The sequence below is a fragment of the Theobroma cacao genome, chromosome 7 (genome assembly GCF_053813885.1).
Source record: "Theobroma cacao isolate CCN51 chromosome 7, ASM5381388v1, whole genome shotgun sequence".
Lineage (NCBI taxonomy): Eukaryota > Viridiplantae > Streptophyta > Magnoliopsida > Malvales > Malvaceae > Theobroma > Theobroma cacao.
In genome coordinates this window covers 9858203-10001532 of record NC_142645.1, presented here as the reverse complement: position 1 = coordinate 10001532, position 143330 = coordinate 9858203, and the positions used below count along the sequence as shown (strand labels likewise).

The following is a 143330-nucleotide window of genomic DNA, read 5'->3' as shown; positions in this document are numbered from 1 at the left end:
AATCTTTTTTTAGTTGCTCCAAAGGAGCCTTTAAATATCCTCTAACAAGGCTTACGTCTGGTAAAGTTCAGAATTAATTTGTCTGAGATATCGGTGCGATGCTGCCTTTGCTGTATTTTTTTTTTTTTTGCATCTTCCTTCTAGCATTGCGACCTCACTTTTTCTAGTGCTGCGGCACCATATTTGCTGTCTTCAATGTGCTCTAAAGCACTCAATCAACTTGTGACATGATTTTCTCCTCGATCTAGGATGAACTAGGCAAAGTGGCAAACATGGATGTTGTAGCCCTGTTTCTTAGCTTTCATTGAATTAAGAATCACATCAATTGAACCTTTAAAATGAGAAATATGCTTAAAATATCGAGACATGTATGAGAGAAGTACTAGCCAATCTTGCATCCTTTTTCACCAATTCATCATACACATCGTACGAGATTTTTATTAAGTTTTAAACAAGGTCACATTTGAACAACCTTGTGCTCATATCTTGCTTCTTGAGTGCTCTAGAGAAAAGCCTAATCTCATAGGTTGCAGCCTCATAACCACACTTAAATAGGTGAGTTCTTCAAGGGCATCTATAATAAAAGCATATATTGCACAATTGGCTAAGAACTTATTCAGAGCATGTGCTCTTCCTAACCGCTACATTGAGTACCATAAAATCATGGTGGGACTATAAAACTCTTAAAAGATGGTACTTTTTCAATCACTAAACAACTTGTTTTTACTGCATTGAACCTTCATCTTGGGATCTCCAATCAAAAAGGTTGGGTCACCATTGTTAGTAATTTCTAATTATCGGGCTTCAGTCCTATCCCTTTTGAATATTCAATGACTTGATTTCTAGCTAGTCCTTTTGTTAACGAACCCATAACACAATACTCTTCAAAGAAGGAATGTAATCCAATGTGATTACTCCATTTTTAATTAAACTCATAATTGTTTTCTACCTCAAAATATATGTCTCTTTTGCTCATTTGAGTTCTATTGTTTACATTTTGCAATAGTTGCTTGATTATCACAATGAAGGTAGATTATAGGAATTGGTTTTTCAATAATTAAAATATCTATTAATAAATGTTTAAGCCATTTTGCTTGTTGTGTCTTTGCATCTAGGGCTATCATCTCGAATTCCATGGACGATTGAGAAATACATGTTTTCTTGGAAGATATCCATGCAACCATAGCTCCACCTAATGTGAAAACATATCTTGTGGTTGCTAAAGTTTCATTTGAATCAGAGATCTAGTTTACATTGTTGTAGCCTTTGAGCACAGTGGGATAACCCAATGATATGGTATCATTTAGAAATCTCAATATCCTTTCTAATATCGTTCAATGATTTATATTAGGATTACTAGTATATCTACTTAACCTTTTCATTACTTGTACTATATTATATCATGTATCATTTGAGAGATACATGAGTGTACCAATAATTTGAGAGTATAACAATTGAAAAATAGGCTCTCTGACATATTTCTTTAGTTTTCACATTTGGATCGTAAGTCGTACTCACAAGTTTACAATCATTTTTATTGAATTTCTTCAATATTTTCTCAATATAATGTGCTAGTGTAATTGTAATACCTGTAAGACTTCACAAAAACCTAATTTCCAAAACAACATATGCTTCTCCTAAATCTTTCATGTCAGAGTTATTCGACAAGAAATATTCGGTCTCCTTAATAATACTCAAATTGCTATTGAAGATGAAAATATCAATGACATACAAACGTAATATGACACATCCAAAGTTAGTAATTTTAATATAAACACATTTATCAGAGTTGTTTATCAAAAATCCATTTGATAAGATGACTTAATCAAATTTCTCATGCCATTGTTTTGGGGTTTGCTCTAATCCATATAAGGATATCATTAGTTTACAAACCTTATACTCTTGACCAGTTATGACAAATCCCTCTAGTTGTTCCATATATATTTTTTCTTCTAACTCACCATTTAGAAAAGCGATTTTAATGTCTATTTGATGGATCTCCAACTTATATATGGATGCCTAAGCTATAAGCACTTGAATTATTGTCATTTTTGTAACTAGACAATAAATGTTGAAATGGTCAAACCCCTCCTTTTGGGAATAACTTTTTGCAATTAATCTTGCCTTGAATTTTTTTATAGCCCATTGGGTTAAAGTTTCTTTTTAAACATGCACTTACAACTAATAAGATTACACCCCTTAGGTAATTCAGTCAAAACCTAAATTTTATTATTTATTAAAGATTCCATTTCAGCATTTATGGCATCTTTCCAAAAAGTAGAGTCTACAGATGATGTGGCCTCCTTGTACGTTTGAGGATCATCTTTTATTAGATAGGTATAAAAATCATTTCCAAAATTTTTTCTCTATTCTTGCTCTTTTGCTTCTTTTCGGGCTTTCCATATTGATCATATCTTTTTCCTCTTGCTAAATCGAAATTAGAATGCAATCAAAAGATATTGATTTATTCACTTTATTTTTCAAGGGTAAAATACCCTAAAGAAATACAACATATCTCAATTCTATGATAGTGTTGACACTTATATTAGTAATGTCAAATTTTATTTCTAAAATCTTGTAGATTACACTATCTTGGGACTAACCCATAAAAACTCGATCAATTATTCTAAGTCCCAGTTTCTTCCTTTTAATTTCTGGAATTTTCACTTTTGCGGAACACTTCCACATTCTTAAATAATTTAAATTGGGTTTTCTCATTTTCCATATTTCGTACAAAGTTTGTCTAATCATTTATGAAGAAATCTATTTAGAATGTGATATGCAAATAAAAGTACATGGTGGCAGTTGTTAATTCCACTAGCTTAGCGAAATTAGGTTAAAAATCTTTTATTGGGAAAATCAAGGTATTGGATGTAGGTCAAGGGCATCAAACCACTATAAATATTTGTGTTTTGTCTAATTCTCTCTACCTTATCTTTACTTAGTGTCTTTTAGCTTTAACAAGTTTTAAACCTTCCATTTCAAATTATATAAAAACTTCTAAAGCTCATAGACCTACTTTCAAAATATCTTTTAAGTGCTATTCACCTGTCTTTAGCATTCTATTGGGACCAATAGGCATAACATTCCAAATGATTGTGAGGATAAAACATATTGAAGAGAGATATTAACCACAAAAATTTATACAAGTACATCAAATTTCTATAAAATGACAAATTAACAATAAAGGACCTGTTGGCTGGATCAAAGCTTTTGTAATCTCAAACTTTGCCTTACATTAAGCATTTCTTTGCAATAGTTCAAACTTAATTTAATGCTACTATGCATTTCCTACATATTGACAATGGTACAAAAATTTTTAATCATAATGCTTGAGTTTTTCTTAATTCATTTGGTGTCGTTCATCTGCATAACTGTGTTGATACACCATGTTATAATAGTGTGGTTAAGCATAAACATCATCATATTCTTAATGTTTCTCATGCTCTCAGATTTCAAGCAAACCTTTTCTATAAAAAAAAAATGAAGGGAGTTTGTTCTTGCTATTGCTTATTTAATTAATCAAACTCTCATCAAAGTTTACATGGTCAATCCTCACAGGAGATTTTATTGCAAAAAACTCCATCCTACTCTTATTTTTTTATTTTTGGTTGCTAATATTATGGACACAATACCAAGATTATAAACAAAATTTTTCAACGTGCCAATGTTGACTCCATATGTTTTATATTATAACAAAACATTCCTGATTCTTTAGGTCTAACTATGTTACTTGAGTGTGCAGGGGTAAAACTGGTATTTTATTGTATATCTTACATCTCAAATTCCCTAGGATAAGTTTCAAGTTCAAAGAAAGTGATACAAGCAAGTTAGAAGGCATTTTGTGAAGTTTAATCGATTAACATATCACTTTAATCGATTAATCTAGCTTGGAAAAAAAGTTTAGAACTTCAAAGAACACAAGGATTAATCGATTAAACAAGTACTCGAGGAGATATTGGGACTTAAGGAACAAGTTTAATCGATTAACACCAAGGTTTAATTGATTAAAGTATCAACAAAAGGCACTTTAAGCTTCAAAATGAATATTAAGCGGTTAACATAAAGCTCAATTGATTAACAAGGTTTGCAAAGAGTTTAATTGGTTAAAAGGAAGATTAATCGATTACAAGATGAACGTTGGAGGGCGCCACTTGAAGAAATTTGACAAGAAAACTTTAATTAGTCAAAGATTAGATGAATCGAATTAAAGAGCATACAAGGAAGTTTTAATCAATTAAAGTCAAGATTAATCAATTAACATGAAGAAAAAAGAGGATGCATAAAGACTTTAATCGATTAAAACTCATTTTAATCAATTAAACAAGCTGTTATCCAGAGTCAAAGTATCACAAAAAGAAGAGAAAAAACAAGAAAATTGTAGTACCTCGTACTTTGAGGTGGTGGCTAATAATGCTTTTTGGCTGCTAATTGATTAATTACCGAGTAAAAGGGATAATTCAGAAGTAAACCTATGAAACCTCGACCTCTATAGACACGTAACTAGAAGTAGACGAGATAAAACGGACCAGGGGTAATTTTCTCATTTTCTTTGGTGAGCCCCTAGAAGTATGCTTTCAAACATTATTAAGGCTTAAATAGGCCTAAGGAATAAATGAATGATGATAATAAGGATAACATGACGAAAGAAATAAAAATAATGATGATTTCCAAGGTAGGGGCAAAATGGTCATTTTGCATCTCGAGTCTAAATTTTTAAGTTTTCGTGAACTCAAGTACTTCTAGACCATTATGGACTTTGTCTCAGTGTCCAAAGAGTAAAAAGTTGAACCGAAGGAAAGAAAAAGACAAAGTCACCTTAGAGAGGGCATTTTGGTAAATTACATGAAAAATTGGATAAACTTTAGATATAAATATCTAAAGGTCCAGCAATTTCTAGCAGCTTCCAACCATTTCTTCTTCCCTTCCCATCTCACGTTTCTTCATCTCCGTGGAAGCCTCTCATAAAGCTTCCATAGCTTTCTCAATTAACTTCAATTTTCATGCTTTTGAGCACTTTTTCATAGAACCTTTTGTGCTCTTTCACTCTCTCACCTTAAAAATCTTAAAAAGTCTTACTTCCATCTTCCTTTCACTAGCTGGACATGTAGAGAGAGAGAGTGATTTCTCTTATTAGCTTGAAGAATTTTGAAAGAGAATTCAACTACAAAGACCATCAAGGTGAGTATAAGTTAGGGTTAAATTTCTTTAGTTGTTGATAATGGCTAACAATGGGGTTTGTGAGTGTTTTATTGTTAAGGTTGTTTATTCACTCTTAGGGTGACTAAAGTGGCATAAATAACTAGCCACTTGATGGCAATTGGAAACTAGTTAGGAATAACAAGTAGAACTTGATTTAGGAAAGAGCTTTTGGAATTATATTAATGCCAATTTGGGTTGGTGGTGATATTGTGTGTGTATAGGTTCCAACAAGGCCTCACATGTCCATTTGGAGCATTAGTTGAAGATAGAGTCAAGCAAAAGAATCAACAAGACCAGTGAGTGAACTTACATCAAAGTGTTTTTGGGAAATACATATGTGTTGAGATGAAGCATATGTGTTGAGATGAAGCATTTAAATGATTTTACTTGGTTTTCATTAAATTATACATGGGAACAACCCCTTGATAAAATGTTTTGATGTTGTGAAATTGTGAAATGTGTAAAAAGATGAATCTATGTGCTCCTATATTATGTTGGTATGTATATATATGAATATGTGTTGTGCATTGATGAATAATGTTGTGTGATAATGATGACCCAGCTACGTGTGATATGGGACTGCACATGAGCTGATGATGACTCAGCTATGTGCGAGTAGTAGGGAATGCGCATAAGCCAATGATGACCTAGCTATGTGCGAGTCGGGAGTGCGCATAAGCCGATAATGATGACCCCAGCTATGACGATGAATGAAGTGGGGTGGTGTACGTGTTTATATATGTTTATATATGTATATGTGATAGAAAGTTTATGATTATAATATGTGATTGAAATGAATAATGAGAAACTTGATTATTGTCAATGTGTTCACTTTGATGTGCAATATGATAGGAATGGATTTTGTGGCATGTGAAAATCCCTTAATTGTTATCTGCCCTGAATCTCCCTGCAGCGAAAATGCAAGAGAATCTGTTGGGTGGTGGGGGCACAAACCAACCCTGTTTCTCGCTGTAGTGAAAAAGAATTCTTGCTGCAGCGAAGAATTTCGCTGTAGCAAAAATGGATTCTCACTACAGCGAGAACTCTCAGGTGGTCCCAAAATTCTAGTGCAGTGTTTCCAATTTGACAAAGATTTTGACCACCTCTCGTTTAGAAATGGAAAAAGTGGTAACATTAAAGTTGTATCCATTCATCTCAACTTTCTAATGGTCTAAAAATCAGGTTAATTGGACTTCTGTAGTGGAAGATATTTTAGAAAAACTAAAACATATGCAAACTAAGACTGTTTCTCGCTGCAGCGAGAAACTTGCTGCCATGCTTGCTACCTTGCTTGATTTTGACATATTTTTCACCCATTTAACTTCATGGATTGATCATGGGTTTTTGCAACACTATGAGGTTATTAATAAAAGTTTGAAATGATGGGTTTTGTAAGAAATTAAATCAATTACATTGTTTCTGAAACAAGTGCATCATGATTTCCAAGCTCTCCTTATCGATTGCTTGTTCCCTTCTTATGTTCACTCACTGAGTTTTATACTCACGTTTTTAAGCTTCATGTTTTCAGATTCAAAGACACTTGGGACCTAGATTGAGTGTTTACGTATGCGCGTCCTCTTGGTAGGTACTATAGCGTCTTAGTAGCTGTACCTTCACCTACGGTCACTCCGCTGACAGTCAAGAGTTTGTTACCTGTGAATGCGTATATGTAATGTAATCCTCTAGGATCCATGTTATGAGTCAAATATGTATATTTGATTACCGATGCCACTATGAGTTGGCAAACGGGTGACATTATTTTGACATAATAAAATGGTGAGTATTGGGTCATTATAAAATGTTACTGAAATTTTTTTAGTTGAGAATTACAATATGTGGTTTTAGAAATAATGGTTGGGATTAATGATCAGGATTTGCTAAATAGGCTTGCTTGGGCTTAGTGGGCTATGCCCGTTGGGCCCATGCGTCGGTCATAGTCCGAAATTTGAGCTGTGACAAAAATCTCACCTAACCTTTCCCTAATGGCTAGAATTCACCCTCCATGTATTAAAGAGGTCCCAAGCAATCATAAATGTAGAAAAAAAACCATCCAAGAGTAAGAATTGAGCTTAAAAGCGTCTTAGAGTTCTTTTCTCTATTGTGCTTCACTCTTATCTTTGTAAAAGAGCTTTGCGCTTAACTTTGTACATCTTAGATTAGCTAGGTAATCAATTGTACTCTATTTTCTCTGTATTCTTTATTTACTTAAAGTGTGAGAGATACTCTAAAAGGTTGACTAAGCTTAGGAAAGCTTGGGGAATCTTGTAAGGGTTTTAAGCTTGGATTAGAAGCTCACCTTGTAAAGCTTGGTGTAAGTTGCCAATTCTACTAGTTTAGTGAGTTGAGTTTAAAATCCCTGATTAGAATATCAAGGTGGTGGTAAGTGAAGGGGACTGAATCACTATAAATATTTTTCGTTTGTCCATTTATCTTTACTCTCTATTTACTTAGTGTCTTTCCACTTTAACAAGTTTTAAACTTTCCTTTTCAAAATCCTTCAAAAGTTTTTCAACTTTAAGAGTTTCTTTAAGATTTTTTTAAAAATGCTATTCACCGCCCTCTAGCACTCCATTGGGACCAACAAGTGGTATTAAAGCCTAACCTTTGTTTTTAAGGCTTAGTATCCTAAAGAAGAAGGTCTAATAGGTGCTCAAAACTCTAATGTTGCTGAAGATCAATCCACAAATAGGCTACTCTATTTAATGGAACTAATTACCAATTTTAGAGTGCTAGGATATCCATTTATGTTAGGACTTGTGATTATGAGATGTAGGATATCATTACCGATGGTCCCTTCATCCCTACAAAGACCACTTTGGTAAATGGTGCGAAAACTCCCAAAGATAGAAGTGAGTGGACAAAAGCTAAAATGAGAAGAATACAAATAAATTTCAAAGCCATAAGCACTTTCTAATATGCATTGAGCCCTACCGAGTTCAACAAAATCTTTGCATACACCACCACCAAGGAGATTTGGGAGAAGTTAAGTATCATCCATGATGGGACTTCACAAGTCAAGGAGTCCAAGATCACATTTCTCACTCATAATTATGAAATGTTCAGGATGGAACCTAGAGAAAACATTACCACCATGTATGATCGATTCACAAACATAGCCAACAAGCTGAAGCAACTTGGGAAAGTCATTTCAGAAAATGAATTGGTGAAAAGGCTACCTAGAAGCTTAACAACAACTTGGAAGCCAAAGAGGATAGCAATTATGGAGTTATGGAATTGGGAATTTTATGCTAGAATGGTCAATTATATGGAATCATAAGCTAGGTTGAAGAATTGGATTGAGTTAAGGTAAATTGACCTGAAATTGAGTTAATTAAAGTTGTGAATTTGAGTTGTAAGACGGAATTAGGTGCTGATAATTCTTTGAATTGATCATTACTTTATGAAATTGAGAAATTTTGTGCTAGGTTGGCCAATTGGGTTGAAAATTGGGGACTCGGTTGAGAAATTAGGTATAATTGCTTTACAAAAATTTTAATTGGTATTATGTTTAGTTGAATTGAGTTGGTTATGATACAACTTGCATGTATTAGGTTCCATCATAACTCCACACATCAATTTGGAATGCTAATAGTGGTGAATTGGAGTTGACCAAGAGTAACGTCAACAAATTGTGAGTGGTTTACATTTAAAACTATTTTGATATCAACTATGCATAAATATGGATTGCTAAATGTTCATTTGAATAGTTCTTAAATATTGAGTTTGAAAATGTGTTTACGAGTCAATTATAATTTTGAAATTGATGTTTTAAAATGTGTTTGCAAAACTATTATGGTATGTATATATACTTGAATATCTATATTAATATTTTTATGCAGTGAAACAAGCATTTTATTTTGAAAATGCCTCTTTCGATGATTGACTTGATGAAATACTTGTGTTGATCATATTGATCATGATTTTGAAAATGATGTTGTAATAAGCATGATGATGGGAAAAAATCGATATCTGACTATGTTGCCGAAACTTTAAAAGAATTGTTGCTTATGATGTTTGAGCTTGAAGATTATTTGTTAATGATTTTCAAGAAGATAGAATTGCATCAATTACAAGTCTTAACATGTTCATTGTAACACCCTGTATCCTCATTTAACAGACAATAAGATCCTATCGATAAGACAAAGGGTCGCTTGATGTAAATTTAAGTGTCATAGAGCGGGAACGGTTGAAAAGAATATTTTGGAATAAAATGTTATTTTATGAATAAAATAATATTAAAATATTAATATTTCATCAATTGCTAAAATTGATCCTAAAGAAGGGTAATATGACTAATCTAAGTGGGGGAAAGGAAGTAAGAAAGAATTTTGAAGGAAAAACAATATTAGTGGGGCCCCGGCGTTGTTATAAAATCAAGTTAGTGCAAGTAAATAAATATTTAAATATTATGATGATATCGTGTTGAAGTGCAACTTCAATATTTTGATTGTATACATATAAAGGAATAAAGATAGAAGGAAAATTGAATTTAAAACTTGTTGGAAGGACCAAATTGTAAAAGATAAAAGTTTGAAGGGTATTACAGTAAATAAAAGAAAGTTTAAGGATTTATATGTAAATTTTAATATTTAGAGATAAATGGAAAATTATTAGTCAAAGAAGAAAAAGTCAAAAGATACTAAGTATGGGCAAGCAACCCGTGAGGAAATTGTGGGGAGAAAAGAAGAAGATAAAAATGAGAGAAAAGTAAAGTTAAGAAATAAAGTAATAAAAAAATATATATGATAAAATAAAGGAAGAGTGGGCAGTCGCCCATGTGAGAAATAAGGGAGTCAAGAATTTATTTTAAGCTTGTCTTGGGATGTAGGGGTCGGTCATGAAGAAGAAATAAAAAAGGATAAGAATGAATCTTTGAGAAAGAATAAAAAAATGAAAGGAAAAATAAGGAAAAAGGTAAAGAAATGTGTGTGGCGGGTGGCTTGTGAAAGTGGCTTTTTTCCATGTGATTTCATCCCTTAAAACAAGTGTAAAACAAAGTTAAGGAAGCCATGAATCTTGGGCAGTCCACCCATGATGAGAAATAAAGGAGAAAAAAAAATAGAATAGAAAACATGGGGAGCCCGCCTATGTAAGCTCACAAATAAATAAGGAAGGCAAGCCATTTGTAAGGGTCAGCCATTGAAGAATCTGCCAAAGACAAGAGAAAAGAGAAAGGAGAAAAAAAAAGAGAGAAATGAGGGGTTGTGCCGTCGGTTTGTGAAAGAACTTAAGAGAGATTAAGCCACCGGTTTATGAGAGAGCCAAGAAGGGATAATGTTGCCGGCATTTAGAGTGAAGGAAGAAGGATGGAGGCTGCAACCATGGTGAGGAAGAAATCTTGTGAGGGGGAAAGAAATAGGTGCACGGTAGAATTGAAATGAAAGAAAAAAAATTGGTAAGATAATACTATATTTTAAAGGCTATGGTTAGTTTAGTATTGCGAAAATGTTGATGTGCAAGTTTTAGTTGGTTTAATTATATGAATTATATGTTAGATGCTTGTGAATATTTTGGATGAAAAATATGCAATTTGGTTAAGGAATTATTAAATTAAGCTGCTGCCCATACATGTGTGTGATTAAGTATATTTAGTTTAATTTGTTACTAGGGAAGTTTGCCGTGGTGGCGTGCTAGACGAAGTAAGATGTGACTGGCAAATAGGAGTAGTTATATACACGTATGAAACAATAGCGAAGTAACGTTCTGCTATTGTGAGGTGAGTAGTGACTATTTTAAAATTTTCGTAACTATATTTATAGATACGTATGATTTATTTTAAACGCAAAATTGTAGATAGTATGAGTTGGTAGAACCCTAGGGATTTTGTGTATGCTAAAATGTTTGAACGTGTTTTGAATATATATGTATAAAGTATATGCGTAAAGGATTTTTAAATCGGGGAACAAGCATTTTAAGATGATTTTATTCAAACGTGCCTTATATTTGTGAGGTGTGCATTCATGATTATAAAGCCTATGCACCATGGGAATTGTTGTTTCAAATTCATGCACAAATTTTATTTTATAAAAATAATAATAGATTTTATCATGCCCTATGTTAAATGCTTTGGAAATAATTTCGAAATAAAATTTCAAGGGCATAACATAATTTCTAGAATGGTTTTATAAACCGAGAGATTCGAGAGTAGGCCGACTGTCACTTCGGTTAAGTGTGACCTTTGTGCACGGGTGAGCTCTAACTAGAAAACCTTTAGGTCACCGACGGGTTGTTAGACATGGTTGGGATCATGGTCTATGATCTGTACGTGGCTTAGCCACCTGCGAAATACACGATTGTGACCTCTTGATTCTCCAATGTCAGCCAACATCGTTGAGACTGCCATGGCATATGGGATCTGGTGGAGCGAGGCTCCTAGATGTTATTATGTGGTAGCGGGACCACAAGTTTTATTTCCTCTCCTACTCGAGACTAAAAATCTCTTTGGGTTTTCGAGATCGTATTTTTACGCATGGTGAGAACTATATGATTTTTAGCAGCTCCTTTATTTATTTAGTGATGTGGATTTAACTACTTGCGCACAAGGTGATTTGCAAACTTGTTAAAGGTTTAACTTTACGGGAGCACGCATGTTACACTTATTTGGCTTAAGTAAGCTATAAAAGGTTTCGACAATAGAAACTTTTATACGCACTGATTTTAATATATATATATATGTGTGTGTGTGTGTGTGTGTGTGTGTGATTTGAATTGATTAACTTGCATTACAATTCTTGATTTACCTATAAGGCACACATTCCTTTTTAAGTTAATCGTTTACATATTCTTATATTTTTTTCATATTCAAGATCTCTACCTTATCGCTTGTTTCCCATCTATACCCTACTCACGGAGTCTATGATCATTGAGTCTGTGAGACTCACCCGCTTATCTTCTTTTGCAAATAAGTGATCAGCACAAGCATGTTGTGAGACCTTGTCAAGCTCGATTAAAAGATGGTATTGTACCGAGTGATACAACTAAGTTAAATCGAGCCTTGAACTAGTTCAAATAGAAATTCTAAGAGGAATTTGAAAATTTTGAAACCCACAAAATGGCTTAAAATAGTGATTCAGAGTTCAAGGTCCAGTTTGGAGTCCATCAGGAAAATTGACCGATTAGGGATAAAACGGTCATTTTACCATTTGATGATAAAATGAAGATTTTTAGCAAAGATTTGATCACATTTGACCAAGAATAATTATATGAAATATAATTATGATTATTGGAGTATAAAATGTTGTTTAGCAGTGAAAAAAATTGTGATTCCCGGTATTTTTGGAGCACAAGGGTAAAATGATAATTTTACCACTAAAGGACTAAACGGGAATTTTTATAAAACAATTTTTACCCCATTTGGATAATATTGATCAATATTAGTGTTATTTGAGGTTGAAAAGTAGAAATAATGTGATTCCGGTACATTTCGGAATATGGGATAAAATCGTAATTTTTTTATCTCGGGGGCAAATCGGTAAATTTTTTGCCCCAGCACTTGTCAAGACCAAGGGATTTTAATTTTGGTAGGATTTGATAAATACCAGAATATTTGTGGTGGAAAATTTAGAAGAAAAAGTCAAAAAGTTAAAAAATTAGGCCAATAAGCATGTGACACGTGGCGTGCTTGATTAATTTATTATTTTCTATAGAAATCAGGTCATTAAATCCCCAATTCTCTCACCATATTCAGCCTAGGCAACCAGCAACAAGAACAAAGGAAGAACAAAGGGAAAAACAAGAAAACCTAGGTGAAAATTCAAAGAAAAAGTGAAGAAATCAAGGAAACAAGCTAGGTAAGTTAGAATTTCTTTAATTCTCCTTGATACCTAGCTTACCCATGCTTTTGTTCTTGATTTCCATGGTTGAATATTGAGTTATCATGATGAATTAAATTCTGAAAAATGGGTATGGAAGAGGAATTGTTGTTGGAATAATTTGATTTTAGACTATGTTAGTGTTTAGGGATAGTTAAGCATGGTTATAAACAAAAACACAAAAGAAATATTCAATTTCTCTAGGGTTCCTTGTTGGTCGAACCATGAGGGCTGAATATCAATGGGGGATTGTTTTTATTTCAAGGAAAATGGCTTGGAAAATGATGAATTAAGGTGAAACGGTTATGTAGAAAAAAGATTTCGGTGCTAGTGCACCAAATGATCGAATTTTTTTCTATAAGGAACTGTGAGGGTTCTAATGCTGAATTTGGCTTTATTTAAATGGTATGTGGTAAATTAAGGTATTAGAGGAGAAATGGATTAATTTGGAGGTGATTTGGACACAATCGCCAATTAATTGGGTGATCGGTTGAATTTAATCAATACTGCGATTAAGCGGTAATCGGACGTATTTTTGCATTTACATATCAAGCATTAGTAATTTAAATTAGTTTATATCAATTTAGGGACAATATAGTAAATTCTTCGATTTTGTTATTTGTCAAGGTAGTGAGACGTCCGGAAAAGGCAAAGGAATTGCACCTGAGGACTATTAGTCTGAGTGCACCCGAAATCTGGATTTTTGATACCGGTGAGTGGACTTGCATTTCAAACTTGTTTTGGGAAATATGAAAGATTTTATCCAACTTGTCTTAGAAAATGTACCTTGGGAACAAGCTTTTAGTAAAATGATTTTATATTGTGAAAATGTGTTATACAATGGTTTATGTGTTATCACAATATGATAAATGCATGATATGCATTGGATGCTTCTTTGCATGTTGATTTGGACCCGGCTATGTGCGAGTAGGAGTGCACATAAGCCGTTGCTGACCCGGCTATATGTGAGTGGGAATGCACATAAGCCGTTGCTGAACCGGCTATATGCACATAAGTCGTTGCATATGAGATGATGGTGATGGGATGGTGTGCATGATGATGATGATGGGATGGTGTGCATGTTGATGATGGGTATATGGTTATAAATGCAAATATGTAAGCATTTGTTTTGTTGAAATTTGGAAGTTTACATGTGTTACATGTTGCTATTGTTATTTTAGCAGGATGGCTTGTTTTAAGGGAAAAGGGAGACTTTTTCCTTGATGTTCTGGTTCTCGCTGCAGTGAGAATGAAGTTCGCTGCAACGAGAAACTTTCTGTCTATTTTGCTAACTTGTAGATTTTTGCCATATTTCCCATTTCTTTGGTACCACAGTTGAGTATGGATTTTTGTAAAGTGATTTACTCATGTGGGGTTTACATGAGGGGTTTAAAGGAGCTAAAACAATTGCATGGTTTTGAGAAAATAAATGCATCATGATTTCGATAAACATTCCTTATGGTATGCTTGTTCCCTTCTTGTTCACTCACTGAGTATTGTACTCACGTTTTATAAAAATTCATGTTTTCAGATCAGGTGACTGTTGGACCCTAGATCGAGGAGTCCTCGTAGTACATCTCCTTGGTATGTGTCTGGCATTCGATAGTAATCTCTTTTATTGTAAATGTCTCCGTTGGAAGTCATGGGTCCTTTTTTATTATGAATACAATCTAACAATGTAAATATGTGTATGCAATGTAAATTGCTAAATACATGACTGGTATAGTGCATGTATATTATTATCGATAATGCCATTGTGTTTTGGCTATGTTCACACCCGGGAAAAGGTGTGTGTGTGTATGCATGATATGATAAATTTGTTAAGCAAAGGTAAATGGATAGGCTTGCTTGGGCTTAGTGAGCTATGCTCATTGATCTCATGCGCCGGTCATGGCCCGGGAAATTGGGTCGTGACACATGTCGCCCAACAGATCTAATTTTTGCTACGACGTAGGTAACGACATCTCATAGCCTTCACTTTGAGTCACTCTGCTGCCTAGGGTCGTGTTACATAAAATTGCTAGATGTTGCAAAGTATTATTAACTTCATGGATATGTATTATTAAAGACCTTGTGATCGATATTTGATTATTATTATCTAGAATTGTGTAAACAATAGTACATTTATTATTAATCGCTTGCGTACTTAAAAGTATATTTAATGAATTTAACGAGAATTTCAAATTAGGCTTGTTCGGGATTTGACGGGTTTATTTGTAAGTCTCGGATGCCGGTAACAATCAGGATAGAGGTCGTTACATTCATATTACATATATATATATATATATATATATATATATATATATATATATATATATATCGCATGTCTTGTTATGTTTTACGCGCCTAGTCATGACTTGTTATATATTACATACACTAGCATGTCCTGTTACTTGTTCGTCACGTGAAATTGATCAATATTAAAAAAAGTAAAGCAAAATCTATACAAAATTCGTGCATTAATTAGCCAAATAAAATATTATAGGAAACCAATCCATTTAGGTATAAGAATTATGGTAGAAATCATGGATAAGTTCTAGATTTTTAATCATAAATAATGGCTATGCAATATAAAGAATTAAACAATTAGGCTAAGTCACATATAAGCCTCTAAAATTTGCATGAAAATAGGCAAAATCTCTAAGCAACAAAAACTTGTTTTTTTTATGTAGAAGTGCTTTATATTGGCATCAATTTTTTTATTTTTGCTAAAATTCATTTTGTGTTTTTTTGATAGAATTGAAGGTACTTGTTAATTTGTTACATATTAAAATGAAGATAAAATTTACACATAATGCATATTCACAATTTGTTGGATTCATGTATATGTTCTGTTCCAAAAAAAGAAAAATGAAAACAGAAAACAATCAAGCTATATATATATAGATTTTGTATAGATTTTGCTTTACTTTTTTTTAATATTTGGCTAATTAATCCAACAAATTGTGAATATATATATATATATATATATTGTAACTTGACTTTTCTCTTTCAACGTTTCCAAAATAAAAAGAAAAATTATATATTTAGGTTCATTTTGCAATAACATGCGAAAAATAAATAAAGAGAATAAATGCACTTCCTTAAGTGTAATGTAAGTAATGTAAGTGACAGGTTAATTAGCATTTTAAGCCAGGTGCTTCTTTCACCCTGGACATGTTTTCTTTTCATGTCCTTTGTTGTAAATGACAAGAGATGTCCTTTCAATATCAAAATGTTTTATTGCAATTTCTTTTCTTTACCAAACTTGTTACACCTATATATATCTATCATTTTCCTTTCATATCCCATCTTTACAAAGAAAGCAAAAGAGAGAGAAAAAAATGACATCAAATTTGGTTAAGGAAGACCCTCATGGCTTGGATTTGATCAGTAAGCTACCTAACACACTGTTGTCTGAGATTGTATCACAGCTACCAACTAATGAAGCTGTAAGAACAAGTATCTTATCAAGGCAGTGGAAAAGCTTATGGAGGTATGTTTCTCGTCTAGATTTTGAAGCAAAACGAATGATGAAACCAAGTAAACATATTCTTTATCAGAAAAAATGAACTTGTATAGACTTGGAATTGATAATTGCTTGAACCGTGATGTTGTGAAAGAGCTTTTCCATGCTGTTATGATGATTGACAAGGTATTGTTTTCACATAGATGTAACTTGACCAGTTGCAAGATCATTCATTCATTTTTTTGATAGCTGCAAATATGGTAAGCTTAAAAAATGGATTGAGTTTCTTGTATCAGAGAAAAGGATACAAGAGCTAGCTTTCACTTGTGACGAATTCCCTTTTCCACAAAATTTTATGGGCAAATTTGCTGATTTAAAATTGAGTTTGCCATCAGGGATTTTCTCCTGTACAACTTTGCATGCACTTGAGTTGACACATTACAAGCTTGAAAATGACTGCCCTTTTGATCATTGCCATAATCTTCGAACTTTGAAACTTAAATGGTTGTCTCTTACAACTGAAACCCTTGATGGAATCATATCTAGTTGTGCTTCTCTAGAGCATTTGAACCTTTCCTTTTGTACCCAGTTCAATCAAGTTTGGATTGCTATTGAGAATGTTAAAACTGTGGAGCTGGAGTTCTTGGACATGCGTGAAATATACTTATCAACCATGTCCCTAGGTGTTTTGGTGCTTGATACTCTAAAATGTCCACTCAAGAATTTGATCATCAATGCCTCAAAACTTAAGGTGTTTCGTGCCTATTGCAATGGCGAAGTTGAAGGTCCACATTGTTTTCTCAAAGATCATGAGTCTGTGAAGGTTGCAGAAATTCTAGAGCATTACAGTGATCTCTTAGTAAGCATTTTCACTAGCTGTTTTGTTTTTACTGAATTATACTATGTTTCATATAATATCATTTTTAATCATCTGAATGAGTTGTTTTTGTTGGCCTTAGACACCTCAAAATGATCAAAGTTATCACTTAAAGGATGACTCAAGCTTGTTCGAAAATTTATGGACGCTTTCAATTGACTTGGACTTGAACAATATAGGAGAACCGCTGATGCTTGCTATTGTTTTACGAGTATGCACCCATCTAAAGCAACTTGAACTCAATATACTGGTATGCCATCGCCAATTATATTTATCTTAATCTTGAGAAGCTGATTTATACCAAAAATTTTCGATTGCAGTATATATTATCCTCTAGGTTAAAGCTTAATTAGATGAAATGCATTCTAATTTGTTTATTTTTTAGAACATGGATTCCAAATTGAAGGGAGCAACCTCAGATCATGGTACTCAAAATTACTCACTGCCATATTCGGAGTCCATGTTATGGGATAAAGGGGAGCTATGCGATTATATCATGCATAGCCTAAACGTAGTATCCATAAATGGATTCAATGGAAAGGAAAGACAATTGGAATTTGTTAGGTGTCTCATAACAAAAGCTACTGTGATGAAGAGAATGAATATCTGCTTCATTGATAGTTGTTCAAGAGAAGGAGCCGACGCAACACTTGAGTTATTATTATTGCCGAGGTGCTCCATCAATGTTTCTATAGTCTTGAAACCAGGCCCTGAATTTGTATCGTCCAGGAACAATGCAAATTTTGAAACATGGATCTCAACCCTCAAATAGTTTTATATATGTGTAGAATATTGATTCTCATTAAGACTACCAATTTATTTTTCTTGTTACAGCTTCTGAACTTTTAAGTGTAATGTTAGAACTGGTATTGGATCATGCCATCATGATCTATATAGACACATGAGAACATGATTAATATTAATTTCATTGCTATATGTCTTATTACATCAAATATGTTGCTATGAAAACTTGTACATAGACGATGTATGCTCTCATAAAGACAATACTTATTCCATCAAGTTCTTTGCCTTTTTATGTGTATCTATGACTGAATGTTATGTGTGCTTGAGTGCGCATATGTAGATCTTAAAATTTTGTAAACAAACATGATACGAATTTAAGTAGATTTAGATGAAATCCAATCGTGTTTCGTGTGTATTAGCCATGTCAAACCCATTTAAGACCAGTCTAGGACACGATCAATTGATTATGTTGTCTTGTACATGTATAACTCGTGACTCGTTCATTACAAATTTATTTAGTCATGTTCACATACACATTTAGTACACAATTAAGACCCATTTATTGATCCATATAATTACTAATATTTTTGTGATGATTAAGATTTATATATATTGAATTTTATTATATTAGATAAATATTATGATATTTATAATTTTTTTAAAATTTGAATAATAGAATTATATTTTAATTATACATATTTTAATTTTAATCATATTAATCATGTTAATTGTATCTATCGTGTAAAGAGATATGAAATTCAATTGTGTTAATTGTGTCGTATAAAGTTTAATCTCATACATTTAATGAATGTGTTAGCCATGTCGTGTCGTGTTATACATTTATTACATATATCCATATACGTGTTTAAAATTTGAACATGATTAATTAGTCGTTTCATGTTTGTGTTTACCCATGTAAGTATTAGTATCCTAATGTTTATATGACATGATTAAGATACAAAAATACAAATTGCCAAAACTACGCATATGTTATAAATTTATGGACAACCAATGAAAGGAGACTCTTTTCTTTCATCGGATCTCATAATTCTAGATACAGGGAACAAATATATGACATTTTTCTTTCACTAAATCTCATATTTCTTTATACAAATAACAAAATTTTATTGAGCATGAAAGCTTATAACCTTTTATTAAAGGTTAAAAACTAATTACTTCTCGATTCTACATTTTTGCCTCTACTTTGTCATCAAGAGGGCTCTATATAAAAAGATATCTTCATATAATGCATCAGGATTAACATTAACTGTTAATGATTAATTAGTTTAATTTTTAGAAAATATTTGTATAAAGAAAATCTTAATAAGTACTTTTAAAATTTTTATTAGTAAAATCCTTTCATTCTTAGATAAAGAAAACAAAGGTGTTAACCTTTAATCATGTGAAATAATTTTCAGACCTTTCCAAAATGCAGAGATATTAATGGCCAAAGATGCCTAATTCCCATATTGTCATATGTGAAAGACAAGGACTACTTAGGCACTGTGGCTCTCATGCCATTCCTTTCAATTACTAGATTATATCATTTCAAAAGATGGCACAACATTCCAAATTATTGCTAGCATAAAACATATTGAAGAAAATTATGAACCACAAAAATTTCTACAAGTAAATTGAATTTGCACAAAATGACAAATTAACGATAGAGGACTGATTAGTTGCATTAGAGCTTTTGTAATCTTAGCCTTTGTCTTACATTAATGATTTCTTTACAATAGTTTAAACTCAATTTATGAAAAAATAAAATATTTCAAAAGAATGGAGTAAGAAAAACCGTGCTCTTTATTAACAAGATAAAGACATATATATGTCTAAGGTTTGCTTTGAGTGCAAGTAAAGTAAATAGTATAAAAAGAAGTATTCTAATCCTAGACTTCGTTGTAGTGCAAGTAAAGTAAAAGGTTAACAAGAAAAAATTACATAAAAGAATAATCCCCATAATTATATGTATGAGGAAATAAAAGATCCTCTAATACTCCCTTTTTGGTTGGAAAATGAAAAGTAGATAATGCCCAACTTGACCAATAGTTTTTGGAATCGATTGTACCTAAGTGCTTTAGTGAATATATCAGCCAATTGGTTCTATGAAGAAATAGTCCGAGCAACAATAGTCTCTGACTGAATGTGTTGCTGAATGAAATGGCAATCTATTTCTATGTGCTTCGTTCATTCATAAAAGACTAGATTGGCTGCGATTTGATAGCAGCTTGATTGTCATAGAACAATGGAATCGATGCAGTGTGTGCCACTCCAAGACCTCATAAGAGCTATATTAGCCAAATGATCTCACTATTGGTGGTTGCCATAGCTCAGTAGTCAACCTTAACGAAGGAACGAGAAATGACCATTTGTTTCTTGGATCACCATAAATGGGATAAGACCCAAGAAAAATAATATAACCAGTGGTAGATTTGTGTGTCGTCGGACGTCTTACCTAATCTGCATCACAATATGCTCACAAAGACAATGAACCATTCGAAAAAAGCAAAATAACATGTCTTGGCGTTCCTTTGAGATAACGCAACACCCTATGAGCAGCATCAAGATATGGTTGTCATAAGGCATGGATAAACTAGCTAAGAATATGTACTACATAGTTGATATCCAAACAAGTGATGATGAGATAAAGTAAACGACATACTAGTTGACGATATTTAGCAAGATCAGAGCAAATTTCACCAAAGTCGAGTGAAAGCATGTGTTATTGGTCAATGGTAGAGTTGGCTGACTTGCAACCTATGAGTCCACTATCGGCTAAGATTTCAAGTACATACTTAAGTTGGCTTAATGCAATACTTACTGGAGAATGTGCCACTTCAATTCCAAGAAAATACTTAAGTTTTCCAAGATCTTTGATGAGAAATTTTGCATCCAAATAAAGTTTCAACTTAGAAATGTGATCGAAATCTGTTCCCATGATAATGACATCATCAACATATATAAGAACTGCAATAAAAGATCTTTCCATATGAGAGAAAATGAAGAAAGAATGATCCATGTCTAACTACTGAAAACCACTGGCAAAAGAGAAGTGGTAAACTTATGATACCAATTTCGAGATGCTTGACAGAGTCCATATATAGATTTTCGTAATCGACATATCCCTTATTCCTCATGTTTAGCAAAATCTTGTGGGATCTTCATGTAGACTTCTTCATCCAAGTCACCATGCAAAAAGGTATTATTCACATCCAATTGATGTAATTCTTAATGCTTTATCGAAGCACGTGTTAACAAACAACATATGAAGACTAATTTGGCAACAAGAGTAAAACGTCTCATGAAAATCAACACCTTCAATTTAAGTGTAACCTTAGGCAACAAGTCACGCCCTGTAATGCTCAATACTTCCATTTGATTGATATTTGACGTTGTAAGCCCATTTTAAATTGATTACCCGTTTACCAGAGGGTTGTTAGTTAAAATTCTACTTCTGCAAGTATATGTATCAAAAAGATAATATAATGGTAAGCAGAGTATAGATCCCACAGAGAATTGATATAAAATTTTAGTAAGTACTAAAATTAGAACAATTTAATCTTATCCAAAAAATCAAAATCAAATAATAAATTAACTAACTAAAACTAATTAACCAAAATTTAAACTAAAAAAAAAATCAAAGCAATAATAACTTGGGTCAAAATCAAATCAAACAAGCCAAGGATTACAATATACCTCACACTTCATCTAAATCTTACCTCTCTTCCTTAACTTATTTCAATGGGTTGAATTACTAACCTAGAGTCCTCAATTATTTATAAAGGTCTTGCGACTTGTCCTATAAAAATATCTATTTTAATCAAAACACTATATCCGTATATGAATTGATGTTAAAATAGATTCATTAAGTTCAGGCTCTAATTCTAACTAGACATGGCATATAGGTGTATCCCTATCTTATACACCAATCAATTAATATGATCATATGCAATCTCAATTTTAGTCTACACTAAACTATCTTTCTCAAGTTTGTTTAGGTTACTAGATCAATTTAATTGGTAGTCAATCAATTAAAAGCATTAAGAACAAAATGAAATAAACAATTCAAATTCCATTGAAAAAAGGCAAAAAAGAGACTAAAATTCAAATTACATGTGGTTCAATTGTAATCCTAGAAAAATGGTTTAGTTCACAATATTTAACAAAAACTTCATCCAAAGAAAATTAGTTATTAATGCAAGTCAAAGAAAATAAGAAAAACACAAAAGTAGAGAGAGAAAATGAATAGTTGAAGCTTTTTTATCTTGATTCTCCCTCCAATTCTCTTGTTTTCTTGCTTTGTTTTTGGCTCTTTTTTTCTAGAAAAATTGTTTACTGCCTCTTCTTAGAAACCTCTGAAAAGGGCCTCTTAAATAGCCTTCAAAAGCCCTAGCTTCCAAAATCCCATAACATGCTTATTTTTGAAAAATTCCTCAAGAGTCGCAACCCTCAAAAGTGCCTTCAAAGGTTCTGTGTTGAAATTTGGCCTAAAAGTCTTTTGAGTACCGTGATGCTGGCTTTTTTATGATTTTTCTCTATGATCCTACTAGAACTAGGCAAAGTCTAAACATAAAAGTTGTATGCTTCTCTTTTAGCTTTCTAGTGGTCCAAGAATCATCTCATTTGGAGTTCTATAGAGAGAGTTATGATCAAAATATCGAAACATATTACAGAAAATTCTGCACTTAATCATTCTTGCTTGATTCACCTCCATGAAGTTTTAGGTACTTGCACACATTCAAAACAAGGACTAAATCAGTGTTAATCAAATTAGGACTTTTAACATAAAATGAACTAAAATTACTAAAATTAAAATATTCCAACATGTATTAAACTTAATAAAAAAAAGCATAAAAGCTACCTAAAATTACTTAAAAACACAAGGACTTAACTAATTTTAATAATCAAAATGTGGCAAAACAACTCTATATCATAGAGATATCAAGGGTAAGAGTTGCAAAGTCCAAGTATGATTTGCCTCCAAAGTGGAAATTTCCTTCGTTATTGCTTCCTTCCAATGCTAGTGTTTAAGTGCTTGAAAAAATGAATTTAACTTATTGGTGGATGAGATGCTCATTAAGAAGGTAGTGTGACTGGAAGAAAATTTAGAATAAGAAATAAATTGTGAAAGAGGATGTATCGTTAAGTTCGCCAAAGGAGAAGATAAGAGTGGCGTGATGCTTGGAGGAGCGAGAGAGGGAGTAAAACATAATCATAACCAGATAAGGAGCATGAAAGTTGCTTTTGTCGGTTGCCTGAAATAACAGTTGCTTTTGAAACAATATTTTCGAACTCATTGACAAAGTTAGAACCAATTAGGTCAAATGAGGAGGTTGCTCTTGTAGACAAATCGGATCTAATTGACTCAAACCTAGCATTAGTAAGGGATGCCAATAACACATGTGGATCGGAGAAGAAGGTGGACCCAGTTGTGGTAGACTCTTGTGCAATACGTAGCAACATGGGTTTGTCTATTGTAGGCCCTGTTGTTATGAGACATAAGCCCGATTGTGTTCGTAGTTAGGTTAACACCTATAGATGACTCATTAGGCCCAAGTTCAATAATATCGGGCACTGCATGGTTGAATGGACTATCCAATGTAGTAGTCTAACCCAAATCAATTGGTTGTACAAATTTTGCTATTAAGGAATTTGTAAATGGAAAAATATCTTCCAAAAAATGAACATCTTGGGAAACATAAATCTTTTTACTTTAAGATCATAAGTTTTGTATCCTTTTTACTCGTTAGGATACCCAACAAAAGCACTTGATTTAGCATGTGGAGAAAACTTGTCACAAAACTTGCTATTTATATGCTCATACCAAAGACATCCAAAGCTTCTCAAATGATCATATGTGGGACTCTTTCCAAGTAAAACATCATATGGAGTTTTATTTTATAAAACAATGAGTAACATGCAATTAATCAAGTATGCAACAATAGAACACATTCACTTGAAAATGAAATAAGAAAATATGCTTGAAATGGCAATGTTCGTGCAACTTTTAAAAGATGCCTATGCTTTCCCTCAACAACTCCATTTTGTTGTAGTGTGTCTGTACAACTAGATTGACATTCCATGCCATGATCAAAATAATGAATCATTAAGTCATCATGAGTAAATTCTAAGTCATTGTCTATTCGTAGAATTTTAACTCACAAGTTAAACTGTGTATAAACCTAATTAAAAAATTACAATAAATACATTTTAGTTTTTGACTTGCATTTCATAAGGAAGACCTATATTGCTAGACTGAAATCACCCATTATGGTTAAAAAAAAGGTGAAATCTAGAGAATGATTTGGTTTTGTACAAGCCTTAAATATCACTGTGTACTATGCAGCATATTTCAACGATTAATTCTAGACTAAGCATTTGAGTATTCCAATTCTCAAGAAATGATTTCACAATATAACACATGAAAAATGGTAGATTCAAGAAATCAAAGCATTTGAGAATAGTTTCAATCACAAAGATCTTTTCAAAAAAATCATTTAAATTCTCATTTTAAAACCTTGCACTTGTAAACATATAAGATTTGAGTTGATCATGCTATCAAAGTCCATTCAACCTCAAATATTAACATGCACATCCGATAAGAATAAGCCAAGAGTATTTTCATTATGCAACAAACTTGTTCATAAATCATTATAAATTCAAGCTATTCTTAAATGACAAATTAAAGTTTTTCAAATGGTCAACTCATCTTCGATGCACGAAAATCAAAAGTTCTACTGTCAAACTCAATTTTACTTGTTTTAGGCTACTAGAATAGGTGGGAGAGTAAAAAATCTAGTAGGCAACAAATATCTCAATTAAGCAAATAAATGTAGAAACCACTCATTTTCCATTATGTGTCAAAGAGCATTCAATCTCCAAGAATTTGTTCCTCCTTTCTCTAGCACACCTACAAGAGAAATTTTTCATTTGATATTTGGTATCCAAATTGCTTTGGATCCTTTATAGTTAGTTTCATCACACAAAGTTCCTTTTGAAACCGACACTTGTCTAATCTTATAAGATAAGCATTTTCTAATTGGACAAGTGTATAAACAATGACCATAAAATGAACAATGATCACATTTGGTCAATCTAGAAAGTAAGGAATTCCTGAAACTTTTTGTTTTTCATTTAATAAATCTTTGAGCTTCATTTCACATCAAAATTTTCTTTTTCTAACACATCAATTTTCTTTTGGCAAGCTTTAAACTCAATTTTCATCTTTTCGTTCTCTTTTTCCAAATCAATTTTTGTCTTAATCAAAACTTCATATTTAACACTAAGTTTTGAAATCATTTTCTTGTGTTTCAAATTCATTTTCTCAAATTGACAAGCTAATTCTTCAAACGCATTTTGCAATTCACTAAATGAATATGAAATGGGTTCAATAAGTGAAGGTTTTACCTTAAATTCTTCAAGAGCCATGAGGCATGATTTGAATTGGATTGAGGATTAAATTTCACTTGATTTCTCATTTTTAATTGCCTTTTCACATGTTGAGCATTCACCTTCACAGGGTTTTTCTTCCAGTTCCTCTTCCTTCTTTATTTCCCGTTACAACACTCCTAACTTTTCTCAAATCTCTTTAGCTCTTTCACAGTTGCAAACTCTCTTGTAATTATTATCATCAAATGTACAAAAAAGAGTATGCATAGCCTTAGCATTGAGTTGTACCATATTCATGTCACTTGTACCCCACCTTCTTTCTTCCTTGATTGACTTTTACAGACCATCAATAATTGTCCACCAAACTTCATAATAATTGATTAGAATTCTTCCAATAAAAGGTACAAACACATATGTTATTATTTTAGAAGGACATGGTACACGCCTCATGATTTGACACCAATAGCTGTACATCAACAATTTGTCATTAATTCACACCACAAGCTATAGCATCAACAATTTATCTTTGCCCACATTCCCTAGCAGATCCCATCGAAGATTTCCCAATAATAGATTTCCACAGATTTTTTCCCCATAAAACTACCTCAGACTTTGTCTACTCTGTCATAAACACCTCACTTATTCTTTAGACACCCTTTTCTCGGCCAAGAAACATGGAATTTTCCCCTGTAATTGGAACTTTGCTTTCTTTCCTTGTTGTTGGGATACTGATAGGGGGATGGAGAATTTTAGACTGGGTGTGGTTGAAGCCAAAGAGGCTGGAAAGGTGCCTGAGGAAACAGGGTCTTAGAGGGAATTCTTACAGGTTTTTGTCTGGAGATATCAAAGAGAGCTCTGACATGAGTAAACAAGCAAGATCCAAACCTATGCCCCTAAGTGATGATATTGCGCAATATGTTAGTCCTTTCCTTCATCAAACTGTCAAGAATTATGGTATGTCTAAATTATAGCTTATTTTTCTTTGCTTTTTTTTTTTTAGTTTATTTTGATTAACTCCATCGAACCTTGATCAACTTAATTGGATGTAATCTTCTTTTATCTACTAAATCTCGTTTTAATCTCTTAATTGTTGGAATGTTCTTTTTTTTTATCAAATTATGATTTTATTACAAAATTTTTTGTGTTTTTGTCATCTTAATAACATGATAATTCTGCTTTCTTCTACTAATTATGCTAAACTATTCAATACTATGTGGAAAATTAATGCGATTTGTCAATAGGAAGAAGGTAGTTGGAGGTATTACCTTTTCTTCCTTTTTGAAGCAGCTCTAGGATATTTCCTACTGTACGTGTATGGGCTTGCCCATTGAACTTCAATTTGGAATTTCGGTTGAAAATGAAAAGCATTTCAATTAAAAATAAAAAAGAAAACAAGTTACTTACATTCATGTTTTCAATGAGGTTTCAAGTTTTGAATGATTTTTTTAATTTGTTTTATTCTGTAAAGTGCTCAATCAGTTATTTATTGAGATCTCTATATCGATAAAATTTATTTTTGGTCTATTTAGTTTTGATATATATATGATTCTTTATCACTTTTTTAATATATAATTAAATAAATCCATTTGATTAAGAAAAAAATTCATACTAAGTCGATAATTTTAGTTACGTATATGACTGAAAAACGAAGAAAAAGATATAAAAAAAATTTACCTAAGTTTTTTTCGGTGAAAACACTACTTAATGGAAAGAAGTATTACCAAAAAAAAAAGAGAAAAATGTTTAAATTCAGAGCGAAGAATATAAGGAAATCTTTTCCCAAGTTTAATATAAGTAATTTAAGCTAATTCTTTTTCCAGAAGATTCAACAGAATGTGCAAACTGTATTCTAATTTATTGAAATGGCAAATGGGAGAAAAATAGGATACATGAGAGTGAAGGATAATTTATTTAATAAAGTCCTTTGGAGGCCACAAGCCATTTGGCTGAAGTTGGGTATGACGTCATGTTTGGTGGGTATGATGTCATGTTTGAGTTAAAGGGTTAAATATTTTTATTTTTTTAAAATTTTGATCCCAATTACACAAAATTCATTAATTTTCAAAATGAATACTGTACTCTAAAAAAATATTTTTTGTCAAATTCATAAGTCTAATCGTTAGTCAACCGTTAATATTTTATCAATTTGATTATGTAACAAAGATAAAAAAAAATAATTTTACCCTTAATTAATTTTTAAAATTACTATTATAAAATTTTTTTAATTTTATTATTAATTAAAAAAAAACTTCCCTAGATGGGGAGCACTGGAGCTTCCTTGGGGAGCTCTAATCAAACTTCTTGGGGAGCCCAATCGGGACTCCTAAGGGAGCACCAGCGCTCCCCTCCCTTGGGGAGCACTGATCGGTGCTCCTTTCTCTTGGGATCACTGCCTTTTCTTGCGGAGTTGGAGAGCATCGACGCTCCTTTCTTTTTTTTAAATTTTTTTAAAATATAATAATAATTTTTTAAATTAATAAAAAATATATTTTAATTTTTTCTTAATTTTTGTTAACGGTGTTTACAATTTTGAGACAGATTATCTATTTCGAAAGCTAATAAACCCGTTTAAAATTTTTACTAAAATTTAAAGAGCAGGAGTATTTTATCTTTGGATTAATAATTGTTCAATTCTTATTCTTTCTATAGGTAAGAATTTCCTATCTTGTATATCTATAATATATATAAAAATAAGATGTTTCAATTTCTTTCAATTTTTTTCAATTGAATGACAAATGTCATTCAATTAGAACTTCTTTTTATTTTTTTGACCTTTCGTTTTCTATTGCATTAATTTTTTTTACACTTTATGTTAAAAATAAGTTGTTTTTGACATTTGAAGGATTTTTTTTATTTTTTTTACTTTAATTTATTTTAATAAAAATACTTGAAAACAATAATTTCTAACTTTTAATACTTAGAAGATAGATTCATTGAATATTTATCAATTATAATTTAATATTATTTTTTATCTATATTCTCTTATTCTACATAAACCTGAATCTATAGTATATAGATATCTCTTTTATACATAAATGTTTAAATTTTAATAAATATCCATTCAATTCATTATATAAAAGTAGAATAATTGATTGGGTCAATTGATTGACATTTGTCATTCTTAATTAAAGTAATATTTTTACACCTTATGTCAAAACTACATTGTTTTTGACACTTGAAGGGTTTTTTTTTCTTTTTTACTTTTATTTATTTTAGTAAAAAATATTTGAAAACAATAATTTCTAACTTTTAATGCTTATAAGATAGATTCATTTAATATTTATCAATTGCAATTTAATATTAATTTTTGTATATATTCTCTTATTCTGTATCAACTTGAATCTATAGTATATAGACATCTCTTTTATACATGAATGTTTAAATTTTAATAAACATCCATCCAATTCATTGAACAAAATAAAAAAGTCAAAAAGGCCTACTCATTTCTCAATATACATGGCACACAGTCATCATTGAATAAATAAATCAATTAAATTTGATAACATTTAGCCATTCATTTTATATATAAAAGACATATAATACTAGAAATTACTAACTATTTTATATTGATAGAATCTTTAAATTATACTGTTGCCTTATATTCTACAACTGTTTATTTTAATCTGTTAATAGTATAGGTTATATACTTTTTCAATTCTTAATAGTTTATTATACATCTAATAATCTTTGATAGGATTATCGTCCTTTTTGAATAAATTCTGTTTTAAATAGGATAACTAATTGGGTTAATTGGTTGTCATTCTCAATTGAATTAATTTTTTTTTACACTTTATGTCAAAACTGCGTTGTTTTTTTACATTTGAAGGGTTTTTTTATTTTTATTTATTTCAGTAAAAAAATACTTGAAAACAATAATTTTTAATTTTTAATGTTTAGAATATAGATTCATTTAATATTTATCAATTACAATTTAATATTATTTTTTGTTTATATCCTCTTATTCTGCATGAACCTGAATCCATAGTATTTAGATATACTGTTTACATTCCAATAAATATTCATCCAATTCATTGAACAAAATAAAAAAATCAAGAAGGTTTATTCATTTCTTAATATACACAATGCATAGTCATCATTAAACAAATAAATCAACTAAATTTGACAACCTTTAACCATTCATTTTATATATAAAAGATATATTATTAAAAATTAGTAATTAATTTATATTGATAAGATTTTTATATTATACGGTTGCCTTATATTATATAACTGTTTATCTTAATCTGCCAATAGTACATGTTATATACTCTATCATTTCTTAATATTTTACTGTTTTATAATCATATATGTAGGTGCAAATTTTCGGTAATTGAAATTAGAGCAAATAATTATTTTCAATTAATACCAGTTTATTTTTTCTGCTAATAGTAAAAATCGAACATTCATGCAGTTGATTAATACAATATTGTTTTCTCTACAAACTCTTGTAAAGGTACCAAATTGAAATCTACTATAACATAATCAATATTTTTTATGATTTTTTTCGTAACGTAGTTACAGGCACCATCCTAGTAATAGTAATAGTAGCAATGATATAATACTAAAGTGCATAATGACTATTCAATTAATATCTCAAACCAATTCAAAATGCTGGAAGGATATTAGGTTCTGTTTTCTATCCACTAAGCATGTGGTCTGAGACAAATGCAGGCAAGAATTCTTTTGTTTGGATTGGTCCGAGACCAAGGGTGACCATCATGGAACCTGAACAAATAAGAGAGATATTTACCAAATTCAATGACTTTCAGAAGCCGCGTAGCTACCCTGTTGGCAACTTACTTGTATGTGGACTTGCAAACCTGCAGGGAGAGGAGTGGGCTAAGCATAGAAACATTATCAACCCTGCATTTCATCAAGATAAGTTGAAGGTATGTTTTGTTTCGACTTTATATTTCTTTTTCAATATGCGATATGCATGTTTTAATTATTCTGCCTGTTCATTCTCTTATCTTTATAAATTGGGTCTGTTTAAGAATAAGGGTGGAGCTAGCTAACTTTTATTGAGAAGTCAAAGACTAAAAGAAAAAAATACTAAAAATTTTCAAAACTAATACGTTGAATTTAATCAACAATTAAAAAATTCATAATAAACAATTTTATATAACATATAAATCAAAAAGAATAAGAAAAGCAAGACTTACAATAACTTTTTAAGAAAGTTGTGTTCGACGATATTGCATAGATTCAAATTCATCAATTATTGACTTTGTACTGAAACGATTAGTAATGTCTTTTTCAATATAAACAACTAAATTATTTATAAGAAACTCATCATTTATTTCGTTTGAAAATCTTCTTTTCACAATTTTCATTAGATTTGGTGGCTCAAGTATAGGAGAATCATTTGGATGATTTGCTTACTTTCTTTTAAAAAATTTGTCAATTATTTTCAACTTATTCATACTTTAATCAAATCTTTAAAAAATTAATACAATCAACATCTAATATTCTTAGTTTTTTTATATTTAAACTTAAAATACTAAATATAAAACTATAATGTATAAATATATAAGTACGATATACAATATTTAACACAATGGTCAAATATATAAATAGTTAAATAATATAAATAATAAAAAAAGATAAAAAAAATTTTACCTTTTCTTAGTTTCATACAATAGTGGTGAATGGTAATTATCCAAGCTCATAAATCTCTTTTCAAGAATGAAGTGTGTTTTAATAGTGAGTTACATGGAAAAGAGTAAAGTAAAAATAAGAAGACAAAAGAGAAGAGAAAGATTAAAAGATAGAGAGAGAAAGATGTGTGAAGAAACTTAATTAAGAATTAAGGTAAAATTGAGTAGAGATTGTGAAGTTATTTTGTTATTTTTTATTAGTATAAATTATTAAATAAAAAAACTATTTGGAAGGTATAAAAAATATAAAATAAATAAATAATTTCAAAATTTTTGAAAAGTCATAACCTCATAAATATACTATTTTCCATAATAATTAAAATATATATATATATATATATAAAGTAAATATGTTTAAAAATTTTGGAGGGGTCGTGGCCCATTAACATATGACCCTCCGCCCGTCTCAGAACTTGATGAAATATTTAGTTTGAATTGTTTACGAGGGATTCTACATGTTACAGTTTCAATGAGCTCTATTTTGACCATTTATTGATGGATCCAATAACATTTACTTGATCCCACTCTTAGAGTGCATGTGGGAGTTTGTAAATAAAAGAATATTGTAGAGTAAATTAAGTGAGAATTTGAGTAAATAGAGTGGGGAGTTAACAATTCTCTTTTACCAGAGCAAAGGTTAAGGACCCACTCTTATTTGTATTCAAAACCTCTCAACATGAACAGGAACTACAACATAATCATTATTTAACCTACAATTTTTGTAGTAATCAACTACATTAATTCAAAACTACTCGAGTTCGTCTAAAAATAATCTTTCCAGCTTAAATCTAGTATTCTTCCACTAACTAGTGATATAAGCATTTAAATCTATATTTCTTCCTTACCTTGGTGAGCCATTAGTGAGAGAAACCTCTGAAAATCTTAACTTCTTTGAAAGAAAACAAAATCTGTCGAAATGCCTATGATCAGTACTGGAAATCAAGGGTTTGCGAATTTAAAAGTTGAAAAATGCTACCTTTGTAGGGTCAAAATTCAAAACAAAGTTGGAAATCTTCAAAAATGGGGTTGTTTTAGTGAGAGAGAGCAAGATGGTTGCTGGAAGTTGAGAGAAAAGTGTGGAACAGGCGACCAAGGTTGCAAAATATGAAAAAGAAACCTATAATGGAAAGTTTTTGGGTGAGAAAATATTGTTTTGCTCTTATTATTTTTGTGTAAACAGTGACAATTGAAAGAAAACGAAATTTATTGAAATGCTTAAGATCAATACTGAAAATCAAGGGCTTGCAAGTTTAAAAGTTGGACAACGTTACCTTATTGGTTTGAAACCCAAAACGAAGCTAGGAATCTACAAATATGGGATTGTTCTAGTGAGAGAGAACAAGAGGGTTACTGGCAGTTGAGAGAAAATGAAAAAAAAAAAAAAAAACTAAAAAGGAAAGTTTTTAGGTGAGAAAATATTGTTTTACCCATTTTATATTTGTATAAATGGCAACAAGTATCGATACTTTCAAGTGAAGTATCGATACTATAGTTCTTGAGTTTCAAGTATCGATACATATTCATCAAATATCGATACTTGTTCTTCAAAATCCTTTTAAAAGCTTTTTGGATAGGAAGTATCAATATTTGCTCTTCAGATTGATACTTCTCTTCTAAAATGTAAAATTTCATTTTGAAAACACATCCTTTTGACTTACATCTCTCTCATATAAACATATACACTTGTAAACTTGAAATTTGGGCATTTCTAAAGAAGGTTTTCCAGATCTTCAAACTAAAACACGTTTTAAATTTGCTCACAAAGTAAGATTTACTTTCCTATCCTTCATCTAAGGTGGGAGGTTTTAAATTTCGTTGGTTTTTTTGGGTGTTGTGTCTGGTGAGGAAGCCTTATTGGAACACCTGGAAAATGCAGTAATAATGGAGAAACATCAAGGAATATTGATGGCTCCCAGCACTAAAATTAACTTATTGCAGTGAAAGGAATATTGGCTGCAACGCCATTGAAACTTGATACTGCTTGAAGAAATTTCATCCCTAGTTTGCTTTCCATGTTAATGAGTACCTAGAATATATATCTAATTTGTTCAAAAGTACCAATTAAGGTATCTTTTCCTGATTTGGAAATCGTTACAGAACATGCTGCCAGCATTCTATCAAAGTTGTATTGAGATGATCAGCAAATGGGAGAAGATGGTTTTCGTAGAGGGGTCAAGTGAGTTAGATGTGTGGCCTTATCTCATAAATTTGACAAGAGATGTGATTTCCCGAGCAGCATTTGGAAGCAGCTACGAAGAAGGAAGACGAATTTTCCAACTACTAGACGATCAAATCAATCTTACAATGCAAGTTATACAGTCAGTTTACATTCCGGGATCATGGTAAAATTTGTTACTTTCAGAGCTCAATCCATATTTTTTTTTTTTTGGACAGAAAATACATTTCATTAATTCCACAATTGTCATATAGAGTGAGATAATCAATATTAGACAAAGATAAACATCCCACCCCTTTTGTTTCTTATCCCATGGAGTTGAGCCTCATTAAAAACCTTATCATAGTAAACCCTGTGGGACAAACCTATGATAAGGAAAAAAGATTACTCATCTACCATGCAATATTACAATTTCTTATACAAATTCAATTTACCCCTCATGACTTAGGAACATATTTCTATCATTATCAACAGCTTTTTGGATTAACACTGGTAATTCTGATAAATCTTTCCATTCTATCATCTCATCCACCATTCTTTTAGCTGTTTGAGCAATCGAATGTGCTGTCCGATTGGTCATGCTTTAACTATTTATTTTTTAGGGTATTTTTTTAAGTACTAAAAACCATATTTTATATTTGTCTTATCCAAAGGTTTTTACCAACTAAGACAAACAGGAAGCTGAAGGTGATTGTCAAAGATATAAAAGACTTACTCAAGGAAATGATAAAGAAAAGAGAGAAGGCAATTAAGGCGGGAGAAGCTAGTAAGGATGACTTATTAGGCATACTTGTAGAATCCAACATTAAAGAAATTCAAGAACATGGGGATCACAAGAACATGGGAATGAGTATTGAAGATGTGATTGAGGACTGCAAGCTGTTTTACTTTGCTGGCCAAGAGACCACCTCCATTTTGCTGGTTTGGACAATGATTTTGTTGGCAAGGCATCCACATTGGCAGACTAAGGCAAGAGCAGAGGTTTCGCAAGTTTTTGGTGACAGTAAACCTGATTCTAATGGCATGAACCGTCTGAAAGTTGTAAGTCCTATTCTTCAATTCTATTTGAATATAAACTGTCTAAACTTCTCTGTATCTAGGATGTAATTTGAAACCTTACATAGTTAAAAGCAACATCACCAGCAGCTAGGACTAGGAGTAACACATAATTCCTCTTTTTAGCTATTTCAACAACTTGCCTTAATAGTTAGTACCATTTTTAGAAGGCAATATTGGAATGTACTTTAATTTGAGAATTGGACCAATTAAGAGCACACTTCTCTAATTTACTTTAATTAATTCAATGCCACAGGTAACAATGATCTTGTACGAGGTTCTCAGGCTCTACCCTGCAGCAATTGCATTAACACGCTCCGTTCCGAAAGAAACAAAACTGGGAAAAATGTTGTTACCAGCTGGTGTAGAAATTTCACTTCCTGTGCTGCTGATTCACCATGATCAAGAACTTTGGGGCAAAGATGCACATGAGTTTAATCCTGACAGGTTCTCGGAGGGGGTTTCAAAACCAACAAAGAGTCAAGTCATATATTTCCCTTTTGGATGGGGTCCTAGAATGTGCATCGGAATGAACTTTGCTTTGATGGAAGCAAAAATGGCGCTTGCAATGATTCTAAGGCAATTCTGGCTTGAGATTTCCCCTTCCTATGCTCACTCTCCTTGCATCTTTCTTACTTTACGGCCACAACATGGTGCTCACTTGATTTTACATAAACTTTAGACTCAGTAGCGAATTCAGGATTATGATTAAGATGTGGCTAAAAAGTAATTATAAGCGTAATAAAACTGTATATATATATATATATATATATATAAAGTTTTTGTCACGACTCAAATTCGGGGCCATGATTAATGCACGAGTATCGATGGCAGTGACCCTCTTAACCCATGCAAGCTTATGATAACAAATAAACCAAAATACACATATGTGCCTAATGAGACTCATCACCATGGAATTATATGTGAAAAGATATAAACATGATTATATCATATATCAAAAAATATCAAATCAATCTGCACGCTCATGCACTCATAATGTAGAAGCAATATACATCATAATCCAATGTATAGGCCATATTGTGATGAATACAATACATAAGCCATCTTGTGGCAATTTTTCATTATCTCAATTATTACATAACATAAACAAGTCATAACACATAACAATCAAATATAAAAGACTAGACCAAACCAGTAGAGTACGACTCAAGGAAAATGCGCTATCACTTACTAGATGCCACGACGATCACCTACCAAAACCAACTATAGAAGCAGGTCCTCCCAAATGACAATGAACCAAGCAATTTACTAATCTAAAATAATAAATGCATCTTACAAATGTGAGTTATAAATAACTTCATGGGCAGATATGGGGAGAGGGAACAAACTAAACGAGAGAGTGTTTATCGAAGATACTTTCAAAATAATGCACGTAATTCATTTCCAAACAAATCAAAATCTGCCTTTCAGGCATAACATATATACAAAGAGTTTGGAAGTTCAATTTTCGAGCAATATCAAATGTCCAAAGACACATTACATGACAAGCACCATCAATCATTCATAAATCTCAAATATTTTTCTCAATGAATTCAAATTTGTTTTGGAATGTTTAAATAAAGTTTTGTTGAAAATCCATTAATAAACCTTTGAAATGAAATTAGTTATTTGTAAAATGTTCAAGTATTTCAAATGAGAGCAAACATTTCAAATAAAAAAAGAAGGTATTTGAAAAGAAGTTCATTTCATTTAGAGACCCCTAATCAAAACTATTTGATTTTGCAAATACATAATCCATACTAAATCGAATAATTCAAGTTCAAACACCAAAGTCGAAACTAATATTAAAATTCAAACACCAAAGTCGAAACAATATCAAAGTCCACACACCAAAGTCGAAACTAATATCAAAGTCCAAGCCAATGTGTCAAATATTGTTAAAAATAGATTGTGGAGCATTAATTAGATAGGACAATCAAATCAAATAATGCATCTAGTCCAAATAGTCACCAACCATATAACAAAGGGGTATGTTAGAAATGTTAGCTCATTGAATAAAGTAACAAGAAAATCTAAAAAGGGAGATGAATTGGATTTTAAAAATTTTGGGAAGTGTAAAACATTCTACTATAGTCGACTATGGTTGCAGTTCTTTTAATAGGCCAGCTTCAATGTCTTTCAAACAAACTCGTGATCGACTATGAAAACTTAAGAATCAATCCTAGACAAGCGAACTCATTTTTGAAAACTTGTAAGAGGAATTTCAACAAAAACCTTGATGTGCATTCAAGTTTTAATCAAAACTACTCAATCAAACATAGGCAAATGATCACTTTGTAATGTTTAAAAACATTCTTCAAAAGTAAATTAAATGAAGGCAACTTTGAGAAAAATATTTCAATAAATCTTTTCAACAAGTGATAGACAAATGATAATGGTTTGAAAAGATTTAACAAAGAGACATATCAACATGTGAAGCATATAAATCAAAATGCAAGAAATTTATGAAAGGGGTTTTCTTGAAATGAAATGCAACAAATCAAAGAAAAAATAAAAATGAAGACACAAGATTTTTATAAAGGTTCAACTTTCTCAAATGCCTATATCATCTACCTTGGAACACTAAGGAAAATTACTTTAATTAATTCAATGCCACAAGTAACAATAATCTTGTACGAGGTTCTCAGGCTCTACCCTTCAATCATTGCGTTAATACGCTCCATTCCGAAAGAAACAAAACCAGGAAAATTGTTTTTGCCAGTTGGTGTAGAAATTTCACTGCCTGTGTTGTTGATTCACCATGATCAAGAACTTTGGGGCAAAGATGCGCATGAGTTTAATCCTGACAGGTTCTCGGAAAGGGTTTCAAAAGCAACAAAGAGTCAAGTCATATATTCCCCTTTCGGATGGGGTCTTAGAATCTGCATCGAAATGAACTTTGCTCAGATGGAAGCAAAAATGGCGCTTGCAATGATCCTAAGACAATTCTGGTTTGAGATTTCCTCTTCTTATGCTCACTCTCCTTGCGGCATTTTTACTCTACGTCCACAGCATGGTGCTCACTTAATTTACATAAACTTTGGACTCAGAATCAAATTCAGGATTTTGAATGAGACATGGTAAAATGTAATTATAAGGGTAATAATACTATATATGTATAAAGTTTTTGTCACGACTCAAATTCGGGGCCACAACCGACGCAAGAGTATCGATGGGAGTGACCCTCTTTGTTAGGAATTTTGAGAATATAGTGCCCTAAAAAGCAAGTATATTCTCATGCTTAATTTCATTAAATTTATTTATAATGAAAGTATATTTTGATAATAAGACAAAGAGTTTGTTTAATTAAGTATTCATTATCTAGTTATTAAGGTACTATGATTCTATTGAGATATTAAAATACATTTATATGAAAAGTCATACATAGGAGACATGTATTTTATTTAAATCTAAAAATTGTTCACAGTCATATAATAAAGCTGGTCACTTTATTGTGTTAAGGCTGTAGTGTCCAGATTACTTCCAACGAAACGAATGTGGTTCATTTCAAGGGAATGATAAGTCTCAAATCATTGAAATGGCTGACTTCGAGTAATGACACTATAACATGAACTGAAATCATGTGAAAATCAAATTTAAGTTTAACTGTTACTTAAATCTTGATCTTACACTTATTCATTTGCTTAAAATAGAATCAAAATCCTAATGGATAGTGGACTTATGTTTAATGTCGTTTTAATCTTTGATTTACCATGAGCATGATCATCATAAAATATTAATCTAGACTCCGTATTTTGAGATTATAATCGAGATGAACATCTGAGAACATATATCCAGATAATGGAGTTCATAACATTAACATCACTTCTAATGATTTCAGGAAAATTGGTGATTAATCTAAGCCCAGTGAATTGATAAATTAGCTACTCATCACATCTAAATACTCAAAAGTTTAGATCTAGAGTATTGAATCAGTAATTGGATGAAATATGAGACTAAGGGACAAAATTGACATAAAAGGTAAAACAATAATTTCACCTTTGTCATTAGATGGTTATGAGGGTTCACAATATAATGTTTGTAATTGGACAACTAATAATTAATATCAAGTATTGAATTATTTCTTGCAATTACAATTAATCCAAGAGTGCAACCATGAATCTATGGTGGAGTGATTTTATGATTAATAAGCTTGAATTATTTTTAATAAGATTAAGAATAATTCCAGTTTATTGGAGTTTGGAATATCTATGTCCAAATAAATTTCCTACTTAGCTTCGTAGAATTCAACTTGTTTAAATTGGAATGCATGTTTTAATTTGATTAACTAAATTGTGTACAAAAACAGCAACTTTAGCATTTTTTTTTTTTATAATTAGGAAAGGGGGATTCGAACCCTGCTCTTTAGGTAAGGGGATCATGCACCAACCAATGAGTCAAATGCTCGGGTGCAACTTTAACATGCTTGGTCTTAATTTAGACAAGAAAATATGTTTGTCTTAATTTAAGACAAGAAAAATATTTTTTGTCTTAATCTAGACAAGAAAACATATTTATCTCAATTTAGACAACATAAAATATTTTTGTCTTAATTAAAGACAAGAGTTGTCTTAAATTGAGATAATGCTAAGAAAATTCTTGCAAATGAATATAGACATCCATGTTGAAAAAAGGAAACTCCATGTTTGACTATCACTCTTTTATTTATTATTATTTTTTTTAAAATAAAGATGGATAATAATAAAATAAGATTTGTTATTCAATAAGGAGTTTTATTTTATCAAGAACTCTCAATGATAAATAAATAATTAAATTATTTATTTTTTAATTTTAATTTTGATAATTATGGAGCATGTTTGATACTTTCATAACTCTAAATGGATGGTCAAGATTGATTCAAAGGTATTTCATTTTAATTAAACTTTTGAGGCAAGAGTTTTAATAAAAAGAGAAGAGATTAGAAGAAAAAAATGAAACGTACTTTTTCTTGAAAAAGTTTCAACCGTCACTTCTCTTCTCCTTCTCCAAACTTTTTCGAAGAAAATAGAAATAAAATTGGTTGTCATCTAGTAATCTTATATTCCACACCTTGTCCACTCAAGGTTCAGGTTGAAAGTATTTTTGAAGAATAAGTGATAAACTTGTTTAGCTGAGAAATCATTCATTGGTATGGTGGTGTCCAGAAATAAGAATCTCAAAATAAAAAGTATGGTTTTTCTTACTTAATAGATTCTCTTTTTTTTAGGATGTGATTATGTTACTTGCAATAATAATGATGTGTGTTTGCACTTGTGTAATTGGATTGCTTGCTTCCTTTTATAAAAGAAATTTTTGAAATCCTATCTTGTTACATAACCAAAAGAAAAATGTTAAATGCAAAATTTTCTAGGACAATTAATGTGGCAAAAACCTTGAATCATACATCATAACATACAACCATACATTGATCACATCAAGATAGTTAAATATATGCAAAGGTGCCAACCATGCAAAATAAATATAAAAAACAAAACTTGCACTCTTAACCCATGCAAGCCCATGATAACAAATAAATCAAAATACACATATGTGCCTCATGGGACTCATCACCATGGAATCATATGTGAAAAAATATAAACATGATTATATCATCTATCAAAAAATATCAAATCGATCTGCACGCTAATGTGCTCATAATGCAAAAGCAACATACATCATAATCCAATGTATAGGTCATATTGTGACGAATACAATACATAAGCCATCATGTGGCAATTATTCATTATCTCAATTATTATAGGACATAAACAAGTCATAATCCATAACAGTCAGATATAAAAAACCAAACCGGATTAGCAGAGTATGACTCAAGGAACATGCGCTAACATTTACTAGATGCCACGACGATCACCTACCAAAACTAACTATAGAAACAGCTCTTCCCAAAGGACAGCGAACTAAGCAATTTACTGATCTGAAATAATAAATGCATCTTACAAATGTGAATTATAAATAACTTCATGGAAAAATATGGGCAGAGGGAACAAACTAAATGAGAGAGTGTTTATCGAAGATACTTTCAAAATAATGCAAGTAATTCATTTCCAAACAAATCAAAGTCCGCCTTTCAAGCACAACATATATACCAAGAGTTTGGAAGTTCAATTTTCGAGCAATATCAATTCCAAGGACACATTATGTGACAAGCACAATCAATCATTAATGAATCTCGAATCTTTGTCTCAACAAATACAAAATTGTTTTGGAATGTTTAAATAAAGTTTTGTTGAAAATCCATTAATAAACCTTTGAAATGAAATTAGTTATTTGTAAAACATTCAAGTATTTCAAATGAAAGAAAACATTTCAAATAAAAAAAGCGTTTAAAAAGAAGTTAATGTTTAAAATAAAGTTCATTTTATTTAGAAACCCCTATTGAAAACTATTTGATCTCGCAAATAGATAATCCGTACTAAATCGAGTAATTCAAGTCCAAACACCAAAGTCGAAACTAAAATTAAAATTCAAACACCAAAGTCGAAACTAATATCAAAGTCCATATCAAAGTCTAAACACCAAAGTCAAAACAAATATCAAAGTCCAAACCAATGTGTCAAATATTGTTACAAATAGATTGTGGAGCACTAATTAGATACGATAATCAAATAAAACAGTGCCATCGCACTAGAAAGGTTTGGTATAAATAGTCACCAACCATATAACAAAGGGGTATGTTAGGAATTATAGCTCATTGAATAAAGTAACAAGAAAATCTAAGAGGGGAGATGAATTGGATTTTAAAAATTTTGGAAAGTGTAAAACAATATGCTATAGTTGACTATGGTTGTAGTTCTTCTAACAGACCAACTTCAATGTCTTTCAAACAAACTCATGGTCTACTATAAATACTTAAGGATCGATCTTAGACAAAAGAACTTATTTTTGAAAACTTGTAAGAAGAATTTCAACAAAAACCTTGATGTACATGAAAGTTTTAATCAAAGCTACTCAATCAAACATAGGCAAATGATCACTTTGAAATGTTTAAAAACATTCTTCAAATGTAAATTAAACAAAGGCAACTTTGAGAAAAATATTTCAATAAATCTTTTCAACAAGTGATAGACAATGATAATGGTTTGAAAAGATTTAACAAAGAGACAAATCAACATGTGAAGAATATAAATCAAAATGCAAGAAATTTATGAAATGGGTTTTCTTGAAATGAAATGCAACAAATCAAAGCAAAAATAAAAATGAAGACACAAGAATTTTATAGAGGTTCAACTTTCTCAAATGCCTACACCCTTCGTTTGGAACACTAAGGAATTTCAAATCCACTAACAAAAATGAGCTTTTTACAGGATCAAGCGAAACCTTCACAATAGCTTTTTTTAAGATTAAGTGAAACCCTCACAATATCTTTTTAACAGGATCAAGCGAAGCCTTTACAATAGCCTTTTCACCAGATAAAGCGAAACCCATGGTTTTTAACGAGCTCAACCACAAACCCACACTAAATTTTCAATGATGAGTTAGAACTTTTATAAAGAATAGAACGTGTGTTTTTAGGAGGTGGATTTTGCTAGTTTGGTACAATGGAGGAAGAATGCCTAACATTGGATTTGAAGATAAGATATAAAGATAGGAGTGAAAGCACAAAGAAACTTTAGCTTAAGAAGGCTTGGCTTTTCTCATTTTTTTCAAGACTTTGATCCTTAAAAGTTTGACTTTTTTCTTTCTTCTTCCTCAATTTGAAAAGCTTCTAAATGGTCTTTTTTATATTTAAAGAGGTCTTGGCGCCATTGGAGGTGATTAAAGTAAGAAACTACTCGTTTTCCTTTTGAATTTTGCCTCTAATGGTCATCTATAGTCGAATAGAAGTTCTCTAATCGATCCTCTTTCAAAAATCTTATATTTTTTTCATCAGAACTTGGAGGGTCGACTATAGCTTCATTAGGGTCAATTATGGCACAATTCCAAGGTCGACTATAGCTATGTCTTTTTCAAGCTTTCTAGTCCGTTCTTGCCTTACTCTAGGATCTATTGGAGCTTTGTTTTTCAGGATTCTTTGACATTTTAGCATGTCACTCTGTGTAGACACTTACTTTTAAATATATATATATATATATATAAATTAAATTAATTAGTTAATAAAAAAAAAATTGTGATTTGCTACCATGCCAAATGGTAGCTAGCTAAGATTGGACTGCCATAGCAATCTACTTCTCCTTCCCCAAGTTGAATCAACGCTTCTTTCTCCCAAGGCTTGCCAATTTTGGCTAAACCTTCTTCCTCTTTACGATTTACCCCACTTTGCCCCTTTCTTTCAAATTGTGAAAAGATAAAATAAATTTAAAAAATTTAAGGGTTTGGCAGCAAGTTGCCAAACCAAAAGACATTGCCATTGGCTAGGTTTAAATAGCTAGGTTTCGGTGGATGAAGTGCCAAAATGGCACTGTTTTGTGCAAGGAATAGTTGAACCATTTGGAGCAATTCCAAGCACCAAACGGTGCGTTCCAACCAGTCTACTTTGGGTTCCTAGAGTAGATAAATAGGCATCTTTCTCAAAAGCTCGATTACCTTGGACCACACAGAGTCAAGCTAGGTATGATCTTTTTTGTATTGGGCTACTGATTTGGGCTTTATTTGTTGTAATTTTGGATTGTTGCTTTGGATATTATCTAATGAGCTTCCTTCATGGATCTTGATATAGTTTGAGTCTCATATTTTGTTGAAATATAAATTAATTTAGGTATGTGATTAACTAAAAGGAGAGGATAATATATATATATATATATATAGAGAAAAATTATATAATGTAAGGGTAGGGATCTTAATAAAAAAAGCAGAAAATTAAAATAGAAACTAAATAAATATTTAAGTAACAAAGAAGGAATAAGTTTAGATAGATGGATTAAATAGAAATACAATAAAGGATAATATATTCATGTAGGAAAATATAAAATATATATATAAATATTCAGCTAAAAAACACATATTTGAATAGGAAGGAATAAAGAAATACTTAGGTATAGAGAAATAAAATTAAATAGATAAAAGAAAAAAATATATATACATATGTTTATTCATAAGAAAAATAGACTAGGTAAGAAGTAAAAATGATAATAAAATATGTATTTATAAGAAAGTGAGGTAAGTAAATGAAAAGGATAGATTTAAAATATGTTTAATCACAAGAAAATAGGTTAAGTGAGCAAGCAAAATAAAATTTATTTGGTCTTAAAAATAAAATATATATATTAATATATTTATTCATAAAAGGGATAGGTTAATTAAAATATGCATATAGATAGTAATAGAATGGTTAATCTTGGATTAACTCCAATGATGGAATTTCACCCAGGAAAGCAAAGAGCTAGTTCTCAATAACCTCATAATTCATGAATGATACCAAATGTTATGGAAGGATGAAAATCAAGCATTCAACTCATGAATATATTTAAAGTAAGCACTCAAGCATCAGTGTATACCAATTGTCTAGATTCAAGAAATAAATATTCAATTGGTAACTTATAAGCTCAAGTTGGATGCACACAAAGTCTTTAGATCATGCAAACATTTAAGCTCATGGAGGATGTAGTTAACATTTAAATGCATGTTCAAAAATAGTTCAACTATGTCATCACAATATATGTCATAATCAAACTTGACAATTAAATTCACATTTAAATGCATTGCTCAAGTCAAGTTTTAGACTTTAAACATTAAGGTCAAGCAAAAATAAATGTCATTTAAGCATGTGACATGACAAACTACAATGGATAAACTAAAAATATTTTCAGAAGTTCAATGTGTTCATCACAACCAATTCCATATGCATAATCAAGAAATCAATTTTGAAACAATCAATTAATTAAGCACAATCATAAAGCATATTCCAATAATTAACTCTAGACCAAGCATTTTAACATTTTGTTTTGTCAAGAAATGATTTAATCAATTTGACCATATGAACATTTTATTCTCAAGAAATAATGTCATCTATGCAAGCATGTGAGTAATAATAAGATCAACATATGCAAACATTTACTCATGCATTCATTTTCATAAAGAACAAGTCATAATAGCATTTTCAACACAAGGCACAGTTGTTCAAGTTTTCCATGCATTAAATCCAATCAACATAGAAGAAATAAGAAAGGTTTTCAAGAAAATCATTTAGTTTCTCTTTTCAAAAATTTTCCATGAAACATACAAGATTAGAGTTAGACATGCTTTATGCAAAATCATGAGCTGAAAGTCATTCAATATCATTTAGTTATTCTTTAAATAATTTATGAAATGTGTAGTGAGTATAATTAATATGATATTTTCAAATATCTCTCAATCATGTACCAAACATGCCCTTATAACTATTCAAGCTTACAAGCAATCATGCACATCCAATAAGAACAAGTCAAAAAGTATTTTCATCATGATGCAAACTTGTTCAAATCATAAATCACTATAGGCTCTAGGATGGCAAGGATATTTCATATCAATTCAAGTAATCAATTCATGTCAAGCTCATCATTAACCAATTTAAACTATTCAAGCAAGGTCTAAATTATGGATAAAGATTGTTCCAAGGTCGACTATGGTTGTGTCTTTCTCAAGTTTTCTCACCTGTTCTCGCTCATTCTTGCATATGAATGACTTGCATTGCTCTAGGATAGATTGGAGCTTTGTTTCTTCAAGATTCCTTGACATTTTAACATGTAACTTTGACCATATTTTCCTTGTGATCAAATGTTGAGTGATGACTACGTTTCTTGACTTGAAGTATGCTTGTTGTAGTGTAGATTGATGATCTTGGAATGCTTTGAGATGAACTTCACTATTTTAGAACCTATCTTGCAACTTCAACATCTCAAAGGTAAATGTTAGAAGGATCATAAATAGAACTCTTTTAAGCAAATTTAACACTCATACAATTAAGTCAATCAAGTTTGTAAAACAAGTGTGTTATAATTCAATAACTTCAAGAATTCACACAACTAAAACAATCAAGCTTGCAATCATGTAAGAACAAATATATGAGAGCTAAATCATTTCAAGAATTTGTTAAGGATCATTTAACTAATGTTCAAGCAAATTTGATCATTTTGTTATAATCAAAACCATAATCATTTTAAAGCTAACAAGGTAAAACTCCAATAGCTACAGAATCAAAACTAAGCATGATGCACAATGGCTAATGGCTATTATTGCTAGCTACAGGTCCACAACTTAAGTAAGCTCCACTAAAACATTTTATTTTACATATTTCCAATTATTTCAATGTTCATTTAAAAACAAAAGGGTGAATGCATTCCTAATCTAAGATCAAAGGGTAAAAAAAAAACTAATTCAAAGTATCCAAAGCTCATTTCTAAATAAAGGATTAATCCAATCATCAAGAAAAAAAATCAAAACAAACCAAAGATTGAAACAAAACTAAATAAAAGTCATCAATCATACAAATCTCTCAAAGACAAGTTGAACCAATGCTCGAGTCTATGCAAAACTAATCATTTTTCATTCCAAATTTTCAAACCATCAATCATCCAACTAATCATAGACAAATAGCAATTTTGAAGTATCAAACATTTGAAAGGCTTGGTCCCCACGTGTAAAACTAAATATATAATAGCATATTTACATATTATACTTAGCTTTCATCAAACAAACTAGAAACCATCGTTCACATCACAAAATTTATCGAAATACATTTCAATGCGAGGTGTTAGAATGAACATGCTTAATTATATCAAAATAATTAAAAACGATGTATCTACCCATCTCATGGAAGTGTGCCTTTCCTCTTGACACATTTCGTCGAAAGCTCAACTTCTTCAAAACTCAAACTACTCCAACAGTACCTAAAATGATGTTTAATCAATAATATCTTCAAAGACCCATAATAATTTTGTAGTACAATAAATACTCATTTCTAACTCTATATAACCCATGCTTAAATCCAAAGATTTTATCTAATAGTTGTTCTAAAACTTATACCCATCAAATATTCAATTCAACTTACACATTTCCTTACCTTGGCGAGCTCTTACGCAAGGGTTCTAACAAATCTTGAAACCCTAGGTAGAAAATTTGGATCCAAAGAAAAAAAATAAAAATTAAAACTTGAAACCTATTTTTGAAAGAGGGTTAAGAAAGATTTAAGAACTAGAAATCCTTACCTTTAGTTATTGAAGGTCAAGGTTTAATAATGCAGTTTGAAGGTCTTGAGAGTTGAGAAATTTGAGATAACAAGAGTGGAAGAACAAACAGAAATGAAGGAGGCTCGAGTTTTGGGGGTTTTAGGGTTTTATTTTTCTACTGCTGTGCTCTAGGGTCGACTACATAAGGTAAGGGGTTGACTATGACTATGATTTTGCTCTAAAGCCGACTTCTCTGAAAAGGGGGCGAGTAGTTGATCCTATTCCAGAAAACTACCATTGTTCAAAAAAAAATCCCTATGGTCAACTTCTCAAGGGCAAGGGTCGACTCTTCAACCTCCAACTTACAGAAATTCACCCTTTTGAGTTCCAAATCAGCTCTAATCCACCCACTGACCTTCAAGTTTTTTATGTATGGTTTCTTAAGGTTAGAAATGAAAGAATTTTTAGGCTAGTCCTTATATTTCCTAAGCTCACCAAGTTAGTTATCTAATATGTCTAAATAATGGAAACTAGAGATTTCACAGTTTTATACCTATAATAATAAAGGAAATTAAGATAAGCTGCCACCACACGCCACCCCATTGGCTCTGCCTTTGACTCTAGTGCTAAAATCATCAAATTATATGTCAAACCAAATCAATAATCATATTTATCATGTAAATGTTAATCAAAATCTAGCACTCCTTTAGGAGAATAGATATGGAATTACACAAAAACAAAAATGATAATGATAATCTTGTAGAAGTAGCGTTAAGACGGAAGTTTCATTAGCATGTACTTATGGGACGAATTGCTACACCTATGCTATGGTGTTTTTTTAAGCTACGAAAAAAATCTTTTAAGCATTGAAAATTAAAAATATAATACTAAAAATTTCATGAATTATTTAAAAATTTTAAATAAATATTTATTTTTATATTGTGTTTAATCAAATCTTTATTTTTTTAGACCAAATAGATTATATGATTAACAGTTGACTGATCATTATTAGTCAAAATATCATTTATCATTTTTTATGTCACCTAATGTTAAGATATCATAATAATGATGATACAATATGGTGATATGACATAATAATATAATCATGTGATATTTCATTTTTCACATCAACATCATGTCATCACCACATAAGTATAAAATAACAATTTAATTACAATTATATTTTTTAACACACTTTTTTAAAAAAATTTAATTTGTAATTTCATCTAAAATTCTTACATAAGATAAGAATTTTTACTTTGAAAGCCAAACACTTTTCTTTGCTTTTATAATAATAATAATAATAATAATAATAATAAAACTCTTCAATGAGCTAAGCCAAAAACTCTCTAATGCCATAGCTAGTCAAGCACTTTGGTACTCTAAAATGCTCAATTTTTTTTTTGAAAGACAATTTCATATCATAATTAAGCTTTACAAAAGATTACCATTTTCAAGTAATAAACCAAAGACACTTATCTATGGTGCCATGACACAATTACTTACAAAAATTCACATATCTTCCCTTATCAGGTTGCCTACCAGATTAAGATGAACTTTTCTTATCCATATCCCATAGCAAAATGTTTATATTTATCTACTAGTGTTTGGATTGTGCTCATGTCATGATGAAAAACACTATGCCCAAGTCTATTATTGGAGGAAAAAGAACAAGTTGTGACGGATGTAGCTTAGTTTATTTTCATAGACAAGATTGATGCATTATTATTAGAGTTAAAAGTTATTGATTGTACTTCAAAAGTACCATTTGTTCCACATTAAATCAAATGAACATGGGAAAAAGGAAAGTATTGGCATGTTAAAATTGCATAGTAGGGTAGTAGGCAATAGAGTTGGGGCACAAAATTAAGATTATTTATCTCAAAATGAAGGGATCTGGTTTAAATCTTAAATTGGGATAGCATATTCATCTTTGACTACGGAATCTAAAATTAAATGTGAAGAAGGAAAGACATCAGGAATTAACAGAAAAAAAATCCATCTAATTAAAGGCACAATTATCCTAGACAGACATGGTACACGTCGCCTGCCTGGACACCAGTAACTTCTTATCAGCTGTAACATCAACCATTTGTCTTTGCCCGTTGCACAAGCTTTTTACCCCATAAACCTACCTCAGTCTTTGTCTACTCTTTCGTAAACAACCCACAAACTCTTCAGACACCATTTTCTCAGCAAAGAAACATGGAGGTTCCCCCTGTAATTGGAATTTCACTTTCTTTCCTTGTTGTTGGGATATTGGTATGGGGATGGAGAATCTTAGACTGGGTGTGGATGAGGCCAAAGAGGCTGGAAAGGTGCCTGAGGAAACAGGGTCTTACAGGCAATTCTTACAGGTTTTTGTCTGGAGATATCAAAGAGAGCTTCGCCATGAGCAGACAAGCAAGATCCAAACCTATGCCCCTCAGTGATGATATTACGCAATATGTTGGTCCTTTCCTTCATCAAACTGTCAAGAATTCTGGTATGCCTAAATTGGAATGATCTTCTTTCATCTACTAAATCTCGTTTTAATCTCTTAATAGTTTGAATGTTGTTTTTTTGGATCAAATTATCATTTTATTACAAAATTTTTAGTGTTTTGTTCCATCTTAGTAACATGAAAAATGGTTTTAGTCCGTTCAGTTTTGACATGTATTTAATTTTGTTTCAATTTTTTGATACATAATTAAATGAATCCATTTAATCGATGATTATTTTAATTATATGTGTCGATTACTGTGATCGTTGAGCATAGGAAGTTTTATTCAGCCTAAACAGTGATTAATTGAAAGAAATACTATCAGAAAGAAAATGTTTAAATTTAGATAAAAAAAATATAGGAAAATCTTTTCTGAACAACATAATTCAAGTTTAGTATCAGTAATTTAAGCCAATTTTTTTCCCAGAGTATTTTAATATTGAAATGGCAAATGGGAGAAAAACTAAAAAATACATGAAAGTGACGGATAAGCCAAAAGACCATTGGAGCCCACAAGCCATTTTGCTGAAGTTGGGTATGATGACATGTTTGGGTTAATAATTGTTCAATTCTTCTTCTTGCTGTATATTATCAAAAATGATTATTGAATAAATTTTTATTACTGTTTTAATGGCATTGAAAACATTAATGGATAACATAAGCAGTCAAATACAAGAATTATAAAATATTGGTTAAGTACATGAGGTAGATTCCAACAACCTAACATTTTATTAAAGGAATATTCAAAATTGAGTAATTAAACACACTGAAAGCATTTAATTAATCTTTGAATTAAAATTTTAATTCCCAATGCTTTGATATGAAATCTGGGGAAAATGCAGGCAAGAGTTCTTTTTCTTGGGTTGGTCCGATTCCAAGGGTGACCATCATGGAACCTGAAGAAATAAGAGAGATATTTACCAAATTCAATGACTTTCAGAAGCCGCATTCCAACCCTCTTGTCAGCTTACTTGTAAGTGGACTTGTAAACCTCGATGGAGAGGAGTGGGCTAAGCATAGAAAGATCATCAACCCTGCATTTCATCAAGATAAGTTGAAGGCATGTTCTATTTCCACTTTTGATTTCTTTATCAATATGCATCCTTTAATTATCCTGGGTGAGGTCATTATTGCAACTGAGTCAGAGTAGCACTGGGTATTCCTTCCTTGGTTTGTTTTGAGTGTTGTGGCTGGTGAGGAAGCCTTTATGGGAACACCTGGAAAATGCAGTAATAATGGAGAAACATCGAGGAAAATTTATGGCTCCCTGCACCAAAATTAACTTATTTCATCCCAAATTTGCTTACGGTGTTAATGAGTACTTAGTATATACATGTATTAATTGTTCAAAAATAGTACCAATGACGGTAATCTTATCCTGATGTGGAAATCATTACAGAACATGTTGCCAGCTTTCTATCAAAGTTGTATTGAGATGATCAGCAAATGGGAGAAGCTGGTTTTCTTAGAGGGGTCTAGTGAGTTAGATGTGTGGCCTTACCTCGTAAAATTGACAAGAGATGTGATTTCCCGAGCAGCATTTGGAAGCAGCTACGAAGAAGGTAGACGAATTTTCCAACTACTAGAGGATCAAACCAGTCTTACAATGCAAGTGGTACAGTCAGCTTACATTCCGGGGTGGAGGTAAAATTTGTTATTTTTCACAGTTCAATCCATTTTGTTCAAGGATTTTCTTCTTTATGTGCTAAAAGCTATATTTTACATTTGTCTTATTAGGTATCTACCAACTAAGACAAACAGGAAGATGAAGGTGATTGCCAAAGATATAAAAGACTCACTGAAGGGAATGATAAAGAAAAGAGAGGAGGCAACTAAGGCGAGTGAAGTCAGTAATGATGACTTGTTAGGCATACTTGTAGAATCCAACATTAGAGAAATTCAAGAACAAGGGGATCACAAGAACATGGGAATGAGCATTGAAGATGTGATTGAGGAGTGCAAGCTGTTTTACTTTGCTGGCCAAGAGACCACCTCCGTTTTGCTGGTTTGGACAATGATTTTGTTGGCAAGGCATCCACATTGGCAGACTAAGGCAAGAGAAGAGGTTTTGGAAGTTTTTGGTGACAGTAAACCAGATTCTGATGGCTTGAACCGTCTGAAAGTCGTAAGTCCTGTTCTCCGATTATAATGGACCAAATTAAGAGCACATTTTTCTATATTTACTTTAATTAATTCAATGCCACAGGTAACAATGATCTTGCACGAGGTTCTTAGGCTGTACCCGGCAGTCGTTGCACTAGGGCGTTCCGTTCCGAAAGATACGAGACTGGGAAAATTGTTGTTACCAGCTGGCGCAGAAATTACGCTGCCAGTGCTGCTGATTCACCATGATCAAGAACTTTGGGGCGATGATGCACATGAGTTCAATCCTGACAGGTTCTCGGAAGGGGTTTCGAAAGCAACAAAGAGTCAAGTCATATATTTCCCTTTTGGATGGGGTCCTAGAATCTGCATTGGACAGAACTTTGCTCTGATGGAAGCAAAAATGGCGCTTGCAATGATCCTCAGACAATTCTGGTTCGAGCTTTCCCCTTCCTATGCTCACTCTCCCTGCACCAACATCACTCTACGTCCACAGCATGGTGCTCACATAATTTTACATAAACTCTAGTGCTAAAACGATCAGGTTATATGTTAAACAACCCAATCAATAATCACATTCATCGTTCATCATGTAAATGTTAATCAAAATCTAGCGTTCATAGTGTAACACAATTCAAATACAAGCGTAGGGGCCAAGTCTCAAACTCTCAATGAAGCATGTACTTATGGGATGAATTGCTAGACCTCAACTATGGTGCTTTCTCTTTTAAGCAACAAAAAAGATCTTTGAGACATTGAAAATTAAACTCAGGAGAACCAATCTGTCTGTGAAATATCTAATTGGCTCAAGGTTCAAGAGTATCCGAAGTCTCACATAAGTTACTCTAAGTTCACTTGTCTAAGTCTGAAAACCAATAAACCATTGGTTAATTTTGTACCATTTTTCAGATTTCTTCAAACATTGGAAACAAGGGCTTTCAAACCCCTAAATAGAGGTTTTGGGTGTTTCCCATCCTAGTTGAATTTTGTTGCTGGTGTAATGTTAACACTAGACTCTTAATTTGGTTTGAATTTTGTCTTAACGTGTTAGACACGACAAACACATTTAAATACATTTTTTTAATCGTGTTATCGTATTTAAATGTGTATATGTGACACGTTTATTAACTTATTAAAAATAATTATTAAAGATTATTTTAGCTTTATATAAATAATTTTAAATAATTATTTTAATAAGTTTTTTTAATTTTATAAATGTAATAATGTAATTATTATGATTAAAAATTATGAATGATTTTTTATATTATTAGTATTTGAAAGTTAGATGTTAATGATGTATTTTATCATATTATATGATAATAAATTTTGCATATGTGATTTATATTAAATTTCATTATATTTGATATTATTATTATTTTTGTTTTATTATAATTATTTTTATAATTATAGATTTTAAATTTAAATAATAAAATTATATTTAATTCTAAATATTTTTATATAATTATGTTAAACGTATTATTAATCGTATCGTGTCATAAATTGATACGTTTAATAAATGTGTTAATCGTGTCGTGTCATGTTATACGTTTATTAAACGTATATGTGTATATATTTTAAATTTAAAATATAAATATTAAATATATTATATTTATATTTAATTTTAATATATTTCGTGTCTAATCATGTCTGATATGATTACGATACGAAAACATAAATCGTCATATTTAGGTACACGTCGCCTGCCTTGACACCAGGAACCTCTTATCAGCTGTAACATCAACCATTTGTCTTTGCCCGTTGCACAAGCTTTTTACCCCATAAACCAACCTCAGTCTTTGTCTACTCTTCCGTAAACAACCCACTTACTCTTCAGACACCATTTTCTCAGCAAAGAAAAATGGAGGTGCCCCCTGTAATTGGAATTTCACTTTCTTTCCTTGTTGTTGGGATATTGATATGGGGATGGAGAATCGTAGACTGGGTGTGGGTGAAGCCAAAGAGGCTGGAAAGGTGCCTGAGGCAACAGGGTCTTACAGGCAATTCTTACAGGTTTTTGTCTGGAGATATCAAAGAGAGCTTCGCCATGAGCAGACAAGCAAGATCCCAACCTATGCCCCTCGGTGATGATATTACGCAATATGTTGGTCCTTTCCTTCATCAAACTGTCAAGAATTATGGTATGCCTAAATTGGAAATGGTCTTCTTTCATCCCTTAATAGTTTGAATGTTGTTTTTTTGGATCAAATTATGATTTTATTACAAAATTTTTAGTGTTTTGTTCCATCTTAGTAACATGAAAAATGGTTTTAGTCCGTTCAGTTTGGACATGTATTTAATTTTGTATCAATTTTTTGATACATAATTAAATGAATCTATTTAATCGATGATTATTTTAATGATATGTGTCAATTACTGTGATTGTTGAACATGCGAAGTTTTATTCAGTGAAAACAGTGATTAATTGAAAGAAATACTATCAGAAAGAAAATGTTTAAATTTAGATCAAAAAATATAGGAAAATCTTTTCTGAACAACATAATTCAAGTTTAGTATGAGTAATTTAAGCCAATTTATTTCCCAGAGTATTTTAATATTGAAATGGCAAATGGGAGAAAAACTAAAAAATACATGAAAGTACGGATAAGCCAAAAGTCCATTGGAGCCCACAAGCCATTTTGCTGAAGTTGGGTATGATGACATGTTTGGGTTAATAATTGTTCATTTCTTCTTCTTTCTGTACATTATCAAAAATGATTATTGAATAAATTTTTATTACTGTTTTAATGGCATTGAAAATTTTAATGGATAACATAAGTAGTCAAATACAAGAATTATAAAATATTGGTTAAGTACATGAGGTAGATTCCAACAACCTAACATTTTATTGAAGGAATATTCAAAATTGAGTAATTAAACACATTGAAAGCATTAAATTAATCTTTGAATTAAAATTTTAATTCCCAATGCTTTGATATGAAATCTGGGGAAAATGCAGGCAAGAATTCTTTTTCTTGGGTTGGTCCGATTCCAAGGGTGACCATCATGGAACCTGAAGAAATAAGAGAGATATTTACCAAATTCAATGACTTTCAGAAGCCGCATACCAACCCTCTTGTCAGCTTACTTGTAAGTGGACTTGTAAACCTCGATGGAGAGGAGTGGGCTAAGCATAGAAAGATCATCAACCCTGCATTTCATCAAGATAAGTTGAAGGCAGGTTCTCTTTCCACTTTTGATTACTTTATCAATATGCATCCTTTAATTATCCTGGGTGAGGTAATTATTGCAACTGAGTAAGAGTAGCACTGGGTATTCCTTCCTTGGTTTGTTTTGAGTGTTGTGGCAGGTGAGGAAGCCTTTATGGAACACCTAGAAAATGCAGTAATAATGGAGAAACATCAAGAAAAATTTATGGCTCCCTGCACCAAAATTAACTTATTTCATCCCAAATTTGCTTACTGTGTTAATGAGTACTTAGTATATACATGTATTAATTGTTCAAAAATAGTACCAATTACGGTAATCTTATCCTGATGTGGAAATCATTACAGAACATGTTGCCTGCATTCTATCAAAGTTGTATTGAGATGATCAGCAAATGGGAGAAGCTGGTTTTCTTAGAGGGGTCTCGTGAGTTAGATGTGTGGCCTTACCTCGTAAAATTGACAAGAGATGTGATTTCCCGAGCAGCATTTGGAAGCAGCTACGAAGAAGGTAGACGAATTTTCCAACTACTAGAGGATCAAACCAATCTTACAATGCAAGTGGTACAGTCTGCTTACATTCCGGGTTGGAGGTAAAATTTGTTATTTTTCACAGTTCAATCCATTTTGTTCAAGGGTTTTCTTCTTTATGTGCTAAAAGCTATATTTTACATTTGTCTTTTTAGGTATTTACCAACTAAGACAAACAGGAAGATGAAGGTGATTGCCAAAGATATAAAAGACTCACTGAAGGGAATGATAAAGAAAAGAGAGGAGGCAACTAAGGCGAGTGAAGTCAGTAATGATGACTTGTTAGGCATACTTGTAGAATCCAACATTAGAGAAATTCAAGAACATGGGGATCACAAGAACATGGGAATGAGCATTGAAGATGTGATTGAGGAGTGCAAGCTGTTTTACTTTGCTGGCCAAGAGACCACCTCCGTTTTGCTGGTTTGGACAATGATTTTGTTAGCAAGGCATCCACATTGGCAGACTAAGGCAAGAGAAGAGGTTTTGCAAGTTTTTGGTGACAGTAAACCAGATTCTGATGGCTTGAACCGTCTGAAAGTCGTAAGTCCTGTTCTCCAATTGTAATGGACCAAATTAAGAGCACACTTTTCTATATTTACTTTAATTAATTCAATGCCACAGGTAACAATGATCTTGTACGAGGTTCTTAGGCTGTACCCTGCAGGCGTTGCACTAGGGCGCTCCGTTCCGAAAGATACGAAACTGGGAAAATTGTTGTTACCAGCTGGCGCAGAAATTACGCTGCCAGTGCTGCTGATTCACCATGATCAAGAACTTTGGGGCGATGATGCACATGAGTTCAATCCTGACAGGTTCTCGGAAGGGGTTTCGAAAGCAACAAAAAGTCAAGTCATATATTTCCCTTTCGGATGGGGTCCTAGAATCTGCATTGGACAGAACTTTGCTCTGATGGAAGCAAAAATGGCGCTTGCAATGATCCTAAGACAATTCTGGTTCGAGCTTTCCCCTTCCTATGCTCACTCTCCCTGCACCTTCATCACTCTACGTCCACAGCATGGTGCTCACATAATTTTACATAAACTCTAGTGGTAAAACCATCAGGTTATATGTTAAACCACCCAATCAATAATCACATTCATCGTTCATCATGTAAATGTTAATCAAAATCTAGCGTTCATAGTGTAATACACTTCAAATACAAGCTTAGGGGCCAAGTCTCAAACTCTCAATGAAGCATGTACTTATGGGATCAATTGCTAGACCTCAACTATGGTGTTTTTCTGTTTTAAGCAACAAAAAAGATCTTTTGAGGCATTGAAAATTAAGCTCATGAGAATCAATCTGGCTGTGAAATATCTAATCGGCTCAAAGTTCAAGAGTATCCGAAGTCTCACATACGTTACTCTAAGTTCACTTGTCTAAATCCGAAAGCCAATAACCCATTGGTTAATTTTGTACCATTTTTCAGATTTCTTCAAAAATTGGAAACAAGGGCTTCCAAGCCCCTAAATAGAGGTTTTGGGTGTTTCCCATCCTAGTTGAATTTTGTTGAACTGGTGTAATATTAACACTAGACACCTAATTTCGTTTGCATTTCAAAAAAAAAAAAAAAGACTCTTAATTTGGTTTAAAAATAATAAATAAAATTAACAGTAAAACACATGGAGGAAAGTAAAGGAATAATCCAATGAATATTTTATAAATATTCTTTTATTGTTAACAATTAATTTCTTTTTAATCAAATTTAAAAATATAATCTTAAAATTGCAACTCAAATTTAAAATAAACCTGAGGAAGTGAAAAAACAATAACAAATTGATCTTGTACATAAAATCCACTGTTAGCTCAAGAATTGCTCATTTGAAAAGTAAAACTCCAACCTTATTACATCTTCCATGCCTGTTTATTTACATTAAGTTTTCTCCAATTATTAGGACTATGTCACTTCAATGCCCATTGCCCAGTTTGCTCTTGCCATGAAACTTTTTGCTTTAATTTAAAAAAAAAAATAGGAAAAATCTAAATCAAATCATACAAAGAATAATAAGAGATCTACCATTTAGGGCAGTAGAAATTTGGGGCAGTTTCCTGAATTTGAACATGAGTAAACAAAAAAAACATGCAAACTCCTTGAGACTGCCCCAGAAAACTAGCTCTAGGCCGGGTGAAATTGAGCTCTCACATTTCTTCAATAAAGCAAGAACTCATTTGGAACGGCCAAGACAGGAAAAGAGAATTTATTAGAATGTATAATACCTTTCTCTAATACCTTTCTGCAATAAGAGAAATTCGCTTGCAGAAATAGAATCGATAGAAAGGAATTATTCTGGGTTTTTCTTTATATGCCCGCAACGGAACAAGAGCGCCACTTCAAACCAAACCTCGCCCTGTTCTCTCATAGGCAATCTGGAAAACCCTAGCGTCGGCTTCTTTCTTACTTATAAGCAGATGATTACGGTCGATTTTCCTATTTTGCCCCTAACTGCCCGTTGAACTACAGATTATTATGTATACTACAGAGGATTTTTAAACCCCCACCAATTTATATAATTCACACTTGTCTTTTCCATAATTACATTAATTCCATATTGATTTTAATCTTTTCAAATTTCTTTATCCATTAACGGTTTGGAAATAAATATTTGAAAAAATAATTAAATTACTTATATTTAGAATTTGTGAATGAGATTTGATAAAATAATGTAGTTTTTTCTTCTCTATAGTTAGGCTTTGAATTTTTATATTAGCAATATATGACAATAAAATATATTTAATTGTTTGTGTTCTACTTTTATGCCTTTTTTTTCAGTCATTGTACTTATTTAGGACTATTTATCGATTTGTCTATGATTTTTTTATTTCCCTTTTTTTAATATTTATTGTTATTTTATTGGTTTATCCAACACTTTCAATCAACAAAATACTTTTCTGAAATATTTCAATTATGTTAATTTTTTTTTTGAATATTAACGAAATTGAAGGTATGGTGACAATTTAATAAAATTGAAATAGAGTGATAAAATTCAAAATTCAACTATAGAATAGGAACAAATTTTACCTTTAATCCCCTTTTATTTTATTACTTTCTCATTTTTTTTTTAAATTATTGAGAGAAACTCTTCAATGCAACGCAAAATGTAAATGTTAAGCATCAACTTAGAACGACTTGCCATATGTGTAAAGACCCTTGTTATACAAGTGTATAAGGATCAGGAAAGGTGAAATAACCCTACCGATTTAAGTTTCAGGACATGTGTAGCTTTTAGGGACTAGGATCAGTAAAGGTCTACATGAAGATATAAACTTGCATCAAGCAAGGTATGCATGCATGGATAACTTCTCCGAATACCTGAGATGCTGCCTTTAAGGGGTAATGATCCCACCCATTGCTAAGAGATAGTGTCCACTAGTTTTACCATAAGCTGAGATATGTACTTTCAAACCAATCTAACATCACTCTGCATCACTATCTACAGAGCTTTCATCAACTTCAGTTCTCAAATGAAATTGCTTCCTCCTCCAAACTATAAACTATCACTAACCAAAGATTACAAGATAAAGTGCGGTAAGAAGGCTTACCAAATATTTTATCTACCCTATATGATGAAGGTCCATATATGTGAAACCAGCAATACATCATAGAGTACTCCAAAGCATATCAAGAGACAATGAAAGAAAGAACCTTACTTCAAAGTTCAAAGCAGGGTGGAGCTTGGAAGCATCATATCATTACTAATTATCATCCTGGGGACCTTTAAGCGGGACATAACAAAGCAAAACTAGAGGTGCTCTTCATAGAGAATTCGTTGTAATTGATGGCTGTCTTATTGAAGATTCTAGTCTTCTTTACAACAATTTAACAGGGAATGAGCACTAGTTAGTCATTGACAATGAAAATGAGTGAGGAATGCCAAGACAACTAGTTAAAATAGTCAATCAATTTTCTTTTCACCCTTGCTGACTTTGTGTTAACAGAGGGACTCCAAGGACTAACAGAATTTACATCCAGTTATTCATTTCTCTTAGGAGAAGATAGGCGATGCTTTGACCATTCTTCTAAAGCTTTGTGGTGGAGAGAATTCATTTTAATATATGGTCGCCTTTCTCGAATGTACTTTTCAGCCCTTCTCCAGTCTTCTGCAACACCTAAAGCCACCAGTAATGCACACGTCACCGCAACACTTCTCCCATGACCTAGAAGAAGGATATAGAATTAAGTATACTGATTTCTGAAACAACTTTCCTTGCAAAGCATGTAAGAAATTAGCTACATGGTAATGCTATGCAAACCATATAACAATTTAAGAATTTCAAATCCCAAATATCCTGCAATAATATACTTAGTAATGTTATAAATTATTACATGCCATTAATATCATAGAAGTCCACTAATGATATGTATTTATTTCTCTTAAAGACGAAAATTTGAATTGCCTCTTAGGGTTTCATTCTTCAAATATCTAGAAATTAATTCAAAGTAAAAAATGCACCACAAGACAAAACCAAAAATAATATTTAAATAAAAAGAAGTATGCCAAACATACAAACAACTTACGCATTTCAAATCCCACAAATCTTGCAAATACTAATACTTTATAAAGTTGTAAAATATCACGTGCCATTCAAGTTCATAGAAGCCTCACTAATGACATATTGACATTCACTTATTTCTCTTATAAACAAAAGTTCCTGGTGCCTTTTTGCTTAGGATTTCATTCTTCACGTTTGCAGAGATAATTTCACAACAATTGTAAAGGCACCCAAGATGAAGCCAAAATATATTTCATCAGGAAAAAGCAATAAATGAGGAGGAGACAACTGCTGGTGAGATCAAAATTTTCAAAAGCGGCTATTGAAAAAGTTCTAAAATGATGAAGCTCAAAACCTCTTTCATACTTTTAAGTGATAATCAAATTATACTTCCATGTGTCAGTATACGATAAGGAACAATGCCTGAAAATGCCATCGAACTTTATTCTAAAATGAATTTAGGCATTCCAACTTTTGTCACGTTCAACAAAGAATATGAACTCCTAACTAATGCAATCAGCCCATCGGTGTCATCAGATATGAAAATTAGTGTATAACTTGTTAAGCAGGTAAATGCCAAAAAAAAAATGTTGAATAGGATTAAATATGTCCGAGCAGGCAACAAAATTTTATAAACAAACTTCTTGGTCCTCTTTTATACGGCTAATGAGATTGTTGGTGTTAGCTAGCAACTATAGGCCTCCTGAGACTGGATCAAGGTTGAGCTGGCTAAAACTAACCTAGAAATGCCAATCGCAACATAGAATTGCAAACCAAGGTCATTCCAACCTTAACAGCCGAATACTAGCAGAAAGTGCATGATTTGCTCCCAATCAACTGGACCTGTCCAATAGAAGGCTAGCTCAGAGCAAATCTAGCACTAGCTAGCTTGGATCAAACAGATGAGGCCGAAAACAACCTAACCACCAAACTGACGTACATCAGTCATTCTCAATGCTCATATAAGATTCCATATGTCCTCGATTAGACTTGAACAACTTAACAGTCCTAGTACTGCGGCTGAAAACTCAAAATTTCACATTGTAAATTTGCTTTAGCCAATAAAATTCATCAAACCAGCAAGATCATTTAGTATGGAAACAAGTGAGGGATAGGAAGGAACCAAAGAGCATCCTTCATGGTATCAAGATAATGTCCATAGACAAAGACAAATATAAATTTCTTACAGTATTTTTATCATTTCATTTTTAAACTGCTCATATTTAGTAGTAATAAACTTTCTTACAAATAAGAGTTAAGACCCAAGCAGATAATCATTTCTATAATAAAGTATCATAGGAATGATGTTTTTCCAAAAAGATGCAGTCAACTGGACCTTGTTGTCCAAATGCCATCCAGAGGACTCTTGCTCTTCTGTATGACATCAAAAATTAAACAAGGCAACTATCCAAGCAAGTTAAATAAAGACAATTTCACCAAAGGTAAAATCTTTGGCTTACTAATGTGACTACCTAACCACACTCGCATAGATGAAGTTATAATGCAAGCACCTGAAAGATATTCATGAAGACTGATAACTAATACGCAAGATGCCATATTTAATTTTAGTAATCCAAGGCAAGAATCAAACCACTTACAAGGTAATACTAAGAGAAAACTCAGAAAGGAAATGAACAAGATACATACCATAGGCACAGTGGATGAAAACTGGCTTATTTTGAGCTCTCTTTCTACAAGCCCATTTGACAGCTAATTCGATCTGGCCTGGCTCAGGAGCCCTCGTGTCCCAAGTGGGAACGCATAAGTACGAGTGCCCCTTCAACTCCATTATTCTTGGAAACTCAGACGTGCAATCGACAATAGCAGGGTTACCAGGCGGCAGTAAAGAAGGCGAAGAAGGCCAGCCACCGACATATACACCCTCACATATTTGGGAGTAAGGTTCTTCCCCGCTAACAAATCTTCTCAACATTGAGAAAGCTCTGACAAAGTACAAATAAGGGAAGAACATGATTTTGGACCAGATTGGAAAAGTCCCATCTGGATTTTTACCCAAAATCATGGGAAGATTGATCGACGGGTGAGAAGCTATTGAGACAAGATAAGAGATCAAGGATGCATACAAGAAAGGTACCGCCAACACCTTGAAACCAAATCTCCTAAAGAACACGAATAATAAGAACCACGCTGTTGCCTTCACTGCTATCAAGACTGATAGCCCCAAACCCATCTTTGATTCACAATCAGAAACCCAAAAACAAGAATTTCCAACACAACAAGAATCACGAGTCTTTCGATAAATTGACAACAAATTTCTTCATCTTTTGGCTATTGAAGCACCACAGCTGACAGTAAGTGAGATTTCCAAGTAGGTGTACGGAGCATTAAGAAACGACATTCTGAACGAAGCTCCCTTTGTTGTCCTTCATATGCGCTTCTACTCATACTCCATAGCTTTTTCTTTTTCTTTTTCTTTTTTGGTTTCTTTATTTGGGGAAGGGGGACAAAGAAAGGAATAAAAAAGATTTGCGTATATTTACTCGTACTCAAGCTTTTGTATATAACCTAAAAAGAAAATAAAATGAAAATTTAATTAACAAAAACGAAATTAAAAATGTGTATTCCTATAAATATATATATATATATATATATATATATATATATATATAAGTTCATAAATAAGACAAATATATATATATATATATACACACACGCATATAAATTTTTCAAAATAAAAAATATAATTAGTAAATTTATGCTGTTGGACTAAAATACATATAATAATATACCTTTTAATATATGCTATTCATGCGTTTTTATTGTTTATTTTTAATATTTTTAAGTCAGTATATAAATGTGAAGAAACTAATTATTATGTTTTGTTATGAGATTTGATTATCAATTGTATTACTTTATATTAAATAAATTCATTTTTTTTGTTTAGTGAATTTAATTTGAAATATAAAGATGGATCAAATTTAGGATTTTTTTTAATTTAATTTCAATTCTGAGAAAAAGAAGCAATGAAAAGGTCAGTGAATGTCCAATGTTTATCCTTTTATTATGCTTGTCTCAAATGACCTTGATACCATTAAGAATTTAAGATGCCACAGCAAATCAGATTTCTTACTTATTAGACCAATACAATGGCAAATTGGCGACTAATGAGGCCTACAATGAGCAAAGGAAGAAAATCACAATGCCATGTTCATTCCATGGAAATATATGCATGTGTTGGGGGTGTGCAATGCAAAGCATTTGGAAAGATACATTAGCCTAGGTGTTACTTTCTGAGAAAATAGAAATCCACACACAAAGGTCCCATGAGGAAATCAGATAAATTGGGATTGAACTCCAGAACTCCTAAAACAGAGAAACGATCCATCTTCGACCTTGAAGCTTGGACCAAAATGAAATGTGACAGTTTGGCATTGACTTGAACTTGCAGGCAGCACAACCATCCTAATCAGTTTCCTATGTCGCCCTTCTTCACCCCTTTTTATTGTCCTTTCTTCTCTTCTTTTTTTTCAAAGAGTTAGTAACTTTGACCCCATTGAACAACCTATTATCAGCAAATTCCCGTACCATGTAATCCAAAAATTCACCAGTAAAACCCAACACAAGGTGAGAGGAGAGAGTCCAACAAACACATGAAGCAATATCGCTGTCAAACAACGTAAAGGAAAATTCCATAACGAAAGTGCCTGGTAGAAGTAAGTTCACAAACTATTGATCCCAAAAGGATTAAAAAACAAAAACAATAGACATACTGCAAAGCAACTAAGCTTTATCATCATGAACAACAATCAGCAACAGCATTTCAAACTAGCACCAGAAAAGACGATTCTTCTTAATAGATTGGAACAGAAGTTTTTCTTTCAAGCGCTTGCCACTTGGCAAATTAGCACAAGTCCATATCTTAAAAGAATGGACAGAAAACTATATACCTTGAATGTATACTCTCATTGACCCAATGATCCAATGCTGTTTGGTGGCCATACCTAACAAACAACAGGTTAGAAAAATGCTTCGAGTAATTTGCAAAAATTGACCAAAGATTTGAAACATATAAAAAATAAAAAGAAAGACTTGGTAAATTTAACAACTTAGCCACCATTTGAGCGATCAATTTTAGTGATGACATGTCAAATATACCAATTCTTCATATCCATGTTCATGGACGATGCAAGTCAAGCCAACATAACCTTAATGTATTGAATGCATACTCATGTTCTAAACCTCTTCACATGCAAGATTATGAAAGAAACCTTACTCATCACTATCTGCACCTTGTTTTCAATTCTTTCAGCAATATGGCAAAGTTCATAAGCCAAAGGCCTAAATATGTAAATCAAATATTTGCTTCTTTGGAGACCAGTTAAGTTAAATCCCTATCTTCTTAAGATAGACAAAGCTTAACTTAAATTTTCAAAACAAAGCTACCAAGACAGACCATGTTTACTGATTTAACATGAATCAAGTATACCCTTTTAGACACATTCATATTAATCAAATAACACAAAGGCCCAACTAAAATAGTTCGAGTCTCAACCGCAAAATCCTAAATCATTTAAAACTAGTTAAGTTGACATAAAAGATAAGTGAAACCAATTTGTTGAGTCACTTAAGTATTGTCTCCCCATTTTAAGAATCGAAAATTTCTTCTCAAAAGAATACCAAAAATGCGGTTCTTATGATATAAAAGGACTAAAAGTGAACTAAATCCAAGAAAGGGAAAAAACGTAAGTGTAAGCTGACAAAGAAATCATACACTAATTAACTCTAGGTTTAACAAGTGCCATGCATTACCAATTCCAACAAAATAAAGATAGTACAATTCAATATTGGGAACAAATCCAAAGGCAATTAGAATTTGCATTACTTACCCTCAGCAACACTTTCCCTTTAATAAGACCGTAAGGAACAGGCCCAAAATGTCGTGAATCATTAGAAGCATACAAGTTATCCCCTTGAATCCAAACATGTCCCTTTGGAACCTATTCATTTAAACCCAAATGAAAATAACAGAAAAAATGAACACACACACACACAAAGTTGCAATCTTTCACCTTTGTGCTCCCCACAAAAGAAAAAAGAAAAAGAGCATTTAGCAAAAGTAAAAACTGAATGGAGCTTTGGCAACTAATGATAACTTTTACTACCTAATTTATGCTAATTGTTTTTTGCTTCATGAAAAATTACTAAAATGCACAGAAATTTTAACATAATTGTTTTATATCAAAAGAATCAAGCATGTTAATTTTTAGCAATGAATTAGTTGCGAAAGCATAAAAAGAAGCAAAAACAACAATACTAAGCCTAGTTTTCATGATTTAGCTATATCTAAAGCTTACAAAATTCAACAATAAAAAAAATCCCAACTTTCAAAATAAGGCAGACCCAGTTAAAAGGAGGAAGAAAGTACCACGAGAGACCGAGAGCTATGGCTTCGAGTGGGGTCCAATGAGAAGGCAACTTTATCACCTTCCATGGCTACAATGCGCTTAGTCAAGGTCTTTTTAGGGTCGAACGGCGACCGAACCAGGACCACGTCACCTGGACCCAATTTGCCCACCCGGTGAGACAAGTGTTCGGCTAGTACGACGTCGCCGGTTAGGTTTAACGTTGGCAGCATGCTAGGACCCAGCACCTGAACACATTCAATTAATTCCTTAAAAAAAACATTAAAAAAAGGGGAAAAGGGAGAGTTTTGATAAAGTTACATACATGGGTAGGGGAGAGGAGGTAGGAGTCGGTGACGTGAAGGAAGCAGAGGAATTTGACGACGATAAAGGCTCGATCCATGGCTTCTTTTGCTAGGCTTCTCCATTGTCTCATTTTTCTTTTTCTTTTTGGGTTTAACTTTTTGTTTTATGAAACTTAAAAGCAAGACGTTCGAATCAACCGCCGGGAAGAAGGGGGGGGGGGGGGGGGGGGGGGGGGGGGGTGGTGGGGGGGGGGGGGTTTTCATTCTTAGGCCCAAAATATAATTGGGTAAATTAATATAAAGTCCCTATTTTAAACTTAATTACACGTTTGACCCAAAAATTTAGTTTTTTTTAACAGTTTAGCACCTCAGCCAGCAAAAGTGGCACTGGTTCAGTTCCAGTGATGGCTTAGGTATCCGTACGGGTGGTTTGCACAATGAAGCCCCGGTTTGGGCATCAGATCCAATGAATATTTGAGGGCAAACAGGACTCGACTGTGGTGGGAAATCTCCCCACGTATTAGAAGAGAGTCATCAATATCACATTAATTATGTATTAAAATACGATTAAATTTTTAAATGTCTACATCATTTTTGATCTATAAAACACTTTTTGTAAACATACAATATCTTACCAAATTAGCGAGGACCGTGACACGCTGACTTGGCATGTGAAAAAAGACTAAAAAGGTTCTGCTAAACAAAAATAGGCAGCAAAAGTCACAAGGGAATTCTCATTCTTCACACTCCTGCACTTACACTCTCGCCCACCTTTTTCTCTCTGTTTCCTCATAAATAATATATGGACTTGATCATCACAGGCAATCCCATAGCAGCTTTTAACGTCCACACGACACAATCCACAAGCTAAAATTTCCTTTCATACATTGTAAATGCATTATCTAGCATAGTCCAACATGCTCCCATGCATTGTCATACCAAGTTATTTAATTTGTACACAATCTGGAAATGAAAAAATATTTATTGATGACCTCAAAAACTTTATCGTGGCAAAATTTTAGTTGAGAATTATTTTTTTCCGCCAGACCAATCTAGAATTGAAAAAAAATGATATTAGGAGCTCAGGTCAAAGCTCAATACCTTGTATGAATATACAACCAGTCACAAGGAACCTGGATTCAGCAACACTAACCAACTAATGTGCTAAGAAAGCTTTTTCTATATCAGTAGAGGCTTCACCTTCAAGCCTTCTCCTTTTCTGGCTCAGCTATTTTTTGCAAATAATCGTGTCCTCCTTCAAGGAAGTTCTCATACTGTGAAACATTATCTAACTAGTCAATCCTTTCGAGATTAAACATCACCATGTCTTCAAGAGCTAACCGAAAAGCGCTCTGAGGAAGACACTGTAGATTCTTAATTGCAAGATCAGCTCTCTCTTTTGCTAACACTTGCGCTCTTTCAATTCCTCCACATTTCTTGACCAATTCAATTGCTTCATCAAGAGAACCGGTCTCACAGAACTCCGATTCAATGATTTCTCTAAGTTTTGGCTCTTTTTCTAGAGCAAAAATCACTGGTGCTGTCAGGTTGCCTTTCGCTAGATCACTACCAGCTGGCTTCCCCAGCTGCTCTGCCGATTGTGTGAAATCCAATATGTCATCAACAACTTGGAATGATAGACCAAGATTCTTCCCGAATTCATACATTTGCCCAGTGACACTACGATCAGCCCCACTAAAAATAGCAGCTCCTTTGGTACTAGCCGCAATCAAAGAAGCTGTTTTGTAGTAACTCTTTAGCAAGTACTCCTCAAGTTCAAGGTCACAGTCAAACAAACTGGATGCCTGCTTAATCTCACCACTTGCAAAATCCTTAATAACCTGCAATATCATTAAAAATTACAGTTTCAACTAATTTAACAAAAATATCAATATTTGAAAATGATCTCCATAGCCAGAGACACTTTCAATCCCTAAATTTTGAATTTTTGAGTCAAGTACAATATATACCCACATTTAAATCCAAAAGAGATGATAAATGTTTGGTATAGGTCATGCTAACCTGGCTGATGAGTTTAATGACTTCAAGGTTTTCAAGATTTGCAAGGTACCATGATGACTGGGCAAACATGAAGTCCCCAGCCAGTATTGCTACTCTTGTGCCATACAGTTGGTGAACAGTTTCTTTCCCTGCAGTTAAGTTAGCAGCAGTCCCAAATCAGGAGTAGTCTCCCAAGTGATGAAAGACTTAAAGAAAGGATACTGAAGAAATTCAAGTTCTTTCATGAGTAAAAGACCTAGCAGCCTGAATTTGTAGAACCATCACTCCTGTTCATCTCTATTATTATTTATTACTATTAAAAGTTAAAACCAGTCAGTCTCAATTATTCCCCGAAATGGTAGATGCACTAGTCCCTCTCCCTAACATGCACTGACAAGAAAACTGGCCAGAGTTTTGCCCCTCAATCACCACCACAACCACCAAGAAAATTTAGCCACCAATCTATGAACTATGGAGTAAATAGATGCCCCACAGGTACATAGTCATTCCATAAATCAGTAAATCTGTAATTGTTGTGTCCTGAAATAGAAACTTCTTTTCTGGCCTTAGCCAAGGGTAAGGAAGACTGAAATGCAACCTCAATTATTAAATGCAAAGAAAAATCAATATATGGATTTCCCATAATTTTAGAGCCATTGCATTTGCATAACAAAAACTAGAAAAGACTGGGCATTCAAAGGAGACATAAGTTCAAGAGAGACAACAGCAAGATGGGAAAGAAAAAAACTCCTAATCCAAGTCAGAAACAAGGAGAGAAAATAGAGTGGGAAAAAAAAGTAAAAGAGTGCAAAAAAAAAGTTTGATAAATTAAGCTCAATTGACAAGATTACAAGATTATACATGACAGGGCTCAACATAGCTTCTAAAGCAACATCTACCATTGCAAAATAATTTTTACATGACTCTTTAAAAACTAGAATTATTAAAGAATCTCTTGTAAGATACTGGAACAGTATATAATATTTCTTTATTTCACAAGTTTCCATTCTTAAACTTTTCTTTTCCCCTTTCTGTTCTAGAAGCTGCATGCTTCTAGATAAAAGAGATGATCAAGGTATGAACTCTGAACCTTCAACTATGATCTATAGTTAGCATAAATGAACTTTGCCCGCCAACATGATCCATTGACAGGACCATCATGGTCATTATTCCGGTCTATTTAAAGAATCTAATTTATATTATTGATCATGTGCAGTAAAGAGAAATAACTACAGACCTATGGAAGAAAACAATATTTCTTAATTAACTTGAATAGAAGAACTAATTACTCTTCAGAATTGAAATTGCTGCTATTTAACTTGGAAACTTGAATAGAAGAAAAATACATTGCACACGTGAAAATGATATTCAATATAGAGGCCAACCTCTTCGCATGTCACTTTCATCTAATACATCATCATGTATCAAGCTTGCAGTATGGATCATCTCAATGATCTCAGCCAAACGCCGATGCTTTGTGGTAAGTTCCCTGGAAAGAAAAAGGTGCAGAGTGGACGTCAGTCTAAAACTAAAGCTAAAATGTGTTGAGTATCACAACAAAGAGTTGTGAACATTACTTCAATCCAACTAACTCTGCTGTAGCTCTTGAAACTAGGAACACCAAGGCCGGTCTCATTCTCTTGCCCCCAGCACCAAAGATCTGCTCAGCTGCAGACATCAGAACAGGGTTCTCTGCACCAACAATCTAGCAGAGCATCATCATCAGATACACTAACATTAAGATCTTGAAAAAAAAAATAAACAAATTAAAATCAGATTAAAATAGTTACTCCTTCCAAGTGCAGATGACAACAATTACAAAAACTTGGTGACACTTAGAGTTAAGAACTGAGAATAAAATACAAGGAATAATTGCAGCAAATGAAGGTAACGGGGGTGACTTTTATATGCATAAACTTCCAAGCAAATGACACTTCAACCATATGGTGCAGGTTTAAGTGGGCGGTAACAAGGATTGGCCAGGGGACAGGCCCAATAGTTCCACAGGCTAAGCCAGCAAATATAAGGTCTTCTAGAAACAGAAAACATAGCTAAACAGACAACAGCATAAAAGAAAATAACAAGGTATTACTAACTGATCCATTCACAAAACTGTATACACGTAAGCAGAAGTGCATAAATATCTGTATTGTCTTTTGCTGAGGTATTAAGAAATGATATTTTCAAATAAAAATGCTATCTGGCACTCAAATAAACCAAACCATACTTCATATACTCGAGGGAGATTGAGTAACTGACACATAGAATCAGTCAGATGATAATAAATTCAGATAGAAAACTAACTGATGAAAGAGTCTAACAGTTTGATTACAAAGTTAATAGCTTTGGGTCTCACAGTCTCCATAATTTGAGGGGCAAGAAGCAGAATTGGCCGAACAAATGGATATCAGTTAGTCAACGAAATCAAGTTGATGTGTCACCACCATTAGCATGAACTACCTAATGCATCATTGACAAGCAGCATATGAACATTCACCAGTCCATCAACCGAGATCCCCCAACACCACCCCCCCCCCCCCCCCCCCCCCCTTATCCCAAACATACAAAAATGTGCTATATCATAACAGGACTAATAAGGGCATAACATTTAAGATCTTTGCCATGAGCACTTACTGACTGGAGATTTTGATTTAGAATCTGGAGGTCATCAGCAACCACTTTAAACAAGTTTGCCAGTGAAATTGGGCTTCTGAGCTCTTTCTTCAAATCCAGCACTGGTGCAGTACTTCGACCAACTCCTATATTGAAGTTAAAAGTTGAAAAAGCAATATAATTCCAAGTACTGAACTCAATACGATACTTAAAAAAGTATGCTAAAAGCAAACACAACGATTAGCAACAAGAAAAAGCAATAAATTATAACTCTCAGAAAGAAGCATAAGATGAAAGTTCAACTATCCGTCGCTAACAAACACGGAATCTCTAAACAAAGTCTCAACTATTTTTATCAGGAAAAGGAAAACAAAAAAGGCTAAAAAATTGATTCCAAGTATCTGAACTCAGCTTAATATCTATTGAACCAATTTATTATATACTATTAGTTAAATACATTCTGCTAAATCAATTTCAAAATATTATCAAAAAGGAGCCAAATTCTATAGAAGCAAGTACAAGAAGAAATTTGAATCACTTTCCAAAAATGTAATAATAAATTTGGATGATGTTTAGGCATCAATATATTACCATCAAGCAGAGGCTCTGGAGCTTTTGTGGGGAACACCCGACTTCCAGTAGTGTTTTGCCTACAGTACACCATTCGTCTACCTCCACAGCCTTTACAACTAGCGTTTGAGATTGTTTTTCCGTAGTTCTTCACTGAGTGCCTTTCAATTGAAGCATTAGAAGAAGTGCCACAAGTAACCAAATCAAGCACTCTTGTTCCAAAATCAAGATTATGGCATGTCACTGACATCATTCTTAATACCAACACCCAGAAGAAAAGGAAAAAACAAGAAAGGCAAAATTGCAAAAGTTTCGCTCCTTATATCAAAAGCCCAAAAATAGAAATCAAATCTTTTGTCAATTTCCCATAAAAACAACCAGTGAAATGGAGAAACCAAGCAGAAACAAAAACTGGGTATTCAACAAAAAACTGTAAAACAACTTCAAAAGAGCTCAAAAGGGGTGTCTTCAAATTAAAAACCAAAAAAGGATAGAAAGCAGGTTCCCTTTCACTTAGAAGAAAATGTACTCCAAAGCTTAGAAGTGCTCAAATAAATTTGGGTGGATGAAAAGAACCCACATGGGAGCTTTTGTACTTTTGTCCTACTCTGCTTATCAGTTCAATGAAGAGTTTGAGAGGCTAGTGATGGTTTGGACAAAAATAAAAGAAAAAATAAAGAGAGAGAGAGAGAAGAGTTTTGTTTGTTTCAAACCATGTACGAAAGAAATAGAACCCAGTTGAAGACTTTGTGAGGGAAAATCATGGAAATGAAAAAAAATAAACGGCCTTAAGATTATCTGTGGGTCAAAATCGAGAGGTCTCATAGCAACTCGGCATTGGTGGTCAAAACAAGAGCCATGTACTATTTTTCTTTCTCTCCCTCCCTCTTACAATTGAGTGATCCATAGAGATCTGATTTTCTTAGCCACGTGTCTGATTCTTGTTGGCCATTCTCATTAAATAACCATGTGATGATAATAACCAAAAAAAAATTCCCTTGCACCTTTTATTGTATATATTTGATGAATCTATAGGTAAGATTTTATACTTTATTTATTTAGATTTTGAATATCCAATTTAAAATAAATGTAAAACATTTAATTATTTATTTAATATAATAAAATTTTGTCACTAAATAAATATAAAAAATAATATTTTCGATTGATTTGAGATTTTACATGTATGACCGAGTTAGAATTATTCATAGAATAAGATAAATTAATTAATTTTACACAAATATAACCTAATTCCTCCTCATAAGAAAAATATGTTTATAATAATTTTTCATGCAATATTTTATGCATTTGAACATCTAAATTTTTTGTGGTAGAGCTTAGTTGATATCATAAAAGAAATTAACCAATAAGAGAGATGGGAAGTCACATTTTATAAGTGATTAAGTCATCCAAAGGTGAGAAAATAAGGAAAGAATTGTGTAATAAAAAAAATTTAAGCCCGTTTATTCATATATATATTAATAAATAAATTTTTTATTTTATATATAATCGTAGAATTTATAAAACGAAAAGTAATCTATTCCCCTTTTAAAATTTAAATCCGAAATATTCAAATTGAATTTAAAATCCTAACGATTGGAAGGATCTTTACCTAAATGTCCAAAGTTTGATTATTATGCAAAACATTAGTAAAATTAGGTTGTCAACAATAATTTCCTAGTAGGAAAGTTTTTATTTTTTTGACTAAACCAAGTAACTTTGCACTTCAAAATATACAAAAAGTAGCCAATTATTAAGATATTAACGATGTATCCTTCTCTTAAGAAAATTCTAAATAAATTCCATATGCCAATCCTATATCATTAGAGTAAAGGTTATAAGAAAACTTGCATACTTTCTTTTTCTTGTAGAAATTATAATTAATCATCACCAAACAAATTAAAATAAAAAACATTGAAATCCTTCCTCGATCCATCATGGACCGTATAATTACATCAACACTTGATCAAATACATAGAGTCATGGTATATCGAAAAAATTCTACATTTTATTTCAAAAATTTGAAAAAAAAAATATAAGTGAAACGACTTACTATGTCTTTCTTTTTAATATTTTTAACATGCCTTAAAAATTGAATTTAAGAAATTAAAACTTATAAAGGGCTTTTAAGTAAACTTTTTTTTTATAAGAATTAAATATTTAATTATGAGTTATTTTATGAAAAAAATATACTTTAACTTTGTTAATCTAACAAATAAGATATTTCATTTTTGCTTTCTTTTAAATTTTTGGCAAATTAGGGTAAGCACACGTGAATTGCGAGGTTCAAGTTTATGGTCTGGGAATATTAATTGTATCAATAAGTAGTTGAAGAATTAATTAACATGTTAAGAGATTGCCAGAATGTGGGGTCTAACCAAAGCAAATCTGCACAAAATATTATTTACCCTAATAAAATCAAAAGAGGGCATCCAAAAATCCAACCTTGGCCATGACGGTTTAGCTGAGGTGTAATTTACGACTTGAAAAATCAATGCAGCTAACTGCTACTCAACAGTAATCTCCGGATCTTCGTTGATATTATTAATGTAAATTTACTCAAATGATAAAATCATTCTATCTTTTCACCATTTTTAATGAATAACTCCATGTATAAGGATCGGTGCTGCAAAATACAATAAATCGTGGGCAGGTAGCTTGCAGCACTGAATGTTAAAATATTCTAGTCAACGTCTGACTTTTAATGCTTTCATGGTAACACAACTTGATAAAAGATCGAAATAGAGGCGGAAGGGAGGGGGCTAGTAGGCCCCTGCCTCCAACAATTTTAAAATTTTTATAATTTACTATTAGTTTTTGAAATTTTATAATTTCATATCTACAAAAATTTTCAATTTTTCTAACATATTTTTATGTTTTTGAAATTTTATAATTTTTTTCTTATAATAATTTTTTGTTTATTGAGATGCCCTACAACAATTAATCAACAATTAATTTTAATAGACTCACTCTTACAAGAATTAGATTTCAGATTTAATGAGAATGTAGTGGAGTTACTCTAGCACATTTTTGAACCCTTAAAATAATTTCGAATCGTTTGATGTTCAAACTAAAAGTATTTGCAACTTTACAAATAAATATTATCCTGATGACTTTACTGAGCATGGTAAAATGCATCTAAAGTATTAATTGGATCTATTCAAACTTGACATTCTTCATATTTAGACTTTTCCAAGCTATGTCAAGTGTTGAAAAATATGAAAATATCAAAAGTTTACTTCCTTGTTGACAGATTGATCTAGCTTATATTGACTCTTTCAATTTCCACTACAACATCATAACATGCATTTTTTACTATAAAATTCATTAAGAATGAGACTCGTAATAGAATGTTATATGATTTTCTAAAAAATTTGTTGATCATTTTCATTGAAAAAAAAAATCATTCGAGGCTTTGACATTGATTCAATGATGGAAACCTTAAACTCTATGAAATATCGTCAAGCTCAATTAAAGATGTATAATCTTAGCATGTAATAATTATTAAAAAAATATCTTTAGTTTATACTTAACATGTAGTTGAAGTTATTTATATAATTTTCATATGAATTTTTTCCATCTAAATTATTTTTTATTTTTATCAAATATTGAAATTTAGTATGACTCTTTTATAAACATTGTATTCACCTTTTCAAATGCAAAATCTTGATTCCATCACTAGATTGGACTTTTATGGCATAACATTGTCGTACAACAGTAACAAGCCACAATGAAGCCAGTCTTCAACATTAATTCTATAGTGATATATATGCGGCGATTGATAATCAACTCCACGCGTTTTTAATACAGAAGATTGACAACGGTAGAATATATGACTCATATCATTATTTATTCAATATGAGTAAATAATTTTATACTAACGACTAGCCTAAAGGAGAAATGCCTAACTCAAACATAGTTTATATTTAATATTATATCATATTCAAACTACTTTGAGTTTGACCATGAAGGCATTATTAACCTGCCCATCCCCCACCCACTTTTTCCTAGTCTATCAACAATAAAGAAAGAAGCAGTGGAGTAAATTTGATTATTGGTGAAGTGATGGCTATCCGTGATGAACATAAACCACACCATGCTTCTGTGGATAACTTGCCTCCTTTGTCTTCCCAATATATATATATATATTATGAAGATATAAAAGTCTCTTTAAGTTTTTTTTTATAATATATCGGTCTGTTTCAGTTGGACAATATATCCTTTCAGTCGCTTATAATAATCACCCTCGATATATATATATATATATATATATATATATATATATATAAAATCAAATTCATAACTAGTCATGGTGTTTGAACCATATAATAAAATTTTGATAGTAGTTCCATCTAATTTATAAGAGACCATTAATTCTGCGTGATTTAATTAGAAAAAAAGTTAAGCATCTAAGATAAGCATCTTTCAAATCATAACAAATTTTCTTTTGACTTAAACAAAATAATGGCAAAGGTTAACAACAGTAAATCAAATTATATAGAAACGCCTAACAAGTGCCGGATAGAGATTGTGGGAGAAGAATTGGAGAAGCTAAGAGGGTAGTTGACTTGTATCAGTAAGTGTCGGGGTGAGTAAAATCATTTTGAATCGTACATGTTCGAAGTAAGTTTGATTTTTTTTTATTTAATTGGAACGATTTTTGAGGGGTTCGATTTAAGATGTTTGATTAATTTAGAGCATTTGGTTTGGTTTTTGATTTGAAAAATTTCAACCCTTAATTATTGAAAATTTAATATCATATATATTAAGGGTATTTTTTACTTTATTCAATAATAATTTTAGATAGTTATTTTTTAATTTACTTGAGTATGTTAAAATTTATATTTTTATATTGTATCTTAAAATTGGATAAAATGTTAAAAAAAAAGTTTATTATAATACATTTTTTTAAAACAGATGGAAATAGATTGATTTTTCGTTTCAATTAAGTATATTAATTTGATTTTTTTTTCATAAAATAAATTTGATTTTCTAATATTTTTAAAATTTTAATACCAAAATGACCATTTACACAGCTTTTAATTGCGCAGGCAGGAGGGTGGCAATCTCGATGTGAAACCAATCCTCTCCGTTCCCGAAAACTACCGAACATCATAATTTAATTCCTTCGCCTCCTTGCATAATTATAAGTCTGCTGGCTACAACCTCCATTTACCAGGTGCCAAATAGAACCCCTGACAACAAAAGACGTAATCTCAGCATCACCATGCATTGGACCGCGCTACATGGGATATCCTACAGCGCCACTACTTTTATCATGTCTTGCATTAAAACAGCAGCACATCACCAGGAACTCTCACTCCAAATCAATGTATCAGTTGATCGTCGAATACTAAGAGCCATACGCAACATAAAATCAACATGTCCAGGAGCAGTCACAGGTTGCACCAAATCCCTTCTCCAAGCAGCTGCCAGCAACGGAGGATCCTTCCTTTGGGGTCTAAAGCAAGCTGCGTGTTCATGAATCCATCCCTCACACCACAAATGTACATTGACAGCCCTCCCATGAAACACTTCAAAATAATAAATCAAAAAACACACACGTGATAAGAATTAAATACTTAATTACGAGTTATTTTATGAAAAAAATATATTTTAACTTCGCTAATCTAACAAATAAGATATCATTGTTGCTTTCTTTTAAATTTTTGACAAATTAGGGTAAGCACACGTGCTTTGTGGGGTTCAAGTTCCTGGTCTGTGAATATTAATTGTATCAATAAGCAGTTGAAGAATTAATTAACATGTAAAGAGATTGTCAGCATGTGGGGGCCGACCAAAGCAAATCTGCACAAAAAATTATGCACCCACTAAAATCAGAAGAGGGCATCCAAAAATCCAATCCTAACAATGATGGTTTAGCTGAGGTCTAATTTACGACTTGAAGAATCAATGCATGTAACTGCTAATCAACAACAATCTCCGGATCTTTATTGATATTATTAATGTAAATTTACTCGAATGATAAATTCGTTCTATCTTTTCACCATTATTAATGAATAACTCCGAATACAAAGATTGGCGCTGGGAAACGTGATAAATCATGGACAAGTAGTTTATAACACTAAATGTACGTTAGAGTACTCTAGCTGACTTTTGACCCTCAGTACCCTCAACGTAACACGATATAATCAAGATAGGACTAGACACAGAGAGGAGGGGGGCTAGTGGGGGCCCTTGTCGCGGGATTAGAACTTTAGTTAAGATCTGCACGACACTTAAGACTTGGGACAAAAACTCTAAGCAAGTCTAACTCAGAGTATTGTGATATAATCCAAAAGCAATATAAATAAAACTTGAAAAAATGATTTTGGGAAAAAATAATTGTATTATTCTTAAGAGAAACAAATATCTAAGATTTTAAGCAAATAATCTATGAATGCTAGAATGTTTGAATGTCTAACTACTAAGATAATTAACTCTATTGTCTACAACTAATGCCTAAAGGTCCTATTTATAATAAGGCTTTCCTAATATTAAAACATCTCTACTTCTTGTAGTTTTATACAATTAGAGTAGATAACAATAGATTTAAATGAAATAGGTGTCCTAAACCTATTAGAGCACACACTAGCCTAAAGTCCTAGTGCAAGTAAAATAAATAATTACACAAGAAATTCTAACCTGACACGAATTCCCTCATATGGTGTTGTATTCAACATTGGACTCTTTATGTAAACTTCCTATGTTGTTGGGCACACAGTTCGAGGAGACTAGGTAGTGTGACATGTTTGCGACCTAATGATTGTCAATGGGCCTCCAATCAATATTGGTCTAGGGTTGATTTCTAGCCTTAAGATGTGTGCAGCACTTGTTTGTGTTTTGCCCCAACTAGTCTTATAGGCTGTGCATGTCACGGTTCTGTAGACCTTGACATTCTCCCCCACTCGATCTAGGTAACGCCTTTGTTGCCTTGTGGCTTCCCTACACCATAAATCTTCAATGGGTTCCTCACGATAGTCGTGGGTGAGATTGAGGTAGCCCCACATTGGCTGTCTCTTAAAAACACCTTCAAGTTGAAGCGTGTTTTATCATGTGGATGTCTAGCTTGTTGCTGGCCTTTGACGTCCAAGTACACAGCTCTCCTGTGCATGGTATCTCTATTTACAAGAAACATAGGACATGAGGGGTTTAAGCTTGGCATTTGGGTCATCAATCCAATGCCAAAACTTTGTTGGTCAAATCGCATGGTTTGAAAGTTACAAGGTGTGGCTTCCTGGTACTTGTTAGCTGCATGTGCACCCTTTGTTCGAGACCTTTGACAACCTCTATCAATTGTCATTATTGCTACTGAATAGTTGTTAGAAATTTTGAAAATATGGTGCTTTGGAAAGCAAATATATTCTCATGCCTAATTTCATTAAATTTGTAATGAAAGTATATGTTAATAATAAGATGAAGAGTTTGTTTTAAGTAAGCATTCATTATCTAGTTATTAAGGTACCATGATTTTATTGAGATATTAAAATACATTTGTATGAAGAGTTACACATAGGAGACATGTTTTTAATTGAATCTAAAAATTATTCACAGCTATATAATAAAAGTTGATCACTTTATTGTGTAAAGGCTATAATGTCTAGATTACTTCCAACGAAATAAATGTGATTCACTTCAAGAAAATGATGAATCTCAAATCATCGAAATGGTTGACTTCGAGTAATAACACTATAACATAAACTGCAATCATGTCAAAATCAAATTTAAGTTTAACCGTTACTTAAATCTTGATCTCACATTTATGCATTTGCTTATAGTAGAACCGAAATCCTAATGGATAGTGGACTCGTATTTAATCTCCTTATAATCTTTGATTTACCATGAGCATGATCATCATAAAGCGTTGATCTATGCTTCGTATTTTGAGATTATAGTTGAGATGAACATATGAGAACATATATCCAAATAACAGAATTCATAGCATTAACATCACTTTTAGTGATTTCAGGAAGATTGGTGATTAATCTAGGTCTAATAGATTGATAAATTAGCTACTCATCATATCTATATACTCAAAAGATTAGATCTAGAGTGTTGAATTTCTAATTGGATGAAATTTGAGACTACAAGACAAAATTGACATAAAATGTAAAATGGTAATTTCATCTTTGTAATTGGATTGATGTATTTAATAGTTGTTAAAAATGTCTTTATTTTCCATCTAAGTTAATTTATATTTCTATCAAACATTGAACTTCTAGTATAACTGTTTTACAAACATTGTATTTGTCCCTCCAAACACGAAATCCTGGTTCCGCCATTGGATTGGACTCCTATGATATAACACCATTGTACTATAGTAACAAGCCACGATAAACTAGACTTCAATGCTAATTCTGCAATGATATATATATATTTGGTTGTTGATAATCAATTCCATACATTTTTGGATGTACAAGATTGACAACTATGAACAACTTACTTGTTCACACTAAGTAAGCAATGACATGAGTCATATGTTTTACAGTTGTCAATCTTTTACATTAAAAAATGTATAAAATTGATTATCGACCATCACATATATATATCACCGCAGAATTAGCATTAAAGTTTGGTTTATCTTGGCTTGTTACTATAGTACGACAATGTTATATCATAAGAGTCCAATCCAATGGCAAAGCTAGGATTTCATGTTTGGAGGGGCAACTACAATGTTTGTAAAACATTTATACTAGAAGTTCAATGTTTAAAAAAAATATAAAATACCTAGATGGAAAATAAAAACATATTTTTAACAACTATTACATGCTAAGATTGGAAATTTTTAATTGAGCTCGATGGTCTTTTATAGAGTTGAAGACATCTATCATTGAATCAATGTTAAAGTTTTGAAAGATTTCCTTTTCAATGAGAATGATCAACAAATTTATAAGAAAATCAACTGACATTCTACTACGAGTCTCATTCTTAATGAGTTTCATAATAAAAAATGCACTTTATAATGTTGCAGTGGAAACTAGAGAAATCAAGACAAGTCAGAATAATCTATCAATTAGGAAGTAATTTTTTTCCATTCTTATCTTCTTCAACACTTAACATAGCTCAAAAAGTGTAATACATTGTTCGAAGCCTGATTATCAATAATGTCAAGCTAAAATAGTTCCAATTGATAGCTTAGATGCATTTTATCATGCTCAGTAAAGTGATCAAGGTAATATTTATTTCTTAGGTTGCATAGACTTTCAACATCAAACGATTTGAAATCATTCTGAGGGTCCAAAACTGTACCAAAAGTGAGCAATTCCACCACATTTTCATTAAATTTGGAACCCAATTCTTGTAATAGTAAGTATTAAAATTATTTGTTGATTAATTATTGTTAGGCATCTCACCAAGCAAAAAATTATTGTAGAGGCAAACTTAAAAAATTACAAAAAAAAAAGTATGTTAGAAAAATTTTAAAATTTTTGTAAGGGCAAAATTATAAAATTTCAAAAAATAACGATAAATTATAAAAATTTTAAAATTGCGGGGGGTGTCACAATCGTGACATGTACAACTCACAAAATTGTTTGGGATAGCAGCACAAAAGCACCTCCAAAGGCCAAAAATCGACTTTGGGTCAAAATCGGTTGGGGGCCCATCGACAATAATTGGATGGCAAATATACCATGCCACCAAGTCTCGCAGGACTATGGACTCAGCGATATAAGTAGTTCGTATGAAGAGCCTGATATTGAATAGAGCACCGTATGAGGGAATTTGTGTAGGGTTAGTATCTCTTAACACCACAAATGCACATTGACAGCCCTCCATTAATGAAAAACTTCTCCCTCCCAATAGACTTGTCTAAAACCGGAGAAGAATTATATAACCCGTTAACGCGATATCTAAACCTTATACCAGATATATAGTATCTGTATGATGCACCAAACGCTAACATTGCTTTCCCAATGAAGTCAGATTGACACTTTCGAAAATCAAAACCCCGGAAACCAAGGTCACCATTTTTCTTTGACAAACACAGATCGTTCCAACAAAAAACCAATGTCTTCTTTTACGATCAGAACCTTCTCCCCATCAGAATTTGGCAATCAGCATATTAAGATATTGATAGAACCCACTGAGTTATGTGCAAAATGTAAATGTAAAGGAAGGTTTGATCAGTAAAAAACAAGCCCACACACCGGATCAAGCAAACGGCCACTAGGGTGCCAATTATCTGTACTACCCATAGCCCATATAGCACTGGATTAGAGTAATACATTACCCCATCAGCATAAGATGAGAGCAAAGGACTTATATGCAAAATTTGGCTGAAAATACATTAACCTAGTAACTAAACTACTCAAATAAATATCAGCTAAACATCAGTGATCCCCTTTTCTTTAGGGTAGCACCATGCAAGTGTGAAGGGTTGAAAATTAGAACATATAATTGGGTTTCTTTTTTTAAGGTGAATACCCTCTTGTTTCTTGAGCAACACTTATGAATCCTTTTAATATAAGGTCTCTCTTGAATATTTGACAATATACATTATTTTTTCTCAATACAATATAATAATCACGGGTTGCATATGTAGGGTAAGGTCCCACGCATTGATGTCGACCATTATTAAACTGAAAAATAGATAGAACTGTCCTCAATTTTTTTTCCTGCTATACTTTTTTCTTCCAGTCCATATGTCTTAGATTTGGGTTAGAGCTGTTATGTCGGTTCTCAAAGATATAATCATGAGATCATATATATAGTCAAAGTAGATGTAGAGCTTCACTAATAAGTAGATGTAGATAACTATTTTTTGCAATAAAAATTAACCTTTTTGACATTTTAGTCCCTGATTGTGATGGATACTCGATAGGCCTTGTCTTAATATCTTAATATCAGTGAAATTAATAAGAAAATAAAAAAATAAAGATAAAAAAAAAATTTCAAAGGAGTAAAACATGAGAAGTTAGCATTCAATATTTAAAAGTATTTCAAAAAAGGAAAAACAAAATTTAATTTAAAATGGCAATGGAAAGGAGCAATGACCTTTTAATCCCTCAAAAAATTTTCACCATTTTATATTAGATTTACCTAGGGCCAAAGTCATCCAGCTTTTTTTTTTTTTTACCTAGAACTATTATGTTAATATCTAACAGTGGTAGAAAAAATAACAATTACCAGCACTAAAATTAACGTTAATGAATAAAAATTTACCGATAATGTGACATCAAATTATAAAAAGAAGGTAAAATGAGACACAAAAGTAAGGGCAGACCAAGTTTTATTGGTAGCCCCAGTGATTCTCCTCTTGCACATGTCCTGGGAAGATAGATATGAAGTTTGGTTGGCATGGTCCTTTTGGGACACTAAAGCCTCTAGGGAAAAAGTTCCTTTTTGATATATCTATATATTTTCCCATATCAAGATCTGATTTGTATCTTGCTGATTCCCTGATTAGTTAGAATGTTTTTCCTATAAAGACCCTCTAAAGTTGAATAAAAGAAAGAATCATCAGGGAAAAAAAGCAAGAAAAGAAAAGCAAAAGGTTAATAATTAAAGACTTAAAGATTAAGGAGTACTATCTGATTCCCTGTAAAGGTTTCCAAGCTGGGTTGTAAAGATTTGAAGTGGATAGCATCTTCTCAGCTAACCTTAATTTCCCATGAGAGTAATTAATTAATTAAGGAGAATTAAGCTGGATCTTTTTCACATTTCTTCACCATCATTTAATAGCAGAAGCTAATAATCAACCACATTTACCAGATAGTCAAACATAAAAGTTCCATTGAGCTACAAGAGTTCCTTTTCCAGAGGAAACATTCAGTTGCTTAAACCAATCCAGTGGTAGCTAGCTACTCATAAATGCAGTTAGCATAACCTGCACAGACACCAAAACAACATTGATTTTAGCACATATTCGTATCACATGGCAAGATCACTGAATACAATAATAAAAGAAGTAAAGTTAAAGCAGAAAACAATGACAACATTCTAGATCCATCATTTAAGGCATTGGGTTTGCATGTTCCTGTTTTACACTGTCTGATGTATCAAATGGTTCAGTTTTGTAGATAACTTCAAGATTAATGATTCTTTACACTCTTTGGAGTTTCCTTGAGATCTCAGTTTTGAGTTCAAAACCACACAACTAGTTAATTTAATAAAGAAACTGAATCCATATTGCATTTTTCTAACTGACAAAGAAGGATTTGGATTGTCTCCACTTCATAGTTCATAGTATTCTTAATTTATACGGTCTCATAAATCATAACAAGTGACATTTAATAAAATAAGTGCAGTGCATTGGAAAGTATTATTAAGGAACATAAACAAAATCAATGTCCTTAGTCACAAATGGATTGTCATTCACTCAGTTATGATCATTCCATCTTATACTGAAATGTGACTTACTTGGATCAGTAATGACAACAAGACCAGAGCTTCTGAAATCACAATTCCACCTGTTTCTTCCCTTGGCTTGGTAGTAAAGATTCATGGCAATAGAAGCATGGTTCATCAGATTATCAGGAGTGAAGCAAGGACAACCCCTTTGCAGAACTCGGCAATCCACTTGAGAGCATGCATAGTTAATGTTTGCCAGAAGAGTGGCCTGGTCTGATGATGGCTTAGCCACACACCAAGATTTCTGCGCCATTTCCATTTAAAACATTTTACAATCAATAAGAAGGAAAAAGGCATTTGGTTTTTTAACCTTAATTTTGAGTTCACAAGGTCTAAGAACTTGATGTTACCTGGCCATTTACCATCATCAAAGTTCCTCCTAAAAAAGGATGAGAAGCAAAAGAAATTGGAAGGTAGTTAGAGTCATAAAACTAGCTATTCATATTCATGAAACCCAACCGAGATCTGGTCAAGTAAAACTAAATTGTAAAAGGTTAGAGCACAGTAAAGCAAAATCAAGGAACCAAATCAGTTAAAACCTGCTAAAACTGCAAAAAGTCTAGCCTTTCCTGTTAATTAGTCTACTTATTAGAAACCCAAGTCAGCTTAATACTGAAGCAAAAACATAAGCAACCATTAAAGTAGTAAAAACCCAGATGAAATTCAACTACATTCATGAAAACAGCGCAGGAAAAAGACCCAAAGCAAAGTGCAGAGAAGTGAAACTGTGAAAGTTGACAAAAGCCCAACCTTTTTAGTTGTACTTTGTGATGCATACTGAAACCTAGGAGAAGATTGCTAACTACCTGAAGTGAAGGACACAAGCAGGAGCAACAGAGAGAAAGCTGCTACTTTAGCCATTGAAAGCTGTACTTAAGAATAGGAAATGACTGTTGTGAACTGAAAGCTTAATGATGGAGTAATAGTTTGTGTTGTTTGATGAAAGCAAAGGAAGGCTGAGACTTTTTAATGTAGTGGAAAGAGCAAAGAGAAGAAAAGTCACTCTAACGGCTACATTGGGTGTAGAGCCGTTAGGATGGGGATAGGAATCTATTGGAGAAAATGTACAAAGGAAAGGACAGAAAATTGTGGGCCTACCTTTAAAGAAGTCTCTTTTCTTGTTTATCATTGTTTGTTTTCCTTGGTTTTGCTTTGCCATTTCATTGGTTCAGTCTTGAACATAGTTTTCTTGGTGGGATCTTTGATTATTGCACTTGTTGAGTAAAAGAAGGATGAACAATTGATCAACTAATTCTTACTATTATTGGGAGGAATATTAACCAGCTGATAAGTGATAACCTATTTTACCATGTGCAATGTATAAAAGGGTAAAAGATTATGCCATGTAATTCTTATTTTCACATCTTGTGAGCCTCTTTCAAGGTAAACTTTCAATATATATATAAGTAGTAAATGTTGAAGCATGATTCAAATGTTGATAATCCGAATTCCTCTTTTCACCGAAAGCTAAGTATGGCGGAATATTCGAGGCATTTGAATTTGGCAAGTTGATCCTGGATCCAGCACTTTTTCACTCTGAAAATGGCAATGCTGGACCAGGCGCTAGCTGTGTACGTTGGATTTGGCGTTAAGACACCTAAAACTGATGGATCTTGCATGGGCCATGGGGGTTGCCAGATTTGATGGACGTCAGGTTCTCTCCTCCGCCAGGCATCAATTTTGCAAAATTTGGCAGTTTGATACCCAAACTCAATGTCAATTCCATGGTGGCCAGCCAACGGAATGGGAAAAACAAGGATGTTAGAGATGGCGTGACTTGTGATCCTGTTTTACTTTATTCCATTAAATAAAATTAACATATATTATCATCGCGTTCGAGTAATAAAATAATTGTTCATTATAAATTCAAGAAGGATTCAAATAATGATTTTAAGATATCTACTACTTGAACTCAATTATAAATAATAATTTTTAAATTTATATATTAATTTTTTGTTTATAAATTTTTTATAATTGATGTAATATATTTTAAGATTCATTAATTGTTCTAAATATGATTTTCAATTTTAATTTATTTTTTATGAATTAATTTTAATTTGTTAATTTAATTTTTATTAATAGTATACATGAAACTTTATTTTAAATGATTTTAAATTAAGTGTCTTTGTTGAGCTTTTATAATTTTTTTAAAAAATTATGCAATTTTACCCTAAAAATATAAATTTTTGGAGTTTATTGTTAAAATACAATGAAAAGCTAGAAAACAAAATAATAGCCCCTAAGAATAGATATTGTTGTTGTGGTTTTATTGCTCAACTTAAGCTTTTCTTAACTATTTTTACTTTAATGTAAAATATTGATTTGAAATTTATTGTTTTTTTTTTAACAACAGAAATTTATTGTTTGATTAAATGAGGGGAACAAATCCCAATTACATCATTGAATAGTAATTCTCTAACTCTATTAGGGAGATTACAAAAGGGCAAAAAGTTCTCAAAAATATTGAATCCCTCATTGGTCATAGATTCTGTAACTTTATTACCCTATATGAATATATTCATTATTTGAATATCTTACTATTTCTGGATTAAACTATGGATAACTTGAATTAAATCAAAATTAGAATATAGGTGTCTCATCTCTGAAGATATCGCCTGAACTACCAATTTGTGCTATCCACTTGAAGTTTAATCTTTTGAAACCCTAAATCCCAAGCATTTTTAAGGCTACGGTATACACCTCAAAGTTTCGCACGATAGGCTGAACATTTCTTGACTCACATAATGTCATAGTTCTCGTGTGGACGTGAATCCCACATCATCGAGATAATGCTCATAGCGGGTAGAGCCACAAAGTCTGACATCAAAGAGAAACTCTTAGTGGGAGTAAGGGTGGATGTCATGGTCCTATAGAAGGGAGCCATGAAACCGACATTGGCTATATACTAAAGTGATAATGGGCATATAAGGGTTCACACCACCTTTAACCTATGAAGTACCTTTTGTGAGACAAAACCGTAAGGTCAACAGGACAAAATAGACAATACCTCACAAGAGTTGGTGTGGACCGTGACACATAGCATAACCACCTTTCCATTGTCCACTTGAATCTCTAAGAACACCTTTAGTTGCTGCTTGGTTTATGGAACTCCAATACGCTCCATCCTTATTTAAGGTAATCTAATCCGAGGGCCAAGACTTCCACATGGTTACTAGGTGTACATCCCCTATCTTCAAGTCCTTGAAATTCATCATGACAAATTACTGAAACCCAACTATAGATCAACATTAATTTTCTTTTTATATCGATAGATTGATTCTCAAATATAAATACATACATACATACATATATATATATATATATATATATATATATATATATATATATATATATATTCAATAAGAACGAAATTGTTACTCCAAAAATTATAGCCCAAGGAATTTTATTGTCATGCTTTTTTGAGTTATTCAAGTTAGACATCAACCAATCTGGCAGAGATAATCCATAAAATGAGTTAATAGACTCTGGTTGTAAAAGTCTTAGTCAAATCACATTCGCTGAAGGGCAATCTCGAAGGACATGAAGCACCGATTCTTCCTCCATATGGCATTTTCTGCATGATCCATCATGTGAAAGATGACGACAACAACGTTCTTTATTTGTAAGAACCCTCTTATGGAGGCATTGTACTAAGAACAACCATATTCTTTCTGGTTCATTCCACCTCTATGCTAGTTGCCATTTCCTAGAATTGTTACCCAAATTTTCTAGATTTTGTTTGCTCAAATACTAATATGTCGAGGCCACTAAAAGTTGTCCAGAAGCTAATATTGCTGTTGAAGATTTAATCTTTTCTCTATTTTAGAGTTTGTTGAATAATGAAGATTAGAAAAAGTTAAAGCTTGGAGGGAACCAATAGTATTATTAAGATTGAAGGTTTTAGTTAAATGATGTAGTTTTATTTCTTTTAAATCTAGTGTTTTCTAAAATGTTATCCTTTCTTTGTTTAAAGTTTAAGTGTAGAGTCATTCGACATTATGTCTTGCCGTTTTATCTTTGTATCGTCACTTTTTCTTTGCTTTGTGGTTGAGTCGTTGTTATTATAGTTGAAGCACAGAAATCAATAGCATTTGTTTCTATGCTTAAAGGAGATTAGTTGATTTCGCACAATAACCAAGGCTAGATTTAAGGATTTGAGTTTTATCTTTAGCAATATAAATACTATAATGAAATATGAGCGCTGTTGATCTTTTTCCTAAATTTTTGAATTTATTAGATCTCCTTTTTCCCTCTCACTTTTTCTGATCTTGTGTTCTTCTTTCTCTTAAATTTTCTTCTAAAAATCTCTTCATGGTATCAAAGCTGATTGTCTTAAGAGACTTGTAATACACTGTTATTTGATCTTATTATCTTCGATTTTATCATGGCTACAGTTGGATTCAGTGCAGCTTCACCACTTATGTTTACTGGTGTGAATTACCCTTTTTGGGTAGTGAAAATGAAGTCTTATCTCAAGGCTTTTGACTTATGGGACGTGGTAGAGTTAGGTGAGATGCTTGTTCAAAGACATGTTAATCCAACCATTGCTCAAATCAAATAACACTTGGAAGAAGTAGCAAAGAGGTACAAGGTTTTGATTAGTTTTCAGTCAACTGTGTTAGAGTCAATTTTTGGAAAGATTATGCTTTTGGAGGATCCTAAGCAAGTGTGGGATAGTATAAAAGAAGAATATTAAGGAAATGATAGAACCAAGGTTATGCAAATCATGAATTTATTTCAACAGTTCGAGGTGATGAAAATGAAGGAAGAAAAGAGTATCTAGGAGTATACAGACAAGTTATTAAAGTTGGTGAATCAGCTCAAGATGCTGGGACAAGAGGTCACTGATCAGAGGATGGTCAACAAGATTCTGGTGAGTTTGTTAGATAAATTTAAGTCAAAAGTAACTTCACTTGAAGACTCAAAAGATTTGACTAAAATTTCTATGAAGAATTAATTTATACTTTACTAGCTTTTGAGCAGAAAAAGGCTCTTAAGCATGAAGATTTTGTTGAGAATGCCTTGGTTGTTAAAACTAAAGGTTTAAAACTTAAGAGTAGTGGTTCCAAGAAGATTGAGTCGAGAGGAACTAAAACTACTAATGAGAAGCAAGAACAGTCAACTAGTAAATATCCTCTTTGCTTAAATTGCAGAAAAAGGAATCATACTAAAAGATGTTGCTGGTTTAGGCCATATGTCAAATTTAGGGCTTGTCAGCAATTAGGGCATGTTGAAAGAGTGTGTAAGAACAAGAAAAATGAACATGAGGCTTAGGTTGTAGTAGTTGAGTAGGAAGGTGAATGTGAAGAAGTTTTGTTAATGGCTAAGATGGGTAAGGGGTCTGGTAAAAACAGTGTTTGGTTGCTAAATAGTGCCTGCTTTCATCATCTTACGAGTGATCAGTTTTTGTTCACTGATCTCGATACTAGTTTTATTTCCAAAGTTAAATTGGAAATGGAAAATACATGAAAATTCTTGGTGTGGGGACTGTTGCAGTTGAAACAACATCTGGTATGAGATATGTTAGAAGTCTTCATTATGTGCCTGAAGTAGATCATAATCTGCTGAGTGTTGGACAATTGGCAGATAAGCATTATGCTTTATTGTTCAAAGACAAAGTTTGCACTGCATTAGATCTTTGTGGTGAAGAAATATTCACTATTCAAATGAAGAATAACTATTATCCAGTGAACTTGAAGGACGCTATGAATATGGCTTTGTATAGTGAGAAGGATGAGGCTGAGCTTTGGCACAGAAGGTTAGGACATGTGAACTATGGTTTCCTATCTTTGATGGCATCTGATCAGTTGGTGAATGGTTTACCAGGCATTGTTAAACCAGAAAGGTTGTGTGCAACTTGTTAATATGGAAAGTAGAGTAGGAAGGTATTTCTTAAGAAGAGCAGTTGGAAGGCATTTTAGAAGCTGGAGTTAGTCCACACTGACATAAGTGGATTTATGAAAGTTCTTTCACTTAGTGGAAGTAAGTCTTAGATATTGTTTCTTGATGATTTTACCAGATATTGCTGGGTTTATTTCTTGAAGCAGAAGTTTGATGCTTTGAAGACTTTCACTAAGTTCAAAGCATTAGTAGAGAACTTCTCAAGTCAACTATAAAGACTTTGAGAAGTGAAAATGGTACTGAATTTACTGCAACAGAATTTGAGAAATTCTTGATTGAACATGATGTGCAGCATCATATAATTGTCACTTACAATCCACAGCAAATGGTAAGCTTAAGAGAAAAAACAAAACCTAAGTTGAAATGGGAAAGTGTTTGCTTTTCCAGATGGGGTTGCCTAAGAAGTTTTGGGCAAAGGTAGTTAACACTGCCAACTATATTTAAAATAGAATTTATATTAAAGTGTTATCTCAAAAAACTCTTTTTGAACTATGGTTTGGATACAAACCTTTTGTTGCTCATCTGAGAGTGTTTGGATGTATTTCTTTTGCAAAAGTGCCTGATGAGAGGAGATCCAAATTTGATGCAAAGTCAAAGTTAACAATTCATATTGGTTATAGTGAGGTATCCAAGGGGTACAAACTGTATGATGTTGAATCTAATAGAGTGTTCATCAGCAAGGATGTTAATTTTGATGAAGGGTAAAGTTGGAGTTGGATTAAAAACAATATTGAACAGTGACTGATACAAGGAAAGATTCATTTCTAGCTGATGATGAAGTTGATTCAGATGATATTGAAGATGAAAGGCTTGCTGTGGAGGCACTAGGAGTTTGAGTGAGATCTATAATTGGTGTAATATGGCTATCTTAGAACCAGCACGCTGTACAAAAGCTGTAACTAATAAAAATTGGGTAGATGCCATGAACAATAAAATTAATATGATTCAGAAGAAGAATACTTGGATGCTTGTAGACAGGCTTAAAAGAAAAAATGTGATTGGTGTTAAGTGGATATTCAGAACAAAGCTGAATCTTGATGGATTAGTGAATAAATACAGAGAAAGACTTGTTGTTAAAGGATATGCTCAGGTTTATGGTAAAGATTATATGGAAACCTTTGCTTCTGTAGCTAGGCACGATACAATCAGAATGTTGACTGCCTTGTCTACTAAAGAAGGATGGTCAATTTACCACGTGGATGTTAAATCTGCATTCTTGAATGGCTACCTTTTAGAAGATATATTTATTGAGCAACCTAAGGGTTATGTGGAGGAAGGTTTTGAAGGGAAAGTCTGCAAATTAATTAAGACCTTGTATGGTCTTAAGTAAGCACCCCGTGCTTGGTATGAGAGAGTGGATGATCATTTAATAAGGCAAGGATTTTAGAATAGTGTTACTGAGTTAACTTTATATGTAAAATGTTTAAATGGCTCTATTGTTCTTATAATAGCTCTTTATGTTGATGATTTATTGTTTACTGGTTCTAATAGTAGTGTTTTGGAGGGGTTCAAGCAGCAAATGGTGAAGGAATTTGAGATGACTGATTTAGGGTTGATGACTTATTTCTTGGGGATGGAAGTAGTTTAGTTGAATGGAGAGATTGCTCTACATCAGTCTAAGTATGCAAAGGACCTGTTAAAAATTTTAACATATCCTTATGCAAGATAATTCCAACTCCTCTTGTTTCTGGTGTTAGTTTCAGTAAGAATGATGACTTAAATCCTGCAAATGGTTAAGTTTACAGAAGTATGATTGGTTCTCTTTTGTATTTGTCTTCTACCAGACCTGACATAATGTTTGCTACCAGTTTATTGTCTAGATTCATGTGGAATCCTTCAACTCTGCATTTGAAAGCTGCCAAGAGGATTTTCAGGTATATTAAAGGTACTGTTGGCTATGGTTTGAAGTTTCTAAAGGAAGAAAGTGGTGATTTAAAAGGTTTTAGTGATAGTGACTGGGCTGGATCGTTAGATGATTCGAAAAGTACTAAAGGATTTTGTTTTTCTTTTGGTAGTGTTATTTTTACCTAGAATTCTAAGAAGCAACAAGTAGTAGCTCAATTTTCAACCGAGGTTGAGTATGTAGCTACAACAGCTATTGCTAATCATGCTTTGTGGTTGAGAAAAGTATTGCAAGATTTAGGGTTTAAGCAAGAAAATGGCACTATGTTGTTTGTTGATAATATGTCTGCAATAACAATTGCTAAGAATCCAGTTCAGCATGGTAGAACTAAGCATATAAGATTTAAATATCATGCTTTAAGGGATGCTGTGAAGGAAAATGAAATTAATCTACAATATTGTCTTATTGGTGAACAAGATGCTGATATTTTCACGAAGAGTTTGAATCGTGAAAGGTTTGAGTATCTTAGATCATGCTTGGGAGTTTGTTAAATCAAAGATTAAAGGGGAGTGTTAAAGATTTATTCTTTTCTTTATTTTGGAGTTTGCTAAATAATGAAGATTAGAAGCAATTAAAGCTTGGAGGGAACCAACGGTATTATGAAGATTGAAGGTTTTAGTTAAACGATGTAGTTTATTTCTTTTAAAGCTTATGTTCTCTAAAACGCTATCGTTTCTTTGTTAAAGTTTAAGTGTAGAGTCATACAACATTATGTCTTGGCTTTTATCTTTGTACCGTTACTTTTTCTTTGCTTGGTGGTTGAGCCGTTGCTACCATTACTGAAGCACAGAAATCAATGGCATTTATTTCTGTGCTAAGAAGTGATTAGTTGATTCTGCACAGTAGCCTAGGCTAGAGCTAAGGATTTTAGTTTTATCTTTAGCAATATAAATACTATAATGAAATATTAGCTCTATTGATCTAATAATATTTTTAAATTTTAATTAAGTATTTATAAGATTTGAGTGCTCTATCAATTAATAAAGTAGGAGATAAAATACTTAAAAAAATAACAAGTACCTTATCCATTAACATCTTAGAAAATCAAGCTTAAGCCCACCTTCAAAGAGAAATAAAAAATAGTAAAAGAAAAACGAAAATACTAAATGAGAAGAATCATTATCTACTAGACAAATGAAATAAATATTGTAAAGTTATAATTAATCATAACTATGTCATTTTGAGATGATGGTTGGACTCTTAATATTGGTCTTTAAAATTCAGACAACATAACATGAAGAAATACCAATATAACATTGATTTAAAATTCTAAATATCATTTAGAAATGGAATGGACCTTTTATTTATAAAAATTCTTTCATTTAAAAGATATGTAATTTTAATTAAAAATATAAATACTTAACAATTGATGTCAGAATTTACTTTAACTTTTTATTAATTTGAAAACTTTATATTTTTTTTAATTAAAAATGTGAGTTTGCGATGTAACAATTCCTTGATCATTGTTAAAAAAAAGGAAAAGATATATTTTTTTATAAAAATTTTGAGTTATGAAATAAGAGTTAATTATTTTTCATTTAATAAATATTTTCTGTGTATCTTAGGATTCGAGGTTAACAATCTTCCACGTGTAATTTCGATGTAAAATCTCAATCCATAACGTTTACAATTCTCTTGAGAAAAAAAAAAATTGACTAAGTGGTTTTTTTTTTTTTTTTACCTAGAAATAAGTGACAAGTTAGGACAACTAAACAAATTATCAAAGCGTAAAGACAAACAGCTCCAACAGACTTTTAACTGTAAACTTCTGTTTCCTTGAACATTTCCCCTCATAAGGTCCTGGAAGTGGAGGTTTGAACTTTCAAAATAACACAAAAACTGGAAAGATGGGTGGACTGGGATCCATTTCAATACCAATGTGCATTCCTTCTCAACTTCTGAACCCCAATCGAAGAGGCAACTTTCCCGGAAAACTTTCACACCCATGTCTTTTATTTCACAAATCTCACTCTCTGTCTCTTTCATCTCATTTCTCTCCTCAGAACAACAAAGTAACTGAAACCCATTTCACTTTGAAAGCTTCTGCTTCATCTTCTTCAGGTAAATTGTCTGCATGTTTTTTCTTGTCAGCCTGTTTATTAAACTGAATGAGAAAAGTTTTCAATTTTTCTTATTGAAACCTGGAGTTGGAGGGTTTTTTTTTTTTTTTTGCCTTTTATGTGCATTCAAATTGCTTTGTTGGGAATCATTATAAGAACAATGTGGAGCTTGATATGTTTTTTTTTTATGAGAGTAAAGTAGATTTTGATGCTGAATTTTTTGCTAATTGATATTTTTGATAACCCCTGGCTTGTTTTTTCAATTTTTAGTTTAATATATTGGTTAGGTAGGCTCTAATTTTTGAATTTTTGCCGGCATGTTATATCTCCTTGGTATTGAGGATAATTTCATTTGCATAGTGGCCATAGGTATCTGGGATGAAACCAATGATGTTAAGAAAATTAATATCAGTCGATTTTGTTTAGTTGAAGAATGAAGATTCTGACACAATTTTGGAAAATTTGGTAAGCTACAAGGAATTAATTAATAAGACTGGCTATTCCTCATAAGCAAATTATCATGGCCTTTGATTTCAGCATAAATGAACAATTAGGAAATCTTAACTTCTTGGCAGAAAGAGATGCTGGACAATTTGATAATTTTCGGCTATATTGTGCATGCTGGCCCCAACGAATTCCAAAACATAAAAGGAAATAATCATCCATAATGTAGATAAGAACTGTCGAAAATTGGCATTTGATTGACAAAATGAAAAATTTTCATAATCATGAATTGAAGTCCCGTGTTTATCAGTGGTACTCCTGATAAGTTCAAACATTCTTTAATTGCTTAAGCTTTCATTAATATGTAATTATTTTCTGGCTGATAGAATTTAAGTATATTCCATAAGCTAATTAATGGCTACAATGAAATGATTATAGATTAAGGTGTAGTTGTATCGTGTACAAAAGGTGAAATTCTGCATTTTTCTTGTAATTAACAAATTAGGGAATGTTGAAGTTTTCTAGCTATATTCTTCTTTGAGATGAGATGTTCACTTTCATAATCCAATAGCACCTTGGTCATACTGGATATGTCTTGAGGAAGATGCTTAAAATTTTTGCTCTAAAGGTTAAGTGGGACGACTGCCATATTTGCTTGATATGGAGAAGATTGATGCAAAATGATAATAAAGCAACATAAGCAATATTGAAGATTTCATTCTTTTAAACAGGCTAAATTCTATGTAGGTGGTATATTTTAGCCGTGATGCAAGGGTGGCTATATATGAATTATCCTTTTTTATTCTAATATTGGAATTTGTTGATATGCTAGTTTTATAAACTGTAATGGCTGATTTCTCCATGTTTCCGAGAATATGACATAGCTGGAAGTATGTGAAAACAGTTCAGCATGTACCATTGCATTTATTTCCTTAAAAGTAAGATCCTAAGATCGTTTCTCCTTTTATCTATGTGCAGTAGGAGCTGCAGATTACACTGAGGAACCTGCAACCAAAGTTAAATTTCAGACATCCTTAAGTTTGCCTGGTTGCTCAAGTTCATTGTCTTTGCTTGGAACAGGTCAGTTGCTAAAGTAACAGAGGCCAGAATATCTATGAGCAGTACTAGTCATACAAACATTGTACGATTAAGAAAACTAAAGGAGAACCAAACAAGTTAGGGCTTCTACATATCTTTCATTTTGACACTTATAATCATCATTAGTAATTATTATCATGTAGCTTTCATCAGTATACCCTTTAAAGTTCTGGGCTACCTGGAGGACATGCACTATTGAAATTGGAGAGAAACATTGCATGAAATTCTGGGTAGTTAGGATATTGATACTCTTTCCTCTGACAGGAGAAGCTTTATGGTATCTGCTTCAGTAATTTAGATATTGAAAAAAGAAAGTTTTTCTTTGACTCTCTCAACTATGTGGAATGGCTGGGAAGATTTTTGTCAGAAGTTATTACTTGGAAATAGCAGTTAACACACTCGTTTTTGTAAAGTTGTGAATTACTTATTGATTATGGTGTACTATGATAGTGATGCATGCGATTTCTAATAATGGCCTTTGAATAATTCTGCAGTTGTACAAACAAAACAATATATCTTTCTAATAATGGCCTTTAAGTATTACTCAGTTGAGTGCTATTAGTATCCCTTTTAATGCAATGCTTTATACAACTGTCACTTTAGCTTCCTCATGATCCCAGGGTACAGGGAGAAAGTTTTTGCAATCATTGGTGTTAAGGTTTATGCAGCGGGGCTATATGTCAATCAATCCATCTTAAGTAAATTGGATGCCTGGAAGGGATGGTTGGCTTCACAGATTCAAGATGATTTGTCCTTGTTTAAGTCAATCTTTGAGGGTAATAATGATATATTATTCTATGTCATTAATTCATAGATAGTTATGGAAAGAGGAAAGAGTCAATTTTAAGGTTGCTAATTAATTTTTTTAAGTGCAGTTCCTCTGGAGAAATCATTACAGATTGTCCTGGTGAGAGATGTTGATGGTAAAACTTTCTGGGATGCTTTGGATGAAGCCATCTCCCCTAGAATTAAGGCACCAACTCCAGTTGATCAATCTGCTCTCTCCACATTTCGTAGTATTTTCCAAGGACGACCTCTTAACAAAGGAACTTTCATCTTTTTGACTTGGCCGGATCCATCGAAAATGCTTGTGAGTGTGACTTAAAATGTTAAACTTTCTTTCTTCACGTTGTTAAGGAGTAAAGCATTTTAGCCATGATGTTTATCAACGACTGTCTGGTTTCTCCTCTTTTATCACTCACCATTTTTGTCTTTCAGGTTGCTGTCTCATCAGATGGAATGCCCGCTAGCACTGATGCTACAATTGAGTCAGCAAATGTAGCTTCAGCCCTTTTTGATGTATTTTTTGGAGATGCTCCAGTTTCTCCTTCATTGAAAACCTCAGTTGCCAATGGGCTGGCCTCCATTCTCAAGTAAATACAATTGAGATAGTTTTCACAAGTTTTCATTTCATTTAGACTGTTAGCGCCGCTCACTTGTTGTATGTACCTTTAACTGAACAAAGTCAATGTAAAATCTTGTTGCAACCATGTATGCACATATAAATCTAGGCTCCTTTGCATATATTTCATACTTTGGCATGAGTCTCCAATTTCAAACCATTTTGGCTACATAACATGGGCAAAGCCACAGCCCTCATTGTTGCTAGAAGACTGTCTCCGATATCCAGAAACAGGAACAATAAGACTGCTGCTTCATTAAAGATAAAGGACCTTGATACAATCCTCATAATCTAGGCAACTCACCAGGAGCAGTCACCCATATCTTAAGAACTAAAATTCTCATGAAACGAGCAGACTCTCTTGTGGCAGAGTGGCCATGAGAGGCCAAATCGTTCATAATTCATTTTGGTTCTGCTCTCTGATAAAACATTCGAACAAACTGAACCTTCTAGATTCCCTGCCATGCCAAAACTTTGGCAACTTATATCTTATCATGTTTTCATTCCGGTAACCCATATAGCAACATCGATAACAAATTTGGTCATGTCAAATTTGATATATAATCATTGCATTTCTTCCAGGGAAAGTTGATTCTTTCTCTCTCTCTTCTTACCCAAATTTTTGGGACAAGCTCTTGACTGAGACTTGGTTAAGGCTAGAGCTGCATCAGAGCTTGTTTAACTCCCACCAAACTTAAGAACAACAAGAAGTTGTTTACTATTATTCAACCAAAAAGAGGGAAAAGAGGATAAAAATGTTGTATGTACAGGAGTTTTTGGATGGCTACAGAATGTGAGGTTAACAATCATTAACAGCTTTCTCTGACTTTATCTGCTCTAGCATCTTAACAACCTCAGCCATTGTAGGCCTCATGGAGGGATCTGTTTCAAGGCACATTAATGCTACATTGAAAGTATTGTTAATCTCATCCACAGGACAAGAACCTAAGCTACTGTCAAGCACATATTCTTCCCTCCTTTCTTCAACAACTCCCTTTACCTGTTCAAGATGGTAATGAAACAGAACATCAAAAACTCTTACAACTATTTATAATGAATCTTTAGCCAACATGTACTTGACAGTCGACACAGAAGAAAATGCCTCTGATGACTAGCATACATATAAAATAACAAGAATTTTATGAACTCTTTTTAACCAATGACTGGAAGAGATGATTTCACCAGTTTATTGGACATTTAAATGGAGGTAGGCATTATCAAGTAATGGACAATTATGTCAAACTAAATGTTCATGATATTGGAGAACTTACCCATGTAACAAGTTTTGTTCCCTCCTCCAGAAACGCTTCATCTGTTGGCTTTTTTCCTGTTAAAAGCTCTAGTAAAACAACTCCAAAGCTGTAAACATCGCCCTTTGCTGTTGCTCTTCCTGTATCAAAATATTCTGCAGAAGAACAAAGTTTAGTTGTTAAACAGTCAAAAACTAGATGAAAAGAATGACTGTAATTTTGTTTGTCGTACCTGGGGCTAAATATCCAAAGGTTCCAGCCACAAATGTTGAAACATGAGTCTTGTCTGGCTCCATCAATGTGGCAAGTCCGAAATCTGAGACTCGAGCGTCCATGTTCTGATCCAGTAATATATTGCTTGACTTGATATCTCTGTGGATTATATGGGGGATACAATCATGGTGAAGGTATGCTATTCCTCTTGCAGCACCTAATGCTATTTTATATCTTGTTGGCCAATCCAAAACCTTACTGTCCATTGATCTCCCTGCATCACAGATTAATCTATCAGCAACTTTTGATCTTGTGCTTCGGGCATCAAGTCTGATCTTTTAACTTCCAACAAAATCCAATTTTCTGGAATTTTGATAGTTTTGAAATTTTGCCTCCTTTTCTTTAAAAAAATAAGAAAAATTATAGACCCTCTTAACTTTGACAATTATGGATGCTGAAAACTTGAAGATAAACCTAATATTTGAAGGAAAAATGTGCATACCACGCAGAAAAGCATCCAAACTTCCATTAGGCATTAGCTCATATATCAGAAGATTGTAGTGAGGGGCGCTGTAGTATCCGTAAAGAGTTACAATGTTGCGGTGCTTGATATCCCCCATTGCCTCCAATTCTCTCTCAAATCCTTTATCTCTATCTTCAGTTCCTCTATTTAGCCTTTTCACAGCAAAGGCCATGGTATCATTTACCATTAATTTGTAAACTGTACCATACCCTCCAGCACCAATGATGTCTTTGTTGCTTAACTTCAATGTCTTCTTTAACAATACATCAGATGAGACAGACTGCAACACTGGAGACCTAAACATCACCATCTTCCCTCCTGCATTCATGCATATGCCAGAAGCTACCAAGTTAGAAAAAGCATCATTTTTACCTTCATCAGAAGTCAAATTATAGGAAAAAAAAGTCAATCATTTAGAAGGTTCAATACCTGAGAAACCTTCCTCATAAATCATCGTCTTTCTTTTCCATCGCTTATAAAGGAGAATCCAAAGAATGATCTTCGATATAATAAAGGCAATGCAGCATATGGCGATGTAAAATGCTATGCCCAGATCATTTGCCATTTATTTCTGCAAAGCAAGGTGGGAATTAACCAACTTGAAAATTGTTTGGATTAGCATCATGCAAGTAACAGTCACTTCTCTTGAGATGCCAATCATCTAAACAGAATAGAAATTTTATCAGCAGAATCAGGGAAAAAACAACAAATAGCTACCATTGACACATTTCTTAAAGCACACACTACTGTTGGAAGTTGTAACCTTAATTTTTGAAACCCACCATAGATAGTAACCAAGGTGCATTAAGAAGATAAAATGACTTTCAGACTAAAAATCCCAGTTCAACCATCCAAATACATCTTCACCAGCAACATCTCCCAATTATTAGGAGCTAGCTGGCTACCAAACTTTCAAATCAACTCTTACACAGTAACTTTGAATTATTGTGTTCAAGACTCTCTCTCTCACCTATCTTTTCAAACATAAGAAAGAAGCAAGAAGACAGCAAATTTGGAACATGGCAATGAAAAATCCAATGGAGCTCTGACCCTAGCACAAAGAATCAACAAACCAAGCTCTAGCTATAAATCATTTATTAAACTAAGCAAAATAAAAGTGAAATGTGATGATACAAAGATGGAAAATGTGAACTAACACTAACTTGCCAGTTGCCAGGAAGACTCCTGATAAGTAAAGAAGTAGAAATCTTGGAGCTTAGAAGCTTGAACAATCTTCTAAATAGAATACCAGTTGGACCCGGAAATGAAAGTAAAACAGACAACCAAAAAGTGAACAGGGAACAGCTAGCTTGAAGACAGTGTTCATTTATTCGTTCAACATTTTCACACAGGTTAGCATACATCTGAGAAACGACCAAACTCACTTTATGTCTGTATGCTTTCTTTGACATTTTAAGTTTCGGCGCATGCCAACTCCACCTTCGGGTGGAACTGAGGCTATTTCCTCGTGAATATTGAGGGGCCACGTCATATGCATATGTGGCGGTCGGTGTCATTACGATGACACGTGTCTAAACCATTTATGATTCACGGGTAAAGATTGTCGCCTACTACTGTTACTTTAGTCATTGAGCCTTTCCTCCGGGGCATCCCTTTGTACGAAATTCAGGAGTGATTAAAATCAAATCCGAACAATTATTCATTTAAATTAAATATGATTTAAGTAAAATAGTTCTGTCTAATTGATTTATTGAGTTGTTTGATCAAAATATTTGACCCAATTAGGTTTTTAGTTGGTTTTTGATTTTAAAATTTTAGATCAATTTATCTAAAAATTAAAGTAATTTATATATATATTACATATATATTAATATATAAAAAATATTTTATATATATATTATGAAAAATTAATAATATTCTTAAAATATATTAATTTATTATATGTATGTGGACAAATTATAATCATAGTAATTTAATATTAGTTATAAATATTTATTTATTTATAGATCTGTATTAATGTGAAGTTATAAATTATATATTTAAATGATATAATTTATATGTTAATATTATAATTTATGATAGTAAATATCTTACATATTAATATATTATAATTATTATGCCTTAATAATATCGTAATGTAAAATGTTATGAATATGTATAAATTGTATAAATATATTATATATATTTACTTTATACATAAATATTACTATAACTTATAATAAATTTTATTTATATGATTACACTTAATAACTTTATTAATTATCACCTTAGTTTTTATAACATATTGTTTATAATTAGTTATTATTTATATAAATTTTAATATAAAATATCATAATATATAAACTGTGTCATTAATTATATATATATATAATAAAGTAATATATTATATATACATATATTTAATTTATATATAATCATTACTACAACTTATAATAGATTTTATTTATACGATTACATTTAATAATTTTGTTAGTTATCACTTTAGTTTTTATAACATATTATTTATAATTAGTTATTATTTATACAAATTTTGATATAAAAATTAAAACATTATAATCTATAAGTTGTGTTATTAATTTCATATGTATATAATAAAATAATATATTATGTACACATATATTTAATTTATACATAAGTATTATTATGATTTATAATAAACTTTATTTATATAATTACACTTAATAACTTTATTAGTTATCACTTTAGTTTTTATGTTTAATTTATTTGTATATTTTATAATTATTGATGAAATTTATAAGTTTTAGTATTGTAATATACAAAAAACAAAGTGATAAAATTTTAGTCCATTGATTCAAAATTGAACCGATTGAACCAAATTTATATTTGGTCAATTTGGTATTCTTTTATATTTGGTTGGTCTTTTAAAAATATTTGATTCATTTGGTCCTTAGATATAACGGATCAAACCATTTAATCCACCGATTTGCTCACCCTTGCAAAATTCTAACTACTTATAATTAGATTTAACAATTTGTCTATTCGTGTCTTAATGATGTTGTGTAAACATAAGATATTAACAGTTATACTGGTAAATACAAACACGACACAATTAATTAATTATGTCAGAATTTTAAACACGTACATGGATACATTTAATAAATGTGTAACACGATACGACATAACTAACATGTTTATTAAATGTATGGGGTTAAATTTTATACTACACAACACTTTAACTTAATTAAAATTTATATGATTTATAATCTGTTTACATTATTGATATGATTAACAAGATTAAAACAATTAAATTGAAATATGTGTAAATAATATATGATTATATTATTCAAATTTACCACAAAAAATTATAAATATCATAATATTTATTAAATATAATAAAATTCAATATCAATAAATTTTAATCATTATAAAAATCTTAATATTTATATAGATTAATAAATTAGTTTTAACCGTGTATTGAACGTGTCTACATAACATGTGAACTTGATTAAATAAATAAATAATAAATAAGTCATATGTTATATTGGTACACGAGAACACAATTTACTAACTATACCTTAAACATATCTTAGATGAGTTCAGCGAGTTTTGTGTCTTAACTATGTCAATACAATTATTATATGAAACACGTTTAGCTTAAATCTAAATTCACTTAAACTCGTACTATGTTCATGTCGTATTATCATGTTGTATATAAAATTATCATGTCTACTCATAATAAGGTGATACGACCTAAAAAAGGGTTTCTTATTAATTTTGATATCAATTCTCCTAATGACTCAAATAGTTTCACTTGTAAAGCTAAGATCAAAGAAAAGGTTTGAGTACGGAAGAATGATTAAGTTGACATGGAAATGTGTATGCTGTCACCATGAAGAATCCACCAGCTGTCCTTTTCTATTTATGTGGGGGTTGGGAATTTCTTTAAGCCAATAAGGCATCCATATCTTTTTTGGATAAAGCAAAGTAAATGTACACAGCTGTGAAGGCAAAGATAGTTAGGCACTTTTTGTTGAATCATCCATCAAAGTCCGAAATCTCCCTTCACACTACATCTGCTTCTATGGTGTTCATGCAAATGGAAGGTTTGAAAACTTCAAAAAAAGTTAAAATTAGGTCAAATTAAATAAATTTTTGCTGAAACAATAATTGTTTAAGCTTCTGTGACAGTTGACACGAATATTTACAACCAAAAACTGAAATTCCAAATTAAAAATTTCAAGACAAGTTGTAATATGAAGCTTGTAGATACATTCAGTAGGAGCTTCTAATAAACAAAAAGTGATTTCAACCTCATAATGCTCTTTTCAGTTCACTAACTCTTTTTACTATAATTCCAGGTCAGACAAGCTTATCAGCAATTCCATCAAGCGCATCAGCACTTCCATCAAGCTTGGACTCTTCAATTCCTGGAGTTGGACCAGTTTCTTTGTCCTTTGGCTTATTATCATCAAGGTATTGCTGGTAGAGATAAGAAGCAAAACCCCAAATTGTCAACAACATGGCCAATACCTTGATGCCATCCATTTTTTCATGATAAAACAGCACACCGACCACAGGAACAAATGGCAGACACAGCATACTAACAAAATTGGAGAAGAGAGAAGACACCAGAAAGATTAATCCCACAACCCCAACTGTACAAATCTGCCAAGCTAAAGCTGCTCCAACCAAACTCAGGACATAAAGCACCCTCCCATTTTTAAATGTCTCTTTAAATGTCTCCATCTCAGAATTTAGCTTCTTCCATTCTGAACTTGCAAACAATCCCACTATGCAAACAAAAGTAGAAACCAAGGATGTGTAGATTTGCATTTCGAATACAACAGAAAATGATTCCTTCTTCAGTACTTTTTCGAAGCAAAATTGTGTAAGGGAAAGCAATAAAGCGTAGGCTGCTGAAGCACCAACAGTGCATAAGATACCAACGACACGTTCTTTCTTTCCTCCGGAATGTTTCTCAGCTTCACGTTCAGAAGAATCAGGATGAATTGCAACCAATGAAGCTGATATGATTAGAAGGGTTACCGACTTCAGTATTAGGATTGTGAGCTTTTCAGAATTGATAACCAAGGAAAATATCGCGTTAAATACCAATTGGCTTGCGCAAATGAGAGAATATGTTGAAATTGGAAGAGACCAAAGGCCTACTGAATACAAGAAGTTGTCTATAGCTAGTAGACAACCAAGGGAAAAGTAAACCAAAATAAGACTGAGAAGTGAAGGCTGGCTTGTGTTGTTGCAGATACTTGGCAAGTTTTTAGGGGAAGGAAAAAATACCAGTGCGAGAAAGAGGACTGGAAATCCAGCTGTTTGCACAAGTGCCCCCAGCCATTTACTGTGTCCATGTTTGAAATAGAATTTGCCTAGAAGAACAGCAACGGATTGACCAAGCAAGAGAAAGGCAATGTTGAGTACCACAAGAACCCACCATTTCCAGCGCTTATCGGGTATGAACATTGAAAGTTGATCAGTGGCAGTGGAAACTTCATCTGGAAGAAGTGTTCCAATTTCTGAAATGGCATGGTAGTTTAATTATACAATCATACCATAAGAGATGATTTGCTGAATTGGTTTTAAGACAAAATGAAGGGTGCTTTGGTATGTCTTAAGTTTATTAACACGTTAAAAGCAAAAGTGGACATATATATTTCATTGCTGCAGTAGTGAAAATTCTAGGCCTTAATCTTATGGCTGACTGATATGGTATTATATATCCTAGATACTGTAACTTGTGGATAGGAACCCAACTGACGTGAAAACTTTAACTGTTTGTGTAATTAATCTTTTCAACCACAGAAAAAGAGAGTGAAAATTCTAGTTTGGGCTATAAATCCTATGAGACAGTGCCCATAAGTACTTGATCCTACAGTGGCAGGTTCATACAGAGGACTATCAGAAGATCTGACCTTCAAAGAAAGAGAAAGATCAGTTTAACATTCAACGTTTACTATTTTTTGTTGGTTTGGGAAGGAGGAGGGCTGCAGAATGGCGAGGTTGTCTTAGTCTCTTAGCTTTATTCTTACATAACTTCAATTTCATCTCCCACTCTTTCTACAAGGGGAAAGAAGAAAGTTTCTAAATTATTTCTGCTAACTTTTATGCATCTAAAGAGGCAAAGAGAAGGAACAGAGCAAAAACCTGATTTGCTGTCTTGCTGAGCTTCAATCGCATCCATCAGCTAATCCCAAACAAACCAAACACAAGCTTCTCCAGGTGCTTTCTTGTGTAAGCATTGCGTTTCTTTCGTTCCTAACGAATGAACCATGCAATCAATGTTTACAATATAAAAACTTATTAGTAAAGTTCTGGACTCTTGTGATCTACAGATTATTCTTGTGGCGGCAGGATTTGTTCCTATATATTGGATTGTTGTTGTTAGATTAGATCCTCTAAACAATTTGTTTGGCACCACCCCTAAATTGCCTCATCCACCAGGAACTTTCCTTCATATAGAACTCAGTTTTTGCGACCACTGGGGCAACAACTATAATACCCTTAGTAAGCACTCTAAAGACATTTATTTGGCTTTTGTTTTATTAAGTAAAGTTCAGGTCATTTTAGGTTGAACCTTCAACACTGCACATACAGTTCCAGAAATTCTATAAATACAAACATTGAATCTTATATATGATACGGCATCAAACAACTGTTCAATTCTTCTGGATGCCATTGACAATCAACGAATGATAAATTTGACAGGGCAACATGCTTCATAACATGCCAATTTTGAATCTCTGTTGAGGTGAGATGTTATTGAAATCTGAAAGAAAAATACAACACCTGGGAGACGGATAACAAGCAGTCTCGCTAGACTAAAATAACACCCAAAAGAGTAAAAATATACACAGCATAAAACCTCTAATAACAGGCCTAGTAGAATGGCGCCCAAAGGGTGGAGATAAAATAACAGCCTGCTGAACCACCAAGCCATGAACATATCAGTTCTACACACTAAAGAGGGAGCAAGGCCATTAACTTCCAACAATATTACCAAAGGAGACTTCACCAATGTCAGCAATATATGGATCAATCTAATTGAAGGTAACACACAAATTCCATGGGCAATCCTCAATCTTCTTCACCCAAGGCACAACTACCGTCGAATCTGATTCAACCACCAGCACCTTTTTCCCTTTCCAACTTGCCTCAGAGAATATTTCCAAAGCAAATATAGTATTATATTTCAGCAATATTAGTCTAACACACCAATTTGGCCAGAAAACAAAGCTAGAATAGAGCCAGAGGATTTTCTTAACACTCAACCGCAGCCAGCAGGTCCCCAGAGATGTTGCTGGAGAAGGAAGGGGAGCAAGTCACAGAATCTTAGTCCGAAAACAAGATGCCATCAGCCAAAGCTCTACGCCAATGCAGAGAACAAAGCCTACAAAGAAAAATAATCTCATCCACCCACCTCCTTTTCGCATTAAAGCCAGCCACTTATCTTACTAGCAATGGAGAAGCAGTAGAATAGGATGCAAACCACCAGAGTAATCCAGAAAAAGCCCACAAGCATTGCAAAAGGAATCTTATGCTGAGGGGATGAGACCAGAATAGCATCATCGGAGAAAGTAACTTGCACCAGAACTGCAAGAAAATTGAAATTTGAACCTGAGTATCTGAACCTGCCATCACCAAAATATTCTTGTGGTTACATTTTAGACATGACTCTTCCCGGACTTATGATGTAATGCATCGATTACGTACAATTACAGTACATAGCAAAATAAGAGAGACCTGAGTAACCTAAGAAAAAAAGGGAAAGTAGCAGCAGCAGTGGTGGCAGTGGCAGCAAAAAGCACACAAATGATACCTACATACCCAAAGCAGAATTCAATCTACTTCCCAAGAAAGGTTAATAACTTCTTATCATTCTGCATTTTCAAGTATTAAAATTAAAATTTAATTAACAGTTATATATAGAAAGGGAGCTGAAGTGAGGTGTTGCCCACCTTCCCAATTGGGAGACCTCAGGTTCTGCAAATATGTGGTGATTTTACTATTGGCACTCATTTCCTTTTCTCAGGAGCTATAAACAAAAAGTGAAAAATTCAAATATTTTCAGACATTTGATGACAACAATAATAAATATATCTAAAGTATACTTCACTCTTCCCAGAATCCCCTAGTATGCTATCTCATTATTTATTGTATATGGTCAGACATAGTTAAAACTAGTACATTTTTGAAACTCAAGATGAGTTCTAAAATTCTGCTGACATCAACTAGATGCAAGTAAATATAATTGGAGATATGCTTTAGAAATAAGACAGATATGTGTGAACTATTATATGAAACGATGAAGTAAAAATCATATAGCAAAGCCAAAATCTCACCAGGAGGCTATAATAGAATTTCTGTGTTTTGATCCTAGAGATTAGCTCCCTGATTGCATAACCATTACCTGGTTAGGACACATCACCTGAATACAAATAAGTATCCTTTAGCAAACAGTGAAAAACTTTATTGACATACCAATTAGCATCCCCCCTCTTACCCCCCTTTTCATTTCCCTATAAAAGAATGTATAACAAAAATAATGTAGGGAAAGTAGGTACAAGTGACCTAGAGACTTCATCAGCCTTTTATATCCCATGAATTAGTGCCGTAGAAAACTTCATGGTAATGCCAGGTCATAATTTGTCACAACAATCCATTCTACTTTACTCTTGCCTCAGTAGCTGTTGCACAAACCATCAATTGCTTCATAAAATGATGGATAACGAGCACCCTGTTAGAAAAAATTGCCATAATTATGAGTTTAATCATCACCATAATCCACAGTAACAAAAATGCCAACAATGGCAGCATGGTCGCAAATCACAATGCTTTCAAGAATTTTATAATGGTGACTTGACAAGTTATCACGCCCACATCCGTTATCCATGCTCATGATATAAACTTAATCCTATTTTCTTTGTACAATATTGGCATTTCTTTTACAGTAAAATATCAGGTTGAAAGAATGCATAGGTCCAAATTCCCAATATTAATGAATGTATATAACATACCAAGAAGAAAAAACAGAATAACTAGCAATATAAAAAAATTGACACTAACTAGTTGGAAACTTGATGTTCAGCTTCTTTGGTTGTGACACCTGGTCAAACAATTTACACAAACATTTATAATATTTTTAATATCTTTTATGCACCAGTGATACTTTGCATGAAGTTTCATGAAGGGAGGGCTTCAGAATGTGGAACCCTCAGGGGCAAGGCAATGACATCATGTTGCCATTCTAGTCAAAAAACAATAAAATAACCTAGCTATTCCCAGCCATTCATGAGACTTACGTGGGACTACGGATGAGGCACCAACAGAGGTAAAACATTTGTAGAACATCTTGCATCAAAACTATCTTCTACCATTGTAACACTCCTTTTTGGCACAGGGATGACACAGACAAGCACCTTCTGAAAAGCCAAAGAACATTACTGATTATACAAAATGAAGGCATGCACTATACATATCCAATAAAAGGAAATAAGTGTTTTGATCTGCAGAAATTTTAAGCATGGCCACAGCCCAGTGACAGAGAAGTTAGATTGCTATCAGTGACAAAACAAGATGTAAGGCCTGATCATGCTGCAATGCATGGAAGCTTATGGCTTAACATCCATCAGATGATAGCCATAAAAATTCAGTTTATTTCCTGCATTGAAATTTGTTGGATCTCTTTATTTGCCAAAGAAGAAGATAATGGAGAAAGGACGAAGACTAGGAAAAAGAGATTAACATTGAGCTTGAATCTATTATACATCTCATAATCTCAATTCAAAAGCACAAGAAAATTAATCCTTAGGTTCCAATACCATAGTATACAAACTTTTTATAGCATAATCATGAAAAAGAAAAAGAAAACTGAAAGCTCAACTAGTTTATGGCACATTACAAAGTCTATCTATAAAATTTATAGGGGATTAGTATGAATCTATCGGTGATAATACTACTGATGAAATTGAAGAAGTTTCTTTGCAAAAGAGAAATGATAAATGAAGAGCAAATTTTTAAGAAGTTGCTCTTACCCAACTGATTCATAGTGTTAGAAAAGATAATCTTGACTCTCAATGACATGGATCGCTCCTTTGGTGATGACATGTCGCAATAATGTATGTTAACATTGGTGCGGCCACTAGGGACACTTGTTACCTCATTTGGAGGCATTTAAGATTCACTGGGATTGACATAGAGAGATTAGTGCTGAAGGCTGAAAAACCAGCATGCAGGATATCGTAAATGTGTAATATTAGAAGCAGAAAAAGCTTGGCATAAAGAGCCATGCAAGCTGTTACATAAGCTCTTTGAATCTCAGTGTGCCAAGTTGTACAACTGTTGTGTGAAAAAATAATTCTACACATTACTTGAGAAATGCAATGTAATTTCAATAAGAGATCATCTACTTAAACCTATTGCAAATGAGGGTCACACTATTGAGAATGAAGATGAGTAACTAATAGCTCCAAAGATACGCATAAGGTTATTTAGCATAAGGGATGTTCCTTGCTCAGGCATATTATCTTAAGGTAGCCTTATAAAGCTTACCTCTTCTTTGAATTGATTATATAGTCAAAAGATTACAACTGGAGGTTAAATTTCATCCTTGGTGCCTACTGATGCTCAAATTTCTGCATGTACAACTAGACTAAAACTTGGTTAGCATAAAAACTTTAATTAATTATTATCGAAGTGTAAAACAAAAGGGAGTATTTTCCAATTGACATACCATTTATCTACAAGCATGGTATTTTCTCTGATTCTCACCGTTTCCCTTCTGTGCCTAATAAGTAATATTTGGTGGGTGTGGAAACATTATTATGTGACTGCTAATGGAAATTCAATACGAAAATAGAATTATACATGCATAAATCATTTAGAAGGAGGGATTGTTTCCATTGGTGAGGCATGTTATCTTAACATAGTCCAATATATAAAAGCTCACCTCTGCATTGCATTGATTTTATGGCCGATATATTAGAACTGGAGGTTGAATTCATCCCTGGTGTTTCATAATCATGTTCAGACTTCTGTATGTACAAGTATATCAAACTTGGTGATCATACAAGTTTTAAATAATTGTTCAAAGAGGAAAAGAAGAGAGGATTTTCCCATTGACATACCTAGGATTGAATTACAAGCATGGTATATTCTGCTTTTTTTGCTCCTTTTCTATGAAAAACAACTAGTTTTCACTGCTCCTCTTTTGGCTTATAAGTAATCTGTTATTAATACATGAGGCACATGAGCTATCTTTTAACCACTTCATCTTTAATTCCCTTTTTATAGATTAAGGCAATTAAGTATAAAAACCTTTGAGCAAGAGAGGTTCTGAAAGCTCTTGCAGTGCTGGTATTCCAAATTAGGGGACTTCTTGATGACAAGGAAAGTTTGAAAGGTGGCCGGCGGCATCATTACCACCAATGGGAAAGTCCACAACAGATTTGTATGTGCACTCCCCAATGCGATAATGGTATACAGATTTTAGCAGCAGAGATCCGAAGTAACATTTAGTTGGCGGGGACACACTCCTCTGAGATGGAATATCCAACACAAAATTAGAATTTTATCGATGAAATTTATTCTCTTCCTCTACATTCTCTCAATAAACTCAGAAAGCAAAGAACTAAACATGAACATTAAAAAACTAAAGGAAACGAAAGTAATTCACTGTTCAACATACTCAAGGGAAGCATAATTGGCATGGTTTAAAGTAATCACTTGCAGAGAAAATTGCTAACATAGAAAAGGAGAGAGAGACTTAAATTTTCTTTAACAAAAGAGCAATCTCCTGAAATCAAAACAATTATGCTTCTGTATGAACAACTAGCGCTTTCACAAGGTAAGTATATATATAACTTTTCAAAAATTAAAACACAATTTTGTCCATGAAACTGCGTATATATTTTAATAATTGCTTTTCAATTCTTCAATGTACATGACATATAAAAGCAGAGGAAAATCAACTCACCTTTCATCCTTGATCTTTTTAATCAGTTTCATAAGTCAACATGACGAATCAACAAATTCACACCCAGAGCTGTTTAGAGATACCTGAAGTTAGAGGAGCATAAGTGTTTTTATGGTTAAATGTTGCAGATTGTTGAGCATGCTATGTTGAAGTGCAAGTGAAATGGAAAAAAATGAGAAGCTTGTACCTGATCTTTCAATAGAGCTATATATACCAACCGCACTTTGTTGCTTTCAAGCCTCAAATGTGGCTGTAAATTAATTATCAACAATAACATATTAAAAATACTATTATCTTTATATTTCTAAAAAAATTAAATGCATAAATAATCAGAATTCAATTATCTGGCTTATCTTTCAAATGGTTAACACCCTTTGACTTTCAATTTCAAGATTTCAACTTCTTTGGGATAATTTTGTTCCTTATTGATTTGGACATAAGGAATGTCCTTTATCCCTTTTGCACCGTTCTTCTAGCAAAGGACAATCATCAATCTGAAGATGGCAAAGCGAGAGAAGCATGTCTTTTTCTAGAAGGGATGTGAGCTTAGAGCAATCACTGATCTCTAAAGACTGAAGAGACGTGAGGTTTTGAAAGCCCTCGGAGGATAGCAATTTCAGGTTTTTGAAGTCACTTATTGTGACATCGCTGAGAGGGGAAGGCAGCATCATTCCTATCTCCTCTTGCAGAAACAACACCACATCTTAACATTCTTCACCATTAATGAACAGTTTTTTTGAAAGAGCTGAGTCTATGTAATCCCCATTGAAGTAGTGACCTACAAATATTGGTGCTCCATTGTTAAGTGATGTTAGGTTGGTAGGGAAATCCTTTTTTGGAAAGGATATGTTAGCTGAATAGCCAACAAACATCACTGCCTTAAGTGAGGTGAAGTTGTGCTAGTATCTTCTTCTTCATCCACCAAACATTATAAATTCTTGCAATCTTTAATCCTCAATCTTCTTCAAGTTGAAGGCAGGTTATTCTTTAAAACAGAAACCATTCTTTTGCCACTAGCAATCTGTATATCTGCAAAGAACGTGACCAAATGCAAGACCTTTGGTAGCCTTTGAAGTTCACATTTCATAATAGTTGGACATTCAAACTTGCAAATCCTGTCAAGTTGCAAATGTTCCTCTTCTGCTTCCTCTGGCTGTAATGACACAAGTAAAAGTTGTGAACAATTCAAAATTCTGAGCCAAGTGAGAGACATTCGGCTCCCAAGTGATCCCAATTCCTTTTATGTTAGACATGTACGTTCCTTGCAACTATCAATCATCCAACATTCCAAATTTGTAAATCCTGACATCGGCCTCTCTGCCAGAGTACAAAATTTTAAAATATTTGAAAGATTGACTATATCCATTGATTTAATGTTAACATAACCTCTGAGCACCAACTCTTGACACCAACCTACATCTAATAACACCAGCATTGGAAACTGAGAAATTGAAATAACCAACGGCAGGCACCTGCGAATTTCAAGTAGTTTTAGGACATCAAGACAGTTAGACAACCTTCCTGACAATTGAGGCAGTTAATGATAGAAAGAATGCAGACATTGGGGAATTTCACAACCAGATCATCAACTGCACAGAAGCCTCATTCCTTCCATTCTGGCAGATTCACAAAGCTCTAACTTCCTAATGTTGAAAATGCATCTGATTGATTATCTCCGTAGACCTCAACACCAACGTTATTCACCCCAGCCATTCCTTCAAAGCAAAGACATTCCGACAGTGATAATTTTCCAATTGCTGCTATGATCTGCAATTTTACAATGCAAGAGATTCAAGGACAACAAATTTTGTAATGAAGAATCTACTATCCAAGTTGGAAATTTGGTAGTCCCATAATTTTTTACGGTGAGCTTTTAGCTCTTTATGACGAGCAAGAAAGTTCTCTTGGCTTTAGTGGCTACTCACATTACTTGTCCAAGGCTACCCAAGGAGAAGCAGCAGAAGGTAGAAGCAAAAACTTTAGTTTCTGCTGCTGTAAATTTTGGAAGATTTTGTACCAAGAAAATGAGGTGTTATTCTTGGTTTTGTGTGGACAGACAGAGAAAAACAAGTGTTATCCTTGGTATGGAGTATGGGCAGACAGAGATAAAAGAAATGTTATCTTTGGTTTCTGTTGGATAGAAAAAAAACTTAAAGATCTGCAGACTAAACTCTCGATGAAGAGACCAAATTTTGCTGGAAAACAAAGAAGAAAAACAAAACTCAAAAAATGCCAGAACTTTAACTCTTCATACATCACTTTTCATTAAGAGAATACATATTTATATAATCAGGACAGTGACCAAAAATATCTTCAACTGCTCCCACCATCTGATACATTGCTTTTAAAAATAAACTAAACATAAAATATTTCAACTAATGTGGCATAAACTGTCATTATAAGGTATGGTGAAAGATTAAAAAAGTCAAACATAACTAAGAAACACAAACTAAGCAAGCGCACAAATGACCAAAGGAAAATAATCAAACATATGGTAAGCAGAAAGTAAACTGACCCTGAATCCAACCAAGCTGGTTTCCAAATGTGTAGAAGTAATCCCCTGTGGCAGCAATGCAGCCAAGACAGCCATAATTCAACTAGTTGAAAACCACTTCTTCAACTTCTTTATTTCTTGCATTGTTATCAAAAGTTGAACTCCACCTCTAACTCATTGAGGCCTGAGCATCAATCAGCTTAGCTTCCCATGCATCTTGAGCTTTAACAATGTTCCCTGATCTTGAAATAGAAATCTCACCCTTGAGATTCGACAAATTCTTCATCTCTCATATCGGATATCCGCCACCTTCACCTAAAACAAAATTAGACAGTTTTTAAAGATTGGTTAGTGTACCAATTCCAAAGGGCATTGCTTTCACTGAATTTGTATGACTAATGTCAAGATGATGCAATTTGACTAGAATTTCTATTTTTCAGGGTAACTTTTCTAACTCATGACATCGCTTTAATGGCAAGGTGTCTAAATTGCAGGATGCGTATGAAGTCAAGTAAAGTTTTGGTTTTCACTGGTATGTGACAATGGCCACTACAGCAGTACTAAAATTTCCATTTGCAATCCTTTCCCTTTTTTTAAGTGCACATCAAATGCATCCCTAAGTACCTAGATAATCTGAAAGTTGAGAATGAAGGTTAGAGAGTGTTCCAACACAAACTTTTAAAAGTTATGCATAAAATGGTTTACTTAGGAGGGATTGTTTCATTGTTGCCTAATGACATCTCACCACTTAATTGTATTGATTATTAGGTCAACAAATTACCTTTGGAGGCCAGAATTCATTCTTCCCTTCGTCAGATTCTTGTTCAGGTTTCTGCATGCACAATTAAATGAACACTTTGTTATCATTCAAAATTTAATCAATTATTTGAATTTCTTTTAGAGAAAAAGATATAAGAAAATTTCTAATTTACATACCCTGTGTTAAAGCCTGAATGGGATGTGATATATCTATTCTCTGATAATGAGTAATCTGTTATGGACACATGCATAAGGCATGCAGGCGATCTTCACCTGCACCATCCTTCATTTGCTTTTGCACTGTGAACTTACCAGAGGACAGTAAGCAATAGATAGTTGGAAAGGTGAGAGAGCGAGTACTTTTACAGAAGGATTGCAAAATTAAGACAATCGCAGATTGGCAAATCCCTGAGAACGAGCAAGGTACAAAAAGTAAGCAACATTGCCTATCTCTTCTATACAGCTGAAACTAGAAAGGTATAATCAATGAAGGGCTACGAGATGTTAGTCTATCCACCTCCACACAGAACAGTGACTTAAACATGTTAATATCAAAGATCAAAAGTAATAATGGAAATCTAACAGAAAATTAAAGTTTCTTAACGAATTCAATAGAGCACGTAACCTACATATGTGATCTTCTATTCCTTTTCTCTCTTTTCTTTTCTTTATAAAGCAGTTTCTCCAACAAATTAGAAAAAGTAAGATAGAATGGAGTATGGGAAATTATATGAGACAGATCAAATGAGAATGATGTGAAATTATAAGAATATAATAAAGGATGTACTCCAGGTATAGGCAAGTAAAGTAGAATTGGCAGAGTTTGAATTTGTAAAAAATACACCAAATTCATCATAATAGAAATGAAGAAATCTCAATAGTATTTTATTAGAATATCAAATCGATCAAACACTAAAAATGTAGATGAAGTTGTAGAGAATTAACTGACCGCTCCATTCATCAAAATCTGCGGTACTTTCATAGGTCAGAAAAGAAAACGAAATCAACGTACAAGGCCCAAGAAAACCGATGTGGGTCCACCCTTTTCCATGAAATGATCTTTTGAAATGCCCTATTCCAAGACTGTTGAAGTTGTATGAGCATGAGACTACTAACCAATCATTCAAATTTACACACTGATTTTGCCATTTTTGATGAAAGTGAGAAGCAAGTTTCTCGCCAAGTTACCTTCCAAAGCTTTTAAATTGCTTGCAAATAATCAACGATGACAAAAATAATATTATAATTAGTTTCATTTTGTTGTTAAAAATAAGAAGCTTCTAAATTTTCGTACGTTTCAAATGGTTTCATACCTGTGACGTTCATAGTTGACTTCTACTTTACCACCTCTCATTAATACTAATGCAAGGTATGTGGGCTATCTTGGACCACTCTCGTCTTTTGTTCTTTTTGCACTTTTCCTCTAACAATGGACAATACTTAGCGCGAAACTCCAAAAGCGAAAGAAGCGTGTCTTTTTCAGGAAGAGATGTGAGCTTAGGGCAAGAGAAGATGTACAAATGATGAAGAGAGGTGAGGTTTCGAAAGCCTTTAGAGGATAGGCTTTTCAAATTTTTGAAAGCGTGAATGTTCAATTTGATGAGAGAGGAAGGCAGCATCATTCCTATCTCCTCTGGGGGAAACGCCACCATATTCGGACATCCTCTACCAGTAACGGTAAGTGTTTTAAGAGAGCTGAGTTTATGCAATCCCCATTCAAGTAGAAACTCATAATTTCTTGGTACTGAGATTGTAAGTGATGTCACATTGTTAGAGATGCCCCCTTCTGGAATGGATATCTGATCTCCTGAAAAATAATTATCAACCACCAATTCTTGAAGCGAGGTGAGGTTGTGCATGCAATTGGGCAGGGCTCGCAAATTTTCACAATTAGAGATCCAAAGGTTAGTCAAATTGGTGGTGGGCAAAAACCCTTCCAACGAGACTAGATTTGAACATTTACGAATTGTAATACTCTGAAGATGGTTGAGCTTGTCAAATCCTTGCGGTAAAGATTTAATACCACACCCCCGGATCCCAATAGATTCAAGACAAGTGTTTTTGTCAATTGCTTCTGCAATGGATTCGAGCTCTGGGCAGCTAGAAAGGTCAAGCTGTTTAAGCCCTATGGGTAACTTGCCACTTTCTGATAAGGAAGCTAGCTTTGGGCAGTACCCAAGTCTAAGATGTTGAAGCGTATCAGGTAATGATAATGATATTAAAGATGGAGAATTTGCAATATTCAAATGCGCAAGAAGAGAAATGTTACTGATGCTTAATGATATTAGAGACCCACAGTCTCTAATTTCCAAATGCTTAAGAGGAGGAGATATGTTGCTGATGCTTACTGATCTTAGAGACCGACACACTTTAATTCGCAGATGCTGAAGAAGAGATATGTTACTGATGCTTAATGATAGTAGAGACGGACAACCCACAATTTCCAACAGCTCAAGAGGAGATATGTTATTGATGCTTATATTTTCTCCTTCATCCACCAAACATCGTAAATTGTCGCAACTTTCAATCCTTAACTTTTTCAAAAGCGGGGGTAAGTTGTTCTTTGCAAAACAAACTATGTTTGGGCAGTCGTCAATTCCCATCTCTGTAACAAATGCGAGAAAATGCTTTCTTATTCTCAATGATTCCATATTGAGATCATTTTCCCATATTATCAAAGATTCAATATTGCAAAGATTTCCAATTTGAAACAGCTCCTCTTCTGCCTGCTCTAACTCATCTGGCTCTAACAGTACAAGTTGTGGACATTTTAAAATTTCCAATTTACGAACACATCTCAATAGTCCCAACTTCTTTATCGATAAATATGTCAATCCCTTGCAATTATAAATCCCACAGTACTCCAATGTTGTTGATGTTGATACCAGCCTTTCTGTTGGAGTAGAAAACTTTACAACATTTGAAAGATCGACTTTTTTTAGTGAAGGAAAGTCTGCATCATCTGTAAGCACCAACTCTGCACACTCATCTATTTCTAATTCGGACAGCTTTGGAAGGTCTGAAAGTGAAACCACCATTTGTGCACACTCATGAATTTCAAGCTTCTCTAAGGAACGAAGCTGGTTAGGCAACCTTCCCAACAATTGAGGGCAGTTTATGACGGAAAGCTCGATGAGGCTAGGGAATTTCCCAACTTGTTCATCAACCAAGTCCCATTCCTTCCATCTTGGCATATTCTCAAAGCGCAAACTCTGTAACAAGGAAAATGCATTTGAGTGATTCTCCCCGTAGAACTCAATGCCAACTTTATTTAACTCATCCATTCCAGCAATAGAAAGATTCTTCAGCAATGGTAATTTTCCAAGTGATGGCAGTGATACACAATTTTTACAGCCCTTGAGAACCAAAGACGATAAATTTTGTAATAAAGAATTCATCCAAATTGGAAATTTTGTACCACCATAATTCTGAATGAAGAGCTTTTCAAGCTTTTTGTGAGGTTCAAGCAAATTCAACACCTCTTCTTCGACTTCTTTGTTTCTATTATTATCAAATTCTGTATTCCACTTTAGTTCTAATGTGTCAAGGCTTGACTTATCAATCAACTTAGCCTCCCATGCGTCCTGAGCTTTAACAACGTTCTCTAACCCTGAGATACAAAGCTTACCTTTGAGATTTAACAAATTCTTCATCTCTTGTATTTGATGTCCATCACCTTTGCCCAAAACAAAATCAGATAGTCTTCGAAGATTGGTTAAGGTACCAATTCCAAACGGCATCTTGTTCATTGAAATTGCACAAGTGATGTCGAGAACACTCAAGTTGACTAGAAATTGTAGATTTGACGGTAGGTTTTCAAGATTGTAACACCCATGTAATAATAAGGTTTCTAGATTATAAAGGGTGCATATTGAATCAGGTAGACTTTTAATTTTAGAATAAGAAAAATCTATATGACGCAAATGTCTTAACTCTTGAAAAAGATTTGGTAACTCAATATTCCAATACCCTTTCAGAGAAAGAACTCTTAAGTATCTAAGTTTGGGCAATAAATCAGTGAGGATATTATTACTTAAATAACAATCAACTTCACGTGTCCACGACAACCCCAACAATGATAGAAAGGTACGTAGATGCTTCATTTGATCAAAGGCTTCAAACTTTTTCATTCCGTCGTATCGGCCACTAATATAAGATGAATGTCGGGTACGTTTTGAAAATCTCATTTGCTTATCATCCTCCAATTTGGAGCATATGTCTCCTGCAACCGATTGAGCTAGATCATTGACAAGGTCATGCATTACAAATCGAGATTTGTTTCTAGTAGATGTTTGAAAAAATGACCTTGATACTAGATCTCGAAAATATTGACGACCTAGGTCATCAATTTCAGTTTTAGGGCTTGCTCCCTGTAGAAAACCTTCTGCTGCCCATAACAAGGTTATCTCTTCCTCCCCAAATTCATAATCTTTAGGGAGTATAGAGCAATATGTGAAGCATCGCTTCAAATGTGAAGGAAGATGATGATAGCTCAATCGTAGAGCTGGAATTATGCTGCATTTCTCTTCTGGTATGCCCCATATCTCACTCTCTGATATACCTTTCCATGCCTCATAGTCCAGGCTAGTGCGTAGTAAACCACCAATGGCTTTAGCTGCCAAAGGTAAGCCTTTGCACTTTTTCACTATAATTTCCCCAACTTCTTTTAATTCAGGATGCCCACTAAAATCATTTGCTCTTAATGCATGTCGAGTAAATACAGATAGACAATCCTCCTCTGATAACTGTTGTAGTGGGTAAGCTTTAACAGTGCCCATAATAGAAGAAACATTGTGACTCCGTGTTGTGACGAGAATTTTGGTTCCAACTCCAAATGGAGAAAGTAGGTTGGTCAACTCCAGATAATTCTCGTTCCAGATATCATCCAGGACAAGCAAAAGCTTTTTCCCAGCCAGCATCTTCTTCAACTCAACTTGAAGTAAATTGAGATCATTATCATCGGTACAACAACCACGATTGATTGACCGTAGAATTCTCTTTGTTATGCTAACGGTATCAAAATCTTCGGAAACGCATACCCACGCCTTGTACTCGAAAGAATTCTCTATACGAGTATCATTGTAGAGAAGTTGTGCAAGAGTTGTCTTGCCAATTCCTCCCATGCCAATGATGGGAATCACAGAAGCTTCATTGCCAGTGCCATCATTGCTCAAAAGCAATTCAAGTAATGCTGCCTTTTCTTCTTGCCTGCCGTACACCTTAGTTTCATCCACCACAGAAGTAGGCTGACTTTGTGTCATTATGTTGGGCCTTGCTCCCTCATTAATGCCTCCCAATCCCAAGTGAGTTCTTTTTGTGGCCAAACGATTCATTCTAGCACTGATCTCTTTAATCTTGTGTATCATCTTCTTATTAAACATGAAAGTTTTTGGAAAGAATAAACGAGTAGGAATGATCTTTTGTACCTTATTTTTGATGCCTTGAGGTTCCTCCAAGGATGTCAGCTTGCGCCCTAAAGCTTCAGTGGCAAACTCGTCCAAAATGTCATCAACATCGTAAGCCAAGTCTTGAAGCTCGGCCAACCAGTTCTTAACAGACTGATCCTTCATCTGCTTCCCCTCTGCATCATCAAGCACGGCACGGATATCCCGCAGCATCGTTTCCCACTCGTTGAGCTCCTTGCGGACCTGCTTTTTAGTGACAAAGTCGAGGAAATCAGAAGAGGATAACTTGCCAAACAACACATCAAAGAAAGCTGTGAGAGCAGCCTCCCAAACAAAAGACATGATTGTTATGCTCAAGCAAGAAAGAGAGAAATCAAAATGGAGATTGAAGTACGTGGAAAAGAGATGTATTTTTGTTGTGTGAAGGTTAAAGAAGTTTGTGAGGGTAGCTTAATAATTGAGTTGGGTATTGACTTGGAGTCGTCGAATTCTCTTTCGAAGAAAGACCTCATGTAGTTTGTTGGAGCCAGCAGTTCCGATCGAAAAAGACAAGGAAAAAACTGGCCATGAGTCACCGAAAGCAAATTCCTACTTTCAATAAAGCAGTCATCGAACTCTAATGGTACGTTTGATTGACAGAATAGATAAAAATGAAATAGAATAGTTATTATGTGGGAATAGAATGAGGTGAGAATATAATAAAATAGTTATTACTTAGTTTGGTATGACAAAGGGAATAGAACAGGAATAATTATTATGACTTATTGTAGTGTTTGGTTGGTAACAATAATTTGAGAATAAGAAAGGAATAAAAAATAAAAAGACAAAAATACCCTTTATTATTTATGTGACATTTTATTTTTATTAGATTTTTTAAATATTAATAATCTAGAATTTAATTAAAATATTAATAATAAATCATTTAAATATTAACATTTATTTAATTTAAATATTATTATGATTAATTTTTATTTTATTTTATTTTTAAAATATTAATAATTGATAATTTATTTAAAATATTAATAATTGATAATTTCAATATTAATATTTATTTATTTTTTAAAATATTAATATTTTATTTAATTTAAATATTATGATGATCAATTATTTTATTTTATTTTATTTTTGAAAATTAATAATTGATTATTTATTTAAAATATTAATAATAGATAATTTAAATATTAATATTTTATTTAATTTAAATTTTATTATGATTAATTTTTTATTTTATTTTTTAAATATTAATAATTGGTAATTTATTTAAATATTAATAATTGATGATTTAATTATTAATATTGTTTATCTAATTTAAATGATATTATGTTTATTTATTTTTAATTTATTTTGTTTTTAAATAGGAATAATTTATAATTTATTTTATTAATAATTGATAATTTAAATATTAATATTTTATTTATAATTTAATATTAATATTTTATTAAAAATTGGAATCAAGTGAGAGAAAGAGGAGAGAGAGAAAAATAATATTTTATACTAATAAAGTTGTAAATTTTCAAACTTGTAAGGGGTATTTTTGTCTTTATTAATTTTTAAATTTATTCCTCAATCATGGAATAGCTAATACCATGGGGGAGGGTGGTATTAGCTATTCCTTGGTTTTGAAGGATTTTTAAGAATAGCCATTCCATAGGAATGACTATTCCTTGGATCATTTTTCAACCAAACAAAGGAACAAAAATTCCTTGGGAATAAAGGGGGAATGGCTTAGCCATTCCCCCAACCAAACATGCTATAAAGGATTCTTCTTCTTTGGGGGAATTGGACTATTTAGGGTGGTGAAGGTCAGTATAGCCATGTTAGTGTTTTGAATCATGTTCTTGTTCTGCATGCATGAGCGAAATGGATTTGTTTCTGCAGTGAATAAAGGCAAAACCAAGTTGAAGAAAGAGTAAGGCTATGTGTTGCAACACTTGCATCACAACTATTACTCCTCTCCTTTTGGAAACAATTAAAAATTTAGTAGACAAATTCACAAGTCATTAGGTGACTACTGAAGTATTCATTAATCCCTTCATTCATTGCTCTCTTAATTTTGCTACATCTTTCCAGGGCTTTCCTGGCTTCTTCTTTCCTTACTCTCTCCTTCAAATGAAGCATTTCCTTACTTAATTTCAGCCTTTTGGTATTGACAGATTTCATTATTATCAAATAAATCAATCAAAGCTTATTTAATTATTGATATTCTCAATTTTCCCTTTTTTTAGTTTTCTATTTTGCTGTAGTGGTCCTATTGTTATTTATAGTAAAATAGCTTGTTTATTCCTTTTGGTACAAGTACATACAACAAATTGTTTCCTAAAGAAATTGTGAAGTCTAACTTAGGATGTAACAGGTAACTATTATATAGTATCCACACGTATTTGACTTGATAACATAAGATTGGGATACCCTCTATTCGGTAATGAATAGAGTTTGAATAAACTTTTTAATACTCAACTTGGCTTTAGGTAGATTTCGAGGATACCCTAAGCCAGATAATATTTTTTTTGGTTGCTATCTTTCCTAAACCATGCTGCTTGCCTCTTACTTTCCCAAACCCTAGCTATATTTATTTTCTAATAAAAAACGTTTTAAAATTATTCATATGATAAATAAATTTAAGTACCTGAAAAATGTGAGTAAACCTACAAGTATAAAAATACAGCAAAAAAAAAAAAAAGAGAATGAAAAAATTAAAATGATGAGTTTGTTTGGTTTTATGAAAAAATAGATTATTATTTTGTATATTGATTGTGAATTTTTTTAATTCTACAGGTAAGTTTAAAATTTTTGTATGTTTATTTAATAATTAAATAATTCATTGTTTTCTTTTTAAATATATAGATATATAAACTGCTATGCATTGAATAATAATCCAATAAAAGAATTAAGAAATAGAAATGTAGAAAAATAACCAAATGTAATATTTCTGTCAATGAAAATATTGGTTTATTTACGTAAGAGTTGTAGAGCAATATAAATATTGTATTACTACTTTCATTAAAAAATGAAAAGTATTCATGCATGAAATGCTCGGATGAAACAGGCATATATGTTAGGCTGAATGATCTCAAATAACAGCTTGCTTCCTTCTTTATTTTTTTATCTTCATTTAATAAATGTTAATTTTAATGATTTGACTACCTAGTTGTAATCTATAAAAATAGCTTATAAAAGTAATAGACCCAATGTATCGATTATGAATTCTTATTTAATCCAAATTGTAATTTTCTAACCCTATATGAAATTATAAAATCAACAAAATTATGCATGATATTATTTAAAAAGCACTCTTGCTTTTCAGTGACAAAGTTGAGGAAATCAGGAGAGGTATGTAAGACAGTTTGTTCTGTTTCAAGGCACATTAATGCTACATTGAAAGCATTGTTAATCTCATCCACGGGACAAGAACCTAAGCTACTGTCAAGCACATATTCTTCCCTCCTTTCTTCAACAACTCCCTTTACCTGTTCAAGATGGTAATGAAACAGAACATCAGAAACTCTTCCAACTATTTTCTATGAATCTTTAGCCAATATGTACTTGACAGTTGACACAGAAGAAAATGCCTCTGATGAATAGCATACAGATAAAAATAACAAGAATTTTATGAACTCTTTTTAACCAATGACTGGAAGAGATAATTTCACCAGTTTATTGGACATTTAAATGGAGGTAGGCATTATCAAGTAATGGACAATTATGTCAAATTAAATGTTCATGATATTGGAGAACTTACCCATGTAACAAGTTTTGTTCCCTCCTCCAGAAACGCTTCATCTGTTGGCTTTTTTCCTGTTAAAAGCTCTAGTAAAACAACTCCAAAGCTGTAAACATCGCCCTTTGCTGTTGCTCTTCCTGTATCAAAATATTCTGCAGAAGAACAAAGTTTAGTTGTTAAACAGTCAAAAACTAGATGAAAAGAATGACTGTAATTTTGTTCGTCGTACCTGGGGCTAAATATCCAAAGGTTCCAGCCACAAATGTTGAAACATGAGTCTTGTCTGGCTCCATCAATGTGGCAAGTCCGAAATCTGAGACTCGAGCGTCCATGTTCTGATCCAGTAATATATTGCTTGACTTGATATCTCTGTGGATTATATGGGGGATACAATCATGGTGAAGGTATGCTATTCCTCTTGCAGCACCTAATGCTATTTTATATCTTGTTGGCCAATCCAAAACCTTACTGTCCATTGATTTCCCTGCATCACAGATTAATCTATCAGCAACTTTTGATCTTCTGCTTCGGGCATCAAGTCTGATCTTTGAACTTCCAACAAAATCCAACATTCTGGAATTTTGATAGTTTTGAAATTTTGCCCTCTTTTCTTCAAAAAAATAAGAAAAATTATCGACCCTCTTAACTTTGACAAATATGGATGCTGAAAACTTGAAGATAAACCTAGTATTTGAAGAAAAAATGTGCATACCACGCAGAAAAGCATCCAAACTTCCATTAGGCATTAGCTCATATATCAGAAGATTGTAGTGAGGGGCGCTGTAGTATCCGTACAGAGTTACAATGTTGCGGTGCTTGATATCCCCCATTGCTTCCAATTCTCTCTCAAATCCTTTATCTCTATCTTCAGTTCCTCTATTTAGCCTTTTCACGGAAAAGGCCATGGTATCACTTATAATTAATTTGTAAACTGTACCATACCCTCCAGCACCAATGATGTCTTTGTTGCTTAACTTCAATGTCTTCTTTAACAACACATCAGATGAGACAGACTGCAACACTGGAGACCTAAACATCACCATCTTCCCTCCTGCATTCATGCATATGCCAGAAGCTACCAAGTTGGAAAAGCATCATTTTTGCCTCCATCAGAAGTCAAATTATAGGAAAAAAAAGTCATCATTTAGAAGGTTCAATACCTGAGAAACCTTCCTCATAAATCATCGTCTTTCTTTTCCATCGCTTATAAAGGAGAATCCAAAGAATGATCTTCGATATAATAAAGGCAATGCAGCATATGGTGATGTAAAATGCTATGCCCAGATCATATGCCATTTATTTCTGCAAAGCAAGGTGCGAATTAACCAACTTGAAAATTGTTTGGTTTAGCATCACACAAGTAACAGTCACTTCTCTTGAGATGTCAATCATCTAAACAGAATAGAAATTTTATCTGCAGAATCAGGGAACAAACAACAAATAGCTACCATTGACACATTTCTTAAAGCACACACTACTGTTGGAAGTTGTAAACTTAACTTTTGAAACCCACCATAGACAGTAACCAAGGTGCATTAAGAAGATAAAATGAGTTTCAGACTAAAAATCCCAGTTCAACCATCGAAATACATCTTCACCAGCAACATCTCCCAATTATTAGTAGCTAGCTGGCTACCAAACTTTCAAATCAACTCTTACACAGTAACTTTGAAATATTGTGTTGAATTATTGTGTTCAAACTCTCTCTCTCACCTATCTTTTCAAACATAAGAAAGAAGCAAGAAGACAGCAAATTTGGAACATGGCAATGAAAAATCCACTGGAGCTCTGACCCTAGCACAAAGAATCAACAAACCAAGCTCTAGCTATAAATCATTTGTTAAACTAAGCAAAATAAAAGTGAAATGTGATGATACAAAGATGGAAAATGTGAACTAACACTAACTTGCCAGTTGCCAGGAAGACTCCTGGTAAGTAAAGAAGCAGAAATCTTGGAGCTTAGAAGCTTGAACAATCTTCTAAATGGAATACCAGTTGGACCCGGAACTGAAAGTAAAACAGACAACCAAAAAGTGAACAGGAAACAGCCAGCTTGAAGACAGTGCTCATTTATTCATTCAACATTTTCACACAGGTTAGGATATATCTGAGAAACGACCAAACTCGCTTTATGTCTGTACGCTTTCTTTGACATTTTAAGTTTTGGCGCATGTCAACTCCACCTTCGGGTGGAGCTGCGGCTATTTCCTCGTGAATTTTGAGGGGCCACGTCATATGCATATGTGGCGGTCGGTGTATTATGATGCCACGTGTCGAAATTATTTATAAGTGACGGGTAAAGATGGTTGCCTACTGCTGTTACTGTAATCATTGAGCCTTTCCTCCGGGGCATCCCTTTGTACGAAATTCAGAAGTGATTAAAATCAAATCCGAGTAATTAATCATTTAAATTAAATGTAATTTAAGTAAAATAGTTCAACGTAATTGATCTATTGAGTTGTTTAGTCAAAAAATTTAATTCAATTAAATTTTTGATCGATTTTCGATTTTAAAACTTTTAGATCAATTCATTTAAAAAATTAAATTATTTTATATATATTAATATATAAAAAATATTTTTTATATATATCATGACGAATTAATAGTAAATTTAATTAATAATATATTTAAAATATATTAATTTATTATATATACGTAAACAAATTATAATCATAATAATTTAATATTAACTATAAATTTATTTATTTATTTATAAATTTGTATTATAAAATATCTTAATTTTATATAATCGGATCGGATACTCACAAGTATCCTATAATCGAGTACTCATTACCATCCCTAAAGGAGTCATCGAAAGCTAATTCCTACTTTTGGGGAATTGGACTATTTAGGGTAGTGTAGGTCAGTATGGCCACGTTAGTGTTTTGAATCATGTTCTTGTTCTTCATGCATGAGTCAAATGGATTTGTTTCTGCCTTGAATAAAGGCAAACCCAAGTTGTAGAAAGGGTAAGGCTACGTGTTCCAACACTTCCATGATCACAACTCTTAATCCTCTCCTTTTGGAAACAGTTAAAAATTTATTAGACAAATTCACAAGTCATTAGGTGAGTACTGAAGTATTCATTAATCCCTTCATTCGTTGCTCTCTTAATTTTACTATATCTTTCCATGGTTTTACTCGCTTCTTCTTTCCTTACTCTCTCCTTCAAATGAAGCATTTCCGTACTTAATTTTAGCCTTTTGCATTCACAGATTTCATTATTATCAAATAAATCAATCAAAGCTTATTTAATTATTGGTCTTTCTCAATTTTGTGCTTCAAAATACTTCAACAAAATAAAATGATATTTGCAATTTATTTTATTTTATCAAAATTTCTTTAAATATCTTTCTTTCATTTTTTTTTTACTTGGTTAAGTAATTCTTCTCCGTGGATGGAACCCGCATGGTTTTGGAGAATGCCAAAGGAAACATTAAAAAAATTAATCTTTGGTACAATCAAAGAGATAACGTGAAAGGTAAGCCTTTTTGCCAAAAATTTAGACTGCCATGGAAAATAAAGGTAAATGGGCATTAACCAAGCTAGTGGGGTGGGTTCATTTTGGTTCAAATTTTGATTTAATAGTAGGTCCTCTTTTTTTTGGCAAATTATTATTTTATATATAACATATTTATTTAGTTATTATAACAATTTATTAATTTCAATAAACATACTCTAATCAAACATTAGACAATTTTTTAATTTCTTTGTATAGTTTAAAAACTTTAATGTTAGTATGTAGAATAATTGTGAATTTTCTTTTGGGATTCCTTTTTCTAAAAAAAATTCCTTCCTGTTGGTATAAGTATATACTGCAAATAGTTTCATAAAGAAATGTTAGGTATATTAATCACATTTTTTTTGTACTCAGGTATTTTGTTAATTGATTGGTATATGATCTCTTTATTTAAAGTGTAAAGTTTAAATTCATTTTTTTCAATTCTAAAAAAAAATTCACATTTTTGAGTGGTTATAGTAATAAGGAATTTTTTTATATCCTACTGCAAATTAAAATAGAATATATAAGTGAAGGAGTTTTAGTCTTTGTCATAGAAAGATATTTTAAAATCTTTTGGCTTCAAAATCAAGTTCCATCATTTGCGAATTTTGTTTTTTAAAAAATAATGTTACTTTATTTGATTTTAACTATTTGACTACTATTCACAAATAGTATGGAAATAATGAACAACATTTTATTAATATTTATTTTTTGTAAGAAAATATGACAATCGATTTATAAGACAGTTTAAAAGAATATATTTTAAATTCCAAAAAATTAAATACCAATGGACTGTACAAGCAAACCTAATAGAAGAAATATTTGGCAATAAACAAATACCTAATTAATAGAATTATAATAAATGTGTTGACATTATGATGTTAAACAATATATTTGCATCATCCAAAACATTATGATGTTATTAGCATATGATAAAATTTTCATGTTTAGGTTTTGTGGACTACCGCAATTGTAAGTCGAGTGAGTAATTAATAGATTTTTGCTGATAATTACTATTCATATTTAAACAAATATAATTTTATCAATATTTTAAATTTAGTTTAAAAATAGTCAAATTAAAGTATTTTGTAAAATGTACCTTTATTTTTTTAGTGAAATATCCTTTTACTATTTATATTTGACAATTTTTTAAATAAATTAAAAAATATGGCGCTAAAATAGTTTATGTTCAATAATTTCTCAAACTTTTTTTCAAATAAAGAAAAGAAAACTCCTTCAACAAAGGCAAGTTATAATTAATGAAAAGTGCAAGCTATATAACTTAGCTATTAAAACTATCAAAAACTTGATATCACCCAAAAACAAATTTAAAGAAAAAACCGAACGAAATTACAACTTCATCATACCAATCACTTATTAATTAGTTTCATCATGATTCATGAGACATTCATTTAATATTTTCTGTAAAAAGCTTGATTAGAAATCTTCAATAAATTTAAGTTTAATCGAATAAAAATTTATTAAGATATTATCGAAATCTCGTCAAAATATAACATTGATTAATTATTACGAATTTTATAAAATAGTTGACTCCATTATTGATTAAGTTGAAGTGTTTATTATAACATGATTGAAATAGAATTTGTTTGTTTGGACTGACCAAGCAAGGGATAGGCGATGCTGAGTACCACAAGAACCCACCATTTCCAGCGCTTATCAAGTATCAACATTGAAGGTTGATCAGTGACAGTGGAAGCATCCTCAGGAAGAGGTGTTCCAAGTTCTGCAATGGCATGGTACATTAATTATACATCATACCATAAGAGATGATTTGCTGAATTGGTTTTAAGACGAAATGAAGGTTGATTTGTTATGTCTTAAGTTTATTAACACGTTAAAAACAAAATTGAGCATGTATACTATAAGCGAAAATTCTAGGCCTTAACCTTATGGCTGACAGATATGGTACGGTTTATTCTAGATACTGTTAAACTTGTGGCCAGGAACCCAACTGGTGTGAGAACTCGACCCATAAAAAAAAAAAAAGGAGTGAAAATTCTAGTTTGGGCTATAAATCCTGTGACATAGTGCCTATAAGTACTTGATCCTACAGTGGCAAGTTCATGAAAAGGACTATCAGAAGATCTGCACTTCAAAGCAAGAGGAAGATCAGTTTAACGTTCAAGTTTTACTATTTGTTGTTGGGTTGGGAAGGAGGCGGGCTGCAGAATGGAGAGGTTGCCTTAGGCTCGTAGCTTTATTCTTATATAACTTCAATTGCATCTCCCACTCTTTCTAAAACGGGAAAGAAGAAAGTTTCTAAATTATTTCTGTTAAACCTTTATGAACTGGTATTTCCTGGAACTATAAAACACCGTCATGCAAATGAGAATAAGAACCTCCATCTAACCAAAGGTAATAGTAAAAAGACACTTACTGCCTTGTAAAAATGTGCCTAATGCATCTAAAGAGGCAGAGAGAAGGCTTTCCAAGTGCTTTCTTGAGTAAGCATTTGGAGCTGTTAGCCCGCTACAGGTTCTTGGTTTCTCTCGTTCTTAAGGAATGAAGCATGCAATCAGTGTGTAAAACATAAAAACTTAATAACTGGACTCTTGTGATGTACTCTACACATTATTCTTGTGGCAGCAGGACTTGTTCTTATACATTGGATTATTGTTGTTAGATTAGATCCTCTGAACAATTTGTTTGGCACCACCCATAAATTGCCTTATCCACCATCAATTTTCCTTCATGAAGGACTCAGTTTTTGTGACCACTGGGACAACAACTATAATATCCTTACTAACCACTCTAGAGACAATTATTTGGTATTCTTTTTGTTAAATAAAGCTCTGGTCATTGTCGGTTGGTCCTTCAACCCTGCACATACAGTTCCAAATATCCAAGAATACAAACATTGAATCTTATTTATCAAATAACTGTTCAATTCTTCTGTATGCCATTGGCAATCAACAGATGATAAATTTGACAGGGCAACATGCTTCAAACAATGGTTTGCTACACCAATTTTGCATCTCTGTTGTGGTTAGATGTTACTGAAAGCTGAAAGAAAAAATACAACACCTGGGACACGGATAAGAAGCAGTCTCACCGGACTAAAATAACACCCAAAAGAGTAAAAATGTACACACCATAAAAGCTCTAATAACAGGCCTAGTACAATGGTGCCCAAAGGGTGGAGATAATTTAACAGCCTCCCGAAAAACTTGCACCAAATATCAGAGCGACTGAGTATAACCACCAAGCCATTAACATATCAGTTCTATACACTAAAGAGTCAGCAAGGCCATTAACATCCCAACAGATTTTACCAAAGGAGACTTCACCAAGTCTCCTTAAAGCTACAGAATCTTAGTCCAAAAACAAGATGCCATCAGCCAAAGCTCTAAGCCAATGTAGAGAACAAAGCTTATTAAGAAAAATAATCTCATTGACCCACCACCTTTTCTCATTAAAGCCAACCTCATATCTTACTAGCCATGGAGAAGCAGCAGAATAGGAAGCAAACCACCTGAGTAATCCAGAAAAGGCTCTGAAGCATTGCAAGAGGAATTTGATGCAAAGGGGATGAGACCAAAATAGCATCGTCGGAGAAAGTAACTCGCTCCGGAACTCCAAGAACATTGACATAAATATAGAAAATGATTGCCATCCTCCTCAACCTCTTGACACCAGGGTCCTAAACAGTGTTCAGGCGAAAGAGGCATGCCTAAGTATATGAACCTGCCACAATCAGAATATTGTTGTGGTTACAGTTTAGACATGACTCTTCCTGGACTTATGATGTAATGCATCGATTACATATAATTACATTAAATAGGAAAATAAGAGAGACCTGAGTAACCTAAGAAAAAAAAGGGAAAGTAGCAGCAGCAGTGGTGGCAGTAGCAGTGATGAACACACAAATGATCCCTACAAACCCAAAGCAGAATTCAGTCTACATCCCAAGAAAGGTCAGTAACTTCTTATCATCCTGCATTTTCAAGCATTAAAATTAAAATTTAATTAACAGTTATATTTAGATAGGGAACTGAATGAGGTGCTGCCTACCTTGCCGATTGAGAGACCTCAGGTTCTGCAAATATCTTGTGGTAATTTTACTATTGGCACTCATTTCCCTTTCTCAGGACCTATAAACAAAAAGTAAATAAAATCAAATCTTTTCAGACATTTGTCATCAAATAATAATAAATATATCTAAAGGATACTTCACTTTTCCAAGAATCCCCCATTATGTTATCTTATTATTTATTGCATACAGTAAGACACAGTTAAAACTAGTACATTTTGAAACTCAGATGAGTTCTAAAATTCTGCTGATATTATCTAGATGCAAGTAAATATACTTGGAGACAAGTTTTAGAAATAAGACAGATATGTGAACTATATATGAAACGTTCAAGTAAAAATCATAAAGCAAAGCAAAAATCTCACCAGTTGGCTATAATTGAATTTCTGTGTTTGGATCGTAGAGATTAGCTCCCTGATTGCATACCCATTACCTGGTTAGGACGCATCACCTGAACGCAAATAAGTATCCTGTAGCAAACAGTGATAAACTTTATTGATATACCAATTAGCATCCCCCCTCTCACCCCCTTTTCATTTCCCCAAAAGAATGTATAAGAAAAATAATGCAGTGAAAGTAGGTACAAGTGGCCTAGAGACTTCATCAGCGTTTTATATCCCATGAATTAGTGCTGCAGAAAACTCCACGTTAGTGCCAGGTCAATAATTTGTCACAACAATCCATTCTGCTTTAGTCTTGCCTCAGTAGTTGTTGCACAACCCATCAATTGCTCCATAAAATGATGGATAACGAGCAACCTAATGGAAAAAATTGCCATAGTTATGACTTTAATCATCACCATAATCCACAATAACAAAAATCCCAACAATGGCAGCCTGGTCACAAATCACGATGTTTTCAAGAATTTTATAATGGTGACTTGACAAGTTATCATGCCCACATCCGTTATCCATGTTCATGATGCAAACTTTCAAATCCTATTTTCTTTATATAATATTGACATTTCTTTCACAAAAAAATATCAGGTTGAAAAAATCCATCGGTCTAAATTTCAAATTCAAGCAAAATAAGAAAGAAAAGAGCTATGAAACATAAAAAAGGAACTGTTTTACCAACATAATTAAAGGAAAACTATAAAAGAAGTAAATCCCAAGCTCAAACAACAAAAAATGGGATTAGAAACACAAGTAACATGAAAATAGAGAGAGGCACTTACAGCCTCCAGGACTTCATTGAAATCAGAGATAACAGCATCAGCAACAATCTTGGCACTGTCACAGGCATCGAAGCAAAGCCTCTTCTTGACAGAATCCTGCCGCATTGGCTTTGATCTCCTCAATAGGTATATCATTATGACAGCCTCCATCAGCTCAGTCCCATTCAAAACAGCCAAAAGAACCTATAAATGCTGAAGCACAAAAGGAATTAAAAGAAAAAAGAAGTTTTACAAAACTGCAAATACGAACAATTTGAAGCAGTTTGCTTTTCAATTTCACATTTTGGAAGCTGGAGCTATTATGAAAACAGCCAGAACACACATGAGTAATTCCCAATAATAAATTGTCAATAATAATGAATGTATACAAAATACCAAGAAGAAAAAACAGAATAACTATTAACATAAAAAATTGACACTAAACTAGTAGGAAACTTGATGTTCAGCTTCTTTGGTTCTGGCATGCACTAGAAGAAAAAGGGCTTCAAAATGTCGGAGTTTGTGACCCTATTTATATTTTTTAATATCTTTTATGCACCGTTGATGCTGCGCATGAAGTTTCACAAAAGGATGGGTTCAGAATGTGGAACCCTTGTGTAACATTCTATCTCAGGGGCAAGGCTATGACATCGAGTTGCAATTTTAGTCAAAAAACAATAAAACAACATACCTATTCCCAGCCATTCGTGAGACTTACAAGGAACTAAGGATGAGGCACCAACAGAGAAAAACATTGGTAGAACTCTTGTGTAAAAACTATCGTCTACCATTGTAACACTCCTTTTTGGCCCAATTGATAACAAAGACAAACACCTTCTGAAAAAATGAAGGCATGCACTGCACATATCCAACAAAAGGAAAAAATGTGTTTTCATCTGCAGAAATTTTAAGCATGGCCACAGTCAAGTAACAGAGAAGTTAGATTGCTATCAGCAAGAAAAGAAGATTTAAGGCCTGCTCATGCTGCAATGGGTGGAAGCTTATGGCTTAACATCATCAGAGGAAAGCCATAAAAATTTTCAGTTCCTTTCTTGTATTGAACTCTGGTGGATCTCTTTATTTGCCAAAGAAGAGGACACGGAGAAAGGAGGAAGAGTAGGAAAAAGAGATTAACATTTAGCTTGAATCTATTATACATCTCATAATCTCAATTCAAAAGCACAAGAAAATTAATCCTTTCTGAAGGTCCAATGCAATAGTATACAAACTTTAAAGAGCATAATAATGAAAAAGAAAAAAGAAAACTGAAAGCTCAACTAGTGTATGGCACATTACAAAGTCTATCTATGAAATTTATTACAGGATCGGTGTGAATCTATTAGTCATGATACTACTGATGAATTTTAACAAGTTTTTTTGCAAAGAGAAATGATAAATGAAGCAAATTTTCTAAAAACTTACTCTTACTCAACTGATTCATAGTATTAGAAAAGAAAACCTTGACTGTCAATGACATCAATCGCTCTTTTGGTGGTGACATGTTGCAACGATGTATGTTACCGGGTGCTGCCACTAGTGACACATTTTGCTTCATGTGGAGGCATTGAAGATTCACTGGGATTGACAAAGAGAGATGAGTGCTGAAGGCTGAAGAACCAACATGCAGGGTATGGTAAATGTTTAATATTAGAAGCAGAAAAAGTGGGGCATGAAGAGCCATGGAAGCTGTTACATGAGCTCTTTGCATCTCTGTGTGCCAAGTTGTAAAACAGTTCTGGTGTGAAAAAATAATTCTACACAATACTTGAGAAATGTGATTTAGTTTCAATCAGGGATCATCTGCTTAAACCTATTGTGAATGAGGGTCACAGTTTTGAGAATGAAGATGAGTAACTAATAGCTCCAACCTGAAACTTTGGAATTGATATGCATAAGATTATTTAGCATAAGGGATGTTCCATTGGTGAGGCATATTATCTTAAGGTAGCCTAATAAAAGCTCACCTTTGCTTTGAATTGATTATATAGTCAATAGATTACAACTGGAGGTTAAATTTCATCATTGGTTCTTTCTACTAATGCTCAGATTTCTGCATGTACAACTAGACTAATACTTGGTTAATATATAAACTTTAATTAACTATGATCACAGTGCAAAAAGAAAGGGAGGATTTTCCAATTGACATACCATATATCTACAAGCATGGTAGTTTCTATAATTTTCACCCTTTTTCCCTTCTGTGGCTAATAAGTAATATTCAGCGGGTGTGGAAACATTAATATGTGACTGCTAATGGAAATTGAATACAAAAATAGAATTATACAGGCATAGATCATTTAGAAGGAGGGATTGTTTCCATTGGTGAGGCGTATTATCTTAATGTAGTCCAATATATAAAAGCTCACCTCTGCATTGCATTGATTTTATGGCCAATAGATTACAACTGGATGCTGAATTCATCCTCAGTGTTTCCTAATCATGTTCAGACTTCTGTATGTACAAGAAAATCAACACTTGGTGATCATACAAGTTTTAATTAATTGTTCAAAGAGGAAAAGGAGAAAAGATTTTCTCATTGACATAACAAGGATTGAATTTACGAGCAATATTTGTTCTGCCTTTTTCGCTCCTTTTCTATGAAAAACAACTAGTTTTCACTGTTCCTGTTCTAACTAATAAGTAATCTGTTATTAATACATGAGGCACAGGAGATATCTTTACCCACTTCATTTTTTATCCCTTTTTTTTTTATAGATCAAGGCAATTAAGCATAAAAACCTTTGAGCAAGGAGAGGTTCTGAAAGCTCTTGTAGTGCTACTATTCCAAATTGGGAACTTCCCGATGACAAGGAAAGTTTGAAAGTTGGTCGGCTACATCAGTACCACCAATGGGAAGTTGTCCATGACAGATTTGTATACGCACTCCCCGATGTAATAATGGTATACAGATTTTAGCAGCAGAGATCCAAAGTAACATTCAGTTGGTGGGGACACACTCCTCTAAGATGGAAAATCCAATACAACATTAGAATTTTATGGATGAAATTTATTTGCTTCCTCTACATTGTCTCTACGAACTCAGAAAGCAAAAAACTAAATACAAGAACATTATAATACTAAAAGAAAAGAAATTAGTTCACTGTTCAACATACTCAAGGGAAGCATAATTGGCATGGTATAAAGAAAGTTGATAACATAGAAAAGGACAGAGAGACTTGGATTTTCTTTAACAAAATGGAAATCTCTTGAAATCAAAACAAATATGCTTCTGTATAAACAACTAACAATTTCACAAGGCAAGTATATATGTAATTTACCAAATTAAAACCCAATTTTGTCCATGAAACTGCTTATGTACTCTAACAATCACTTTTCCATTCTTTAATGTACATGACATTTATTTTAATGGGAATGTACATGACATATAAAAGCAGCAGAAAATCAACTCACCTTCATCCTTGATCTTTTTAACAGTTTCATAAGTCTAAATGACGAATCAGCAAATTCACGGCAAGAGGTTTTTTGAGATATCTGAAGTTAGAGAAGCATAAGTGTTTTAATGGTTAAATGTTGCAGATTGATGAGCATGCTATGTTTAATTGCAAGTGAAATAGGAAACAAATGAGAAGCTTGTACCTGATCTTTGAATGGAGCTATATATACCAACTACACTTTGTAGCTTTCAATCCTGAAATGTGGCTGTAAATTAATTATCAACAATAACATATCAAAATGACTATTATGTTATATATCTAACAAAAATTAAATGAACGATAATCAGAATTCAATTATCTGGCCTATCTTTGAAATGGTTTAATACCTTTTGCTTTCAATTTCGAGATTTCAACTTCTTTGGGATAATTTTGTTCATTATTGATTTGAACATAAGATATGTCCTTTATCCCTTTTGCATCGTTCTTCTAGCAAAGGACAATCATCAATCTGAAGATGACCAAGCAAGAGAAGCATGTCTCTTAATGGAAGAGATGTGAGCTTAGAGAAATCACTGATCTCTGAAGACTACCAGATGGGGAGGCTTTGAAAGCCCTTGGAGAATAGATATTTCAGGTTTTCAAAATTATGGTGATATCGCTGAGAGGGGGAGGCAGTATCATTCCTATCTCCTATTGTGGAAACAAAACCACTTCTACACATTCTTCACCATTAATAGACAGTTTTTTAGAAAGCTGAGTCTATGCAGGTGCTGTGATGTCAAGTGATGCTAAGTTGGTAGGGAAAACCTATTCTAGAAAGGATATGTCAGCTGAACAGCCAACCAACGTCAATGCCTTGAGAGAGGTGAAGTTCTGCTAGTATCTTCTTCTTCATCCACCAAACATGGTAAATTCTTGCAATCTTCAATCGTCAATCTTCTTCAAGTCGGAGGTAGGTCATTCGTTAAAACAGAAACCATTCTTGGGCACTGGCAATCTGTATATCTGCAAGGAACATGACCAAATGCGAGACCTTTGGTAGCCTTTGAAGTCATTCACATTTCGTAATTGTTAGGCATTCAAACTTGCAAAGCCTGTCGAGTTGCAAATACTCCTCTTCTGCTTCCTCTGGCTCTAATGATACAAGTACAAGTTGTGAACAATGCAAAATTCTCAACCAAGGGACAGACATTAGGCTCCCAAGCGATCCCAATTGCTTCACAAATGTTATTCACCCTAACCATTCCTTCAATGCAAAGAGATTCCAACAGTGATCATTTTCTAATTGCCGGTATGATCTGCAATTTTACAATTCATGAGATTCAAGGACAATAAATTTTGTAATGAAGAATTTACTATCCAAGCTGGAAATTTGGTAGTCCCATAATTTTTTATGGTGAGCTTCTTTTAGCTCTTTTTGACGACCAAGAAAGTTCTTGCTAGAATTACTAAGTGTTTAGGAATTCCAGAGAATTAAGGAAGAAACAGCAGAGAAAAGAGAAGAATAAGCTTTTCCGAACAGAGTAGAAAAATATTCTGGAATTTAACCACCCGCTCACTACATTTTTCAGTATTTATATGAGGAATTTTAAAATTCAAACTTTCTGGATCCTAAAATGTAGCAACGATTTTCAAACAAATGAATTGAGCCTAAAACTTGGCTCAGCATTCACCATGAAAACCAGTGCCAAGCAACAGAAAAACAAACTGAACCAAACTTGGCTTAAAGCCTTACAAGAAATACTAAACGACATCGTATGAGTAACGGCATAACAGAAGACTAAGTAAAACGACACACTCCTGCAACGTTTCATTAACAAAAAATTCAGTAAAGTAAAAAACAACTCCTGCTTACTGCGTTTTGACGCCAACGGCTACTTCAGAACTTCAAGTTACCGTTGCAACCCGCCATCTGGTTTTCTCCTCCTCAACAACCAACTCAGCTTTTCATCAACCAAATAAAGATCACTTTTCTAACAGTTCTCTTGGCTTTAGTGGCTACTCACATTACTTGTCCAAGGCTACCCAAGGAGTAGCAGCTGAAGGCAGAAGCAAAAACCTTTTGTTTCTGCTGTTGTAAATTTGAAAGAGTTTTGTACCAAGGAAATAAGGTGTTATTCTTGGTTTTGTGCGGACAGACAGACAGAGAAAAACAAGTGTTATCCTTGGTATTGAGTATGGGCAGATACAGATAAAAGAAATGTTATCCTTGGTTTCTGCTGGATAAAAAAAACTTAAAGATCTGCATACTAAACTCTCGATGAAGAGACCAAAGTTTGCTGGAAAAACAAAGAGGAAAAACAAAACTCAAAAAAGGCCAGAACTTCAACTCTTCATACATCACTTTTCATTAGGAGAATACATATTTATATAATCAAGAGAGTGAACAAAAATATCTTCAACTGATCACACTATCTGATACATTGCTTCTAAAAATAGACTAAACATAAAATATTTCAACTAATGCTGCACAAACTGTCATTAGAAGGCATGGTGACAGATTCCAAAAGTCAAATATAACTAAGAAACACAAACTGGCAAGTGTACAAATGACCAAAGAAATAATCAAACATTTGGTGAGCAAAAAGTAAACTGACCCTAAATCCAACCAAGCTGGTTTCCAAATGTGTAGAAACTAATCCCCTGTGGCAGCAATGCAGCAAAGACAGCCATAATTCAACGAGTTCAACACCACTTCTTCAACTTCTCTATTTCTTGCATTGTTGTCAAAAGTTGCAATCCACTTCTAACTCATTGAGGCCCAAGTATCAATCAATTTAGCTTCTCATGCATCTTGAGCTTTAACAATGCTCTGCAACCCTAAAATAGAAATCTCACCCTTGAGATTCCGCAAATTCTTCATCTCTCATATCTGATATCCACCACCTTCACCCAAAACAAAATAAGACAGTTTTTAAAGATTGGTTAGTCTACCAATTCCAAAGGGCATTGCTTTCACTGAATTTGTATGACTAATGTCAAGATGATGCAATTTGACTAGAATTTCTATTTTTCAGGTTGACTTTTCTAACTCGTGACATTGCTTTAATAGCAAGGTGTCTAAATTGCAAAGGGTGCATAAGAAGTCAGGTAAAGTTTTGTTTTTCACTGGCATGCAACAATGACCACTTCACCAGTTCTAAAATTTCTATTTGCAATCCTATCCTTCTTTTTAAGTGCACATCAAACGCATCCCTAAGTGCCTAGATTATCTGGAAGTTGAGAATGAAGGTTAGAGAGAGTTCCAACTCAAACTTTTAAAAGTGATACATAAAATGGTTTGCTTAGGAAGGATTGTCTCATTGTTGCCTAATGGCATGCCACCGTTTAATTGTATTGATTATTAGGTCAACAAATTACATTTGAAGGCCAGAATTCATTCTTCCCTTATTCAGATTCTTGTTCAAGTTTCTGCCTGTACAATTAAATGAACACTTCATTATCATTCAAAATTTAATCAACTATTTGAATGGGATGTGGTATATCTATTCACTGAATTTTTTCCAAGTTTGCTTGTGAGATCTAATACCTATTTCCTTTTCTGCCCAGATAATTAGTAATAAGTTATTCACACAAGCATAAGACATGCAGAAAATTAAAGTTTGTTACCGAATTAAATGCAGCATCTAACCTACATATATCCAATCTTACATTCCTTTCCTCTGCTTTCATTTCTTTTCTTTATAAAGCAGTTCCTCCAAACAATTAAGAAAAGTAAGATAGATTGGAGTATGAGAAATTGTTACACAAAGATCAAATGAGAATGATGTGAAATTAAAAGAATAAAGTGAAGGATGTACTCTAGGTATAGGCAAGTAAAGTATAATTGGCATAGTTTGAATTTGTAAAAAATACACCAAATTCATCATAATAGAAATGAAGAAAACTCAATAGTATTTTATTAGAATATCAAATCGTTATCAAACCCTAAAAATGTAGATGAAGGTTGCAGAGAATTAACTAACCGCTCCATTCGTCAGCCTCTGCAGCATTTTCATATGTCTGAAAAAAAAAAACGAAATCAATGATGAAGTTGAAGAAAAAGCAGTTGGGTCCTGTAGACTGTTGGAGTTGTATGTGCTTGAGTCTACTAACCAACAATTAATTACACACTGATTCTGCCATTTAGATGAAAAGGTGGGAAGCCTAGTTTCCCACCAAGTTTCCTTCTAAAGCTTTTAAAACTGCCTGCAAATAATCATTGACAAAAAAAGGTATAATTAGTTTCATTTTGTTGTTAAAAATAAGAAGCTTCTAAATTGTCGTACGTTTCAAATGGTTTCATACCTGTGACTTTCGCTTTACCACCACACATCAATTTTAATGCAAGGTAAGTGGGCTATCTTGGACCACTCTCGTCCTTTGCCCTTTTTGCACTTTTCCTTTAGCAATGGACAATCTGAAATGTATAACTTCAAAAGTGAGAGAAGCATGTCTTTTTCAGGAAGAGATGTGAGCTTAGGGCAAGAGACGATGGACAACTTATGAAGAGAGGTGAGGTTTCGAAAGCCTTTGGAGGATAGGCATTTCAAATTTTTGAAATTTTTAATGCTCAATTCGATGAGAGAGGGAGGCAGCATCATTCCTATCTCCTCTGGTGGAAACGCCACCATATTCGGACATCCTCTACCAGAAATATGAAGTGTTTGAAGAGAGGTGAGTCTATGCAATCCCCACGTAAGTAGAGACTCATAATTTCTTGGTACTGAGATTTCAAGTGATGTAAGGTTGGTAGAGATACCCTGTTCTGGAATGGATATCTGATCACCTGAATCATTCTGAACCGTCAATTGTCGAAGAGAGGTGAGGTTGTGCATGCAATTGGGCAGGGCTCGCAAATTTTCACATTTAGTGATCCGAAGTATAGTCAAATTGGTGGTGGGCAAAAACCCTTCCAACGAGACTAGATTTGAACATTCAGCTATTTGAATACGCCAAAGATGGTTGAGCTTGTCTAATCCTTGCGGTAAAGATTTAATACCACACTCCTTGATATAAATAGATTCAAGACAAGCGTTTTCGTCAATTGCTTCTGCAATGGATTCGAGCTCTGGGCAGACAAAAAGGTGAAGATATTTAAGCCCTATGGGTAACTTGCCACTTTCTGATAAGGAAGCTAGCTTTGAGCAACTCGAAAGTTCAAGATGTCGAAGCCTAACGGGTAATGATAATGATATTAGAGATGGACAGCGAATAATATCCAAAAGCTCAAGAGGAGATATGTTATTGATGCTTATATTGTCTCCTTCATCCACCACACATCGCAAATTGTAGCACTTATCTATCACTAACTTTTTCAAAAGCGGGGGTAAGTTGTTCTTTGCAAAACAAACTATGTTTGGGCAGTCGTAAATAATCATCTCTGTAAGAAATGGGAGAAAATGCTTTCTTATTCTCAAAGATTCCATATGGAGACCAACTTGCGTTATTTCCAAAGATTCAATATTGCAAAGATTCCCCCCTTGAAACAGCTCCTCTTCTGCCTCCTCTACCTCATCTGGCTCTAACAACACAAGTTGTGGACATTCAGAAATTTCCAATTTACGGACAGATCCCAACAGTCCCAACTTCTTTAGCGATAAATATGTCAATCCCTCACAATCAGAAATCTCACAATGCTCCAATGTTGTTGATGTTGATACCAGCCTTTCTGTTGGAGTAGAAAACTTTCCAACGTCTGAAAGATGGACTTTTTTTATTGAGCAAAAGTCTGCATCATCTTTAAGCACCAACTCTGCACACCCATCTATTTGTAATTGAGACAGCTTTGGAAGGTCTGAAAGTGAAACCACCATTTGTGCACAGCCACAAATTTCAAGCTTCTCCAAGGAACGAAGATGGTTAGGCAACCTTCCCAACAATTGAGGGCAGTTTTTGATGGAAAGCTCGATGAGGCTAGGGAATTTCTCAACTTGCTCATCAACTAAGTCCCATTCCTTCCATCGTGGCATATTCTCAAAGCTCAAACTCTGTAACAAAGCAAATGCATTTGAGTGATTCTCCCCATAGAACTCAATGCCAACCTTTTTTAACTCATCCATTCCAGCAATAGAAAGATTCTTCAACAATGGTAATTTTCCAATTGATGGTAGTGATACGCAATTTTTACAGCCCTTGAGAACCAAAGACGACAAATTTTGTAATGAAGAATTCATCCAAATCGGAAATTTTATACCACCATAATCCTGAATGAAGAGCTCTTCAAGCTTTTTATGAGGTTCAAGCAAATTCAAGACCTCTTCTTCAACTTCTTTATTTCTATTACTATCAAATTCTCTACTCCACTTTAGTTCTAATGTGCCAAGGCCAGACTTATATATTAACTTAGCCTCCCATGCATCTTGAGCATTAACAATGTTCTCTAACCCTGAGATACAAAGCTTACCCTTCAGATTTAACAAATTCTTCATCTCTTGTATATAATGTCCATCACCTTTGCCCAAAACAAAATCAGATAGTCTTCGAAGATTGGTTAAGTTACCAACTCCAAATGGCATCCCTTTCATTGAAGGTGTATTAGTGATGTCGAGAACACGTAAGTTGACTAGAATTTGTAAATTTGAAGGCAGATTTTCAAGCAATCTACAACCACATAATAGTAAAGTTTCTAAATTATAAAGGATGTGTATTGAATCAGGCAAACTTTTAATTGCAGTATGAGAAAAGTCCAAGTAGCGCAAATGCATTAAGTTTTGAAAAAAGTTTGGTAACTCAATGATGCGATACCCTTTCAAAGAAAGAACTCTTAAGCATCTAAGTTTGGGCAGTAAATCAACCAGGACATTCTTACTTAAATAACAATCACCTTCAGGTGCCCATGACGATCCAGAAAACTGTAGAAAGGTTCGTAAATGCTTTGTTTGATTTAAGGCTTCAAACTTTTTCATTCCATCAAACCAACCACGAACATAAGATGAATGTCGAGTACCTTCCAAAATTCTCAACTGTTTATCATCCTCCAATTTGGAGCATATATCCCCTGCAACCGATTGAGCTAGATCATTGACAAGATCATGCATTATGAATCGAGATTTGTTCCTAGTAGATGCTTGAAAAAATGACCTTGAGACTAGATCTCGAAAATGTTGACTACCTAGAACTTCGAGTTGAGTTCCAAGGCTTGCTGGTTGTAGAAAACCTTCTGCTTTCCATAACAGGATTATTTCCTCCTCCCCGAATTCATAATCTTTATGGAGTATAGAGCAATATGCAAAGCATCGCTTCAAATGTGAAGGAAGATGATGGTAGCTCAAACGTAGAGCTGGAATTATGCCACATTTCTCTTCTGGTATGCCCCATATCTCGCTTTCTGATATACCTTTCCATGCCTCATAGTCCAGGCTAGTGCGTAGTAAACCACCGATGGCTTTAGCTGCCAAAGGTAAGCCGTTGCACTTTTTCACTATAATTTCCCCAACTTCTTTTAATTCAGGATGCCCACTAAAATCATTTGCTCTTAATGCATGCTGAGAAAATACAGATAGACAATCCTCCTCTGATAACTGTTGTAGTGGGTAAGCTTCAACAGTGCCCATAATAGAAGAAACTTCGTGACTCCGTGTTGTGACGAGAATTTTGGTTCCAACTCCAAATGGAGAGAGTATGTTGGTCAGCTCCAGATAATTATCGTTCCAGATATCATCCAAGACAAGCAAAAACTTTTTCCCAGCCAGCTTCTCCTTCAACTTGACTTGAAGCAAATTGAGATCATTAACATTGGTACAACAATCAGGAGCGATTGACTGTAAAATTGTCTTCGCTATCTTAATGGCATTAAAATCATCAGAAACCCACACCCATGCCTTGTCATCAAAAGAATTTTGTATACAAGTATCATTATAGAGAAGTTGTGCAAGAGTTGTCTTGCCAATTCCTCCCATGCCAATGATGGGAATCACAGAAGCTTTATTGTCGCTACCGTCATTGCTCAAAAGCAATTCAAGTAATGCTGCCTTTTCTTCTTGCCTACCGTACACCTCAGTTTCATCCACCAAAGAAGTAGGCTGAAGTCTTTGTATCATTCTATCGGACCTTGATCCCTCATTAATGCCTCGCAATTCCAATTGAGTTCTTTTTGTGGCCAAATCATTTATTCTAGCACTGATCTCTTTAATCTTGGACACCATCTTCTTATTAAACATGAAAGTTTTTGGAGAGAAACGAGTAGGAATGATCTTTTGTACCTTATTTTTGATGCCTTGAGGTTCCTCAAAGGATGTCAGCTTGCGCCTCGAAGCTTGAGTGGCAAACTCGTCCAAAATGTCATCGACATCGTAAGCCAAGTCTTGAAGATCGGCCAACCAGTTCTTCACATACTGATCCTTCATCTGCTTCCCCTCGGCATCATCAAGCACGGCACGGATATCCCGCAGCATCTTTTCCCACTTGTTGAGCTCCTTGCGGATCTGCTTTTCAGTGACAAAGTTGAGGAAATCAGAAGAGGATAACTTGCCAAACAACCCATCAAAGAAAGCTGTGAGAGCGGCCTCCCCAACAACAGACATGATTGTTTTGCTCAGGAAAGAAAGAGAGAAATCAAAAATGGAGATTGAAGTGCGTATGTGGAAAAGAGATGTATTTTGCTGTGTGAAAGTTAAAGGAGTTTGTGAGGGTAGCTTAACAATTGAGTAAGGTATTGACTTGGAGTCGTCGAATTCTCATTCGAAGAAAGACCCCATGTAGTTTCTTAGAGGCCACCGGTAGTGATGGAAAAAGACAAGGAAAAAACTAGCAATGAGTCACCCAAAGCAAATTCTACTTTCAATCAAGCAGTAATCGAACTTTACAAGATTCTTGTTCTTTTTACCAAACAGCTTATTGAGGTGGGTATTGACTTGGAGTCGTCGACTTCTCTTTCGAAGAATGACCCCATGTGGTTTGTTGGAGCCAGCGGTACTGATGGAAAAAGACCAGGAAGAAACTGGCCGTGAGTCACCGAAAGCAAATTCCCACTTTCAATAAAGCAGTCATCGAACTCTAAAAGATTCTTCTTCTTTTGGGGAATTGGACCATTTCGGGTAGTGTGGGTCAGTATAGCCATGTTAGTGTTTTGAATCATATTCTTGTTCTGCATGCATGGGCGAAATGGATTTGTTTCTCCCGTGAATAAAGGCAAAACCAAGTTGAAGAAAGAGCAAGGCTACGTGTTCCAATAATTTGACCACAACTATTCCTGTCCTTTTGGAAACAATTAAAAATTTATTAGACAAATTCACAAATCATTAGGTGAGTATTTAAGTATTCATTAATCCCTTCATTCATTGCTCTCTTAATTTTGTTACATCTTTCCAAGGCTTTCCTTGCTTCTTCTTTCCTTACTCTCTCCTTCAAATGAAGCATTTCCTTACTTAATTTCAGCCTTTTGCATTCACAGATTTCATTATTATCAGATAAATCAATCAAAGTTTATTTAATTATTGGTCCTCTTCAATTTTGTGCTTCAAAATACTACCATAAAAACAAAATGATACTTGATTTAATAGTTGGTCCTCTCTTTTTTTTTTGGCAAATTATTATTTTATATATAACATATTTATTTAATTATTATAATAATTTATTAATTTCAATAAACAGACTCTAATCAAACATAAGACAATTTTTTAATTTCTTTGTATACTATTTTATTCCCTCCTCTTTTCAACTTCTTAAACCATCAAAACCTTCTTCTAAAAGGTACAATTATTTAATGTAGATGATGATGAGCACAAGGGATATCTATGACTACCATA

At 33.0% G+C, this 143330-nt stretch overlaps 14 protein-coding genes, 1 long non-coding RNA gene and 1 pseudogene across 21 annotated transcripts; 6 read left to right on the top strand and 10 right to left on the bottom strand.

Annotated features, from left to right (window-relative positions):
• The first annotated feature begins 16227 nt into the window (after positions 1-16227).
• LOC18594469 (F-box protein At1g80960-like) lies at positions 16228-18110 on the top strand. Its single transcript, XM_088808678.1, is given in 6 exon segments — positions 16228-16323; positions 16325-16550; positions 16553-16692; positions 16694-17320; positions 17421-17588; positions 17724-18110. Coding segments are annotated over 6 exon segments (1644 nt in total).
• A 7881-nt stretch (positions 18111-25991) lies between these two features.
• LOC18594468 (cytochrome P450 72A397-like) lies at positions 25992-35215 on the top strand. The gene is made up of 5 exons (XM_007022037.3): positions 25992-26425; positions 30143-30360; positions 33226-33470; positions 33958-34345; positions 34617-35215. The coding sequence occupies exons 1-5, from the start codon at positions 26146-26148 to the stop codon at positions 35040-35042; spliced, it is 1557 nt and encodes a 518-aa protein (XP_007022099.3). The 5' UTR covers positions 25992-26145; the 3' UTR covers positions 35043-35215.
• Positions 35216-36970: 1755 nt separating this feature from the next.
• On the top strand, positions 36971-37444 carry LOC108662771 (cytochrome P450 72A397 pseudogene; annotated as a pseudogene).
• A 7758-nt stretch (positions 37445-45202) lies between these two features.
• LOC108662940 (uncharacterized) lies at positions 45203-46940 on the bottom strand. Its single transcript, XR_001928829.2, has 3 exons — positions 46483-46940; positions 46338-46380; positions 45203-46164 (listed from the first exon to the last, which is right to left on the bottom strand). It is a non-coding gene; the product is annotated as an uncharacterized LOC108662940 (long non-coding RNA).
• A 1643-nt stretch (positions 46941-48583) lies between these two features.
• Positions 48584-51738, top strand: LOC18594466 (cytochrome P450 72A397-like). Its single transcript, XM_018124881.2, has 5 exons — positions 48584-48928; positions 49768-49985; positions 50325-50569; positions 50663-51050; positions 51132-51738. Exons 1-5 carry the CDS (start codon positions 48649-48651, stop codon positions 51555-51557), a joined length of 1557 nt encoding a protein of 518 aa, XP_017980370.2. The 5' UTR covers positions 48584-48648; the 3' UTR covers positions 51558-51738.
• Positions 51739-52677: 939 nt separating this feature from the next.
• LOC18594467 (cytochrome P450 72A397-like) lies at positions 52678-55954 on the top strand. Its single transcript, XM_088808445.1, has 5 exons — positions 52678-53166; positions 53985-54202; positions 54541-54785; positions 54879-55266; positions 55348-55954. The coding sequence occupies exons 1-5, from the start codon at positions 52887-52889 to the stop codon at positions 55771-55773; spliced, it is 1557 nt and encodes a 518-aa protein (XP_088664571.1). The 5' UTR covers positions 52678-52886; the 3' UTR covers positions 55774-55954.
• A 2402-nt stretch (positions 55955-58356) lies between these two features.
• On the bottom strand, positions 58357-61710 carry LOC18594465 (uncharacterized). Its single transcript, XM_018124910.2, has 2 exons — positions 60865-61710; positions 58357-58881 (listed from the first exon to the last, which is right to left on the bottom strand). The coding sequence occupies exons 1-2, from the start codon at positions 61406-61408 to the stop codon at positions 58697-58699; spliced, it is 729 nt and encodes a 242-aa protein (XP_017980399.1). The 5' UTR covers positions 61409-61710; the 3' UTR covers positions 58357-58696.
• Positions 61711-62364: 654 nt separating this feature from the next.
• Positions 62365-65102, bottom strand: LOC18594464 (Peptidase S24/S26A/S26B/S26C family protein). Of its 3 annotated transcripts, none has more exons than XM_018124921.2 (5): positions 64906-65102; positions 64604-64828; positions 64065-64175; positions 63126-63179; positions 62365-62882 (listed from the first exon to the last, which is right to left on the bottom strand). In XM_018124921.2, exons 1-4 carry the CDS (start codon positions 65014-65016, stop codon positions 63141-63143), a joined length of 486 nt encoding a protein of 161 aa, XP_017980410.1. In that variant the 5' UTR covers positions 65017-65102; the 3' UTR covers positions 62365-62882; positions 63126-63140. The 3 variants fall into 3 exon arrangements, with proteins under 3 accessions (XP_017980410.1, XP_007022092.2, XP_007022093.2); XM_007022030.3 differs by having other exon boundaries at positions 62365-62842; XM_007022031.3 differs by having other exon boundaries at positions 62844-63179.
• Positions 65103-65849: 747 nt separating this feature from the next.
• LOC18594463 (solanesyl diphosphate synthase 1, chloroplastic-like) lies at positions 65850-70781 on the bottom strand. The gene is made up of 6 exons (XM_007022029.3): positions 70091-70781; positions 69521-69645; positions 68464-68591; positions 68272-68375; positions 66908-67035; positions 65850-66726 (listed from the first exon to the last, which is right to left on the bottom strand). Exons 1-6 carry the CDS (start codon positions 70320-70322, stop codon positions 66178-66180), a joined length of 1266 nt encoding a protein of 421 aa, XP_007022091.3. The 5' UTR covers positions 70323-70781; the 3' UTR covers positions 65850-66177.
• Positions 70782-81695: 10914 nt separating this feature from the next.
• LOC18594462 (Carbohydrate-binding X8 domain superfamily protein) lies at positions 81696-83381 on the bottom strand. The gene is made up of 4 exons (XM_018124923.2): positions 83224-83381; positions 82768-82796; positions 82427-82661; positions 81696-81893 (listed from the first exon to the last, which is right to left on the bottom strand). The coding sequence occupies exons 1-4, from the start codon at positions 83276-83278 to the stop codon at positions 81868-81870; spliced, it is 345 nt and encodes a 114-aa protein (XP_017980412.1). The 5' UTR covers positions 83279-83381; the 3' UTR covers positions 81696-81867.
• Positions 83382-91967: 8586 nt separating this feature from the next.
• On the top strand, positions 91968-95313 carry FAP3 (Chalcone-flavanone isomerase family protein). The gene is made up of 5 exons (XM_007022023.3): positions 91968-92282; positions 93704-93805; positions 94444-94599; positions 94699-94913; positions 95042-95313. Exons 1-5 carry the CDS (start codon positions 92069-92071, stop codon positions 95198-95200), a joined length of 846 nt encoding a protein of 281 aa, XP_007022085.3. The 5' UTR covers positions 91968-92068; the 3' UTR covers positions 95201-95313.
• A 606-nt stretch (positions 95314-95919) lies between these two features.
• Positions 95920-98298, bottom strand: LOC18594459 (Protein kinase superfamily protein). 2 transcript variants are annotated; one of them, XM_088807931.1, is made up of 6 exons: positions 98182-98298; positions 97641-97782; positions 97191-97553; positions 96708-96962; positions 96497-96630; positions 95920-96225 (listed from the first exon to the last, which is right to left on the bottom strand). In XM_088807931.1, exons 2-6 carry the CDS (start codon positions 97774-97776, stop codon positions 96025-96027), a joined length of 1089 nt encoding a protein of 362 aa, XP_088664057.1. In that variant the 5' UTR covers positions 97777-97782; positions 98182-98298; the 3' UTR covers positions 95920-96024. The 2 variants fall into 2 exon arrangements, with proteins under 2 accessions (XP_088664057.1, XP_017980379.2); XM_018124890.2 differs by having other exon boundaries at positions 97191-97529; positions 98182-98292.
• A 3062-nt stretch (positions 98299-101360) lies between these two features.
• LOC18594457 (putative purine permease 11) lies at positions 101361-103579 on the bottom strand. The gene is made up of 2 exons (XM_018124882.2): positions 103293-103579; positions 101361-102664 (listed from the first exon to the last, which is right to left on the bottom strand). Exons 1-2 carry the CDS (start codon positions 103327-103329, stop codon positions 101493-101495), a joined length of 1209 nt encoding a protein of 402 aa, XP_017980371.2. The 5' UTR covers positions 103330-103579; the 3' UTR covers positions 101361-101492.
• Positions 103580-113698: 10119 nt separating this feature from the next.
• On the bottom strand, positions 113699-118239 carry LOC108662770 (putative disease resistance RPP13-like protein 1). Its single transcript, XM_018124334.2, has one exon. It carries the CDS (start codon positions 118117-118119, stop codon positions 113713-113715), a length of 4407 nt encoding a protein of 1468 aa, XP_017979823.2. The 5' UTR covers positions 118120-118239; the 3' UTR covers positions 113699-113712.
• A 2156-nt stretch (positions 118240-120395) lies between these two features.
• Positions 120396-122868, bottom strand: LOC108662769 (receptor-like serine/threonine-protein kinase At1g78530). Its single transcript, XM_088808677.1, has 6 exons — positions 122659-122868; positions 122211-122549; positions 121728-121982; positions 121517-121650; positions 121014-121244; positions 120396-120422 (listed from the first exon to the last, which is right to left on the bottom strand). The coding sequence occupies exons 1-6, from the start codon at positions 122792-122794 to the stop codon at positions 120396-120398; spliced, it is 1122 nt and encodes a 373-aa protein (XP_088664803.1). The 5' UTR covers positions 122795-122868.
• A 4994-nt stretch (positions 122869-127862) lies between these two features.
• Positions 127863-142242, bottom strand: LOC18594455 (putative disease resistance RPP13-like protein 1). 4 transcript variants are annotated; one of them, XM_088808152.1, is made up of 17 exons: positions 137890-142242; positions 137698-137790; positions 137568-137604; positions 136200-136488; positions 135458-135881; positions 133989-134900; positions 133805-133867; positions 133619-133699; positions 132947-133168; positions 132574-132658; positions 131636-131782; positions 130229-131065; positions 129636-129809; positions 129417-129521; positions 129033-129112; positions 128818-128955; positions 127863-128705 (listed from the first exon to the last, which is right to left on the bottom strand). In XM_088808152.1, the coding sequence occupies exon 1, from the start codon at positions 142104-142106 to the stop codon at positions 137904-137906; it is 4203 nt and encodes a 1400-aa protein (XP_088664278.1). In that variant the 5' UTR covers positions 142107-142242; the 3' UTR covers positions 127863-128705; positions 128818-128955; positions 129033-129112; positions 129417-129521; positions 129636-129809; positions 130229-131065; positions 131636-131782; positions 132574-132658; positions 132947-133168; positions 133619-133699; positions 133805-133867; positions 133989-134900; positions 135458-135881; positions 136200-136488; positions 137568-137604; positions 137698-137790; positions 137890-137903. The 4 variants fall into 4 exon arrangements, with proteins under 4 accessions (XP_088664278.1, XP_088664280.1, XP_088664277.1 ...); XM_088808154.1 differs by having other exon boundaries at positions 130229-131782; positions 137890-140581; positions 140696-142242; XM_088808151.1 differs by having other exon boundaries at positions 130229-131782.
• Positions 142243-143330: the final 1088 nt, after the last annotated feature.

What these genes read in the sequence shown, in the direction of transcription:
- LOC108662770 (XM_018124334.2), bottom strand. Translation starts at nt 118,119, where the DNA reads ATGTCTTTTGTTTGGGAGGCTGCTCTCACAGCTTTCTTTGATGTGTTG.
- LOC18594465 (XM_018124910.2), bottom strand. Translation starts at nt 61,408, where the DNA reads ATGGGTTTGGGGCTATCAGTCTTGATAGCAGTGAAGGCAACAGCGTGG. An exon ending in TTTCATCCACTGTGCCTATG is followed by an intron (nt 58,882 to 60,864) that starts GTATGTATCTTG and finishes TCCTTCTTCTAG; the next exon opens with GTCATGGGAGAAGTGTTGCG.
- LOC18594457 (XM_018124882.2), bottom strand. Translation starts at nt 103,329, where the DNA reads ATGGATGCGATTGAAGCTCAGCAAGACAGCAAATCAG. An exon ending in TCAGCAAGACAGCAAATCAG is followed by an intron (nt 102,665 to 103,292) that starts GTTTTTGCTCTG and finishes ATGCCATTTCAG; the next exon opens with AAATTGGAACACTTCTTCCA.
- LOC18594467 (XM_088808445.1), top strand. Translation starts at nt 52,887, where the DNA reads ATGGAGGTGCCCCCTGTAATTGGAATTTCACTTTCTTTCCTTGTTGTT. An exon ending in TCAAACTGTCAAGAATTATG is followed by an intron (nt 53,167 to 53,984) that starts GTATGCCTAAAT and finishes GGGAAAATGCAG; the next exon opens with GCAAGAATTCTTTTTCTTGG. An exon ending in GCTTACATTCCGGGTTGGAG is followed by an intron (nt 54,786 to 54,878) that starts GTAAAATTTGTT and finishes TTGTCTTTTTAG; the next exon opens with GTATTTACCAACTAAGACAA.
- LOC18594468 (XM_007022037.3), top strand. Translation starts at nt 26,146, where the DNA reads ATGGAATTTTCCCCTGTAATTGGAACTTTGCTTTCTTTCCTTGTTGTT. An exon ending in TTCATCAAGATAAGTTGAAG is followed by an intron (nt 30,361 to 33,225) that starts GTATGTTTTGTT and finishes AAATCGTTACAG; the next exon opens with AACATGCTGCCAGCATTCTA. An exon ending in GCATGAACCGTCTGAAAGTT is followed by an intron (nt 34,346 to 34,616) that starts GTAAGTCCTATT and finishes TCAATGCCACAG; the next exon opens with GTAACAATGATCTTGTACGA.
- LOC18594463 (XM_007022029.3), bottom strand. Translation starts at nt 70,322, where the DNA reads ATGATGTCAGTGACATGCCATAATCTTGATTTTGGAACAAGAGTGCTT. An exon ending in TCCAGAGCCTCTGCTTGATG is followed by an intron (nt 69,646 to 70,090) that starts GTAATATATTGA and finishes ACTTCAATATAG; the next exon opens with GAGTTGGTCGAAGTACTGCA. An exon ending in TGAAAGTGACATGCGAAGAG is followed by an intron (nt 67,036 to 68,271) that starts GTTGGCCTCTAT and finishes ACTTAACTGCAG; the next exon opens with GGAAAGAAACTGTTCACCAA.
- LOC18594459 (XM_088807931.1), bottom strand. Translation starts at nt 97,776, where the DNA reads ATGGCAAATGATCTGGGCATAGCATTTTACATCGCCATATGCTGCATT. An exon ending in TTATGAGGAAGGTTTCTCAG is followed by an intron (nt 97,554 to 97,640) that starts GTATTGAACCTT and finishes CTAACTTGGTAG; the next exon opens with CTTCTGGCATATGCATGAAT. An exon ending in CTTTGGATATTTAGCCCCAG is followed by an intron (nt 96,631 to 96,707) that starts GTACGACAAACA and finishes GTTCTTCTGCAG; the next exon opens with AATATTTTGATACAGGAAGA.
- LOC18594464 (XM_018124921.2), bottom strand. Translation starts at nt 65,016, where the DNA reads ATGAGACAATGGAGAAGCCTAGCAAAAGAAGCCATGGATCGAGCCTTT. An exon ending in ATAGCTCTCGGTCTCTCGTG is followed by an intron (nt 64,176 to 64,603) that starts GTACTTTCTTCC and finishes TTAAATGAATAG; the next exon opens with GTTCCAAAGGGACATGTTTG. An exon ending in AAGGGAAAGTGTTGCTGAGG is followed by an intron (nt 63,180 to 64,064) that starts GTAAGTAATGCA and finishes GTTGTTTGTTAG; the next exon opens with GTATGGCCACCAAACAGCAT.
- LOC18594455 (XM_088808151.1), bottom strand. Translation starts at nt 142,106, where the DNA reads ATGTCTGTTGTTGGGGAGGCCGCTCTCACAGCTTTCTTTGATGGGTTG.
- LOC18594466 (XM_018124881.2), top strand. Translation starts at nt 48,649, where the DNA reads ATGGAGGTTCCCCCTGTAATTGGAATTTCACTTTCTTTCCTTGTTGTT. An exon ending in TTCATCAAGATAAGTTGAAG is followed by an intron (nt 49,986 to 50,324) that starts GCATGTTCTATT and finishes AAATCATTACAG; the next exon opens with AACATGTTGCCAGCTTTCTA. An exon ending in GCTTGAACCGTCTGAAAGTC is followed by an intron (nt 51,051 to 51,131) that starts GTAAGTCCTGTT and finishes TCAATGCCACAG; the next exon opens with GTAACAATGATCTTGCACGA.
- LOC18594462 (XM_018124923.2), bottom strand. Translation starts at nt 83,278, where the DNA reads ATGGCTAAAGTAGCAGCTTTCTCTCTGTTGCTCCTGCTTGTGTCCTTC. An exon ending in GCTTGTGTCCTTCACTTCAG is followed by an intron (nt 82,797 to 83,223) that starts GTAGTTAGCAAT and finishes ATCCTTTTTTAG; the next exon opens with GAGGAACTTTGATGATGGTA. An exon ending in TGTTGTCATTACTGATCCAA is followed by an intron (nt 81,894 to 82,426) that starts GTAAGTCACATT and finishes GTGTCTGTGCAG; the next exon opens with GTTATGCTAACTGCATTTAT.
- FAP3 (XM_007022023.3), top strand. Translation starts at nt 92,069, where the DNA reads ATGGGTGGACTGGGATCCATTTCAATACCAATGTGCATTCCTTCTCAA. An exon ending in TTCTGCTTCATCTTCTTCAG is followed by an intron (nt 92,283 to 93,703) that starts GTAAATTGTCTG and finishes ATCTATGTGCAG; the next exon opens with TAGGAGCTGCAGATTACACT. An exon ending in CGGATCCATCGAAAATGCTT is followed by an intron (nt 94,914 to 95,041) that starts GTGAGTGTGACT and finishes TTTGTCTTTCAG; the next exon opens with GTTGCTGTCTCATCAGATGG.
- LOC108662769 (XM_088808677.1), bottom strand. Translation starts at nt 122,794, where the DNA reads ATGGCATATGATCTGGGCATAGCATTTTACATCACCATATGCTGCATT. An exon ending in TTATGAGGAAGGTTTCTCAG is followed by an intron (nt 122,550 to 122,658) that starts GTATTGAACCTT and finishes GCATGAATGCAG; the next exon opens with GAGGGAAGATGGTGATGTTT. An exon ending in CTTTGGATATTTAGCCCCAG is followed by an intron (nt 121,651 to 121,727) that starts GTACGACGAACA and finishes GTTCTTCTGCAG; the next exon opens with AATATTTTGATACAGGAAGA.